Source organism: Grampus griseus, assembly GCF_964374135.1.
Source record: "Grampus griseus genome assembly, chromosome: 17".
Taxonomy (NCBI): Eukaryota; Metazoa; Chordata; class Mammalia; order Artiodactyla; family Delphinidae; genus Grampus; species Grampus griseus.
This window is the reverse complement of record NC_139011.1, coordinates 69,201,862-69,323,883: the sequence shown is the minus strand read 5'-3', so window position 1 is coordinate 69,323,883 and position 122,022 is coordinate 69,201,862. Positions and strand designations below refer to the sequence as shown.

The 122,022-nt window shown below is 38.1% G+C and overlaps 1 protein-coding gene across 4 annotated transcripts; it reads left to right on the top strand.

Annotated features, from left to right (window-relative positions):
• The first annotated feature begins 4,437 nt into the window (after window positions 1-4,437).
• Window positions 4,438-115,262, top strand: LOC309835394 (serine/threonine-protein kinase Sgk3). Of its 4 annotated transcripts, XM_082674837.1 has the most exons (18): window positions 4,438-4,555; window positions 64,012-64,066; window positions 65,414-65,630; window positions 70,657-70,740; window positions 73,919-73,991; window positions 78,953-79,028; window positions 85,954-86,041; window positions 91,059-91,108; window positions 93,401-93,458; window positions 97,405-97,488; window positions 97,596-97,727; window positions 101,500-101,612; window positions 101,706-101,742; window positions 103,522-103,608; window positions 105,529-105,624; window positions 107,549-107,704; window positions 111,084-111,173; window positions 114,896-115,262. In XM_082674837.1, exons 3-18 carry the CDS (start codon window positions 65,553-65,555, stop codon window positions 115,064-115,066), a joined length of 1,473 nt encoding a protein of 490 aa, XP_082530963.1. In that variant the 5' UTR covers window positions 4,438-4,555; window positions 64,012-64,066; window positions 65,414-65,552; the 3' UTR covers window positions 115,067-115,262. The 4 variants fall into 4 exon arrangements, with proteins under 4 accessions (XP_082530963.1, XP_082530965.1, XP_082530962.1 ...); XM_082674839.1 differs by lacking the exons at window positions 4,438-4,555; window positions 64,012-64,066; window positions 65,414-65,630 and adding an exon at window positions 51,062-51,131; XM_082674836.1 differs by lacking the exons at window positions 4,438-4,555; window positions 64,012-64,066 and having other exon boundaries at window positions 65,366-65,630.
• Window positions 115,263-122,022: the final 6,760 nt, after the last annotated feature.

Here is a 122,022-nt window from a genome sequence, read left to right as displayed (position 1 = left end):
GTAAATAACTGAGTCACCAAATGAATGGTGTTTAAGAAAGCTATTATTCTATACTGATAATTAACTAAAATAATTATTATCTTCAAAGGCTACCTAGTAGGTTAGAGCTCAAAGGCCTACTATGATTCTCTGAGGGACACAGGAACTCCTGACAGGACTTATGTAAATAAGCTACTGTCAACTAACAACAGACACAGTTTATGTATGTAACAGACTATCCAAACAAGAGAGAAAAAAACAAAGAGGGAAAATGAGAAAGAAAAAAGGGGCAATTTTTATTTTGTTCTTGATGCTCGTAATAACTAGATCAGAAGATAATGAGATTTCCTTAACAGGGAAGGATAATAGTTTTACTTCAGATAATGGAATGTTCTTAGCAAGATTTAAAGCAATTTCTAGCAGCTTTTTAATCAAAAAGCTGACGCTAGCAGTTTAGGCGGTTTGATCTCCTAACACTTCCCGTTGGTTTTTTTCATGAGTCTAATATAGAAAGTAAGAAAGTTCTGTGATCTGAAAAGCCATGGCCGCAGACTCAGCGGCCATGGCTCACGGGCCAAGCGGCTCCACGGCATGTGGGATCTTTCTGGACTGGGGCACGAACCCGTGTCCCCTGCATCGGCAGGCGGACTCTCAACCACTGCGCCACCAGGGAAGTCCTGAAAAGCCTTATATTTGACCCTAATATAGTCTTGCTTTAAAACGGAGTTTTCTCTTTATTACAAAACACACCTGAACTTTAGGCATTTCAGTTTTGAGTTTGAACATGGCTAACTTGGCCCAAGAAAGATGTTGAGCTTTGAGCCACTCCCACAGGCAACACACAAAATGAGCATGCTCTGAACTGTTTTCCAGATCAAGGAAACAGGGTAATTCTGCTTTGTGCTAAGGCAGTATAAACCGGTCTGTTTCAGTTCCCGTGAGGATCTGAGTTATTCTAACTATACTTTGCATTGCTTTATTAAATTGCTTTGCTCAAAAAATTCAATATATTGGTCATTTAAACTCATCTTCTCCCCTATTTTTACAGCAGGCTTTTCTTGTTAATTAGTTTCTGAGCCAATTCATGGCTAGGACTATGCCTTAAACGACTTTCCCAATAAAAATGGCTTTCTCTTTTCTGAAGTTGTGGGATATTACGGTTGGTATATCAATGGATAAACATAGCTGGAAACTATAGCAACAACTCATGATGTCTGACCCACTTAAGTAGGTGAGTCTGTAGTAGAATGAAAGAAAAGGTGCTATAAAAACTATGCAAATAACATGAATCAAAAACACCTTTCCTGGACTTCCCTGGTGGCGCAGCGGTTGAGAGTCCGCCTGCCGATGCAAGGGACACGGGTTCGTGCCCTGGCCCGGGAAGATCCCACATGCCGCGTAGCAACTAAGCCCGTGCGCCACAACTATTGAGCTTGCACTCCAGAGCCCACAAGCCACAAATACTGAGCCCGCGTGCTACAACTACCGAAGCGTGCGCGCCTTGAGCCCGTGCTCTGCAACAAGAGAAGCCACCGCAATGAGAAGCCCGTGCACCGCAACGAAGAGTAGCCCCCGCTCGCCGCAACTGGAGAAAGCTCGTGTGCAGCAACGAAAACCCAATGCAGCCAAAAATAAATAAATTTTTAAAAAAGATCATAAACCAGAACTCACTTAAAAATAAAAAACAACAGGCACTCATCTCATCATAACATATTATTTAAAAAGAAATACTGTATAACCTGGTTAGGTAGTTTTTTCTTTTTGTTTTTGTTTTATGTTTGGGTCAATAGTTTACAGTATTGACAGTCCAGTTATCTAAACTTCTGAACATAACTATATCTTAGTATTTCTTTTATGATTTTTTCCTGTTACTTTTAGGACTTCTACAAAAATCCCAAAACTCTAAAAACTGACCATTCTTTATAGTAGTGCAAATGAAATATGAAATACTGGCATTTTTATATCTGTGTTAGAGCTAACAATAACGATGATGACAATAGCAATCAACTGATAATATGTTCCAGTCATTCTACTAGGTTCATTTGATCCTCATAGCAATTTCATGAGATAAGCACTATTACTATCTGTTTTACTGAGGAGAAAAAAATACTGTTATCATCCTTACGTTCCTGACAAAACCTTTGCTTGCAGAGGTGAAATAATCTGTCGGAAGTAGAAAGTGGCAGAGCCACAACTTAAATTTGGGTCTGTCCGATTCCAAAGCTTGTGCTCATAATGTCTACATTATAGATATAACAGATGAACACAACATTTGCCCAATCTGCATGAACTGAATCGTATTTTCAAACAAAATACTGGAATCCAGAGTCTAACAAAAAACTTTCTCTATTTAAAAAATGTACTTACATGAATTTACAAGGCATAAACATCAACTAGATATTGCTGAACATTCAACAACTTTTACAGTGTAAACTTAAAAGAAATTGGAAACATAAAGGAAAAAGGAGATATGATCTTTATCTATAGGTGAATATGACTGATCAAAATGATCAGCCTTAAAGTGTGTCCTTTAAGTGAAAAAACCCTTCAATAGTTTGTGAATATATTTATGACCTCTAGTGTTCTGAGAAATCAAGCTATTAAATTGCAGCTCTCAGATTATAAAGGTAAAATACCCAACGTTTTATCAGTTGAACGTCACCCGCCAACTTTTGTCTTGAAGCATTTGTGGGAGTTGGAGGGTGTGTGTGTGTGTGTGTGTGTCTATGTGTGTGTGTGTGTGTGTGTGTGTGTGTGTTCTTCACGTCAGGAGGACAAATTTATCTTGGAAATATAATGGTTCCCAGATGTTTGTTTTTCAAACAAAAGAAAAAAGAAGTTGAAAAGTGGTGATAGCCAGGTATTTGTCTCTGAAGTGAGAATGATATGATTCCACTTGGAGTTCATTGTCACAAAAGTTCCTTTTGTCTGAGAAATTTTTCAGCACTGTGACTGTGGCTTTAGTTAAGAGATATCACTGATCACTTATTGATTTTGTTTCAAGAGAGGAACTTCTCTAGCTTCTCTGTGCTTTATTGTGCAGATTGCTTTGTATGGATCACGGTAAAAACATATAAAGGACCACTGGCAATGTGTTGATTAGTATCTACTGGATTTTAGAATCCACTGTATTTTATATCCATTTCTGTATGCCACTGAATATCACTGTTTAGAAAGTTTTGTAGGATTATTATGTTTTGAACTATAAAAGTATTTGATTCACAAACCATTTTCTTTAAGAAGGAGAAGGCCATACAATGTTAATTGACATCAGAAATGAATATTCTTACCTTTTCTGTGAGACTAAATTTTTGAATATTTTAAATATAAGGAAATGTCCCCTGAATTTAGGGAAGCCACACATAAATCAGTTCTTCTAATTACCTTTATTAGTTCGTTTGTTCATAGATTTGTGGCAAGTTCTCTAGAATCATATGAGCTAAAGTATAGGTCATTGACTCAAAATCTGAAATACGATGTGCACGTGGGATTCTTTAAATAGTTGTTTGAGTCTATCTTCAAGTGACATCTGATAAAACCTAACTGGTTGTGGGGCAAAACCAAAAAGCACTCTACTTCAAACTCTTGACCACTTCACTCCACACCCATTTAATCACGCACACATTCTGTACCTCTCTTCACCCTGTCTGAAAAAAAAAGATTCATATGGCTCTAAAATGCAACTTCTGTATTTAAATAGCCAGAGTAATAAGAAGCTGTACAGTGTGCCCTCAGCTGACTTGGAGATTAATGGAATGCCAATATACACACAGACACACAGCGCACACACACACACACACACACACAGAGGATCCAAAAAGAGGTGTGGAAAGGAAGTTTCTCTGTATAAAGGATCTGCCAATCTGTGAAAGCGCTCTCCTGTCTTACAAAGGCCAAAACTCTGCTGATGAAAAAGTAGAAAACTGTTCAGAGAATGCTAAATGAAGCATGAAGCATAGGTGTTCCCCTGAATTATCTGGATACTTATTCACCTCTCTGAGTGTCCAGTTTACACCCCATCACATGCCCTCCAGGCCACTCCCGGGTGGCTCTCGTCTCTCCGGGCGTCTGGCGGTCCTGCTCCCTTCGCGCCAGGGTCAAGTTCCCCCGCCGAGCCCGGGCGCTAGGGCCCACGCCGTTCTTGGGCCCCTGGGCATTGGTCACTATAAGCTGAGCAGCGGGAAACAAACGAAGAGTATGAGCCTCTAGGCGGGATCCCGCGGGGTCCTATGAACTTTGCGCCCACGGCGAGGGGACGGACCTCGCGCTGCGCCGGGGCTCTCGCGCGGGTTCTCGGGGAAGTGGGAGGACAGCGGGTCTCCGCGGCGGGGTCACAGCTCAGCCTGCGGCTCCTTCCCGGCGCCAGCCGCCCCGCAGCCGGGAGCCGGCGCCTAACCCGGAGCACGGCCGGACGCCCAGCTCTCCCCGGCGGCCCCGCGCACCCTGCGGGAGGAGCCGGCCGCCGTGACGCGTCAGGGAGGAAGCGCCAGCGCCCGGCGGCCCTGCCGGGAAGGAGGAAGCGCGAGTGCGCTCGGCTCCGCGCCCGCCGCGCGGGGAGGCAGCACCACGGAGCCGGGTAAGTGCGGAGCCGCCGGGACCCGAGGCGGGTGGGCGGGCGGGCGGCAGGGTCCGTGCGCTTCCGGGCCGCAGTCAGGCCCCTCGGGCAGGTGAGACGGGGCGGGGCGAGGGGAGCCCGGGCCTCGCCTGCTGCCTCTTCCCAGAGATAACGTGACTTTCCTGGGTCCCCTGGCAGCGCCCCCTCCCTCAGCCTGGAAACCTCCGAGTTGGTCGGAGGGGAAGAACCATACCCCCGGCCCAGCCTTCGGCTCTGAGAGTTTTGTGGTCTTTGTTTCCTCGAGGTGAACTCAGATTCTGCCTTCCTATTCCTAAACGCCCGAGTGGTGTCTTGGCGCGGGGGGCGGGTGTTGTTAACCCGTGAGCGGTTTCGGAGCGTAGAGGAGCCGGGAACCGGGGGGTGGGAGATCCCACCCACGCCACAACCTGAGGTCAAGAGTGGATGCGGGTCATCTGTGAGCAACCGGGATGGAGGAGGCCTCGGAGCGGAGGGCATGGAAATCATTAACCTGTTGTCAGCGGACCTGTAGTCTGCGACTTCCGTGCGTGGCTGCCCTTTACGTTCCCTGTGATTTGAACCCCTTCTATGCCTTTTAAAGTGCATCTGGCTCTATAGATTCCCACCTTAGCATTGGTATGTGCCATCTAGAAATGCTTTGAGATTTTTAGATTCTGTCCTTTTCAGTGGTGGTTACTTGGAAAGATAGAAAAGAGAATTCATCTCTTGAGACTTAAACTCTTTCATTATTTAATTTTGCAGTGATCTCTGAACCATGATTAGAATTTCAGTTCTGCACAAGACTCTGTAGGGTACACTTGAGGTGCAGGAATAAATACAGAGCACGACAGTTTCCAAAGCTTTATCAAGGTAAAAAAAAATAGTAGATCGTTGTGTATTTTGATTCTCTACTTTGTCACTAGGTTAATAATTCACCTGGCCAATCTGGGAAGTGCTTTATTTATTTATCAAACACTTAGATAGCTCTTACATGTGTTAGGCTCTTTCTAAATGCTTTATAAATATTAACTCAAAATGTTAAATTATAGCAGTTCTAACAACGAAGAGGCTATGCATACTTCAGTTCCCTGAATGTCATTGCAAGAGCTAGAAACATTAGAGGAAGTTTCAGGCATATTTTAGGACTGGGTGTGCCTTCTGGCTCTCTGTTTCCAGTCCTGTAAGCAAGCCACCACCCCTCCACTCCCTGGGGGAAGGGAGTCTGGAGCCACGGGAGTGAGACCTCTTCCTTGCAGATCTCTGGCCACATGCCTAGCATCTTCCGTAACATGGTCTTTCTCATCTGCCATAGTGCCCATCCTTAGCTAACTCTGGAGAGACCAGAACTTCCCCCTTTCTTCAAGTGCCACTGCACTGAGGCTAATTTTGTTTCCTTCCCGATATGATTGACAATTTATTTGACTGTAGCTTATATTTTAGGGTCAGACTGAACTTGAAATGTACCATAAAATAGAACATTTTTGTTTGAACACATCAATGTAACAAATAATGCTTTGTAATTTTACTGCCATTTGCTGCAGGTAACACTGAGTTGATGGATCAACCTTCTAGGTAACCATTTTGTGATTTGCAGATATGTAGAGAGCATATTTTCCAGGATTAAGTGTCCTCTTCAAATGAGTGCCTTGGCCTGATGGCCAGATTGAGACCCAAAATGGTGAATAAAACAAACACGGTTCTTGTCATTATGGTGATTATGAATCTAATGTCAAAATCTGCACGTCATACTAGCTTTCTCTCTCTGTTTCATATATTTAAATTTCCAAGGAGATGATTAAATGACACTCTAAGCCTTATTTAATAAGATTATGAAGTGTCTCCCAGAAGCAGGAAGGCTCACTTTCCTCTGATATAATTTATGGCACACAGACATTCATGAATTCAATTCAGCCAAATGACAACTAACACTTTCATGGTTTACAAAGTCCTTCCAGGTATACTTATTTGCTCTTGAGAGGGTCCTTGTGAGGTTGGTAGCCATTTTTTATTCCTGTTTTTACAGATGAGGAAACTGAGGCATAGAAATGTTAAAATGCTTTATCCAGGGTGGCACAGCTGGTAAGAGGCAGAGCTTGAAAGGAGAGCAGGTGTGTGGACAGTGTCTGGCACATGCCAGCCTGTAATAAACATTTGTGGAATAAATGATTCCCAATGACTTCAGATTTCTTGCTATTTCAAAACATTATGCCTCTCAAACCCCTTAGTTGATTTGTGCCTAAGAGACTGCCAGGCCTAGTCCAATGTTTCTCTGTTATTTCAAACAGTATCTGCTACAACATATTTTCTACAAAAGGGATGAGATGGAATGCCCTTTGGACTCATTTCTTGGGATTTAGCATCTCTGTTTTTTTTTTTTAATTAATTTATTTGGCTGCGTGGGGTCTTAGTTGCAGTACGCAGGATCTTCCTTGCAGCATGCAGGATCTTCTCGTTGCAGCATGTGGGATCTAGTTCCCTGACCAGGGATCGAACCTGGGCCCCCTGCTTTGGGAGCGTGGAGTCTTAACCGCTGGGCCACAAGGGAAGTCCCTCATCTCTGGTTTTTGAAAAAACAAATAGGTTTTTAATTTTTTTTCCTTTCTCAAGCATCCTACTTTTTTCCTCTGAATTGGAGAGAGTTAAGATTGGACACATAGATTTCGTGTTTGTGTTGACAGCTTTCTTGTCTCTCCCTGCTCATTTAAGGTCATTTTTAAGGACTACAAATCACTGTAGGTTTTCAACGTAAGTGAAATGATTCAGCTACCTAGATTTACGATCAAGTCCACATACAGTGACCATAGGTATTGTAATTTGTTTTGAAGTGTCTGACATCACTACTGTGTTTTTTGAAGTATTGCAATTACTTTAATATAAAGGGTCTTTTAAAAAACAACAACAACAAAAAATCCATCAACTTTTTATCCTTCAAATATAACTGTGTATCCTAAAGTATGTTACCTCCAGATGGATAACTTTCAGTGAGAGAGGTCAATATGGCCATTACCTAGTGGGAGGAATTGGGAAGGGCTATCGAGAAACATGAGAGATGGAGTGGCCCTTCCCATGAGGGATACTAGACGGTAGGAAACCCTTAATGAAGCCAGACCAAGTCATCTGCCTGTCAGCCTTCTTCTGCGTGGGGGTGGAATAAAATACTTTTGAAACCTGCCTTGTTCAGAAACCACTTTACCTTTTCCAATCCTCAGGGTTGGTTTTTTTTTTTTCTCTTTTAAAAAAATTCATGTAAATTACTGACTAAACTGCTGATTCATGAAACTCAAATTATGTAACATGTTATTCCTGACAGAAACAGCTCCCACATTATTTTAAGGGACTCAGTGTCTCTGTTTTCCTTTACCTATTGCATTCCTTATAGTGGAATCTTTGTTCTCATTTCACTTTTTTTTTTTTTTTTTGCGGTACGCGGGCCTCTCACTGTTGTGGCCTCTCCCGTTGCAGAGCACAGGCTGCGGATGCGCAGGCTCAGCGGCCATGGCTCATGGGCCCAGCCGCTCCGCGGCATGTGGGATCTTCCCAGACCGGGGCACGAACCCGTGCCCCTGCATCGGCAGGCGGACTCTCAACCACTGCGCCACCAGGGAAACCCCCTACATCATTGTTTTTGACAGCTGCATAGTATTCCACTTTGTAGTTAATAATTTATCCATTTTGTATTTCTATTATCTATATGTTCTTTTAAAAATATTTAAATCACCAAAGTAATATTTTTAAGAAAAATTCAAAGAAAAAAGAAAATAAGTATCATCAGTAAACCTACCACTCAATAATCACTATTAGCATTTTAGAGTATATCCTTCTAAACTTTCATTTGTGTGTGCATATCCATATTTCCAATGACATTAAAATTTTTCTTTTATGCGGGCTTGCTTTGTTGGTTAGAGAATCACGTTTATTTAGTCAACCAACGTCATAGATTCCAGGCACTTTTGAACCAATTATTTTACTACATTTCCTGGCCACCTGCCATTCCCCAAATCTGGATAACACTACTGGAAATTTATACTACTGCTCATAAAGAGGATGAGGTAAGGGTGTGTGGATGGACAAATCCATTCAGATCAGCAAAAAGCATATATCCTTTTGATGGAGGTCAGTCAATATTCTAAGTACATCTAAAATACAAGATATTTAAGAAGAGAAATGATAGAATATTCTTATATCATAGATTATGATCACTAAAGGAAAAGCAGAAATAATGGACCTGAACGAAGGAAAAAATGTTGAATTCAGTTAAAAATTAGAACAGTTGAACTTCAGATGTTTTGAAATAGTCTCCTAATGATAAGTACATTGTTTGGAGTAATTGGTTTAACAAAGCTTCCTCCAATGGTAGGAATAGGTGACCTTGAAGTTTCTTGTGATCCTCTTATAGGCTATCTCAGAGTTAGTAACACTTGATTTAGTATAATTTCATGCATACAACTCTCTAGTTACTAACCCCACCAGTTTTTCCAGACAGCATCTGTCTGGGCTAATCTCTCCACGCCCTTTTTCTTCTCCCACAGCACATGTGCACAGGCTGTCGCCCACACTTTTCTCTTATATCCTTTTGTGGCTTTCCTCCACTTTCTGAGAGCTTAGTCCCCCTTTTAACCTTGTTCTTTTTTTCCTCTTCTTCCAGCTTTTGCTTTAAGAAAATTTCTCTCTGTCCTTTCTCCATCACACTTTCTTCATTTTGGTCTTGAGCAAAGAAGATACTAATCATGGTGATACAGTTAAGAACAAGCCTTTAATAAGGAAAAGGAAAGCTTTTAGTTTGGGAGGAAAGGTAGATATTATAAAGAACTAGTAGTTGAGAATACCCAGTAATTTCTTTCAGAATTTCCACAGAAGTCTCCACCCACCTCCTCGCCTCTAAATAAGCTGTTTTTCCTTAAGCACTGGCATGTATGATAAAATTTAAAACCGTTTATATATATTTTTTGGTTCATGTCACTGCAGTAGCATTGTTTTGTGCTATTTTTTTTCCCCATTGAAGATGTTAGATTGAGTAGAGTGTGCTTTGGTCTTGAAAGCTCATTTCTAGGTAAAATCACTGATTCCTTTAGGAAATATATCTGAAGTTCTAGATCTCTGGTTTAAAAACAATCTCTTTGTTTTTAAGTAAGTTGAAGACTAAGAAGGTTATCTGAGACCAGAGGTTAGCAGTCTTTGAGAAATGGTGTATCAAGGTTCCAAACCCTTTTCTTCCCAACTTTCATCAGCAGAGAAATGTATTGGTGAGAAGCACATGTAGATCAGCCTTCCATCCTTGGCAATTAGAGAAGAGACAATGCTGGCTGCAGGAATATTAAGGTGTCCCTGGGGACTCTCTCAAAACGTGCATGTTGGGGATCAAGCCCAGGTAGCTGACTTCATACCAACTTCAGCTCACCTGTAAAGGTGCTTGGGCCAAACATTATGAGGAGCTCAGTACCAAGGCAATAGCTACTTAGGTTACACTGAGAGTAAAGGCCTATTTTTTCATAAATATGAATGAAAAAGGTTTTGAGAAGACATTTTTATTCTGCTTCCAAACAACATGGTGCTAAAATTGATGATGCCTTAAACATGAAAGCACTGTATTATTTGCTTATTTGAACCTGGACCACTGTTAATAAACACTCAGAAGTTAAGATTATACTATAATTTTTAAAAAATGGTTGTTGGTTTTGTAGTTCTAAGTGTACATAGTGGTGCATAGTTTACATTTTTTTAGCCCATTTTGACATCAGTACCTTTCATTTTTCTAATTCATCTCCTTTTACCCCCACTCTGTCTTCTCATGAATATTTGGTTTAATTTATTTTTTTGTCTGTAGGAAATGATTTTTTTTTATTTAATGGAAGTTAAGATTCTCCAATATTTTAGCAGAGAAGAGTTTTTAAGAGATTTATAAGACTATGCCCCTTTTCCCCTTTGATTTTTGTCTCTGCCGTAGATTTCCTTTATTTCAAATTCCTACTAACATTAACATCATTTTTTTAAAAATTTTATTTATTTTTGGCTGCGTTGCTGCATGCGGGCTTTCTCCAGTTGTGGTGAGCGGGGACTACTTTTCATTGTGGTGCACGGGCTTCTCATTGCGGTGGCTTCTCTTGTTGTGGAGCATGGGCTCTAGGCGTGCATGCTTCAGTAGTTGTGGCTTGCGGGCTCTAGAGCGCAGGCTCAGTAGTTGTGGAGCATGGGCTTAGTTGCTCTGTGGAATGTGGGATCTTCCCAGACCAGGGCTTGAACCTGTGTCCCCTGCGTTGTCAGGCAGATTCTTAACCACTGAGCCACCAGGGAAGTCCCTATTTATTGTCTTTTTGATGATAGCCATTTTAATAGGGGTAAGGTAGTATCTCATTGCGGTTTTGATTTGCATTTCACTGATGATTAGTGATGTTGTGTATCTTTTCATGTGCCTGTTGGCTATGTGTATGTCATCTTTAGAAAAGTGTCTGTTTGGGTCCTCTGCCCATTTTTTTTATTTGGGTTGTTTGTTTTTTGATGTTGAGCTGTATGAGTTCTTTGTATATTTTGGATATTAACCCCTTATCAGATATATCGTTTGCAAATATTTCCTCCTATTCAGTAGGCAGCCTTTTCATTTTGTTGATAGTTTCCTGCCCTGTGCAAAAGCTTTTTAGTTTGATGTAGTTCCATTTGTTTATTTTTGCTTCTATTTTAAATAACGTTTCCTTTATTCATTTTCACACTTTCATTGGAACATTTTAGGATAAAATTTTGCCTTTGAGATGTAGAATGATATATATAAGTTGCTACTTCTGTGTAGAAAAACAAGAAAAAATATATTTTCGCTTTGTCCAAGCATAAATAAGGATACATAAGAGATTAACAGTGTTTCTGTCTATTTTGGGGATTGGGTAATGAGAACTGGGTGGGTGGGGACAGGAGTGGGAAGCAGACTTTTCACTGAGTCTCTTTTATATTTTCTTTGTTTTTTAACCAGGTGAATATATAAACCACTGTAAAAGTAGTTTTAAAAATTGTCTGTGGGTTTGGTGATTTTAGAAAATAAAGGTTGGTCTACTTTTAGTTTTCAGATAATTCTGCTCTTTTCAGTACAAGCTAAAACAAATAGTTTCATTCAGCACGATTTTTGTAGTTTTTGAAGAGCAAAGAGTTCTAATATTTATTTTGTACCTACCATGTTCTGGGTGCTTTAGAGACTTTATTTTATTAAATACTCATAATAACTCCGTGGTGTAGGTGGTAGTTTCATTTTACAGATGAGCAAATTAGGGTTTAGTGAGGCTTTGAAGGTGGCCATGTGTGGCCAACACGGGGCAGAGCTGATCTGATCAGGTCTACGTGGCTTTACCAGGGGGTCCCCTGTGCTTTTGAGAAGTGGGTAAAGGCTGACTCCCCTCAAAGCCCCTCATCAGAAAGAACAGGCAGAAATGATTTACAGGTAACTCTGATTACCATCTGCTGATGAGGCAATGGTTAAATGAGTTTTGAAAACTGGCTTTTCATTTTTACTTTATGGTTCTGAGATGATATTAATGTTTTAATCTAGAAACTGCTGCCAGGCTTCAGGAAGGAAGCTATTGAAAATGTTTTAAATATCGTATATTTCTTCCCTAATAGAAAAGAGCTTAAAATTCTAAATTTAATTGCTGGATATGTTAAATTTTCTTAACCTATAGAATTTGAATGTCTTATGTTTGATCTGCAGAGCTGTCAAATTCCTACTCTTAGCAACCAGTGCCCAATGAACTTTGCCAACACTGACAAATGCTGTTGTCATATTCTGAAATCCCTTAATGGTGATAACCAGCCCTATTTATATTAATCCTTGGAAATAGAGCCATCAGCCAGTACAGTCTATCATTTTGCTGATTTATGTTGGGTATTAGCTAACGCAAGTATATTGTGTCTTGGCACATAGTGGGATGAGCTCTTGTTAACTAAGTAGGAATGAAAGAACATTTTAGGTCTGAATTCCTATGATTCTGTTATGTAATAAAATATATTTATGTTCTGGGTAAAGATTGTGAGAAAGATACTGAGGAAATTCAAATGACAAGAAAAGTTTAAAATGTCACAGAAAGTGAATGGAGAAGACAGAATAAACCCATAGCATACAGTGGAGTCTCTTACACTTAATACAATACATTAAAGAGAAAAGCAGCTTTATTGAGACTTAATTGATATGCCATTAAATTCATCTTTTTAAAGTGTACAAGTCAGTGGTTTAGTCACAGAATTGTGCAGACATCATCACTGTCTAATTCCAGAACGTTTTCATCATCCCCTAAAGAAACCCTGGACTCATCAGCAGTCACTCATCCCTCATTCCCTGTCTACCTGTTCCCATCTCCCCCCAGCCTGTGGCAATGATGAATCTACTTTCTGTATATATAGATTTGCCTATTCTAGATATTTCATAAAAAGTGGAACCTTATGGGAATTCCCTGGCAGTCCGGTGGTTAAGACTTGGCGCTTTCGCTGTTATGGCCGGAGTTCAGTCCCTGGTCAGGGAACTAAGATCCCTCGAGCTGCGACCAAAAAAAAAAAAAACAACAACGTGGAATCTTATGATATGTGGTCTTTTGTGACTGGTTTATTTCACTTGGCATAATGTTTTTAAGGTCCATCCACATTGTAGCATGTAGTACTTCATGTCTTTTTATTGCTGAAAAATATTCCATTTTATCAATATACCATATTTTGCTTATTCATTCATCTATTAATGGACAGTTGGGTTGTTTCCACTTTTTGGCAGTTATTAGTAATGCTGCTGTGAATATTCATGTGAAGTTTTTTGTATGGACATCTGCTTTCATTTCTCTTGGGTGTATAGCTAGCAGCAGAATTGCTGGGTCATGTGTAACTCAGTTTAGCTTTTTGAGGAATTGCCAGACTGTTTTCCAGTATCTGCACTATTTTACAAGCCCACCAGTAAGGTAAGAGGGTTCAAATTTCTCCAGATCCTCACCAACACTTATTGTCTGTCTTTTTGGACTTTAGTCATTTTAGTGGGTGTGAAGTGGTATCTCATTGAGGTTTTGATTTTCATTTTCTTAATGACTAATGATATTGAGCATCTTTCATGTGCTTATTGATCATTTGTAACCTTCTTTGGAGAAATGTCTTTTCAGATATTTTTTAATTGGGTTATTTGTCTTTTTTTGCTGAATTGTACGAGTTCTCTACATATTCTGGATGCACATTATATGATTTACAAATATTTCTTCCATTTTGTGGATTTTCTCTTTCACTTTCCTTATGGTTTCCCTTGAAGCACTAAAGTTTTTAATTTTGATGAAGTCCAGTTAATTTATTCTTCTGTCACTTGTGCTTTTGGTGTCATGCCATTAATCTAAGAAATTATTGCCTAACCCAAGGTCACAAAGATTTACTACTGTATTTTCTTCTAAGAGCCTTATAGTTTTATTTCTTACTTTTAGATCGTTGATCTGTTTTTTTAGGTTTTGGTTTTTGGTTTTTTGTGGTCCGCGGGCCTCTCACTGTTGTGGCCTCTCCCGTTGCGGAGTACGGGCTCCGGAGCAGGCTCAGCGGCCGTGGCCTACGGGCCCATCCGCTCTGCGGCATGTGAGATCTTCCCGGACTGGGGCACGAACCCATGTGGCCTGCACCGGCAGGCGGACTCTCAACCACTGCGCCACCAGGGAAGCCCTATCTTATTTATTTTATACCTAGTAGTTTGTACCTCTTAATTCCTTTCCCCTATCTTTCCCCTCCCCGCCACTTCTCTCCCACTGGTAACCACTAGTTTGTTCTCTGTATCTATAAGACTGTTTCTATTTTTTTGTATTCATTCTTTCTTTTATTTTATTTTTTAGATTCTGCGTATAAGTGGAAAGCTCTGTCTTAATGCCAGTGCCACGCTGCGTTATCTTAGCTTAGTGTGGCTTTGTAGTAAGTTTTGGAACCAGAAAGTGTGAGTCCTCCAACTTGGTTCTCTTTCAAGATTACTCTCTTATTTTGGGTCAAATGCATTTCCATATGAATTTTAGGGTCAGCTTGTCAATTTATGAAAAAATGGCAAGGAATTTTGATAGGGATTGCATTGAATCTGTAGATCGGTTTGGAGAGTATTGCCATCTTAACAATATTTTAGTCTTCAGATCCATGAACATTGGTTGTTTTTCCATTTATTAAGGCCTTCTATAATTTCTTTTAACAATGTTTTGTAGTTTTCAGTGTACAAGTCTTACACTTCTTTTGTTAAAATTTATTCCTAAGTATCTTATTCTTCTTGATGCTATTGTTAGTGGAATTGTTTTTTTAATTCATTTAATGTTTACTCATACTACTGTATAGAAATACAATTGATTTTTTAATCGAGTATAATTTATATAACATTATATTAGTACAATTTTTGAATATTGATCTGGTATTCTTCATTCTTGCTGAACTTATTTGTTAGTTTAAATAGTTTTTTGGTGGATTCATCAGGATTTTTTACGCTGTCAACCCTCCATATTTGGGAGTTTCGCATCCCCAGATACAGAGGGTGGACTGTATTCATGTACTATTCCATTTTATATAAGGGGCTTTAGCATCCAATTTCAGTATCTGCAGGGGCTCCTGGAACCAGTCCCTCATGGATACCAAGAGACAGCTGTATCATCATATCATCTGCTCATATAGTTTTAGTCTTCCTTATCAACCTGAAAGGCTTTTATAATTTTTTTTTTGCCTAGTTGCTCTGGCTAGAACCTTCAGTGTTAAAGAGAAGTGAAGAGAGCTGATATGTTTGTCTTATTTCTGATCTCAGGGGAAGAGCATTCAGTCTTTCACCATTACATGTGATGTGAACTGTGGTTTATTTGTAGATGCCCCTTATTAGTTGGAGGAAATTCTCTTCTGTTTGAAGTTTGTTATGCTTTTATAATTAAAGAGTGTTAGATTTTGTCGAATGCCTTTTCTGCATCTATTGAGATGATTGTGTGGTTTTTGTCCTTTATTCTGTTAATACAGTGTATTACATTGATTAGTTTTCAGATGATAAACCAACTTTGCATTCCTGGGATAAATCATATTTGGTCATGCTATATAATCCTTTTTATATGCTGCTCGATTTGATTTACTGGTATTTTATTGAGGACTTTTGCACCTATATTGACCTATAACTTTCGTTTTTTGTGATATCTTCATTTGGTTTTGGTAGGATAATACTGGCCTTGTTAGTTCCTTCCTCTTCTTTTTTCTTGTGGGGGGGGGTAGATTTTGTGAATGATTCATATTAATTCTTCTTCAAATATTTGGTAGAATTCACCAATGAAGCCATTTGGGCCTGGGCTTTTCTTTGTAGGACTTTTTTTTTTTTTTCAGATTACTAATTCAGTCTTTACTTGTTATGTATATACTCAGATAGGTTCTATTTCTTCTTCTTTTTTTTTTTTTTTTTTTTTTGCAGTACGCGGGCCTCTCACTACTGCGGCCTCTCCCGCTGCGGAGCACAGGCTCCGAACGCGCAGGCTCAGCGGCCATGGCTCACGGGCCCAGCCGCTCCGCGGCACATGGGATCCTCCTGGACCGGGGCACGAGCCCGTGTCCCCTGCATCGGCAGGCGGACTCTCAACCACTGCGCCACCAGGGAAGCCCTCTATTTCCTCTTGACTTAGTTTCAGTAGCTTTTTCCTTTCTACAAATTTGTTCATTTCATCTGGTTATCTAATTTGTTGGTATACAGTTGTTCATAGTATTCTTTTAAAATTCTTTTTACTTCTGTGAGGTTGGTAGTGTTGTTCCCTCTTTCATTCCTTATTTAATAATGAGTCTTTTCTCTTTTATTCTCAATCAGTCTAGGTAAAGGTTTACCAATTTTGTTAAATTTTTTCCAAAGAAGCAACTTCTGTTTCCAGTGATTTTTCTCTATTGTTTTTCTATTCTCTTTCATTAATTTCGGCTCTAATCATTATGACTTTCTTCCTTCTGCTTGCTTTGGGTTTAGCTCTCTTCTTTTTCTAGTTTCTTAAGGGGGAAGGTTAGGCTGTTATTCTGAATTTTTTTTCCTTTGATATAGGCATTCATGGCTATAAAATTCCCTCCAAACATTACATTAGCTGAATTCTGGAATTTTTGGTATGTTATGTTTTCATTTTTATTCATTTGAAAGTATTTCCTAATTTCTCTTGTGATTTTTTTTTTTCTTTGACTCATTGGTTACTTAAGAGTGTGTTAATTTCCACATATTTGTGAATTTACCAAATTTCCTTTTGTTATTGCTCCCTAATTTTTTTTAAATTTACCTTTTATTGAAGTACAGTTGAATTACAATTTTGTGTTAATTACTGCTGTACAACAAAGTGACTCAGTTATACATATAAATACATTCTTTTTCATATTATTTTCCATTATGATTTATCAGGGGATATTGAATATAGTTCCCTGTGCTATACAGTAGGACCTTGTTGTTTATCCATTTTATATATACCAGTTTGCATCTGCTAATCCCAAACTCCCAATCCAACACTCTCCCACCCTCCTCCCCCTTGGCAACCACTAGTCTATTCTCTATGTCCCTGATTCTGTTCCCATTTTATAGGTAGGTTCATTTGTGTCATATTTTAGATTCCACATGTAAGTGATATCATATGGTATTTGCCTTTCTCCTTCTGACTTGCTTCACTTAGTATGATAATCTCTGGTTGCATCCATGTTGCTGCAAATGGCATTATTTTGTTCTTTTTTATGGCTGAGTAGTATTCCATTGTATATACACACCACACCTTCTTTATCCATTCATCTGTCGATGGATGTTTAAGTTGTTTCCATGTCTTGGCTATTGTGAATAGTGCTGCTATGAACATAGGGTTGCATGTATCTTTTTGAATTAGAGTTTTGTCTGGATATACGCCCAGGAGTGGAATTGCAGGATCATATGGTAATTCTATTTTTAGTTTTCTGCGGAACCTCCATACCGTTTTCCACAGTGGTGGCACCAACTTACATTCCCACCAACAGTGTAGGAGGGTTTCCTTTTCTCCACACCCTCTCCAGCATTTGTTATTTGTAGACTTTTTAATGATGGCCATTCTGACTGGTGTGAGGTGGTACCTCACTGTAGTTTTGATTTGCATCTCTCTAATAATTTATTGCTCTCTAATTTAAATCCATTGTTTTCTGAGAACATACTTTGTATGCCTTCTGTCCTTGTAAATTTAATGAGGGCTTCTCATGGCCTAATATATAGACTGTCCTAGAGAATGCTTTATGTGCACTTGAGAAGAATGTGTATTTTGCTTTTGTTGGGAGGAATGTTCCAGAGATATCTATTAGGTCCAGTTGATTTATGGTGTTGTTCACATCTTCTCTTTCCTTATTAATCTTCTTCCTGGTTGTTCCTCTTAATATTTTTAAACATTATTTTAATGTTTCATATTGGTATAAATATGAAAACCTGCTATCAAGATAAAAGACTCAAATGCAAACTTATAATGTTGTTTTAGTGGGCTATTTAAACAGAATTAAGTTATAAAATTATTTACTTTCAAATTTTAAATTTAAATGTAACTTTAGTTCAGTGCTGTTTTCTCAGGTCCATGATTCTTTTGTCTATATGTGATAGGATTTGCTAGTAAAGTGCTCTGGAATGTTTTTGAAACTGTATTGACACTCATCTCAAATAAATGAACATTCCTGTTTGATCAACTTATTTGTTAGGAATTAAAAGTTTATTTGCTAATGTGTGGTTGAAATGACAGCTCCAAAAAAAGCAACAAATAGTACTATATCTTCATGGTAACCAGAATTAGTAAATGGTTAAATTTTCTTTCTGGTATTTCATGGTAACATTATTTGATCCATACCTCCAAGAATTCTATGAAATACACATTTCAAAATTTGCAATGGGGCTTCCCTGGTGGCGCAGTGGTTGAGAGTCCGCCTGCCGATGCAGGGGACACGTGTTCGTGCCCCGGTCCAGGAAGATCCCACATGCCGCGGAGCAGCTAGGCCCGTGAGCCATGGCTGCTGAGCCTGCACATCCGGAGCCTGTGGTCCGCAACGGGAGAGGCCACAACAGTGAGAGGCCCACGTACCACAAAAAAAAAAAACAAAAAAAAAACAATTTGCAATAGTAGAGAGGCCATGTGAGATCCAGTTAGCAGAGGCAATTTAAAATGTATCTACATATCAGGCTTCCCTGGTGGCACAGTGGTTGAGAATCTGCCTGCTAATGCAGGGGACACAGGTTCGAGCCCTGGTCTGGGAGGATCCCACATGCCGCGGAGTAACTAGGCCCGTGAGCCACAACTACTGAGCCTGCCTGTCTGGAGCCTGTGCTCGGCAACAAGAGAGGCTGTGACAGTGAGAGACCTGCGCACCACAATGAAGAGTGGCCCCTGCTTGCCACAACTAGAGAAAGCCCTTGCACAGAAACGAAGACCCAACACAGCAAAAATAAATAAAATAAATTAATAAACTCCTACCCCCAACATCTTCTTTAAAAAAAAAAAAATGTATCGACATATGAATACCAGTAAATTATTTTCCTCAACTAAAAATACTTGGGCATTTTAGCACCATGTGTTTGTAAAGACAATATTTGACTTTGCCTTGTAGCACAAATAGAAATTATTCTGTATTTAAAAAATAAACTATTGTTTTGAAATTATAAAAAACCCCACATTTTAGTGTTGTTTTAAAAAAAAAACTGTATTTGTAGTAAGAGTGATCCCTCATTTAATGAATCCTGTCTTCTAACAGTGACCATTTTGGAAGGCCATTTGGCCTAGGTAGATAAAAGGAACGGATCAGAACGTAGAGGAGAAATGCTACATCATTTCTAGATTATGGTGGCAGGGGGTTGCGGGGAACAGCAGATCAGGAGAAAGCATTAATTGGAGAACAAACAACAACTACAGAAGAATCAAAAAGAATGTGATAGTGGAAAAAGTATAGAAATAGGAGGAGGAGGAGGTAGCTGCAGAAGTCTTTATTGGTCCTTGGCAGAGGGGCTGGTACCCAGAAATGCATTCCTAGGCTTTCTAAATCCTTATTTACCTCTGGGAGGGAAATTCCTGAGAGTGAAGTGTGTTGTTGGAACACAGCCTATTCAGTAGTATAGTCATTGCAGTAATTGAATTACCTCTTGCCATTTAGTTCATGTGGCATATTCTCTTTTGGCAACACTGAATGTCCAAAGGAGTGGATGTGATTCTTTTATCAAGTCTTTTAGCTGACTTAGGGAAGAGATGAGAGATGTGAAAATGCCTGCCTTAGTTAAGGGCACAAAGTAGGAACTTGATAAACTTTGGCTGGTATTAACTTGTCCATAACATTCTATAATATTTAGTAGCCTAGACTAGGGAATTTAGAAGGCCTAGGTTATACTGTTAGATCTGCCACTAACTTGTGAAGTGATCCTTAGCAAGTGACTTTATTTTCTTTGACGGTAAATTACCCAAAGTTCTTCTATCTCTAAAATTCTATGGTTCTATTAAATTCATATAGAAAAAAAAGCTTTAAATAAAGATTATTCTTTTAATAGAGGTGGAAGTTTTTGTTTTTGTTCTCAACTTTTACAATTTTAACTAGGGTACACTACATGAATAAGATTCTTTAGAGCATTATCTAAAGCCAACCACTGATTTATTTGAAAACAAAGGGTTTCTTTGCAGTGTCATTTAGCTTGGCATTGCCATGAATCCAATAATTATTCTGCACTAATCAGAGAACAGTAATGCAGTTGTACTTAAATTTAGAGTTCCACACAGCCATTCACAGGGATGAATCGAGGTGAACAAGTACTTCTAACTTAATTTGCAAAAATTCTAAATGTACTGGTGGAATTCACTGCAGGAATCATAGTGAAAAGTAGGTTGGGAGTGTGACTAAGATCATGAGAGGCTGTTGGAGAAACTATTGCTGCTTTTTGTTATATTTGTCTTCTGGGTCTGTGTAATTTTTAATAAAAAGTTAATGATAACGTAGATTTCAGGAGCATTTTTACCATTTTGAAATGTTGACGTATGGTGTGACAGAGAATGAATTGTTGTGGTTGGTCACCTTTTCTTTTTTTTTTTTTGGCTGCGCTGCGTGGCACGTGGGATCTTAGTTCCCCAAACAGGGATTGAACCTGCACCCCCTGCATTGGAAGCACAAAGTCTGGACCATTGGACCCCCGGGGAAGTCCCACCTTTGCTTTTAAATGAAGCCAATGCCTGGCTTTAATAATGCTGTATGGAATCAAAATCAAATCAAAACTTTGTTTTCCTTTACACTCACTGCATGCAATACTCTGACATTTCTGTATTCCGGTTCCCAAATGTGTGGTAGTTTTTCCCACACCAGGCAATTCTGAGACACCAGCTGGGTGTCCTACAATTTAACTCAGTGCTGACACTGTCTACTTGGAGATCTCACAGGTTAAGGGCTCAATTCTGAATAACTGCACCCCTACCTTTTAACTGCCAATCGCAAGTCCAGGTTGTTACCTGGGCTTCTGACCAAGGGCTATAAATCGGTTTTGCACGACTTCTTCCTTGGTTTCAATTAATTTGCTAGAGTGGCTCTCAGTACTCAGGAAAACAGCTTACTTACTAGATTACCAGTTTATCATAAAAGGATCTAACTCAGGAACAGCCAGATGGCAGAGATGCTTAGGGGAGGGTATGTGGGAAAGGACAAGGGCACTTCCAGGTGCGCCACTCTCTCCACACCTCCAGGTGCACCAACTTGGAAGCTCTCCCAGCCTCTCCTTCTGGGTTTTTATGGAGGCTTCGTTATGTAGGCATGGTTGATTAACTCATTGGGCATTGATAATTGGTTCAACCTCCAGCCCCTCTCCCCTCCCCAGAGGTGGGGGAAACTAAAAGCTCCAACCTTCTAACTAATCAGATTGGTTGCCCTAGCAACCAGTTCCCAGCCTTAAATTACCTAGGGGCTTTCTAAATCACTGTGTTAACATACAGTTAGGTGTGACTGAAAGAGGCTTATTATATGAATAACAAAAGATACCTATTTCACCTTTATTTCTCTTATCACTTAGGAAATTCTAAGGGTTTTAGTTCTGTGCCAGAAACAGATGTACGAAATATATCAATATCTGTATCTAATCTTAATATAAATCACAATATAATAGTCGTATACCTTGTTTAAAAATTATTGAAGTTATGAGAACTAAATTTTTTTCTGCCTCTATTAAAAGAATACACTTTAAATATCCATTTGAGGTTTCATGGGAAAACCAGGAGGCAAGTCATCTAAGTGTCCTGTGGGTTTTTCTTTTCTTAAATTTTAAACTCTTACTGTTAAAGTTCATTTACCGTAATTCTGTGTACATTGCCTTAAGTTCAGTTTTAAAAGGAGCGAAAAGTGGAAAACAAGTTGCAAAACACTGAGGATGTTGGTAATGAGTCATTATGGTTTATTGTGTAAGTATGTACAAAAATGGGAGGATCTGTCAGGTGCACAGCTCTCCTAAAACGACAGATTCCCCAAATCCTTAATGAAAAGGATGATGTATATGTTCAATGGAAGTCTCTTCTCATGCACTTTCTAATCATTAAAATATAAAGTTTGGGACACTTGGAAAAGGTTTTGGGTAAGTGATTGTGTCGAAGGCTAGGTATTTGTAGGGTAATTCTGCTCTACCCTGGTCAGCATTTGCTCTTAAGTCTTTCTAGGACCCACCTGATCTAGCCCTATTTTAGTGGATAGTATTGACTTTCAGACTTACTTTTCCTTGTGAAAAAGCAAGGAGCACTTTTTCATTTCATCTGAGGTAGTTAGCTACAGACTTAACATTTTCAGCTTAAAAAGCAATTTTCTTTTAACGTCTGTCATTAAAGTTTACCACTCAGGTTTCAATTTTTATGTTTCTCTTATAATTAAAGCAGAATGAGTCTTTGGACTGTGGCATTTAATAGAACCTTTAGTCAAGCTTTAGTGTAATCATATGTAAAAATAAAATATTTATTTAAAATATGTATGTTATAAAATGGAATGAATGTCATCGACAGGCATTGTTGTGTATAGAAGTAACAGGTTGCCTCTGGTGACTCATCTATTTTCAGCTCCTGTGAGAGATTATACTAATTGTGGATAAGAATGGGGGTCTGGATTCACCCAGACCATAGTTCAAATAGGTGTTCATTTATCACTTATAGTTTCTTCACCTGTAGAATAGGCATAGTAATAGGACATAACTCATAGGGTTTGAAATAAATAATGCTTGTAAAGCACTTAACACAGTGCTTGTGATATGGTAGGTAACTCAGTAAATGTCTGTAATTGATAACATTCTGAATGGATAAAATTTTATGGCCTTAACTTTCTTTTTTTGTTAATTACTTCAAAGGAAGACCACAGCTTCTCCTTCATTAAGTCCTAAGAAGCTGTGGTCTTCCTTTGGACTCACAAAGTCATTAAGCTCCTCCTAAGGGAGGAGGTCTGGAGAATCTGGAGGAAGGATTCTTTAGAGATGATCAAGGTGATAACCCCATGCCCCCAATGTGTCTCCAGGTGTCTGACTTCAGCCCATTGCCTTCTTTGAGCTACACTCCCTCTCTATGGGTGATTAAAGTTACTCTTCCTGGTTTACATGCCTCTTGAGCTGATGACTCCCAAGTCCATGATTCCTGTCCTGACCTTTATACCTTGCCCTTCAGACTGATATGTCCGTTGCCTACTGCTAGATAAGCAGCTTCCCATAGTGCTACCCTGCAGGTAGTTCAAATTCAACATGTGTAAAACAAAATATATCTGCTCTCCTCTTGATGCCCTACCCCCACCTTTCACCAATTTCATCTTCCTTTTATCATCCCTGTTCAATTTATGGCATCACCATCCACCCAGAAACTTGAGAGGCATTCTAGGCTTTGTCTCCCTTACTGCCTACATCCTGTCATTTACAAAGGCTTCCTGATTTTATCACCTGGATATTTCTCAAGTCTGCCCCATCTGTTCTAAGTCTGCTATAGCCTCTTGGGGCCCTCATCATCTTCTGCCTTTTTCAGTGGCCCCCTCTTAAGAAATTTTTCTGCCCCCCTCCATTCATTCTCCATATTGCTTTCAAAGTGGCCTAAAGCGAAGATCTGACCATTGTCATTCCTACATATAAATACCTTCTTCATTTCTTGTAATATCAAGTCAAGGTCTTTAGCATGGCTTGTCAAGCTTACGGTGATCCTCTAACCTCTTCGTATCTACTGGAATTTTCGGACTCATGCTTTCAGTTCCAAAGCTCCAGTAATAGTAATTACTTCCACGCACACTATGCTCATGCACCCGTGTGTCCGTCTGTTGTTCACTAACTTACCTAATTGTCAGTGGTACTGAGCTCAAGAGCCACCTTCTTTAGGGCATCTTCCTTAACCTTCATTTTCCTCCCTACACTGCCTCCCCAAAATTAAGCACTGACCTCTACCCTGCGCTTCCACTGTAACCTCTGGATACTTCTATCCTAACACTCTATTGTCTTGGAAATACCTCCTGCAGCCCACAAGGAAGTCTTGGGTGCTCTGAGACACCCTCAACAGGGCTTCTGCTTATTCCAGAGGTGGGAGGCATCGTTGTCATTAACATTATTTATTGACACAGGAGCACCAACAAAGTAAGAAAAGAGTTAGAAAAATGTGATTTGGTTCTATGAAAATAATAAGTTCAGCCATTTCAGGAAGACTCCCCTTACTACACCAGAATGCTGACATTACTGTGACTTGGCGCTCAAAAATTTTTATTTATTTCATTAAATGTCAGGTTAGAGTATATAAAGTTATTTGACTGTAATATAGCACAGCTCTTAAAACATAGTAGAACCTCAAAAAAATCTTTGTTGCATGAATGAATACTAAACTTCATCTGTGCAAACTGAGCCTTTGTAGTTGATTGCTCATGTCAGTCTGGTCATCTGCTCACATCTTTAAAAAACAGGCTAAAAACAAAATGGAGGAAAAAAATAACCCTCATTCTATTCCACATACCAGGAGAGACTAATCTTCTTAAAGCCCTTTTTTAATTGCATGCCTACCTTTCTTAACCTACAATAGCTCTTTATTAGCTCAAGTCCAAACTCCTCACCCCATCTTACCTATTCAGCCTAATTTTGGGCAACGCTTCTACAGAATCAGTCCATGCAGTTAGATCAGTTTACTTCACAGGCAGAGTAGGCAGGAAGTTTTGACTGGTTGTTCTTCCTTGGAGCAGATTTTGACTTTTCAAATCTAGGCTTTGGCATCAGCGTATAGACTTTAAAGTTATATGTTAGTAAACTAAACGAAAACTTTGTATTCACTAAATATTTATTGAATGCTCACTACGGGCCAGGCACTGTACCATTGAATGGGACTTTGGTGATAATCAAAATCAACATAATCTTTGCCCTCATGGAGATTCTGGTCTAATTGTGAAGATTAATAATTATGATACAGGGTGTAAAGTGCCCCTCTAGGAGCCCACAGCAAGGGCGCCTAACCCAGCTGTGGGATCGGGGAGGGCTTCACAGGCTCAGTGACATCCAGCTTGATGGCAGTTGATGGGCTGTGCGTTACAGGCTGAAGGAACAGCAGGTGCAGCAGTCTAGTAGGAAGAGAGCCTGGCACGCTCAAGAAAGTGAGAGAACTTTCTTAAGGCTGGAACTCAGGTACAGTACAAGGAGCTATCTGTATTACTGTAGTAGACCGTGAGGGAAAAGAAAGGAGATCTCTTTGTCCTATCAGAGACTTGCTTCTTCTTTGAGGAAAACAAATCAGAATGAGTAGTTGTTTTGCTGACTGCGCCGCTTCTAGTCACATATCATGTTGTTTTTAATTTATGTAATCTTTATGCATGTAAAATTAATGTCGTACTGAGATGGTATAGACATCCCCGCAGTTTGCTAGCACACTCCTCCCGCCACTCTCATCTTCACCTTCCCACCCCGCCACCAGCCTCCCCAGTGCTTGGAGCCCTTCCTTGGATCCGCCACTTGGATCTCCAGTGCAATTAGAATCACATGACTCCTTAGCATAGTGTTCAAGCCTTTTGTGATTAGTCTCCAACCTACCTCTCTGTCTCTATTTTCTACTTCTCTCCTTCATCCAGACTTAGCCTTTGCTCTGCCGTACCTTTAGCACACCCTATGTTTTCCTGATTTTAAGTCTTTATTACCTTCCCTTCACCTGGCATAACCTTCTTCCCTTTCACTGCTCGTCAAACTATGATGCTTTCTAGAAAGCTCGGTTCACACACTTCTTCTATCAAGTCTCTGATTTCTTATTATCTTTCTTGCCTCCTCCAGTTCTCTACTCCTTTAGAGTGTTTCTTCTTTCTTTTTAATAAAACGTACCATAGTCTCTTCCAGTGCTTTAAAAATGTGGGTTGCAACCAATTAGAGACTCGTGAAGCCAATTTAGTGGGTTGTGACCATCACTTAAAACCTGGAATAAAATAGACCAGAAGAGAAAATGTCAAAATATGTTGTATATAAGAAGAGGTAATGCTTTTGTTCTGTGGTACTTTTGTTGCAGTAATAGATATATATGAGTGTGCTGGCTCATCATTCTAAGAACTATCTCTTGGTCAAAAAAGTTTGAAAAACACTGGTTCACATCTTATCTATGAATTAGCTCTCCAATTAGATTATATATTACTTTAGGACAGGGATTTCTCACTCAGGCTCTAAATATTCTCCACCCTCTCCACTTTATATATAGTATCTAGGGTACTTTGTTCATCATAAGTGTTGATTTTCTTTGAACTTTTCTCTAATTCTTCCTAAATCCTAGGAAGCAGCCTTGACATTGAATTTCCCATACAGTTCAGTCTAGCAGATTGGAATCTCCATTTTCCCCTCTGGAAATTTCCTCTAGGAGTCCTCTGTACTCCAGTTCCCATCTGGACTGCTACCACACAGCTGTCATTCTGGGATTCTCTTCGCCTCTCTTACCTGGGCTGGATCCCTTGCTGCCTCTTTTTTGGTTTATTCTGTTATTTTGGTAGAGCACATAGTCCAATAGCTTGCTGAAAATGAGTACATGAAATCATCTGAAAATGCCTATATTCGCCCTTCACAATTGAGTGATAGTTTGGCGGGCTATAAGAATTTTCTGGTTGAAAATTGTTTTCCCTCAGACTTTTAAAAACATTGCTCCACTGTCTTCTAGTTTTTACGGTTGGTATTAAGAAGCCATGCCATTCTTATTCCTGAACTTTTGTATGTGAACTTCTTCTTCCTTTCTGGAAGCTCTTAAGATCTTTTGGTACCTTCTGTAATGAAATTTTACAATGATCTGCCTTAGGAGGTACCTCTCTTCAGCCATTGTGCTAGGTACTCAATGTACCTTTTTTTTTTGGCCATGCCCTGTGGCCTGTGGGATCCCAGTTCCCCTACCAGGGATCGACCCTGCACTCCCTGCAATGGAAGCGCAGAGTCTTAACCACTGGACTGCCAGGGAAGTCCCCCCTCAATGTACCTTTTAAATCTGGAATTTGTGTTGTTCATGTCTCAGAAGAAAAATTCTTTGCTAATTTCATTATCACTGTTTTCTCTTTGTAGATCTTTGATTAGTTATGATCTTCTGGATTGGTCTCTAAATTTATTACCTGTTTTCCTGTTGTCCGTCTCTTGGTGTTTTTGTTTTACTTTCTATAAGAATCCCTCAACTTTCTTCCAACCTTTCCATTGAATTTTTTGTTTTTGCTGTCATTATCACTTTCGAAGAGCTCTTTATTATTCTCTAATTGTGCTTTTTAAGATTATTTTATTTAAAAAAATCTTTCATTCATATAATATCTTCTGTCTCTATGAAGTGTTTTTTTTTTTTTTTGGTAGATGAAAACCTTTTGTCTACTCCTAGCATTCTATTTTCTGTTTTTAATGTAGTCTAGTTTTTTATTTTTTTTAATGTTGGTCCTTTATGTTAGAGGTTTCCTTAAGTGCCTGATAATTATTTAAGAGTAAGACACTAAAAGAATATATTAAAAACAGAATAAAAGTTCTGTGTATCTTGGTAGAACTTGTTAAAGGTAGAGACCATCACAGATTTCATCAGCAGCCCCTCTTCTCAGGACCATACAGTCTTCCCACATAAGAAGCCTCTCATTTCTTACCTGTTGCCCCAAAGCCTGAGCCTGTTCTCGGGACCTAAAGGTTAGGTCAGCTGGCTCCTACCTAGTGTCCCCTCTCAGGCTCTCAGGTTCACCTTCTGCCACTGCACCCATTTCCCACTCATCCACAGGCTTTCTGCTTCATGTAGGATGGCGTTTTTGTTGTGTTTTGTGTTTTCCCTGTTTTGAGATGACTTCTGAGAGGAAGAGGTGAAACTTCTTTATGCCAACATTTTAAAACAAGAAGTTCTTTCCTGAACTTTTCAGTTTACAAGTTCCTCTGTATACATCATTAAAAATGGAAGGGATATGCTGATGTTTCTCCAACATGGGGATGTTGAGACCTAATTAATCAATGTTAATGTGTTTATGAAGATGAAATCTTTGTGTAAGTATTCATTGGCATGCTGTTTTCCACATATTCTTTGACATGTGTGCTGTTTTAGGATAAAGCTAAAAAGCCTCTTTATCTTTTAAACTTTTAGCCACTTAGCAATTCAGTTTTTTAAAAATATGTTTGATTTGCTCAGTCTTTATCAAAAATTAATGCAGTGTGTTTTACAGCATAACATGGCAGGTAGAACACAAGCATAAGTGTTGGACTTAAGTGCCAGCACTGCCATTTGCTATGTGAATTTGAACAAATTACTTCATATTTCATTTTCCCCATCTGTAAAATGGAGTTCATAAGGTTTCCTTATAGAGATTCCATGAGAGAATGCATGTGAAGTCCTTAGCACGGGGCTTGCCTCCATCAATGGTAGCTCATTCTGTTGAGGTATGTAAAGCATCTAGCACAGTGCCTTTTCCTCCTACTTGCATCCTACTTACTCAGGATGTTCTGCTGAGTCAAAACTACCAGTTGGAAGTTATATAATACAGCTCCTTTCTTTTACTAATTCTTAGGAGATTTAATTTGGAGATAGTTTTGGTAAATTCCGAAAACCACTGCCACTAAAGTAGTATTTATTTATGCTCAGAGCTTTCTAAAGAGTTGATCCCGTCTGTGCTGAATTAGCAACCTATAAAAACAATGGTGAACTGGTGGAGGGAACTGTAAATTTTGGGAATAATTTATTTGCCAAGCTACTTAGGCTTTGGGTATTACCAAGGAAAATTTATGAATATGTCAAGCCTTGATAGATTCTTCCTTTTTATTGTTACTGTACTATAAATATGCTGGGCTCATCCTGCCTGTGGGGCATGTTTTGTCCAGACTGTTACTGGCATCACCAGAATCACGATCCTCCTGGACCTGACTTAATGCCCACTCACGCTAGGGACCTATAGGATCAGTCCAGCCCTGCCCTGACTTGCATTTTCCTCTAACACCACTGATTTTAAGATCAATAAACTCTCTACTCTGACAAGTAGATGGAGCACGCTCATCAATTTTAATTGTGAAAACTGCCTACATACTATTGTCATCAATTTGTCCGGGTTACTTTTACAAAGATGGTAAACTCATCAATTTGAAACCCATCGTGTCAGAGTTGGCCATTAGGGATTTCTGACTTTGCTATTAATTATTTCCAGTGATGCTCTCACTAAGTATTCTAGTTGCATAAGCGCTCATATGAGAGAAGGTGAAGAAAATATGGAGTAAGGGATGGATCCATTTTGTATTATTCAGAATATTATTTTTTAAAATACTTTCTGAAATTAGTTACCTTTGGTCACCATATAACTAAATTGGCAAAATTTGATGTTTCATCTGTTAGAAAAATTATTTTTATTACTGGGCTGTTCCTTGCATTTGGAAGACTTATTCTAAATTTTGAAGGTAAATACTATATAGCTTTATAGATCCATTTTTTATTAAACTAAAAATCTCCATGTACACTTCTTTTATTTAAAAAAAATAAGATTTAATATTCTAGGGATATAGTGGACTTAGATTTTCATTGTTTAAAATATTTTTTATAAACTGTTCATTCCTTTTTTTAACATATTTTTAAACACATATAAGAGACAATTCATAGCATATGTACATAGTGTAGAGAATAACAACCAAATACTCATGTATCTATCACCCAGTTTAAGAAACAGAATATTAGCAATACATTAGATTCCCCATGTGCCCTTCCCCAATTCAGTTCACCTCCCTCCACCCCCCAAGTAACCATGACAAACCTTTGTATTTATTGTTCCCTTGACTTTTTATAAAACTAGTTTTTGCAACATTTATATTTTTCCCTAATCGTTGAATTTTTTTCATTTTTTAAACTTATACAAATGGAATAATTACTCCTGATACTTACTTTTAACATAGTAAAAGTAACATTGATGACATTCACCCATGTTGATGTATGCAGATGTAGTGCATTAATTTTCACTTCTGTATAATATCTCATTATATGACTGTTCCACAATTTAGTTTTCTGTTCTTCTCTCGATGGACTTCTGGGTCATTGCTAGTTTTTTGGCTAGTACAAACACTGACTTCTTATACATGTTCCTTATTGCACATGAGCAAAAGTGGAATTGCAAGGCAAATTGCTTAATCTCTGAATTTCATGAAAAATCCATTTGCTTTTCTTTGAATTTAAGGAGGATTTGAGATTGAGATAATTTAATTCAAATCAGTGGTTTGATAATTTTGTATCAATTTTAGCATTTTTCTAGGAAAATTGTTTGCTTTTGAAATTATTTATAGATAATTGATTTATTCAGAAAGGTCAGGAAGTGAGGCAGTCCAGATTATTTAGATATGTTTATACATAGAAATGGAGATATAGATATATAAATATAAGATAAAAATATAGATAGTCAATTTCAGAAGTCAGAGTGTAATATTAATAATAATGGCTAACTTTTATTGAATATGTACAAAACAGGATGACTGTACTGGTGTATGTCAACTGAATATCAGCCACTGCCTCGAAGTAGTGTTTGGTGTGTGTGTGTGTGTGTGTGTGTGTGTGTGTGTGTGTGTGTGTGTAAATGTCTGAAAATGAAAAGTGAAAAAATTGCCTTCAGACTTCTTTTTTTTTTTTTTTTTGCGGTACGCGGGCCTCTCACTGTTGTGGCCTCTCCCGTTGCGGAGCACAGGCTCCGGACGCGCAGGCTCAGCGGCCATGGCTCACGGGCCCAGCTGCTCCACGGCATGTGGGATCTTCCCGGACCAGGGCACGAACCCGTGTCCCCTGCATCGACAGGCGGACTCTCAACCACTACACCACCAGGGAAGCCCCTGGACTTCTTGATTTTGGACAAAAAAAGGAATTTTCTATTCATTCAGCCTGTTTTGATTCCCAATACGTCTTCTACTGTTTGGAAGTAAGATGGACTATAAGACGCTGAAGTAATTTTTCACTGTGATATTGGAAATTATACATATTCAAGAAAAGATGAATCAATAATAGCTATCATAATGGTCAACTTTACAATTAGTGTTTATTGCCAGTGCTTTCCTTTGTATACATCTGGGAATGTTTTACAAATGAAATTTTGTGCATTTCTGATGTAATGCCCTCTCTTCTGAAAAGTCCTTGTTTTACAACTGTCTAAAATTCACCTTCTTTTAGGTTTCTTCCCTTCCTCCCTACCTCCCTACTTAAGACATTGATTTTTGCCCTTGCTTGGGCCAGCCACCTGTTTATCTAAGTGCTAGAGATGCAGTAAGAAACAAGATCCAATCTTGCCCTCATAGAAGTAGGCAGAGTTCAGTGGGAGAGAGGAATATGCACATAGGCAATTCGCAGGCATCTTTCTTTGATAAGGATTGGTTCACATTTAGTCTTAAGAAGGGGTGAGGGAAAGCCTCCACTATTAAGATATTTAAAAAAACTTGTTCTTTGATTAAAAATAAATACTCAATAAATTTAAGTACTTCTTTACTTATTCATTTTTATAGGTCATTTTTATACTTATATTTTCAGAGCTTAAAAGAAAAAGAAAAATCATTAATTACGAGCTTCCTAAAATACCATCCTGTTTTCTTGTTTGGATTTCATGAAAAAGGAGAACTGTTTTTCTTATTACTTCAAATAATTTTTTTTTAATTCCATGAGTCATGACTTCTGGAAACTTCTTATTTAGAAAACATTTAACAATCATTGAGCTTTTTTTGTGTGATTATTTTTATATAATCATAAGTATGGCACGATATTTAGAACTATGTAAACAACATATAAGATGGTGTCTTGACTCCACGTATACTCAAACAATAAATGTGGATATTTTATTTTTTACTTTATTATTACTATTTTTTAATTGAAGTATAGTTGATTTACAATGTTGTGTTAGTTTCTTGTGTACAGCAAAGTGATTCAGTTATACATACATATATATTCTTTTTCATTATAGTTTATTACAAGATATTGAATAGAGTTCCCTGTTCTTTCAATAGGTCCTTGTTGTTTATTTTATATATAATAGTTTGTATCTGATAATCCCAAACGCCTAATTTATCCCTGCCCCCCTTCCCTTTTGGTAACCATAAGTTAGTTTTCTATATCTGTGAGTCTGTTTCTGTTTCGTAGATAAGTTCATTTGTGTCATATTTTAGATTCCACATATAAGTTATATCATATGGTATTTGTCTTTCTCTTTCTGATTTACTTCACTTAGTATGATAATCTCTAAGTCCATCCATGTTGCTGCAAGTGGCATTATTTCATTATTTTTTATGGCTGAGTAGTATTCCATTGTAAAGGTGGATATTTTAATACTGGCTTGCTTTCCTATAAGAAAAAACAGGTATACCATATGAATAATCTCTGGTTATTAAATCTTATTTATTGAGAGGTCAGTCCATGAGGGACTATAAAATGTCAGTAGATTTGGCCATGAGGAGAGTACTGTGCTATGTATGAAAGCAGTTTGGGGAAGTGGCAGGTGGAAGCTGATGACAATGGGTGGAAGAGTGAACAGTGGAAGAGGAAGAGAAGACAACAAGTGTGGGCTGTGTTAATTCAGTAAAACTTGGTGAGTGTGAAGTAGGGTGACCACCTGGGACTGCAGGGTTTCCTGGGATGCAGGACTTTCAATGTTAAAACCAGGACAGTCCCAGGCAAACAGGAGCAATTGGTTACTCTACATGGCTCAGCTCTGCTAGTTTCTGAGGTTGTAAAAAAATAGACATAGGGGACACTCCCCAGTTTGCAGAAGATGGTCAGAAAGTTGTCACGGAGACGGTGTAATGAATCCAGAGAAGGAGTAGGAGTTAACCCAACTCCAACTCCCCACGGGGTGGGGAGGAGAGGGGGGAACATTTTAGGCAGAGAAAGCGTGCAGCATTTGGTTTTTAGAGAAACACAAGTAGCTTTTTCTAGAAAGGTAAGGGGACGCTACTGCAGGGCCTGGGGAGGAAACTCCAGGTTCTCCCACTACAGCGGTTCAGGGACGTAGGGGTGTTGAAAGAGTTAAAGTCTGGTGTTCTCTCTGTTTTCCGTGAGACTGGGACAGTGCTGAGGGAGGGAGAGAAGAAAGAGGTGTGAGAGGGTTGAGGAGAGTGGGAAATCACAGGTTTTTGAGATGGTTGAATGTGGAAAAGCTCTGAGAATTACAAAGCATTAAAGGAAATAGCTAACGTTTACTCAATGCTTCCTTTGTTCCAAGCACTAAGTATCTTACAAACTTATCACAACAGCCACAAGAGATAGCTACTGTTATTATCTCCATTTTACAGATGAGGAAACTGAGGCACAAAGAAATTAATACCCACCCAAGGTTACATAGTTCCTAAGAGGCAGAAGCCAGAATTCTGTAGGTTCTATGGAGCCCTTCATTCTTTACCTATGTACTTAATACATTTCCACATGTGACTTCACGTGACACTCACAACCACCTCTGTGGTGTTATTATCGCCAGGTGAGTCACATGGGTAGTCAAGATACATGGTTAGGCAATGTGTAGGAGAGGACAGCTAAAGAATATAAATTGCTGAGACTTTTCTGCACATTACATACTTTCCTGACTTCAAAATAAAATAAAAGGAAAGAATGTGATCCCACCCCTTGTCCATACTCCAGAAGTATTCTACCATTCATTTGTATTCTGGTTTTCTGAATTCAAATGCATTTTCCCCTGGAAGTCGTAGATATCACTTCTAAATTCCTAACCAAGTTGCAAGACCGTTATTAATTGTGGCCCTAGACTTCAAATGCCCTTACAGCCCCCTGAACTCCTCTGACTCCTTGGAGACCCTGAAGATTTGGAAAGTGGTAGTGACTCCTTAAAGCTTTGTTTGATTAGCGTGGGAGAAAACTTCAGAAGCCTGGAGATGGGTCTCCCAGAGCTTCAGTAGAATTGGCTGTTAAAAGCTGGGGTTGACCTTCCCATCAAAAGCAGACAGGGCCCCCAGTAGCATGGGGCAGAGTTGGTTTGTATCTTTGGGATGTTCAGTGATCAGGGGTTTTCTGTGTAAATTGTGACAGGTTTTGACTTTAGATAATTTCTGCATTCACAGATGAGGAATGAGAGATAAAGCAAAGTGAAGGAACATTGCATCATATTTTATATTGCTAGTTAATGACTGAGCCAGAGCTAGGGTTAAGTCTGTACCCCCTTAACCTAGCGCTCCAGTGGGATTAAAAGCCAGGGAGACTTTACCACCAAGATTACTGATTTGCTGGTACATTATGGATGGCAGCTGCCTCAGTACTCAGAATGCTTCCCAGGCAGCCTTGTAGACCTGGAGCTTTCACTGATGAAATTCTTTATGCTGTGACACACAGCATTCCCTGACTCACTCACTGAGTAACCCTGGGCTGTCAGGCACGCACAGCCCCTGCCCCGCAGTGCTTAGAGTTTGGCAGGAGAGACAGTAATAAAACAATTATACCGTGTGTTTAATTACATTTGTGTGATAAATGATATGTAGGATAAGTATTGGATGCTATTTAAGTGTAACAAGGGCCCTAACATAAGTCCAGAGTCAAGGACAGCTTCTCTGAAGAAGTATGATTCAGGCTGATTCCCAAAGGGTGAGTCGGAGTTAGCCAAGTTTTGTGGACTGAAATGTATCCTGCCCAATTCATATGTTGAAGTCCTAACCCCCAGGACCTCAGAACATGAGTGTATTTGAAGATAGGCTATTTTTAAAGAGGTAATTTAGCCTAAATGAGATCATTAGGGTGGGCAGTAACCCAATATGGCTGGTGTCCTTATAAGAAGAAGAAATTAGGACACAGACACACACACAGTGAGGACTATGTGAAGACACGGGGAGAAGATATCTGTCTACAAGCCATGGAGAGAGGCCTCAGAAGCCACCAACCCTCCAGACACCTTGATCTTGGACTTCTAGCCTCCAGAATTGTGAGAAAATAAATCTCTGTTGTTTAAGCCACCCCATTTGTGGTACTTCGTAATGGCAGCCCTAGCTGACTAATACACCAAGCAAAAAGTAGCTGTGTGAGGGTTCAGGTGGAGTGAACGTAGGGAGACTCGGGGAGGACTGCAGTTGGCTGGTTCAGTATTTAAAAGGACTCACTCCATCTACTTGGAGCATAAGGAATAAGGAGACTAGCATGTCACCCACACTTACAAAACCAAACATCCTTTCAAGTTACATATTTCCAAAGGCAAATGAAGAGTTCTTAAACAGAGTCATGCATCTACTGTTTTAAAATGATAATACTTGGGCTTCCCTGGTGGCGCAGTGGTTGAGAATCCACCTGCCAATGTAGGAGACACGGGTTCGATCCCTGGTCCGGGAAGATCCCACATGCCGCGGAGCAACTAAGCCCGTGCGCCACAACTACTGAGCCCACGTGCCACAACTACTGAAGCCCGAGTGCCTAGAGCCTGTGCTCTGCAACAAGAGAAGCCACCGCAACAAAGAGTAGCCCCTGCTCGCTGCAACTAGAGAAAGCCTGTGCACAGCAACGAAGACCAAAAATAAAATAAATTAATAAAAAAAAGGTAATACTAATCTGGATATGTAAAATTCTGTATTTATTGATGGCCCACTCTCCCCTGGCCTTATCATGCATAGACCTGCTTCTAGGTGCGTTACATACTCACAGTGTTCTTTTGACAAAAGGACCTTTCTCAGCCTTCCTCCTGCCGCTGAAAATCCAATATGTAGTTCAAAATAGCCAAAATTTTATATACATGATACCTCTCTGACTACTCAGGCGCCTAGTTTGTCCTCTTTTGCTGATTGTATAAACCAGTGGTTTTCACAGGAAGGTCTCAGAACCACTTACACTCTTAAAAATTATTGAGGAGCCCAAGGAATTAGTATTTATGTGGGTTATCAATATCTACTATATAAGAAATTAAAACTGAGAAATTAAAAAAAATTTTAAAGATAATCCCATTGCATATTAAACATATTTTTAATGAAAAATAAGTTTTTCCCAAAACTAAAAAAATCAGATTAGCATCATTTTACACATTTCACATCGTTTTAGTATCTGACTTGATAGGAGACAGCTGAACCCTTATAGCTGCTTCCTCATTCAAACTGTTGCAATATGTTGTTTTGATTGAAGTATGTGTAAAAATCAGGCATCACAAAAATATGTAGTGAGAAAAAGCAGGGATATTTTAGTAGCCTTTTCAGAAAAGTGTGGAGATTCTTCTTTGATACTATACGAAGAGTTGGCAAGTGGTAGTTTCTTCAAGATTAGCTGTAGTGTGGGCTCTGAATCCATATCAATACACTTGTACTCAGTTACATTAAAATCCAATGGGCATTGTATTCGTTTCCTAGGGCTGCTGTAACAAATTAACACAAACTGGGTGGCTTAAAACAACAGAAATTTAGTATCTCACAGTTTGCAGGCTAGAAGTCTGAAATCAAGGTATCAACAGGGCTATTCTCCCTCAAGGACTCTAGGGGACAGTCGTTCCTTACCTCTGGTGTTCGTCTGCCTCCGTCTTCACAGGACCTTCTCCTCTGTGTGTCTCAGTGTCTTCTCTTCTGTCTCTTTTAAGGACAGTTGCCATTGGATTTAGGGCTCACGTGGATGATCCAGATGATCTCATCTCATGATCCTTTTGGGGGCCACCATTCCACCCACTACAGTCCTCTTACATTTTGCATAGATCTTTGATGCATGCATGGTTTTGTAACTTCATGCATTAGTCATTTGGAAAATATGGTTTACTGATTGATTTATGAAGTTCTTCCAAATGTTGATACATTTCATTTTAACAATAGTTTTAAAATCATATTTGTTAGTATCACCAACCGAGTGCATCAGAAAAATCTTTCAGAGGAGAGAAGCAGTCAAGCTCATAGTAGCAGAAACAAATTTTCCAAAACTCTTAAGTTTTACTTGAGAGCTTGAATTTTTATCATTGCCAACAAATACATTGAGTTGTTTTCCTTGATGTGATAGGCTTACTTTGTTCATTTCCAAGAAGATGTCTGCCAAGTACCCAAGTTTGGCAAATATTATCGTTTGTCAGTTGTCCTTTTGAGTAAAAACGGTGTTCTATGTAAAAGCAGCTAGTTCAGCTTTTTGAACTCCAACAATCATGCAGGGACTGGCATTCCCTCCAGACCATCATTAGACTTTGGTGTACAGCAGAGTGCTTTATGCATACTTCCCATTTTGTCACAGAACTGTACTCAAAGGTTGGGATTTAATAAAATTAATAATTTTTACTGTGCTGTCAAGGACATCCTTAAATGAACTTGGCTTTTTTCTCTTTTTAAACTGCAAATGAGTGACAGTAGAGAATGCAGTGCATGCTAGTACGGCAGTGTGACTGCCTTGATTCATGCAGGGGCATCAGCAATTCTAGCTGCTATATTGCTTTTGCACCATCAGTGCAAATGTCAACACAGTGAAAAAGGCAAATAACATCTTAGTGTTTTATGAAAATAGCTTGAAAGGATCTTAGCACCTTCCAGGGGTCCCATAGACTATACTTTGAAAACTCCTGGTGTATACCATTCAGTTTAAAACTAAATCATCATGGACTGATTAAATTTTTAATGTATGGGTATTTCTTTTTCTTTTTTTTTTTTTTTTGCCGTACACGGGCCTCTCACTGTTGTGGCCTCTCTCATTGCGGAGCACAGGCTCCGGACGCGCAGGCTCAGCGGCCATGGCTCACGGGCCCAGCTGCACCGTGGCATGTGGGATCTTCCCGGACCAGGGCACGAACCCATGTCCCCTGCATCGGCAGGCGGACTCTCAACCACTGGGCCACCAGGGAACCCCTGTATGGGTATTTCCTACGTTATTGATAGGACTCTTTCCTTAGACATGAAATATATGCATGTATCTAAAACTTTTTAAAAAATAGTACAGGAAGGCTTATAATGAACAAGGAAGTCTCTCACCTCACCATTCCCCTGAAGCAAACACTGTTTTAAGGAAAAAACCCTTTTTATTATAGGAAAATTCAAACATATACAAAACTAGTCTGAATAGTATAATTAGCTTCTATAAACATGTTGCCCAGTTTCAACTATTATCTGCTTATGACTGAATCTTATTTCAGCTAATCGCTCCCTCGCCATCATATATGTAATTTTGAAGCAAATCTGAGACATCAAGTCATTTCATCCATAAACATTTCAGTGTTATCTCTAAAATATAAACTCTTTAAAAAACATAACACAATGACATCATCATACCTAAAAGAAAAAAATACAATGATTTCTTAATCAGATGTTTAAATTTCCCCAATTGCCTCATAATTTTTTCAGTTTGTTTAGTCCAATCATGATCTAAATAATATGCATACATTAGAATTGGTAGTTGATGTATCGTTTTAAGTCTTTTTTTTAATTAAAAAAAATTTTTATTGGGGTATAGTTGTTTTACAATGTTAAGTCTTTTAATCTATGTTTTTTGCCTTACTTTTTTCTTTCACAGTTTGTGTAATGAAGAAACAAGGTCCTTTGTCCTTTAGAATTTTCCACTAAATTTTATTGATTGCATCCCTGAAATAACGTTTATCATGTACCTCTGATCCCTGAATTGCCTATACAGTGGAAGTTAGAGCTAATAATTTGTGAGATTTGGGTTCAGAATTTTTGGCAAGAATACTTCATGAATGCTGGTGTGTTTTTCCATCAGGAGGTATAAAATGTCTGGCTGGTTCTTCTTTTATGAGGTGAGCCGCTATTGATGATCATTGCCTCGATGCATTAATTCATTAGGGGTTACTAAATGGTGGTATTTAAATTCTGTTCTTCTTTATTCATTAGCTGAAATTCTGTAAAGAAAAACTTCCCCTCATCAACTCTTTGGTTAACTTGGGGTACAGTTTATATTGGAAAGGCATGATACAGGCTTGATTTTTTTACCCTTTATTTACCAGTTTTCAAAAAAAATGATTTATTTCCTTAGCATCATTCAAATGTAATCCATGAGGTTTGTTTTGTATTTTTTAGTATCTCTGTAAACTCCTGGATTTAACATTCAGTGTGTTTCAGTTCATCATAGTCATTATTCTTTTTTAGGCCCTATTTTCCCATCTTTGGTTAACTCTTTGCGTTGGCCTCCGAAGCCTTTGATGTGACTCGAGTAATCATTGATATCATACCAGTGATTAAGGAAGTTAAGACATCCCAGTCTCATTTTGTACATTTCCTGCCCCAGCTCCACATCAACCAATTCTACAAGGAGCCCTAATTCACTTTAGCGGGAAGTATTTAGAGACCACTCTCCAGGTGCAGGTGGTGCTCACTTACTGGAATGGTCATTGATTTTAGGCCTTTTCTGTGCCAGAGCTGGGTAATATTGATACATATATATGTATATATTATATTAAAGGTAAAATACAAAATATAATGTTACTTCCAACTGAAATTCAGTACTGTAGGTTTTTTTGGTTTTTTTAAAAATACCATCTATACCTCTTTTATCCCACAACAAAATTCTTGGTTCTTAAAGACACGAAGATAATTACTCATTTTATTTATCCCACCAATATGATTACTTGAATAGAGTTTAAAGTTTTTGTTTGTTTGTTTCTTTTATCCTCAGGGTTTTTCCTACTAGAAATGTGCTTGGTTTTGAAGTCACTTGAAGTAATTCCTCTAATCAGCTTAGTTAGGTCTCTTTGGTTAATTTTGAGAAGGAGCCATTTTTAATCTTCTTTGCTTTTACTTGCTATTATATTTTCCTATATTTCTAAATAATGAACGTATACCTTTCTTGATTTTTGTCAACTTTGAACATTATCTTTGAACTACAATTACATATAATACATGAGACTTGAGCTCACTCAGCACGCCCTCCTCCCATCACTGTAGTAAGATCACCATTTTTAAGTACTCCATTGGTCACTCTATAACTTATATATATCTATATATATATATATATATTTTTTTCGGTACGCGGGCCTCTCACTGTTGTGGCCTCTCCCATTGCGGAGCACTGGCTCCGGACGCGCAGGCTCAGCGGCCATGGCTCACGCGGCCCAGCCGCTCTATGGTATGTGGGATCTTCCCAGACCGGGGCACAAACCCGTGTCCCCTGCATCGGCAGGCGGACTCTCAACAACTGCGCCACCAGGGAAGCCCCCTAACTTATATATTTAATAACATTTGTTTCTTGTTCTATCAACAATAGATGGTGGGATTAAAAGATTTTTAAATTTTATACACTTAATGTACTAGACATAGGGCCCAATGGAGAGCAGTGTGCATCTTAGGTAATCAGTACTTACTAAATTAAATTGAATTTTTATTATACTCTTTGCCAAATAAAATGTTAGTCTTCAGTTAATGCAGATATTAGCTAAATCAATAATTAGTAATTTATAAATCATTATATCAGACCAAGGAATTAGAATCAGGAATAGTCGTCTTTCTCTTCTTCCCTTTTTTCCTCATTGTCTGTAAATGACTTGGGATGTTGCATCACCTTTTTAATGTTTCTCTTACTCTATTATTAAAAGATATGTTATTGTGATGTAAATTTGGTATGAATAGAGAAAAATTACAAAGGAAGAGAGCTTGCAAGTGTTTTAATTAGGTAAAAGGTGAACTTACAATAAAATCTTAGAAGGTTGGGCTTCCCTGGTGGTGCAGTGGTTGAGAATGTGCCTGCCAATGCAGGGGACACGGGTTCGAGCCCTGGTCTGGGAAGATCCCACATGCCGCGGAGCAACTGGGCCCGCGAGCCACAGTTACTGAGCCTGCGCGTCTGGAGCCTGTGCTCCGCAACAAGAGAGGCCGCGATAGTGAGAGGCCCGCGCGCCGTGATGAAGAGTGGCCTCCGCTTGCCACAACTAGAGAAAGCCCTCGCACAGAAATGAAGACCCAACACAGCCATAAATAAATAAATTAATTAATTTAAAAAAAATCTTAGAAGGTAAATTCATATGAATGAAGCTGTTAGTGCTGAACCCTGGGATCCATACTGGAAAAAAACAAAAAAACTTTACCTATTTATGACATAGTCTATTGAATCATGAAAATAAGGTGGAAAATAATGTCCCCCCTTAGCGTACAAAGGAATGCATAAAAATGTCCTTGTAATCTCCGTGTCAATTAATGGAATGTGAATTAGGCAGCATTTTAAATGAAATATGGGTAATAAATCGTGGATTAAAAGTTGCTGACCATATCATATAAATCATTTCAGACAAATTTAAACCCAAAGGCCTATTCCAAATTCCAGTGTCAAATAAAATTACTCAGTACCTTATTAATAAGATGATTTTCTGCATACAAGATTAATAGAAAAGACTTTTGAGGCTTGAGAAAAATGATTAAATTGGATGTCAAATTCAAAGATTTTATTTCCTCTCTAAGATGAACAACCTCTAATTGTTGTATATCAAATTTTATTTTCTTTGGTCCACTGCTATATGAGACTTGAATATAATTACATCATAGGTTACTAATTCTCTTTTATAGTTAGGTCCGTTCACTATAACATTAATATGTATGTAAACCAACATGCATTTAAGCAAAAAGATATATAAGCACTGTTTCACATAAGAATTATATTGGAATTTGAGATACAGAAATTCACATTTTAAAAATTATATTATCAGAAGACTTTCTTTATGAAATTTTCAGGCTCCTTTATATTTCAGGTCTACAGTCCCATTGTTGTACTTATACTTTCATTGTGTTCCTTTATTATAGTTCATTCATTATTATATCTTTAATTGTGTGTTACATTGTATCCCTGCTTCAACTTTGTTTCTTAGTCATTATACTTTCAGTATAGTGAAATTAAGTTTATTTCTAAAAGTTATTAGTCATCTCAAAATTTCAAACACAAAGTCTGGGAAAACAGTGAAAGTTTCACATTAATCTGCTCTGTAATATTAGGAAATGTTTTCTTGGGCACTCATTGACCTTTCAAAGACATTTTATTAGGCACAGTAAAACTTATTGTAGAGAGGTGATAGAGCATAGTGGTTAAGAGCATAGATTCTGGAACCAAAGTACCTGGGTTCTAATCCCAAGCCTACCAATTACTAGCTAAGTGACCTTTGGACATGTTTTTTGACTTTGTAGGTGTTTCTTCACCTGTAAAATGGGGTGATAATTTTATATAGCTGATAGGCTTACTGTGAGGATCAGTATATATAAAGTGCTTGGAGAGTGTGGCACATATGTGCTATAGAACTGTTAGCTATTATTATTATGACTTGTACTGTTAACATTAGCAATTATTGTCAAGGATACAAGTAACTCTAGTTATATTAGTGTTCAGAAATATTTTTATAACCATTTCATCAGGAAATTGTAATATTACCCCATGTGATTTTCAAAGTGTTTTAGACATTCTAGAGTCAAATATATTCTCAGATACAAAATATAAAACACACCTCTAGTCCTATAGTGAAAGCCAAGAGGATTCATATGCAGAAATTCATTTTCTATCCATCTTTTTCCTTCAATAACTTTTTAGGTGTCTGCTCTGTGTAAGCGTATCCTAAGGAGCCTGGGAACAAGAGGATGAATCACATATGGATCTTGCTGGCAATTACTGGCTAATAGAGGATATATAGATATAAATAAATAAATACTCTGAGTTAGAAAACAAGAGGTGCAGATAAAATGCTCATAAAAACTTACAGGAAAGAGAGTATCCCCACAAAAAGAATGAGAAGATCTTTTTTTTTTTTTTAAGAATGAGAAAATCTTAAAGGAGCTTATAGTTGATTAATGCCTTGAAAGATCAGTTGGACTTACATATGCAGAGAAATGAAGTCTGTGTTGCATGTAAAGGAAAGGGCTCGTTTTGCTTGGAGCACTGGGTACATGAAGGGGAAGTAAGGTCATATGATGGTCAGAATATAGAGGATCCAGGAGGCTAGGCTGATAAGATCTTATTCAGTCATCATTGTTAAGGTGTTTTTTAAAAATTAAGGTGAAATTCATATAGCATAAAGTTAACCATTTTAAAGTGCACAATTCAGTGATATTTAGTATATTTATTGATACAGTGTTGTGCAACCGCTACTTCTGTCTAGTTTTAAACATAATTGTCATCCTCAGTCCTTAAAAAACTAAAAATAGAAATACCATATGACCCAGCAATCCCACTCCTGGACATACACCCAGAGAAAACCATAATTTGAAAAGATACATGCACTCCAATGTTCATTGCAGCACTATTTACAATAGCCAGGACATTGAAGCAAAGTAAATGTCCATCAAGAGAGGAATGGATAAAGAAGATGTGGTACATATATACAGTAGAATATTACTCAGCCATAAAAAAGGACGAAAAATGCCATTTGCAGCAACACGGATGGACCTAGAGATTGTCATACTGAGTGAAGTAAGTCAGACAGAGAAAGACATATGATATCACTTATATGTGTAATCTAAAAAGAAGGGTACAAATAAGCTTATTTACAAAACAGAAGTAGAGTCACGGATGTAGGAAACAAACTTATGGTTACCAGGGGATAAGGGGAGGGAGGGATAAATTAGGAGATTGGGATTGACATATACACACTACTATATATAAAATAGATAACTAATAAGAACCTGCTGTATAGCACAGGGAACTCTACTCAATACTCTGTAATGGCCCATACGGGAAAAGAATGTTAAAAAAAAAAAAAGAAGTGGATATATGCATATGTGTAACTGATTCACTTTGCTGTACAGCTGAAACTAACACAACATTGTAAATCAACTATACTCCAATAAAAATTAAAAAAAAAACATTATTGTCACCCCCAAATTAAACCCCATATCCATTGAACAGTTATTGCCCATTCTCTCATCCCCTCAGCCCCTAACAACTACCAATCTTCTTTCTCTTTCTTTGAATCTACCTATTCTGAATATTTCATGTAAGTGGATTCATTCAGGATGTAAACTCTCATGTCTAACTTCTTTGACTTAGCCCAGTGTTTTCGAGGTTCATCCACATTGTAGCACGCATCAGCACTTCATTCCTTTTTATGACTGAATAGTATTCCATCGAGTATTTGTATCACAATTTGTCTATGTTGATGGACATTTGGTTGTTTCCATCTTTTGGCTGTTGTGAATAATGCTGCTATTCACATACATGTATAAATATTTATTTGGGTACCTGTTTTCAGTTCTTTGGGGTATAATATCTAGGTGTGAAATTGCTGGGTCCTATGGTAATTCTTTGTTTAACTTTTTGAACAACTGCCAAATTGTTTTCCACAGCAGCTGCACCATTTTACTTTTCTACCAACAATGTATGAAGGTTCTAATTTCTCCACATCCTCACCAATACTTAGTTTCTACTTTTTTGATTATTGCTATCCTAGTGCGTTGAAGTGGTATCTCTTTGTGGTTTTGATTGCATTTCCCTAATGACTAATGATGTTGAACATGTTTTTATGTCCTTTTTGATCATTTATATATCTTCTTGGGAGAAATGTCTATTCAGGTCCTTTGCCCACTTTTTAATTGTGTTATTTATCTTTTTGTTGTTGAGTTGTACAAGTTCTTTACTCTGGATATTAGACTCTTACCAGACATATGATTTGCAGTTATATGCTCTCACTCTATAGGTTGTCATTTTAATTTCCTAATAATGACCTTTGATTCACAAAAATTTTTAATTTTGGTGAAGTCCAATTTATCTATTTTTTCTTTTATTGCTCCTGCTTTTGGTGTCATATCTAAGAATCCATTGCCAGATCCAAGGTTGTGAAAATTCATCCCTGTGTTTCCAAGTGTTTTATAGTTTTAACTCTTTTAGTTCATTGATCCATCTTCAGTTAATTTTTGTATATGTTGTGAAGTAGGAGTCCAGTTTCATTCTTTTGCGTGTGAATACCCAGTTGGCCAAGCACCATTTGAAGAGACTATCCTTTTCCCATTGAGTGATCTTGGCGCCCTCGTTGAAAATTAGTGGGCTATAGATGTATAGGTCTATTTATTAACTCAATTCTATCCCAGTGGTCTATAGATCTATCCTTATGCTAGAACCACACTGTTTTGATTATTATAGCTTTGTGATAAATTTTGAAATCAGGAAGTGTGAGACCTTGTTCTTACTCAATATTGTTTTGGCTATATAGGGCCCTTTGAAAATCTATATGAATTTGAGGATCGGTTTTTCCATTCCTGCAAAACAAGGCTTTTGGAGTTTTGATAGAGATTACATTACAATTATTAAAGATTTTTGAACAGAGAAAATGACGTGACTAGAATTCTCCTTAGACAGCATTTTACAACATGAATAGGAAAAGAACAAGAGAGGACACTAGGAGACCATTAGAAAATTAGCACAACAGGATGGCTTGGACCTAAACTGTGGGAGTGAAGAGGGACAAGTGCCAGAGAGATTGTGGAGTCAGACTTGAAACAAATCTCTTCATTCACTTAATGATTTGCACCCCATTATTATATGCTCTAGGCACTAAGGATGCTATAGTGAACAAATGGATATGTTATTTTGCTTTCATAGACCTTGCACTCTCATGGGGCAGGTACAGTGGAACAGTAAACAGTGAAATAAAGAGCAAACTGTGATCAATGCTGTATGAAGAAAATGAACAAGCTACTATGATAGAGATAACAGAGGAAGGCCTACTTTAGATAGGAGAGGGCTGTCTAAGGGACAGCTGTTTAATTAAGACCTGAATGATGAGGAGTTAGCCTATTCTAGCCTAAGAAAACAAAATTATCGGGAATTCCTTGGCAGTCCGGTGGTTAAGACTCGGTGCTTTCACAGCTGTGGTCCCGGGTTTGATCCCTGGTTGGGGAACTAAGATCCCACAAGCCACATGGTGTGGCCAAAACAAAGAAAAAAAATTATCAAAGGCTCTGAGAACCTAAATGGGAAAGGGAGGGAAGATCTAGGGAGAAGTCCAAGAAGAATCAAGGTTTTGAACTTGTGTGACTGCGTAAAAGGAGGTACTATTAATAGAATTAGGTACTAATTAGGAGGTAATATTAATAGAATATGCTTGAAGGGAAAACTATGAATTTATTTATTTTGGCGGGGAGATATTTAGCAGGTAGTTGGAAATTTGGAACTAGAGTTGGGAAAGAGGTCATGCTTCAGGTAAATGTATTGTGGCCAACTGTATGGAGATGAAAATTGAAGACATGAGCTTGGATAAGAAAGGCAGTTACAGTGAAAAGAGCTCAGGAATTAAAGTTGGAGACCTGGATTTAAGTCTTATTTTTGAGTGGTTGTGATACTTCAGGCAATTTCTCTTTCTAAGGTCACAAAGCTCTATTTCACTGTCTATTCTGTTGTAATTATCTATTTGTGTGTTCTAATGATCACATTGTCTTGATTACTATAGCTTTACTATGTCTTTATAATATCAGGCAGTTTAAGTCGCTCAGTGTTGTTCTTTCTAAATATCGTTTTGACTTAGTTTTACACCATTTTGGGTTATGAAAGCTTTCATAGGAAGACTCTACTTTTGGATAGCAGGGGAAACCTGTATTCCCAGTGTTCTTCATTCCTAATGCACATCTATACTTCCAGAAACCTGGAATCATTTTCCTTCTGTCTGATGGACTTGCTTTAACATTTCTTGTAGTGTGGGTCTGCTGGTTATGAATTCTTTGGCTTTTTTTTTTTATATGTCTGAAAAAAATCTTTGTATTTCCTTCAGGTTTGAAAGATGTTTTTGCTAGGTATAGAATTCTAGGCTTACAATTTTTTTGTTCAGTATTTCAAAGATGTTGCTCCACTATCTTTTCCTTGAACTATTCCTTACAAGAAATCTGCTGTCATTTTTACCTTTCCTCCTCCATACATAGTCTGCCTTTTTTCCTCTGGCTGCTGTTAAGATTTTTGCTTTATCACTGACAAGTTTTTAATAATTTCATTATGAAATGTCTTGGGGGCTTCCCTGGTGGCGCAGTGGTTGAGAGTCCGCCTGCCGATGCGGGGGACACGGGTTCGTGCCCCAGTCCGGGAGGGTCCTGCGTGCCGCGGAGCGGCTGGGCCCATGGGCCGTGGCCGCTGGGCCTGCGCGTCCGGAGCCTGTGCTCCGCAATGGGAGAGGCCACAGCGGTGAGAGGCCCGTGTACCGCAAAAAAAAAAAAAAAAAAAAAAATTAAAAATGAAATGTCTTGGTATAGTTTTCTTCATGTTCCTAGTGTTTGGGTTAATTCAGCTTGTCAGATCTGTGGGTTTATAATTTTCATCAAATTTTGAAAAATACCAGTCATATTTCTTCACACGTCTTTTCTGATCTCCTTCCCCAACCCTCCTTCAGGGACTCTAATTACAATTATATTTGGCTGCTTGAACTTGTCCCATGGCTCATTGATTCTCTTTTCTTTTTTTCTGTATAGTTCATTTTGGAAAGTTTCTGTTGTGTGTCTTCAAGCTCACCAATCCTTTCCTTTTCAATGTCTACTCTTCTGTTAATCCCACCCAATGTATTATTCACCTCAGAGATTGTTTTCATCTGTAGAAGTTGGATTTAGAAATTTTTTACCTTCCTTGTCTCTACGTAATTTTTTAAGTATATTACCATTGTAATAACTGTTTTAATGTCCTTGTCTGCTAGTTCTAACATCTGTGTCAGTTGTTGGTTAGTTTCAGTGATTGGTTTTTCTCATTATGGGTCATATTTTCCCGCCTCTTGCTGTGCCTTGTAATATTTGATTGAATGGCAGATATTGTGAATTTTATCTTGTTGGGTGCTGAATATTTTTGTATTCCTGTAAAGATGTTTGAATTTTAACTTCAGATGCAGTTAAATTGCTTTAAAATAGTTTGATCCTTTCAGATCTTTTATTTTTTTGGTGGCATCCAAGCTGCATTTAGTCTAGGGCTAATTACTCTCCGGTACTAAGGCAAGACCTTTCTGAGTACTCTCCTCATTGAATTGGGAGGTTTTCTAGTCAGCCTGGTGTGAACAGCCACTATTCCTGTCCCTCTGCGAGTGCCCAGTACTGTGCCTTCTCATGCTTTCAATGGTTTGTTCTTTCCTCAGCCTTGGGTAGTTTCCTCACATGCATGCACTGATCAACTCTGTTGAATTCTTGAGGAGGAGGACCCTTTGCAGATCTCTGGGATCCTCTGTTGTTATGTCTCCCATACTTTGTCCTGTGAACTCCAACCATCTTGTTCTCCCTGAACTCACAGCTCCGTCTCCTCAGCTCAGGGAATCTGCTGGGCTCTCCTGCGATTCCCCTTTACTATGTCATGGCCTGTAATGTCTCTGAAGGTAGTAAGCTGGGGTAAACCTTCTTCGTTTCCCATCCCTGAGGGATCACTCTCCTTTACTGCCTGACATCTAATATCTTAAAAAGTGTTGTTTTATTTATTTTGTCTGGCTCTTTTTTGTTGTTGTTGGTTTAGGTGGGAGGGCAAATATGGTTCTTGTTACTCCATCTTGGCTGGATTCAGAAGTTCCCTCAAGGCTCTATTCTTAATAGTCACCTCACACTTTGAGGAGAGGAAAAGTTCCAAGAGTCTTTAACCAAAAGCCTCTGGTATAACCACTCTGTAAAATGAAGTGTGACTATTGTTTAGTCTGCCTATTTAATACTTCTTAAATCTCCAGAATATTAGAAAGGTTTGCTGTGACTACTGATTTATAGATTGTTTGGGCCAGACCTCAGAGCTCTGGGGCTTCCTTTAAACATGCCAGTGACATTTTCAAAACACAAGGAGCCATTGATAGATTGCAAATCAGTTTTCACTCTTACTTGGTAGTCATTCTGCAAACTTGGTTCTGCTTCTACTTGTGTCATTTCGGCAAGGTTGCAGTTAAGGAAATTTTACTTTCTAAAGATCTTAATAGTATGTAGGGCCCCCTAACACAGGCAATTTACTGTGAATCGAGGGTTTATTTCTGGAACACTAAAAACCTTTCTAGTCCAACTCCAAGAAGTACTGAGTGATTCTTGTTTATCTTATTCTTGAAAGTTTATTTGGAATTAGAAGGGGAAACTCCAACAATTTTATTTGCATGAAAAAGAGAAGACCAGTATTTTAATTACAGCAAGGGAGAGAGGGGACTTAAGGAAAACGGAAAATAACCATAGTCAGATGAATATATTTTTAAGCACTTACTATGGGTTTATCAACTGTTTGGGCAATGGGGTGACAAAGAATGGGTAGGTTACTTTTTATTTTTATGTTCCTCCATGAATCTCAAAGATGTAGTCTTCAAAACAAGTCTTATTTAATGATAACTTATTTTCCTGTTTTTTGAATCAGTCACATATAATAATATGTGACTATAATTTTTTTTTCCATCAAAGCTTTTGTTCGCTTGAAGTAATTGGTGTTACTTCAGTAAAATTTCAGACAAAAACAGAGAATCTTGCTGTTGTGGTAACCTGGATAGCCTAATTGCTGATGAACGTATAATTTCTTTTAGGGTTTTTGAGATATTGAAAATAGCTTTTTCTTCCTGGATTGGCTGGAACCTGAGCACATCCAGTGAGTAGCTTATGGTTTAGTTTTGAAGATAAATATGATAAATAAGAGAGAAAACAAAACAAGGTAGTTCTTGCTAAGTGCCAAGTGGAGCAGTACAGATTCTAAGCATTATAGCAGTTTTATTGCATAGAGAGGTCCCTGAGCTGAGCTATCATAGTCCCAACAGGTAGCTAGGACTGAGGAGAGGTATTCTGAGTGGAGAAGCAGTGGCTGTAAGTTTGCAGCGGCAGCGGCAGGAGTGTTGGCTGTACATTGTGGATACTGTACAGTGAGGAGACAGTCTGTCAGACAAATGTGTACACAGAGAGTGGTTGGAGATTAGGTAGAAAAAGTAGGTAGGGGTCAGATGCAAGATTCTGAGTTCTTTGAATTTGTACTTTGCACAGAGATGACAGTGAAAATGAGAAGGGTCATTGAAGAGACCCTGTAATGGAGAAAACCAAAGACCTAGTGACTAAATGTGAGGATTGAGTGGGAAGAAGAGCCTGAAGTTTTGAGCTAGGAGTAGAGTGTTATTATTATCACAAATAGAAAAGTCAGAGAGGAGAGCTTGAATGAAATGATACCAGAGATCCCTGAGGCTTTTTCTGAAAATTCCCGATTTCTCTGTGTGGCTCCCGACTGGACAGCGCTTTTCCTGTGGTCCTCCTCCTTTAATTGTTGAACCTGGCAGGATGACGTGGAGTGAGGAAGGGCATTTAGAGATCATGAAGGCACCTGGCCTAATCTCTTCATTTTACAGATAAGGAAATCGAGGACTTCCTTATTGTGACTTTCTTTCAGGCCACACAGCTAGGCTGGCCTCTTGGCATTATTTTCTGAAATTCTTCTAGCAAAGGTTACTGTGTATCAATCCTGCTTGCTGGCAAAGTGAGTCTTGTGTTTTCCCCACCATAATTCAATTAGTTATTGACTTGATTCCTCAAATCGTTTTTCACCTTCCCAAATCAAATAAATTAATAGTTACGATAATTCCTTTCCAGTAGTCTGATTTTTTTCTCTATCCATACACGCCGTCGCAAACCTTGCAGTCGTACCCTATGGGCATTAATGACAAACTCAGGTCTGCTCTCTTGAAAAGTTGTCTGAGGGGAGCTGTTTGAAGGGAGAGGGAATGATTAACGTTTATTTAAGTCTGGAGTGAGGATTCTTACTGGGAGTCCTTTCCACAATTTTTAAAACAAAGAGGCTGTGTGGTGGAGATCAGTAAAGGAATTACTTCCTTTCTTTGCCCCTCTAAACCCCATTCCCTGTGACTTCTCACGCATGGAACCCAGAATCCGTGTGTGACTCCTGCCCTGCCCGAAGACAATGAGATTAGTCAGTGCCCTAAGTGAACGCCGTTATTTTAAGATGTCTCACCCAGTCCTACACCTTAGCTGGAACCCGGGAAGAGTGGCTTCTCTTCCCCTTCCCAAGACTTTCTTCCTCTTACCCCAACGGCTGTCTCTCTCCTTTTATCCCTTCCCTCTGCTTGCATCCAGCCCTTCCTCCCTCGGGGTCACACATCTGCAGGCCGTTCCCAGCGGCACCCTTGCCTGCAGCTTCTGTCGGAAGCACAGACGCCGGAGCGAGCCGGGGGCGGAGCTGAGTGAGCAAAAGCCCTGCCTCCACGCTTTGGGCGGGGCCAGCGGCCCAGACAGCGCCGTTGATTGGTGGGGGCGGGCCCTGCCGCGGGGGTCGGGGCCCGGAGGTCTGGCCCGGGTAGGGAGCGCGGCGCGGCTGGGGGCGCGAGGCGCGGCGTGGAACCCGGTGGAGTGTGGCGTAGCTGTGGCGGAGCTTCCCGCTCGCCACACGCCGGGCGTGGGTCCCCGAAGGTAAGTGTGGGCAGGGGGCCCTGCGCCGCGTGGGCCAGGTGGAGGCACCCCGCGGACGCGCGCCTGAGGCAGGTGTGGTTTGGCCGGACGGGCCCCGGTGCCACTTCCGCGCGGAGTAGGAGCGCAGGGCGCTGGCTGGCGGCCGCGTGGCGTGAGTACCCTGAGTGAGGGAGTCCGGGTCGGGCTCTAGTTTTGCAGCACTTGTTCACCTCATTAGTTCCGGGAAGCACCCCCCCTCCACGCACCACACAAATCTCGAGAGACCTCAGGTACTCCAGAGACTTTGTATTCTTTAAAATACATTTCTGGTTTGTGGTTCAGGACTGGAGGAGAAACTCGGTAGTGAACTTACGATGCGGCTTTATTTTGACTTCGTGTTATTATTCAGATTGCAGGAAGAGTGCGACTGGTAATGGGACTGTTATTTAAACAAGGACATCAGGGTTTACACAGGCAGTGGATTGTAGAGATTAAGCGAGCAGGCTTTGAATCTCCTTATTAATTGTGAAAACTTGGGCCATTTGCTTAACTTCTCTATGACTTTGCTTCTGCATATGAAAAATGAGAATAAGAAGAGATGCAGCCTTATAGGATTTTTATGAGGATTAAATGAGTTACTACTTAGTGTCTGCCTCATAGTCCACAATAACTTTGGCTGTTTTCTTTATTATGCAGTCAGATGGGCATTAATCTTCAAAGCTGCAGAAAGAAAAACCTTCTGCAGAGCTGTTGCTTGGGGATTCCTTTGGAACAGTATTCAAAGACTGAGTCCCACTGGAAAAGGTCTCATTACTCTTCTGTTGTACTAGAGACGTGATCCACCTACCTTGCTCCAAATCAAAGCCACTCTCAAATGATACAGAAACCTCAGTCTTGAAGATTGTTCTGAAAGAGGCATGAAGAAAGGCGGCACTTTTCCAGTGAGTGTAGCCTCATTTTAAGCACCAAGCTCTGGTGCTTAAAAAGAAGTTCATATCACTTTATACAGAACTTATAAGTTGTACTATTTTGGGTGGGTGCTTATTTGTAATATTATTGCAAAATGAGGTAAACCAGAGTACCCAAATACATAAACTAAATAAACATCGTAAGAATCGTAACCTGTCACATGGAAACTCAGAATTGAAAGGAATCTGAAAAATCAGATGGGCTGCCCTTTATAAATAAGGATGAGGCCCAAAAACCCAAAACCAATAAATGACAGGGCTTAGACCAGAATTCAGCTCTGCTGAGCAACAAATTATAAAAGCAAAGGATGATATTACTTCTTGTGTTGATAATAGTACTAGTTTTATTTTTGACAGTTTTATGGTGCTGTGAATAATTTTTCTCTCAGCAACATCCTGCTTGGTAGCTTAACTGCATGATTCATAATCATTCTTCAGCACCTTTGATTTAAATCACAAGTCTGAAAGTTGCTACATCAATGATTGCTTTGAGAACAAGAGGATTGTCTTCTTAAGCTTTGTACAAACATGTTCTAACAGTGCTTTGGTTTTGTTGTTTTATGCAGTCCTTTTCTCTCATGTAGGGAATGTGAACAGCCAGTATAAACAAATTGACCTTCTAGGCAGTTTGTTATCATTGTGTTATTAGTGAAGTTTTCTTGATTGGGTAAGATAGGCATGGAATGCTAGCCCAAGGAAATAGGACTGGGTCCCCTCCTGTAAGAGATATGTTGCAGTTGCTGCTAACTTCAAAAGCATCATGGAGTGAAATCATTTGGAGATATTTGACTGTTAGTTGCTGACTCTTTCCTGGCCCCTTGTAGAGGCCACTCCCTCACCTGTAGGTGTTTGTTCAGATGTTACTATCTCAGTCAGAGCCTCCTATTTAAAATGCCATACAACCTTACTCTTCCTGTAATATGTATTTGTCTATTTATCTATTTGTCTATTATCTCTTGTCTGCCACTAGATGGTAAGTTCCACGGGGGCAGGGTGCTTGCCTGTTGTGTTCACTGCTGTACTCTAAGCGCCTGGAAACAATGACTGGCACCAGAGAGTGTCACATGCAGACATTTCCAACTAGGGCTAGTAAGTACTTAAGCCAATTCACAATTCATTTTGCCCTGCTCCACCCTCTCCCCATTTCTGGTTATTTCTCCTGTTACCCAGGAATAAAACCTTGAGGCAACTTAAGTCCTCTTTCTACTTGGCACTCCATGTGCAAATAGCTACTGACTTCTCCAGTTTTTTGCAAACCTGCCATTCCAGTAGTTACCAAGTTCCCATTTCTTCAGGCGCTCCTCCATTTCATTTCCTTCTCTACACCTACAGCTCTACCAGCTCCCTTTTCGTTTGCCTTCACATTCTTATCTGCAGAATGAAATCCAGAGTGAGAAATCTGGCATTTCAGTTCTCTGCAACATGATCTCAAATCCACTTTTCCAGTCTCTATCTCCTGTATATAAGAAAAGTGATTTCCAACTTATGCTTGTAAATGTGAAAGTAAAATAAGGCTTTAATGGTAATACCCTGTAAAATCCCAAGGTTGCTTCATGACAGTTTCTCTCTCTCTTTTTATTAATGAGTCCGTCTTTTCCCCCAAGTAGGCAGGAATTCAGACAAATAAGACTAATGACTGTTAACCTGTTTGTACCGAGAACTTATGCTGCTCTTTCTGTTTTTGAGTGTCCAGGCTTCAAAACCTCCCTTACATGTTACCACTACCCCAAATACCTAGATAGGTTCAGTTGGATGTGGTATTGCTTTCCTCTGAATTCTAGTGACTTTTCATGCCTTTTTAAGAATTTATCACACTCTACCTTGAATTGTAATTCTTTGGGCATTTGTCTTTTCTTTTTTGCTACATATAAGCTCCTGGAGGACAGAAAGCATGCACACACAAATTCCAGTTACTTTTTTGAGGAAAAATAAGATATGCACCCACTTATTTGTTTTTTAAATAAAAGTGAACTTAAAGTTCTCCTTAATGGGTCTTTAAGTCATTAAATATTGAGCCTCAACCATCATTTCTACAATATGGACACTTCAGGAAGAAGGCAGGTGAAATTCAGTCCTAAAAAGATTCCAATGAAGTTACTGAGGTCTGGATTTTAGAAGGGAGTAAGTACAGGGAGAGCAACAAACCCAACATCCACGAAGGTGGACAGGCACAAGTTTAAAAAATATACACAGGGCTTCCCTGGTGGCACAGTGGTTAAGAATCCACCTGCCAATGCAGGGGACACGGGTTCAAGCCCTGGTCCGGGAAGATCCCACATGCCGTGGAGCAACTAAGCCTGTGGGCCACAACTACTGAGCCTGTGCTCTCTAGAGCCTGAAAACCACAACTGCTGAAGCCCGCGCACCGCAACAAAGAGTAGCGCCAGCTCGCCGCAACTGGAGAAAGCCCGGGCGCAGCAACAAAGACCCAACGCAGCCAAAAAATTAATTAATTAATTTTTAAAAATACATAAACTCACTCAGAAAACCATTAGGACAAGACAGACTTCATGGAGCCATCTGCAGCTTTGGATTTTCTTGTGAGGAATTATTCCTAAGCTTTATTTTGTTTTTGCATCTCTAGGCACGAATAATACTGTCTCCCTTTGTTTTCTGAGCTGGTAAGACTGAACATTCTCTTCCTTTTTCTGATCTGTGGAGAATAGTTTACCTTCTTTCCCTTCATTGTTTAATAAAATGTTCGTATTTCTTTCGTCATTTATTTTCTGGATATATGGAGAAGATATATGCCAGAAGCTTTTAACTCTTCAGAGAAAGGTGATAGATATAAGATACTTGAATTTGTCTCTTGTTGAAGCTTTCAGTTTTATTAAGTCTTCTATCAGCATTTGGTTTACTATGTTTTGCTTCATTTCATTATAAACATACGCTTGCACATATTCCAGTTGAGTGAATGCTTTTATTTTACTTGTGATTTTTTTCTAATAAATTAAAACTTGTTTCAGGAACTTGTGTAGACACTTCTGCAATTTAATTCTCTTTTCTTTTCTCTTGCCTCCCAAACCTCAACTGGGGTTTTCCCATTCTAGGGCACCCATTAGCCCAATTTATTTTCTTACAAGTATCATCTAAATTTATTTTACCATTCCTGGAATGAATCTGCAGTTTCTGTTGACAGGAAAGAGTTGGTAGGGAAAAAATATATGTATATAAATCCTAATTTTTGTGGATTTTTAAAAATAATTTTTATTGGTGTATAGTTAATGTACAATGTTGTGTTAGTTTCAGGTGTACAGCAAAGTGAATCAGTTATACATATACATATATCCACTCTTATAGATTATTTTCCCATATAGGTCATTACAGAGTAATGAGTAGAGTTCCCTGTAGGTACTTATTAGTTATCTATTTTATATATAGTACTGTGTATATATCAATCTCAGTCTCTCAGTTTATCCCCCCCTCTTTGCCTGCTGGTAGCCATAGGCTTGTTTTCTACATCTGTGACTCTATTTCTGTTTTATATATAAGTTCATTTGTACGATTTTTAGATTCCACATGTAAGCAATGTCATATATTTGTCTGTGTCTGACTTACTTCACTCAGTATAACAATCTGTAGGTCCATCCATGTTGCTACAAATGGCATTATTTCATTCTTTTTTTATGGCTGAGTAATATTCCATTGTATAAATGTACCACATCTTCTTTATCCACTCCTCTCTTGATGGACATTTAGGTTGCTTCCATGTCTTGGCTATTGTAAATAGTGCTGCAGTGAATATTGGGGTGCATGTATCTTTTCGAATTACGGTTTTCTCCGGATATATGCCCAGGAGTGGGATTGCTGGATCATATGATAGTTCTGCATTTAGTTTTTTAAGGAACCTCCATACTGTTCTCCATAATGGTTGTACCAATTTACATTCCCACCAACGGTGTAGGAGGGTTCCCTTTTCTCCACACCCTCACCAGCATTTATCGTTTGTAGATGTTTTGATGATGGCCATTCTGACCGGTGTAATGTGATACCTCATTGTAGCTTTGATTTGCATTTCTTTAATAATTAGTGATGTTGAACATCCTTTCATGTGCTTTTTGGCCATTTGTATGTCTTCTTTGGAGGGATGTCTATTTAGATCTTCCGCCCATATTTGATTGGGTTAAGTCCTAATTTTTGAAATGTTAAAACTTTAAGGTAAAATTCTGCATATTATCTTTACTGACAACAGCTAACGTAGGTCAGGATTTAAAGCTAACATACTACAGCTTATACTTAAAGTGTATGATAATTTGAATTTGTAATTGGTTGTAAATTTTGTCCTTTGGGAAATTTCTTCTAATGTGCTAACCAGTGAAGTTTTACTGTCAGAAGCAGAATCTTGAAAGCAAATATTTGCTTTGAAGTAAAGTATCCATATCACCCTGTTATACACCTGTGTTTACCCTGAGTTTTCCTTGTTTATAAAACGCCTTCGTTAAGGGTGTTATCAGATAGGATCATTCATGTAAATAATGAAAGTTGGGGCATAGACTAATTACATATCTGTAGTACATGGTAAGCACTGTGTAAGTATCTGTTAAATAAATCAATCTGTATTTTTAGGGAGAATTTTATTAAGATATTTTAGCATATTAGTATGTATAGTAATGAATTGATCTAGTAAAGGGGGAGAAATTGGTGATTCTGGAAAGAGCTTAAGCAAAGGTGTGAAATTATCAGATTTACAGTGATTTTAAAAAATCACTCTGTCTGCTGTGGGAAGAATGGATTGGAAGGGGGTTAGAACAGAGCAGAGATCCCAGGTTGGAGGTGCTCCCAAGAGACTGTGAGATGTGATGGTGATTGTTTTTTTTGTGGGGTTTTTTTTTTAGTTAGGTTTTTGTTTTTTGGGTTTTTTGATACCTCCTCAATCTGAATTCTCCCAACCTCCCCAGTCAGAAGCAGCTTTACCCTAGGCTTCCTGTGGCCTGCAGTATTTTGCCACTGGTGGTTCCATGTGAATCCCCCCTTCACTTTTCTTTTGCCTCGTGTAGTCAACCATCCCCCCATCTCTCTGCCAGTGATCACAGTCCCCCAGGGAGTCATCCTTGGAAGTGTTCTATGTGGTAGTGTGCCTCTCAGTGGGAAAGCTTGGGAAGCTGGAAGTAGGGCAGGTGTTCTGGTGATGGGGAACCCAAGATGGTGGCCTTGGGAGGCCAAGGAGAGTAGAGCAGAGCATTGCTGCTGCAGTTACACCCTTGCCCTGTTGTTCTGGAACCAGCAGAGGGGCATGTTAGTTGCGGTAAGTTTCAGGCCTTCCTGTTTCTCCTGGCAGTTTAGATTTTAGTATTGGAGAACAACGGACTGTCAGCAGTTACTTCCACCTCCTCACTCAGTCCCTTCCTCAGATGTCTTTAATAAAATGCAGCCAGTTTCAGAAAACCAACAGACTCACATAACTTTTGTCCCGATTCTGGAACAGTCCTATCAAATTGTTGGGTGCAGATTATTCTGTATTGTGCCTCCTCATTGGATATTTTGCACAGATTTTATTTCTGATTCTTATATCACTTTTCTTTATCGAGAATTAGGATAAATAAAAGATGTCTCAAGTAAGAGATACAATAAACCTACGAAAAACTAGGACTGCTTTGTGAATACAGAATGAGAGAGAAATCAAAGAGGGGGTGGGGTGGGAATTAGAGAAAGGATATAGGAGTAAGGAAGGAAAACAGGAAAAGTTGTAACGGATTCATCATGTGATATGTGTGGGAAGGTTACTATGTATCTTCCATTGGCAGATCCTGTTAGAATTTTCACCTCTTCTGCAATGAACTTAATTTACAGATGTGACAAAGATGTGCTTTGTTTCTCTTGAAACATTTCAGATATATTTGGAGCTGGTATTCTGTGAAGGGGAAATAAACAGATACAGATTATATACTGTTACAGTAAACTTTCAATAAAGTAACCAGTTAGCTTGGGGTAAGAGTGTCCTGGGAAGGTGCTTTTAATATAGTTTAAAATGAAACCTATCTGCTTGACCTGTACCCTCCTAGGTAATAATTCCTGCCCTCATCCCACCCCCAATTCTTTTTCTTATTCTCTGGGTCAGTCCCCATCTCCCATTTCTCATACCAGTCCCCATGCCATGCCCAAAGCCTGTGCACAGATTTTCTTTTGTCTCTTCCTCGACTGTCTCTGTCGGCTCCCTCCTTTGGATCCTTGTTTCCAAACACACAGCATCCAGTGCTGTCCCCCTGGATGAAGAAAATCTGTAGCTCTTCTAGGCCTGCGCCTTCCTTTTGGAACAAGATTGTTCTTAATTTCCCTTTGTGCTTTGGTATGAATCACTGACCCTTCTCTGCCATATTAGTTGAGTGGATACTGATAATTATAAAAGTATCTACCTTGTAATTTGGGTAGAGTCCACTAGTCAGTACCAAACAGTCTTCATGATTGTGAAGGAAATGGAGTTAAGAATGTCTCTGCTTATATTTTAGAGGGAAAAGCAGAAGAATCTTTTGACTTTCTTATGAACATTTTTTTTTTTTTGGCTGTCTGAAACAAAGATGGACAAAATCCAGGACAATAATTGCATACAAGGGACAAGAAGATGGGCATGGTAATGAAGGGGAAAATTCTTTAAAAAAAAAGAAATCCTTAACTAATATCCATCTATTTTAATCAATATTTATCAAAAAAATTTTAATATAACATGAATTTGGACAGTTTTCTATCATGAAATTTCATCTTTTTTTTCATATTTCTACTTTTTACAGGCCCCAAATTAAAAATATAAATCTATTAATGCTTTAAAAAGTCCTGTGGTAGCATCCCTTTTTGTATTGTCTTTATTTCATAATTTAGCCCTTGATCGTCCTTGTGATGGGACCCCCCACCCCACCCCAGCGTGCTCTGTACTAAGCTGTTGGTTAGATGTTGATGGGTGATGTCTTCAGCAGCACTCCTGACACTCTGTGCTGCACTGACCCCTCCTGGTGGCCGAGTTGAAAGCTGCTTTTCCTATGCGTGTCTCTTTCTATAACCCAGTTGCTAATGGACACTTGGTGCTCCCTTCCCATCAGTTTGTTTCTCCAGAGGTGATTTAGAAGAATGGGGTGTATGCAGCAGTACCATAGGAAATTGAGAGGCAGCATGTTCACACTGGGCTCTTGGGTCAGAGCCATGTTCACTTCACAGTGCTGCCACCCAAAGCTGTGTGAGGATGTGGAGCTGATAGCCTAGGTTTCTTCATCTGTAAAATGGGAATAATGACACTTCTGTGAGGAGTAAGTGATGTGTTACATAAAACGATGCCTGGTGTTAGTACTCAGTAAATGTTAGTTTCTCAGCCTCAGCAGTACTGACGTTTTGAGCCAGGTCATTTTCTGTTGTAGGGATTGTCCTGTGCATTGTAGGATGCTTAGCATGATCCTTGACATGTAGCTACTAGCAGCCGCCCAAGCTGTGACAACCAAAAATGTCTCTGGACATTGCCAAATGTTCCCCTGTTGAGAACCACTATAAATACAATATTTACTAGCTGTTACATTATCTTTGCCAAGCACTCTCACTCCTAAGATCCAGCTGGCTTCTGAAAGTTCTATCCTCATCTGACCCACTTCTTTTTGTTATGTTGGGCTTGTCTGAGTTATTTCATTAGCTGGATGTTAAGGTTAGCTCTTCCTTTCTGGGTTAGTATCTGAACTACGTCTCCTTAGAGCCATGTGATCTACCCCTAGGCAAGCCAGCTGCTCCTGGGAACCAATGTACAAGATTATCTTGTGACTCTCCAGCAGAGTGAAGGCAGATTCTTTTCTGGTTCCTCTTTGAAAAGCCCTGCATACCTATTAACCTGCCCAAAAGTCCCAACTTTTATTCCCACGTGAACACAGCTTTTTGTTCTGTTCTTTCTTAGTGTGGGATTCTTATATCAGTCCTCTTCTCATTCTGTTTTATTGGGCTGCCTGGCCACTGGATGATTTTGCAGAATTTTAATTGCTTCAGTTTTACAGAATAAATATACCTTAAATTTACAGTAATAGGGTTGCTTTTTCAAAATTTTACTTCTGACCACTTAAAAATAACATCTATGAACCTTCTTCATTGCTTTCCAGAGGACTCTTTAGAGCATATATATGTTGGAGAGGCAGTGTGGTATAATGGGTAAAGGTCGTAAAGTCAGACCACTGCTGGTTCAAATCCTGACTCCACTACCTGGGGTGGGTTACTTCATCTTTTTTTTTTCGGTACGCGGGCCTCTCACCGCTGCGGCCTCTCCCATTGCGGAGCACAGGCTCCCGACGCGCAGGCTCAGCGGCCATGGCTCACGGGCCTAGCCGCTCCGCGGCATGTGGGATCTTCCCGGACCGGGGCACGAACCCATGTCCCCTGCATCGGCAGGTGGACTCTCAACCACTGTGCCACCAGGGAAGCCCTACTTCATCTTTTTATGCTTCATTTTCTGCTGGGTTTCCTCTCAGTGGGGCTGTTGTGAGGAGCAATCAGATTGATACAAGTAAAGCACAGTCTGGTTTATAATCTTGCTTAGCCACTCAATGTTAAATATTGTTAGGTTGCCAGTTTGATTTAGTTTGAAGAAAAGGAAAATCTTTCTTAAGGAGAGACAATGTGGAATAGCAAACTAATACATATAGATTTTGGAGTTGAACAGATTTGATTTGAACCCTAGCTCTATTGCCTATTTGCTGGATACTAGCTAGGGCAAGTGATTTAATCTTTCTACGTTTTTCTTCACAGCAATATATTCATTTCCAACCTATGACTTTAGCTCGTTTTTCCAGAGAAAATTGAGGCAAACAAGTGTGATATCTTTCAAACTTCTGCTCCCATACCTGCTTGGCTTTATTTTTAGCAAGACTGAGGATACATGACAGTCTGCATCTGTGTCCCTTTTCTGTGCTCTCAGAGTGTACCATGCATACATCTAAAATCATACTTAGCCAACTATTGAAGGTTCTATATTGCTTATCATTCAACCGCATTAGGTAAGTTCCTTGCAAGCAGAATTTTATCTTTGTTTTTCTGTTGCTTAATGCATAGTGAAAGCTTTAATAAGTGTTTGTTGAATGAAGGAATAAAAACAAATTTGAAACAAGTTGTTAATGTATTTGATTCAGTTTATTGACTGCCTGTGCAGTGCTGGGTTTTTTACACTCATCTCGAATCCTTAAAACAACCATATGAAGTGTTGCTAGCTTCACTTCCTAGATTAGGAAACTGAGGCTCAGATAATTTAAACGTGTCCAAGGACCCGAGGTAGAGAACTGTACATCTGTACAATTTGTAGTCATAGGAGAAAGGAGAAAGGATCTCCTGACAGAAGCTTTGGCCTTACAGAGAGGAACGCAGCAAGTGCCAAGCAGCAGCCTACCCAGGAGGGAGCAGAGTGAGGAATTCTGTTTCCTGATCCCTTTCTTTCCACCCCATGTCCTGCCAGTGCCTCTCTGGATGAAATCAACCAGCAGCTAGAGGGCAAGGGAGCCTGTGGGGTGCAGGCTTTAGAGGTTGGTGCCCTGGGGTGTGGAGCAGGGTGGAGATGGATCTGAAAAGGAAAATAGAGAATATCCAGTGCAGACTTCCTCTTTCTGTCCGTTAGTACTCACTCACCCTTTGGGCGTAAGGCTCCTGTTCCTAACTCAGGGGAAACGGAAGGTCCTCTAGTCACTGCAGCCAGTTCATGCGTGCTCCCCCATGGAGGCACTGCTAGTGTTCTTTGTGTAATGTAACAGAAAAAAACTGAAACAAAGCTGCTGTAGTCTCTGCGTCTGTAGCTAATCTTTTGGCTCAAGTTGGTAATCATTCCTTTTTTTTTCTAGTACTTATTTTACGTTCCCCTTACCCTCTGCCAGGTCAGTAGCTGCTTACCAGATGTCAGGGGTTATGCTTATTTTCTCCAGCAAAAATATCCCATCTGGAATTGCAGGCGTGATTGGCATCACCATCTGGTTAAATTTGTAGTGATCCGTAGTCATGCTCTAAGGTCTTTTGCCTTTGGTCTAGGTAAACAGGCATGCCAAACGGGGATGTAATAGGAACCAACGCCCCTGCATCCTTCAAATGTTTGATGATGGTACTGGTTTGTGAGCTTCTCCAGGGATGGGGTATAGTTATTGGTTTGCTTTCTTTGTGGGGAAACGGGGGAGAGTTCCAAGGGCTTCTTCATGGCCCTGTCTTCCCTAATGGCTTTTATGACAGAACAGGGAATCAATGCAGGGATTTGGCCAGTTACTAAGTATGTCTATTTCCACTAAAATTCTAGGACTAGGGAAATAACCACAGGATGGGCCTGTGCTCCCCTTGGACCCACCATGAGACACCAGGGTTGACTTTATCTCTCACCTCCTCGCTGGAGTGAGATGGGTGCTCTGACTGGTGGACCACGTTTTAGGTCTCCTGGGATTAGTGTCAGTTCAGAGCTCGTGTCCGGTAACCCTTGGAAAGACTACACATTTGTCTTTCCCCAGTGGACAGTCACCCTTGTGAATGGCTGCTGGTACCTCTTAGGTAAGGTCTGGAGAAAGCTTGGTGGGATACATCTGTGGCTGTGTGTAGGGCCACAGCAATCTTACACTCAGTCCTCCTTGGTCTAACATCCTGTGAATGTTAGGCTCCTCTCAGTAGGCTTTGAACTTTTTTCGGGGCTCTTTTGGCACCTAATTCCCATTAGGAGGCCATGAGGGGTTAGTGGGAGTAGGTGGTGAAGAGAAGTGGCATCCCCTTGTGAAACTACTTGAAAGGGTTTTATGGGGGGTGGGTTAGGAGGCTGCGTCTTCTCAGAGGGCTGTAAATTGCTGCTTTCAGCAGACATGTTCAGCGGAATGTGGAGTTCAACATTCTTAGCCTCATTTGTATCTGCCCCAGTGCTGCATCCATGATTTAGGATCATTTGACTTTGCAGGGTTGCATGTTTAATTGGTTCTGCAGCCCTTATCATCAGACTGTGGCTTGATCCTTAGCCCTGTCAGATTAGCAGCTGTTAGAAAAAAAGGACTCCTTTATAACAGCCGTAGATTTTCCACTCATCTGTTTGGGAGTTCATAACTTTGAATTTGTCGTTTGCTTGGTGCACATTCTCAAAGACCATCAGAAGCAGCCGCAGCCCATGTCACAATCTTTGAAATCAACATTTTCATCATCTACTTGGACTTACAGCACCTTGCTCACCACCTTTACTTCATCCTGGGACAGGGAATTTGAGTGATCTTGGTATCACTATGTGCCAGATTATCAGTTTCCCCTCCCCTCCCTCTATAGGAAGGTTATCAGGATGCATCAAACATGCATCCCATTTTTGAGGGTCTGTGTCCTGGGGTCATTCTTGGTAGCAGTTACCACGTCATTCGTGACACACTTGAGTAATTGAAGGGACTCGAACAAAGGGACTATTTACTAAGCTGTTGTGGGCAGAGGTGACAGAAGCAGCAGCAGCAGGGCGTGGTGAAGCACCCCTTCTAACAGTGTTTGGAAGCCGTACTACTCCCAGGCCTTTAACTGTAGCTGTGGGAGAGAGGTCACCTGGTGGGGACTGTGGCCTTGGGTGGAGAAACCGCTGCCTGTTAGAAAGGGAGGAGGAGAACTAAATACGTCCTACCCTTCCATCTCCTGCTAGTGCCTCGCATTGGATGAACCCAACCAGAAGACAGAGGGCAAGGGCAGGAGGCAGGCTGCCTCAGTGTGAGATCCACAGAGGCCCGCCTTCTGGGCCATGGCGGGGGGAGAAGCGTGGTGTTGGATCTGGAAGGGCAAATGGGGACCATTTAGCACTCTTGCCAGACTGGTATTTCTGGCCCAGATTTGAGTGTGCCCCTTGAGTGCTGGGCTCTACATTTAACCACCTGCTGTCCACGTAGGCTGAGATGTCCCCTGGGCACCTTGTGTGGACAACTTATCCTTCCCCCTCAGGTCTTTCTCCGTCGTCTGTTCCTGATGCCACTTAATGTCATATCTTAATGTCCGTTCCATAGGGAAGACCTGAGGCGTGATGTTCTCCTTTAGTTCTGCTCCTCCGGACCACGCACGGTAAGGCACAGTAGGCTTTCGAGCGCGTACGTAAATGTAGTACCAGCAGGCCCTACCACCCCCTGGATACACATTCTCAAGGGACAGGTGTGGCTAGTGTAGCACCATAACCTTCACTCTCTCATCATGTCTGCTGCAGATGGAGCAGAATGCGCTGGTGTGGGTCCTGGGGCTCCTGGACAGGGCTCACCTGCCTTTGAAGAGCTGTGGTTCCACTTGCTCTGATTGCTTAGCAGAAGAGCACTGTGCCTGGAGGACAAGGCTCTTGTCAAGATGGTGCCCTGGTCTAGTGGAGGTGGGGGGGAAGCTACTCTTCTGAGGTTTTAGGGTATTCTAACTTGTAACAAATGCTGCACCCTAAGCTTAGGAGGGGACCATGTTTTCTAACAACTAATTTAACTGCATATAAATCCTTCCTGACTGCATTTCCAGCAGCAAATCCAACAAAGTAGGCTTTGAATCATCTCAAAGGAACCACCTTTGTAATCAATTAAATTTCATTATACCTGGTTATTTGATGTCTGCTGATGGATATTTGAAATCGTTACTTGAATATAATTTATTTGCAACTGTTAGATCAGTCACAGTGACTTCCTGAAATTAATCACCGAGGGAACCTGGCAGACTAACCCTTTAAAAAGTATTATTTGGTGTCAGTGGAGACTGGGGGCTACTGTGTGTAGCAAAGGTGACATCATTGTGACATCTTGAGCCCTTTGTCCGTGGGTGGGATGATAATATTAGCATAATTGTATTTGTTTTGTATGAAGATCTACTGTAATATCTCTGACCAGGGGTCCAGTGCCTAAGAGTTATCCATAGTTGTTAAAATGCAGCCTAGCACAGTGGGTAAGAGTCAGGACCCTGGAGCCAGACAGCTTGGCTTCAAATCATTTAACCTGTCTGTGTGACAGTTGCCTCACTTGTAAAATGGGGGGTAAATAATTAGCTTACCATACAGGTTCCTAATCTGAAGCAAACTTCACCTGTTCATCTTGATGCTAGAAGCTTGAAAACCATCCTTTGAAAAACCCTGCTCTTAAATCCATCAAACTAGAGTCCTTTTAGTTGAGAGTCCTTTTAGCCCTTAGTCCATATGAGCCATGGTGTATAAACTCCCGGAGTTTCTTAGTAGAAAAGAAGGTAGATGGGATGTAAATGTTTGATTGTGACTTAGCTATTGACAGGGACATAACAGAAACTGTGTTTCTCACCTGGGCTGAGACTTTTGATCAAAGGTAAATTCCTGGCAGAATAAGCATAAAATGGGTTCTGTGAGCAAGGAATGGCAAATCACGGTATTTTAAAATCATTTTGCTAATTTTTTTTTTTTTTCTGTTGGTTAAGGTTGCATGATGGAATTTGAACATTACCTCAAGAGGTTTTATGTTTTGGATTAGCTAATTGTGTTTGTCCTCTGCTGACTATTTCTTCGGACTCACTTTTTGGTGTCCTTTTGAGGCAGTAAACTCAAAGGGATTATACCATGGACTACAAGGAAAGCTGTCCAAGTGTAAGCATTCCCAGCTCTGATGAACACAGAGAGAAAAAGAAGAGGTTTACTGTAAGTATGTAATGTAAAGCATATGGAACAAAATGGAACGTAGAGAATATTTCCAATTCTGCTGTTCTTCCTTAACCTAGAATGGCCTCCCCAGACTTTGCAGATTTTACTTATCTTTCAAATGATATATCCTCCACAGTCTTCTCTGTGTACTATAATGGAATACAATTTCCTTTTTTAGTGCAGAGTTTTGCCTGTTTACCTCTCCCTTTGGAGAAACTTGTGAAACTGTCTGATAGACCATCTCACCAGAAAATGTGCATACGTGTGGTTCTGTGACACATCACATCTCAGGGGGTCAATGGCCTCCAAAAGTCATTGATCCCATGTGAAGAACCACTGTCTTGAAATTTCCACAGTATCTTTCTTAAGACATTTGTCATTTTCTATCTCCATTTTAAAAATATTTTTAAAGGAGTAGTCTAACTCATTTTTTCACCATAAAGGTAAAGTCCATTTCTAATTTTACTTTTTATCACCATGGTATCTACTGTAGGACTTTATAAAGAATAAGCACAATGAATATTTGGCTGAGTCAGTGTATCAGTGACTGCTATTTGGAGAATAGTCACTTTTCTAATTAGTGTAATGAAACGTATTGTATTTAGTTCCAGTAGTCTTGTTAGTATATACAGAGATCTGCTGTCCTCCTCTCCCTGAAAAAAATGTCATTTATCGTGTCTGTAACTGATCTGGCCTTCCTTGTAAGGCCCCACCCACTGAGCAGTGTGAAGAAATTCATTTAACCCAATTCTGTTCAACAGTTTGAGCTAAAATTTAAGCAGTTTTTTTTTTTTGCGGTACGTGGGCCTCTCACTGTTGTGGCCTCTCCCGCTGCGGAGCACAGGCTCCGGACGCGCAGGCTCAGCAGCCATGGCTCACGGGCCCAGCCGCTCCACGGCATGTGGGATCTTCCCGGACCGGGGCACGAACCTGTGTCCCCTGCATCAGCAGGCAGACTCTCAACCACTGCACCACCAGGGAAGCCCTAAGCAGTTCTTTTAAGTAAAAATGCCCAGCCTGTCTTCATTGTGCTCTCTTTCTCTTATTTGAACACACACTCCTTCTCCAACTTGGCATCATGGTTTGTGGCAGGAGAGGTGTCCCCTTTCACAGTGTTTGTTCAGTTGATGACTGACCTCATGGTAGCCTGCTGAAGCCTTGGCATTCTTGTCATCGTTTAGATCTTTGCCATTCCAGGTGTAGAGTGACTGGTCTGGCAGACATCCAGCTGTGGTTGATCTGCCAGTCCTGGGCATTTTGTTGGCATCCACTGCTGGCATCTGCAGTTGATGAACTGATTTGTGATCTGCCCTTTGTTGGCTTGGCAAGGGTCGTGGTGATTGACTGCTGACTCAGCTTCCCCTTCGCTCGTGATGGCTGTAGACCCCACTGAAGCTCTGCGTGCCCTCCACCTTCTCTTGACTCAGGTGGTCTACCCTGGTCTCTGACCAGGGGGTCACCCGGCCCCTGCCAGCTGAGTGCCATGACAAGTGACTTTCAGCTCAGGTCCATGTCACATGGGAGTTGAGGAAAGCTGAGGAGTTAAACTAAACCCTTGGACCACCCCACTCTGCCTTCTTAACTAGGTGGGGTGGGGCCCCCCACTGGTGGTTTTCTCCCAGAGCCTCAGACAAGGAGCTGGAAACAGCCCTTCTGTCTTCTGTTCTCCCTTCCTTAATAAGCATACCTCCACACCCTGCATAGAAGCCCAGAGCAGAGAGATTGCAGTGTGTGTCTGGCCATTTGCCTCTCCTCAGATGTTGCAGCAATATCTTCAGCATTTCTTCCACATTCGTATAAGCCAGTTTTAGAAACATCATATTGATGGTAAACAAGAGGTCGGTATACTTAGCATAAGATAGTGGAGTGTGTGAAGTTTTCCTTCCTTCCCTCTCCTTACTTTTACCTTTGGACCATTCTCTCCTTCAAGGGCATAACCTCCTGCCAAGTTTGATGGAAGTTCATACATAGCAAATACAGGCGATGGGTTATCTCAGGTGTCCTTTTGTTTTTCGTGGTAGAGGTGTTTCCACGTCTTCTGTGAAAAGGTCGAGGAGGCCTGTAGTGTCACTCTTACCGGCTGTCCCCAGAGGTGTCCCCTGAGTTCTCCAAGGCTCTATCCACATCCCCTTGTTCACTTCCTTCCTTCAGATGCTCAGATGTTGCCTTGTTGTTAGAGAGGGTTTTTCTGACCACCCTATATAAAACAGCATCTTCACACTCTGCCCCTTTCACACTCTGTCCTGCTTACCCTGTGTAGTTTTTTAATAGCAGTTATCACCACCTGACATACTTTGGGTTTATTTATGTGTGCTTCCCTTAATTTGTTCTTTGAAGCAAGAACTTCCCTCACTATTGTTTCACCAATACCTAGAACAGTATTTGTTGAATTGAAGTTGAATGAAAAGTAGGATTAAGTTCACATGTTAGTTGCTGATCACTGCAGTACAGTCCCCGGTCCTCAGGAAACTTGGTTCTACTCAACACAGATAGACCTGACCCCACCCAGCACAGACTCTGTCCAGCTTCAGCATGTCTGTGTATTATTGGGGAACAAAAATAGACACTGCGTTAACTATTCAATAATATATATATATATATTTTTTGCGGTACGCAGGCCTCTCACCACTGTGGCCTCTCCTGTTGCGGAGCACAGGCTCTGGACACGCAGGCCCAGTGGCCATGGCTCACGGGCCCAGCGGCTCCGCGGCACGAGGGATCCTCCTGGACCGGGGCACGAACCCGTGTCCCCTGCATCGGCAGGCGGACTCTCAACCACTGCACCACCAGGGAAGCCCCTCAATAATAATTTTATACTCTAGTTTTCGTGTGTCTTTTAAACGACTTTACAGAGAAATGCACTGTGTTCTAGGATGTCTTGACTTAAACCAAGTCTAAATTATACTTTCATTTATCCACTCAACAAATTGTCCTTGAGTTTCTTGTCTTATGCCAGGGCTGTTCTAGGCACTGGGAATACAGTGGGTAGCAAGAATGATACAGCCCTTGCTCTCAAAGAACTTACATTCTGGTGGGGCAAGACAGGCAATATATTTTTAAAAAACTTAATAAGATTTATTGTACTGTTATTATTGTACTGTTTCTGTGAAATTTTGTGCATTTTTGCAAATGAGAGTGTTTTTTAAAATTTGAAGAGGTTTTGTTTTTGCCTGTTGGTACTTTATTAGAACTTAATAAGCCCTTGTTCATAAATCATCCTGCCAATTAATAACTTCACAGGGCTTTATCTTAAGCTCCTGTAAATAGAGTTGCAGCAGAACTGCTTTGGCCTGGAACCTAGGTTTGGGTTCTCATCTTGGCTGTACTTGAGTATCTATGGGAAGCCAACTTATCCCACTGGGAAGTCAGCACAAACAGTGCTGTTTGTTCAAGAATCTCGTAATCATATAAACCTAAGTATCTGATCCTTCGGTAGCAGGCCTGCTTCCAGGCCTATCTGATCCTGAATGCTGTAGGAGATAAATCTGTAGTCTCCTCCTAAAAACATGGCTCAACTTTTGTCAGCACCCAGACTAGGTTCTTTTTCCTCTACTTCTGCACTCTCTCCCATGGGAGCAGTGTCATCTTATAAACGATTCTGATATCTTACACCCAGTAGCTTCCTTTAGGACAATTTGATGTCCTCTTAGTTAACACCAGAAAATCCTCTTACTCCTGTAGCTCACATAGGGTGCCTGGATGCTCTTTTTCTCTCTGCTTAAGTGATTCATCACTTATCCAGGTAACTGATACAATGACTTTGCTTCACTTTCCAGGTGAGACCTGATCCCTTTCTCACAGGGGGATATGGCTTTACGTTCTGGGGCCCCTCGTACTAGGGGCCTGTTAATGTGACCATATCTTCAACAATACTGCAGAATTCCTACATTATAATCATATGCAGTATCAGGGAGATCTTTCTTCACAGTATTATCTATCTATGAACTGGTGAGTGTAGCTTTGCAGTCTTTTGTGGGAAAGGATAGTTTATACATATTTGTATGCCCGTCTTCTAAAATAAACCTGGTTTACTCTGTTATCTAACAGACTGTGGACAATTGTATTGTAAATATCTCTTTCCCCTAATCTTCACTGTAAAATAGTGAGATTGATAACCCAAGCCATACATCAGTGAACCTTTCCTCATATACCTGGATCCTTGTTATTTTTCTCTTTAGAAATTATAAAAGATCTTTGGGGTTCCAAATTGTTTTCTGTACATTGGTATGTTGAATTATATTCTGAGAGTATCTGTGGGACGAATTATGAGAGTTAATTCTGTATTATAACTGTTGATTTGATACTTGTTCTAGTGCATGGAGGGTTAGAAGATTTAGATTTTAGTCTCACAAGTCTGTGGACTTGGGCAAGTTACTTAACTTTGGGGGGCCATCATTTCCTCATCTGTAATGGGGGTTGTAATATTTATTCTGCTTATTTCCTCATAGGGTTGTTGACTGTGGTTATGTGAAATTATGTATATATGAAAATATTAAACACAGGTTAAGATGGTAGTAGGAAATCTGAGGATAAATTCTTAGTTTGAAAAATACTGTGTAAAAGATGCCCTGAAAGGAAGAGAACTAATAATTTAGTGTTTACTGTGTTCCAGGCATTCCTTTTGAAAATACTTTATCATTTCGTGGTAGTGGTTACTGCTGGGGAAGAAGAGAGCAGAATGGCATCCGTTGAAACTATAATGTTTTATTTTGAGGGAAGAAAATCTGAAACAAGAATGGCCAAATGTCAGAATTCAGAGTATCTAAATAATGAGTACATGGGTATTCATTGTGTTATTCTCTGAAAACTATGGAAATATTTCATAACATTTTAAAAATAAAACACTTTTCAACAAGATAAAATAAGTTTCAGTTGGTATACTTCTGTATCTTGGAGAATCACATATAAATAGTAATGTCTAATATCAGATTCATGAGTATGAAAGCAGGTTATTTGCATATGTAAATAGCTAATGTGCTTTTTTTGTGTGATCAAATTTTATTGTTATTTTTTCTTTCCACAGGTTTATAAAGTTCTGGTTTCAGTGGGCAGGAGTGAGTGGTTTGTCTTCAGAAGATATGCGGAGTTCGATAAGCTTTACAACACTGTAAGTAACAGTCAGTCTACAAGATTTTTATTTAAAACAAAACACCTGAGAAAACTGGAAAATGAGATTTATTTGATAATTAAATAATACTTACATATATCAGATAAGCAGAAAAGGGTAAGGGGTTCTTCAAAACATCCTGACTTTGGAATTCTTACCCAAAAGGGTGGAGAGAGGACTGTTGAGAAGTTTCAGATAAACTATTGAAGATATGAAAACTAAATATACAGCTTAAAATACATTTCAGTGTCATAGGAGATTAGAAATAAATCCTTTCTACCTACCTTTCTAATAATTGTTAATTATCATGCTCTTTGTGGTTAAATTGCCCAACTATAAGGTTTAGGTCTGAAAGTCTGTCATAAGCCTACCTACCTTCCATGGTTTCATTCTCTGTTAGAAATTAGTCTAAGGTTCCAGAGTTTAAGTAGCTAACACAGCTGAAATGAATATTGACTTTCAAAAGCCTGACAGTTACCTGAGATCATTAGTTATTTAAATAACTAAAACCTGTTTTATATATTCATAGTTCAGATATTATTTTTCATCCAGTGTTTACAGTTACAGTTTCTACCATAGGAAGCTAGAGCACCATGGTCATTTTAACACATCAGGCCAGATCTTACACAGGGACCAGTGTTTGTGGAGAGCATTGCCTTTAAGGTTATGCATACGTAGGAGGCCAGAGGACACTGCCTTTGTTGGTCATTAGAGACCCCAGGTTATTGAGACAGCTCTGGGTTCCAAGCTTTGCTTCAGTTAAGAAAAAAAAGCAGTTGGGCCTCAAATCACAAATTTAAATTTCTTCTGCTCTAACAATAAATAGCAATCTCCTCATGTTGTTATTTTTAAAATAGTAGATTATTAGGCATCCTCCAGAAAAAACTGTTTCATATTTTAAAAGTTAACTTTTTCAGTTTTCTTATCCCTGTCTCTTGATTTTAAAAATAGTGTTAGATGGATATATGTCTATGGGTTATCATTTGTAAAATATTTTAAATATGGGGGAAGGTAAGCATATCTCAGTTAAGAGGTAAATTACTTCCTAAATGGGCCAGAATGAATCAAATGTTGTCTAGCTGCACAACTTCCTGTGTTTCCTTAAGTCATGAAAGTTAGGTGTTAATATTTGAGTATCTTTAGTTATAAAGGTAAAGTAGGAAAGTTTATTGGGGGCACTCCTCCCATATGATCACTTTAATTCTCTTTCCATCAAGCAACCCATGTTAAGCTTTTTGCAGAAAATTTTCCCTAATGTTAGTTGAGTCTTTACCATCCATCTCCCTCATTTTTCCTGTATTTCTCTTCCTTTTTTCATCTTTTTCTTATTTTCCCATTTTCTGTGTCTTCCTCTCTTCTTATGTAACTCCTTCCAATTCTGCCTTTTGTGGTGAGGCGCTAAGAAAAAAACAGGGGAATGGTATCAGTTGTGTTCTTTGAAACTACAGAAGTGAAGTTAAACTTGGACTGGATTTCTCCAAGTTTGAAAACACAAATTCTTTCCCTATGCTCCTTTTAGAATAAAGAAAAAAGTGAAATTTCCAATCTGTAAAATGTTAACTGTCAGTTTAAATGTGTATTTATGACTGTAGTTTACATTTGGAAGCTTTTTATTAAAAGCTTGTTGAACACATACAGAAGTAGAGAGACTAGTATAAATAGAGAAGATAATGTAATGTGCCATCCATCTCCAGCAATTACCGTACACGGCCATTCTTGTTTCATCTCTGTCCCTAGCCAGCCCACTGAATTATGAAGCAAATTTCCAGACATCATGTCTTTCCATTTATAAATATTTCTGTATACATCTTTAAAAAGATAAAGATTCTTTAAAAAATATACATACAATATCATTATCACATCTAAAAATAATTAACAATAATGCCTTAATGTCAAATACTTAATGTCATATAAACTGGTTGATAAGTCTATGAAGTGTATTTTGTTTTGTTTTGTTTTGTTTTTTTGGTACGCGGGCCTCTCACTGTTGTGGCCTCTCCCATTGCGGAGCACAGGCTCCGGACGTGCAGGCTCAGCGGCCATGGCTCATGGGCCCAGCCGCTCCACGGCATGTGGGATCTTCCCGGACCGGGGCACGAACCTGTGTCCCCTGCATCAGCAGGCAGACTCTCAACCACTGCGCCACCAGGGAAGCCCTGAAGTGTCTTTTTTTTAACATTGTTATAAGTTTATTTTTTTGTTTAACTTTTTAAAAAATATTTTGTTGAAATATAGTTGATTTTATGACCTGTCTTTTAATCACTGTTTTCCCCTCCACCTCTCTTTCCTTTTTTTTTTTTTTACAATTTTTTGTTGAAAGAAACAGGGTCATTTGTCTGCAGATTTTTCATTCTGAATTTTGCTGAGAGCATGCTCATGGTATAGAGTGATTAATACATTCTCCTATTTGTATTTCCTGTCAGTGGAGGTATATATATAATGTGTGTGTGTTTGTGTATACATAGTGTATGTTTGGTTGTTGTTTCTAAAACATCTAAATTTACTAGAGGAATGCAAGGATTGGTAAGACTGTGTATGTGTGGTTTTTTGACATCAAGCTTACAGTAAAAATAAGCATTTACCCATTTTTATGGCTTTACTGCCCAAATTTAATTTCTTCAGGACGAAGTTTTTCTTTCTCTGGGGATAAGCAAATCTGAGAAACAATTATTAATAGGAGGAAGGCTAGAGCAGAGGGTATTGAAAGCAAAATTCATCAGCTTTCTCAGAAAACAATTGTCAGTGTGTTCACTTAGAGAGAACACAAACATCACATCTCCTGAGGTAACAAAACAGTGAGTAACGTATTCAAAACCTATACTCCAGGTTCTAGTCTAAGCACTTAACATAGATGATTTTCTTTAAGCCTCACAACAAATCACTAAGGTAAGTGCAAAGATTATCCCCATTTTCCAACAAGAAAACTGAAGCTCAGAGATGTTAAGTAACTTATTGCAGGTCACAAAGATACTAAGTGTTTTATTGGGACAAAATGAGATTAGTCAGACTAATGGTATTTTATTGGTACAATTTAATATTGTACATTTGATCATGATATACTTAAAGGTATGTCTTATGGCGGATTTTTTTGAAAATCAGATTGTATTTTGTTTTGGTACATGTATACCTGGAAGACCTATAAAATTAAGTTCATGTAATGTTATGTTTTCAATTCTAGTTAAGGAAACAATTTCCTGCTATGGCCCTGAAGATTCCTGCCAAGAGAATATTTGGTGATAATTTTGATCCAGGTAAGCAATAACTTCATAGACCAGCCATAAGTGATGGTTGAAGTTTGAAAAAGTAGTTAACATATTCATTGCAGTGTATAGTAGTATAACGTTACAAAGCTAATGGATCTCATGCTCTATGAAATTAATGCCTCAGGAAGGTGCTTACTGTGTACCAGCCGTTGTTTTTAAACACTTTATATGTTTTAATTCATTCAGTCCTCACAACAACCCTTTGAGGTGGGTATTATTATCATCACTATTTTATAGGTAAGGAAACTGAGGCACAGGTTGACTGATTTGCCCAGGGTCGCCTACAGCTAGTAAAAGTCAGATTTGGAAGTTAAATTCAAGCAGTCTGGCTTCAGATAAATCTATTGATTATTAAGGATAACGGGCAGTACTTTTCTAACCATGAAACATTTACTAAATGTGTACTCTGTACACGGCACCCTGCAGGCCTCTGAATGGGGTACCAAGAAAATGTCCTGTTGTTCCCCCTTGGGGAGCCTGATGACACATAGGATCTCAGAAATCTGGAGGCTGTATATATGTCTGAAGCCTCAACTTCAAACTTTTTTTTTTTTTTTTAACTAGAATCTAGAAGAAATTAACCCAGTACACAAATGGCGACCTATAGAGAGATAGAAGTCTCTATCCACCAGAAATTCTATGCTGTAAAGTCATCTGTTTATGCCACAGGTGGATCCTGACATGCTATCGAGTTTCCTCCCTCCCCACCATCTTACCTCCTAAACTAATTTGCTTGTAACCTTGTAACCCATCAGACCTGTGATTCCTTATGTAGGAGCTCTCAAATGGCTTATCTTGCTTCCTCTCTACCACCTAACCTTATACCATTCCTTTTCCTCCCAGACCTTTTCACTATACCTTGTGCAGTTCTGCCCGCGATGAACAAGCTCCTTTATCCTCTGTCTTCTTATTTCTTTCACGTTCTTGCTGTAATTAAAACTGAGTTCCCCCCCCCCCCCCGCCCCGCGAGGGTGCTGGAATCCCCTGTAACCCTCTCAGCTGGAGACTCTTTATTCTTTTACACTTTCTGAACCTCAGGATGGAGAGGCTTCTCGTTTCCCCTGTTCTTTTTCACTTCCCCTATTTTATGTAGACTTTTATTCTCTTGGGAGAATTTAGCACACTTTATTATTATTGCCAGTTTGTCTCATCGGGCTGTAGATTTTATGAAGGTAGATACTGTATCTTTTTTATTTAATTATAGTGCCTAATAAATATTAGATTCTCAATAAATGTTACTTGAATACATGAATCCATTAATAAAGAGACGATTGAGTTGGCACAGCAAAGCCAGTTACACATTCCATGGACTGATTCTATCGGCCAGTGGCTTTTGTATTCTTGTTCTCTTGTTTTGTTATTAGCTGTAGAACACTTTTTTCCTAGTGAAATCTGATGCAGAAAAATGTAATGTGTAGAACAAATAAAAACGGAGCTGCTTTGTTGGTGCAGCAGTGAAGTATGTCTGTGGAGCATAGGTTGAAAAACATCGTGAGGGCAACATGGGGGCCTTAGAGATATTTGAGCGAAGTGGCAACATGATGTGAAACCAACAGTGTATAATGTATAGTAGGCACAGCAGAGGGAACACGAGATAGAGACTGGGAGTCTGGTTAAGGGAATATTCCAGTAGTCCTCAAATTAGGTGATGAGAGCTGCAACTCAGGTGGAAATGGGGCTAAAAATTGAGCCATGTGTAAGAAATCTTTTAATGAAAAATCTGTAAGAAATCTTGGTGATTGCTTAGGTAAAGGAGACATATAGAGAAGAGAATCAGAGATAACTGAAGTGTCAGGCCTGGGTGAATGAGAGAATTAATTAATTTGAAGTGACAGACATTTAAGAGGATTCAAACTACATGTTAGTGATTAACATGAGGCTTGAACTTGGGTTAGAGTTCTGTGGAGCCCTTAGTTAAACCCTAAAATCAGAATCATTTTATCCAGGGAAGGAGGCAAAGAGATAAAGACCTGCAGCATTGCTACTTCATGGTTCAAGGCAAAATACCAGACAGTGCCCTGTGGTATTTATGTTTGGTAGATTAATTATTTGATACTAAAAATTGATTTTTATTGAAGAACATTTTGAAATCAATCCTGAGCATGTGGTATATGACTTGGCAACAGTGAAGTAGCCTATATGTTATAGATTTTTGGAAAGCCTTTCATTGGGGAGATCAAATCTAAGTCATACTCAACAAACCAAAGATTGGTAGGATGTTCATTTTATTAGGCTTTGGCTAAACAGACATTCTCATATTTTGCTGGTGGGAATACAAACCTTATGAAATTTGGTAATATTTAGCAAAACTATATATACATTTCCCTTTGACCAAGAAATCACATTTCTAGGAATCTATTCTAAAGATAAACTGCATCGGAAATGATGTATGTATGTACGAGACTGTTTATTGTGATGCTGTTTTTCATAGCAAAAACTGGAAACAACTGAAACATCCTTCCAGTATTGGAATATGGTACAGCTGTAAAAAGGAACGAAAAACTCATTGTGCATTACTGTGGAGTGATCTCCAGAATACCTGGTTAAGTGGAAAAAACAAGGTGTAGATGTGGACAGTGTATATTTTTTGTGTAGGAAAGGATGTGAAGATTCAAAAGGAAATAATGGAAGAATAAATCAAAAACTAAAAACTGATGACCTTAAGGAGGGAGAGGCCAACTGGAGACAACAGAGGTGGATGTTAGACCTCCCTGGATGAATCTTGTGCACAGCTTTGCATATTTTAAACAATTTAAAAACAAAAACAAATGCAACAATATTGAAGTCTCTAACAACTGAAAATAAACAAGGAAAAAATATAACTGTATTCTGATTGGTGGTGAAACACATGGAGAATAATTACTTTAAATGACTTTAAAACATGGAAACTCAGCTTTATATTCCTCATGGCAAAAAAAAAAGCGTACAAAGAAATTTTATCCTGCATTCAATAGTCTCATTGATAATATAGAGTTATTTTGTAATTATGTTAATGTCATGAGAACCAAAATTTTAAGCAGAAGAGGAAAGAGATACAAATATAAAATCAAAGATTTTAAGTAAAAATTCCTGTAATTTTAAACTTGGGAATACAGTATGAAATCATGATTTATTTTTCTCTTTCTAAAACAATACATATTTCCCAGTGCTCTCCACTGGAAATGCCTGAAAACAATAACAAATAAGTAGCAGCAAACACCCTTAGCATCCAGGTTGTAATCTCTAAATACCATTTCCCCCTTAAAGGAACCACACTTCCATGGCAGTTCCAGGTGCTGGGCAAGAAATGTACAAGATGGTCCTAGGATATCTTGGCCTGAAAGCAAAGAAGCTATACAAGAATACTGAGGTTTTATCAAAAGGACACAGGGGCCCAATTGATGGGGCTTTCACTGGCCAAAGATGGGACAGTTAGAGCATGAAGAAAGAAATTGTCCTTTTAATTTAACCCCGTGTTTGACAGCTACCATATAGAGTTTTTCCATACATCTTTCTGAGTTCTTATGCTGCAGCTTCTAAGTCCATGCGTGTCATTTTCTTCTCTTTTTTTTTCCACTTTATGTTGGTGGTTACCAACCTCTGTAAGATAAGTTTTACATACTTGAGGCAGATTTTAAGGGTTATTTCTGCCTATACTTTTCTAAGTTAAAATTTCATTTTGAATTTAAGGATCTTTCTGTAGAGTATACACAGAATTAGCTATACTTCTATATTCTAAATAGTTTAATATCAAACGTTTTGCTGATAGGATCTTGGAATCAATATATAAATTACATTTTTTGGTAGTTTTAAAAACAAAACAAGATTGTCTTTACTACTGAAAAATAAAATTACAAAGTAACAAAACAGTTGAGTTAAATAAGGGATGGGGCATATGAAATTTGGAGACTGTGAATGCTAGAATGTGTAATCATTTTGTTTGGTATTTTTTTTATTCATTCACAAACATCAGTTAAGTACATTCCAAGACACTGTGTTAAGGGCTAAAGTTAGAAAAAAATTTTTACAGGCATGATGCTAGCCTTCAATGACTTACATAGAAAATCACTTTTATTTCTCAATTTTAAATTCTGCTATTTGAAGAGAAATCGATTTATACAAAATAAAAACCTATTTTTAGCAGCAGAGTTTTGGTAATACTCAACCAGTTAATCACAATTTCCAGTTGCAAGAATTTCAGTATTTCTTGATTTCGTTTGTTTTTAAGTTAGCATGATTTTTCAGCCACCAGTGTCATAGTGTTAATTCTTATTACCTGGTAGTACACGAGGAGTTGGACAAAGCAAAGTGTCTCCACGTTTTGTAGTGAGTCTGTTTAGAACCTAAAATAGGCATTTTTTTGGAGCATTTTCTTTTGGGGAATATGTTACCTGCTTTATTTTATTTATTTATTTATTTTTAATAAATTTATTTACTTATTTTTGGCTACGTTGGGTCTTCGTTGCTGCGCGCGTAGTTGCGGTGAGCCAGGGCTACTCTTTGTTGCGGTTCACGGGCTTCTCATTGCGGTGGCTTCTCTTGTTGCAGAGCACGGGCTCTGTGTGCACAGGCTTCAGTAGCTGTGGCACACGGGCTCAGTAGTTGTGGCTCGCGGGCTCTAGAGTGCAAGCTCAGTAGTTGTGGCGCACGGGCTTAGTTGCCCCGTGGCATGTGGGATCTTCCCGGACCAGGGCTCGAACCCATGTCCCCTGAATTGGCAGGAGGATTCTTAACCACTATGCCACCAGGGAAGTCCTACCTGCTTTATTTTAATTTTATAATAATTGTATTTACAGATTTAAGAAATATATATTTGTAAGTATTCCTTATTGTATATCAAGAAACATGAATTAAGAAATAACTTCTTAATCAAAATTCACTATCTTGTGCTTGTCTATTCTTGTATAACTGTATTGATGATAATTACAGTCTGATATAAATAATCATAATAGTATTGTCTCTCCTAACAGATTTTATTAAACAGAGAAGAGCGGGACTGAATGAATTCATTCAGAACTTAGTTAGGCATCCAGAACTTTACAACCAGTAAGTAATTTTCATTGTGTTCTAAGGAGGCACTGAAACCCAACCTAAGACTATTGAATAAGCTACTGATCCAGGTTTTATACATTCTGTGGAATATTATTGTGCTGTATATTTTTGTGAAATCTTCCTCAAGAATTTTTCCTCTGGTATTCTTAATCTTCTTTTCTCTCCATCAACTCAAGGCCCTAGTTATTTTCTTTCTTCCTATTGTACTTGTATTTTTTTTGTAGATTAAACTTGAAAGGAATTTGCACAGTTAAAACATTTTGCTAATTATTTGATGTTATATTTATTCGTGCATTGAGAAAGCATTTCGTATGTACCTCTGTGTGCATTGGGAATAAAAAGAGAAATTAGTGTTATCCTTACCTTCCAGAGGCATAGGCTTCCAGGTACGTGGGAGAAACAGGTGTAGAAACAAGCAATTAAAGCAAAGAAAGTTTTATGAAAAAAGTCTGGAAGACAACAGAGAAAAACGTGGCCAACTCTTCTTGGGGTGGGTGGGTGTCAAGGAAGGCTTCCTGGAACTTAAAGGATGTGCAGTCTTTCAAGAAGAAAGCTAGGGAGAGCATTCTAGGCCAAGGGAGCAGTGCTTGTAACAGAGTCTACAAAGAGCCTGCAATTGTTCAGCATGCTCACGTATTAACATTTCACGACGACTGGAACACAGAGTAAGTTTACAGAAAGGAGATGAAGCTGAAGGAGTTGGCGAGGGCCAGGCACACTTGCTACCACTTCTTGTGCGACCTGGGTCAGCGTTCTCTCATCCCAGACAAGGCCTTCAGGCCTTCTCAGCACAACCTTCCAGGCAGCCACTTAACACGAGGGCACTTTCCCAGCCCTATGTGTGTCTGGTAGGCCAGCAGCTCCTGTGAAGGCAGAAGGGTGGGTCATATCAGAAATACCTAGAAGGTATAGGTAGATCCGTGGTTTGAGATGTATTTTCATTTTAAGTCTGGTAATTGGTTCATTGGTGTTCATTATGTTTATTGTGATTTGTTATGTGCATGTATGTTACTTATATTGTTTAGTATGTATAAAGTATTAACATTCTAAGAAGAATAAAGAGAACCAAGGAGAATATCTGGGGAACGTTTCTGCAGCTCACCTGTCTGGGTAGATGTAAAGGCTGCCTGTGGACATTGATGCAGTCATGGCACCTTTTAACAGTCTTTTCAGAATCACAACATTGAAGGACTATGTTTTTAGCAATTGTCCTCAGAACGATTATTACCATTTTATAGTTCTTTATAGTTTATAGAGGGCTTCTATCTTCTGAGCAGGTGCTCTGACCTTTTTTAACTTAATTTAATTTACTAAATTAGTAAAATACTGGAGCTGGACTTCCTGTGACCAAGGTCTTCTGCCCAGTGCTCTGGGTTTCATTTCCCCTGATGCTCACAGATAGGACGAGGGTCACGGGGAGGTCCAGCACCTGCTGTAGCTCTGGGATCAGCCCCCGCAAAGGGGAGCAGCCTACTTTCCACTCAGAGCCCCCAGCAGGTGGTGGAGGAGCACAGAATTGGGCAGGATCCTTGAACTCAGGGTTCCTGTGTCTGGTGTGTTCCTTAGCAGAGAGCCTGTTATTACTTGGCTCTTTGTATAATTATTTTTAAACATTATGTCTTTTCCCTAGGACAAATTCTATGTTATCTTCAGCTTAGATCTACCCTTCTAATGTTTAACTCTTTTTATATGCACTTGAGATTACTTCGAATTGGCATATTACTGGCTTGTTTGAAATTCGTACATTGAGAGCTTGAATATGTCTCATTCTTTGACAGAGCCTCACATAGAATAAGTGTGGAATAAATGGCGGTGGTGTTTATTATTTCTCCTGGTATTTTGAACAGTGTTACTCAGAACCTCTGACAGTATATGTTAAATTCTAAGTATTCATTTTGGATCTAGAAGTGTAGTATTATAAAGATGTTATATTTGGTATTGAAATTCAACTAAAACCAATTTGATTATTTTAACATCATACTATAAAATACACAATTTTTAAGTATACTACCCAATAGATTTTTACATACATATGCACCTTGTAACTACCACTATTCTGTTTAAGGTAGAGGACATTTTTCAGCATCCCAAGGTAAATAACCAAGAGGTTTTTTTTTTTCAACTTAATGTTTAACTGACATTTTCTTTTTAATAAAAAGTGACATTTCACATTTTCTGGATCTCATCTGTTAATGGAACTTTGTTAATTTTCACACTCTTCATTTGAACATCAAACTGTTTATAAAATAGTACAGATTTAAGAGAGTTAGAGGAGAAGCCAATCAGCAAGTGTATCTTGAACACCATCTATGTGTCTATTCTTATTATGTGTGGGATATGTGCTTCAAAAATAGCTTTACTTCAATAGAGGGAAGGTTATTTTTAAGATAACTTATTAAAATTGAATTTTAAATCATTTAAAAACTCAAACAAAATATTATTTCTCTGACCTTTGGATAGAAAAGGGTTTTCTGAGGATATTGGTAGTGAATGATGTATTACAAAGTAAAATAATGACAAATTTGATTAATAAAAACTTTTGACCTCCAAAAATTATAAGTGAAATTAAAAACCAAAAATATAAAAAGTTTCCTGTGATAAAGGACAGTAGATAAATATACTTAATAAAAGAGCTCATGCAGATAATACATTCCTAAGGCACCAAAAAAAAGACAAAACACATTAACAGTTTACACAAGAGGAGATGCAAGTGGCTGATTAATTACCAGAGAAGCTGAACATTTCTTTACTATTTAAGAAATGCAGATGAAGCGAAACACCTTATTTTAGCTTCATTGCATTATAACACACATAGAAAAGACACAAATCATGATTGTACAGCTTAATGAATTATGAGAAAATGAATACATCTGAGTATCCCCCCTCTCCACCCCAGGCCAAGGAATAGAACATTGCCAGCACCCCTGCAGCCCCTCACATGCCTCTTCTCAATGTCTGTTCCTTCTCAAAGGTCATTACTCTCCTGATTTTTAGCAGCATAGATTAATGTGCCCTGTTTCTGAACTTTATGTAAATAGAATCATATATTACATGGTCTATATCTGGCTTGTTTTCAACAATTGAGAGTCACCAGTGTTATTGCATATAGCTATACAGTAGTTTGTTCATTTCCATTGCTGTATAATACCCCATTGCATGAATATACCACAATTCTGCTGATCAACATTTGAGTTATTCTGTTTTTTGGCTCTAATGAGTAATGTTGACATTAACATATCTTTTGCTGCACATGTGCAAGCATTTCTGATGTATCTTTGAGTAGAATTTTTGGTTGTAGAATATGTATATGTTTAATCTTAGTGGATAATGCTAAATAGTTTCCCAAAGTGATTGTACCAATTTCCACTTCCACCATCGGTGTACGAGATCACATGGGTCACCTCACCAACACTTAGTATCATTAGTCTTTTCAATTTTAGCCATTCTGGTGAGTGGGTAGTGGTATCTTATTGTTGCTTTAATTTGCATTTCACTAATTACTAATATAATTGAGTTCTGTCTCTTTAAAATACTATTTTTCACTTACCAGACTATGAGAGATGCTAATATAAACTAACATTTAATCAAGGCTGGAGAAAGTCTTCAGGATGTTCATGTATTGCTAGGAGAGTAGAAATTGGTACAGCCTCTCTGGAAATTAGCTTAACAAACTACTTAAAGCCTAAAAATGGTTTATAGTTCAGAGCAAATACTTTTCTTTTTAAAAATCTGTAGTGAAAATCGTAAATGCAGTTCCAGTGTTGTGCACAGTGATTGTCACTTGCAGCATTATTTATAGTAGTGAAAGCTGTACAGTCAAAAGTTGGAAGCCATATATATATATATGTAAAAAGTACATATATATATCCTAAAGTGAAAGAACCACTGAGTAACTTTTAGTGTGTCCTAATACAGCATCATACATCTATCAAAAGTGATTGCTAACAAAGAATTTTTAACCACATGGCAAAGCCCTTTTGATATATTGAATACATTGTATTTTTAGGAGAAAAACAGTAAAATAAAATATTTAAAATATAGCATGATCTTAACTGTGCAGAGAAAAAATTAATATAGTAGGGGTGTTAAGAATGAAGATTCCCACCTTTAATTTTTTTTTGAAATAAAATGCACATAACATAAAATTCACCATTTTATCTATTTTTGAAGTGTACAGTTCAGTGGTTTTTAGTATACTTGCAATGCTGTACAACCACATCACTATCTTATTCTATCACCCAAGTCTAAGCTAATATTAACATCAACCCAAAAAGAAACTATATTTTCTAATTTCCCCTTTCCCCCAACCCTTGGCAACCACTAATCTACTTTCTATTTTTATGGATTTGCCTGTTACGGGGATTTCATACAAATGGAACCATACAGTTTTAAATCTTCCTTTGTTCATTTAGCATAATGTTTTTGAAGTTCATTCATATTGTAGCATGTATCAGTACTTCATTTGTTTTCATAGTTGAATAATATTCCATTATGTGGATATGCCACATTTTGTTTGTCCATTCATCCACTTTTTGACTATTATAAATAATGCTGCTATGAATGTGTGTGTGTGTGAGCTTTTGTGTGCCCATATGTTTTTATTTCTTTTGGATATATACTGAAGAGTGGAATTGCTGGGTCATACAGTAACTGTGTATAGCTTTTCAAAGAACCACCTGTTTTCTACACTGGCTGTACCATTTTACATTCCCACAAGCCCCTCCCCTTTTTAAAAACTATTCATCTTCCTGAATTTCTTACAATGAATGTATATTATTTGTATTTAATTATTAAGAACAATTTTGGAAATCTTGCCATTTGTGACAACGTGGATGGACATTGACGGCATTGTGCTAAGTGAAATAAGTCAGAGGAAGACAAGTACTGCACGAACTCACTTATATGTGAAATCTTAAACCCAGATTCATAATCATTGATACAAAGAACAGATTGGTCGTTGCCAGAGGTTGGGGGGTAGGCGAAATGGGTGAAGGTGGTCAAAAGGTATAAACTTTCAGTTATAAAATAAGTCATCAGTTGTAACGTGCAGCATGGGGACTGTGGTAGCGTATTTGAATGTAGCTAAGAGAGTAGATTAAAAGTTCTCATCACACACAAAAAGTGTGTAACTGTGTGGTGATGGATGTTAACTAGACTTACTGTGGTCATCGTTTCGCAATGTATACAAGTATAGAAGCATTATGTCGTACACCTGGAGCTGATACAGTGTTATATGTCAATTATATCTCGTTTTTTTTTAACCATTTTTTAAAATTGAAGTATAGTTAATTTACACTGTTGTATTAGTTTCAGGTATACAGCAAAGTGGTTCACTTACACATATATATATTCTTTTTCAGATTCTTTCCCATTATAGGTTATTATTACAGGATATTGACTATATAGTTTCTTGTGCTATACAGTAGGTCCTTGTTGTTTATTTTATATATAGTGGTGTGTATATGTTAATCCCAAACAGTATGGAGGTGTCTTAAAAATAGAGCTACCATATGATCTTGCAGTCCCAATCCTGGGCATATATCTGGAGAAAACTCTAATTCGAAAAGATACATGCACCCCAGTGTTCATAGTGGCACTATTTACAATACCAAGACATGGAAGCAACCTAAATATCCATGGACAGACGAATGGATAAAGAAGATGTGAGGTATATATAATAGAATATTATTTGTCCATAAAAAAGGATGAAATAATGCCACTTGCAGCAACATGGCTGGACCTAGACATTATCATATTAAGTGAAGTAAGTCAGACTGAGAAAGACAAATATCATGATATAATTTATATGTGGAATCTAAAAAAACATGATACAAATAAAATTATTTGGAAAACAGAAATAGACTCACAGACATAGAAAACAAACTTATGGTTACCAAAGGGGATAGCAGCAGGGCAGGGGGCAGGGGAAGGATAAATTAGGATTTGGGGATTAACACATCTCAACTTGTAAAAAAGAAAAAAAAAGAACAATTTGGGAGGAGGTACCGCAGATACAGAGATTTAATCATTCCTCAGGATTGTCATTAGTCCATGCAAGGCCCCTCTTTCATTTTAGTCCATTTTTTTCCTCTTCATACCCATTTCTTCATCCCCACTGGTGATGCCCACTTCAACATGTTTGTTATATGTCTTTGGTTATCTATTTATCGACTGTTGCTTTGTGTCTGTGAGTGTTTAATATATACACGTAAATGGTGGTGTGCTGTGGTTCCTTGTTTCTGATCGCTGACTGCTGTTCTCTGCAGGCAGTTACCATAGCTTGCTTACTCATTTCCCTAGTGGTAGATGGCTGTTTTGCTTCTGATTCAGAGCTATAGAGAATATTGCAGTGAGTATCCTAGTTATATGTCTTTCACTGAACCTGTACATAATTTTTGTGTGTGTGTGGTTTATTCTTAGAACTGAAATTTCTGGCCTCAACTGAAATTTCTGCATACTAAGTTTAACCAAATATTGCCAAATTGCTTTTCAGAAAAGTTGCCTCATTTTACATTCTCACCAGCAAAACATGAGGGTGTTCCTTTCCCTGTATCCCTACCAACTTTTGGTATTATGTGTCTTTCTAAATTTTGCTGGCTAGTGGACATAAAGTAATTTCTCAGTGTTGTTTTAATTTGTTTTTTTTTGTGATTATTAGTGAAGTTAGGCATCTTCATAAATTTCCTTACCATTTGGGTTTTCTATTCTGTGAACTGACTGTTGATACCTTTGCCCATTTGTTTATTGGATTCCCTATTTTTAAACTTAATTTGCTTATTCCTTTTATAATAATGATTATTAATGGATTTTGTTTGACTTTCTTACTGTAAATGCTGCTATAGTAACTTTTATTTTCATGTTAAAAGGGAGAAAAGCTGTAGAAATGCAAAGTCATAATAAAGTTAATTTTTGTTTTTAGTCCAGATGTCAGAGCATTCTTTCAAATGGACAGTCCAAAACATCAGTCAGATCCATCTGAAGATGAGGATGAAAGAAGTACTCAGAAGGTAGTAAGAGGAATTGTATTTTTTAACAGAAAAAAATACCATTCCCCAGAGATGAAATTATTGGCAACTTTAGGACCCCATTTACTTAAAACAAAGTAATTTCATCCATTGTAGATTTTCTACTCTGTAGAGTACATAAAAACAAATGTGTATACCTCTTACTTATCACTATTTCTTATAAAATTGATAAAATGAGTACTTTTTATAATAGAAAGTAATACATGTTAATTAAAGAAAAATTTGAAAATAATTTAGAAGTATTACCCATATTATCAGCAACCAGACCTAGTAATTTTTAACGTTTTAGTGATTTTCTTTCTTATCTTCTCTAATATGTGGAAATTTTTTAAATTACCTAACTTTAATTATACAATATATAAAGTTTTGTGTTCTGCTTTCTTTGCTTTACATCTTACTTTTTGATCGTCATATATCTTCATCATGATTATCACCATTGCAACTGTTGTTTTGAATTTTGGCCAGCAGGAAAGGCCTTTTCAACCAGAATATTACATACCTCTTCCTCTGCATTGTCAGGTCTTGAGATGTAGAGCAATCAATATACATGGGCTGGTTGGTATCAACTAACTTTTATTGCTGTAGTTATATGTACATAATCAATACGTTTTCCGAAAAGAATAAAGAATAGGATATTCTTGTTTTTTTAATTAATTGTGATAAATATCGTAAGCTTGTGCCTTCTTATGAAGATATTTTCAACATTTACTTTAGAAAGTTATGTTAGAAAGGTAAATTACAACAACTTAACTCAGGATTATTATGTAGCAATTAAAAGTATAATTACAAGTAATATAAATATGATAATACCTTTATAATTTAAAATTGACTAATACTATTGTTAAATATATACATGAAAATCAGAGATGTACGTTTTTGTCTTTATAATGTCTTTTAATTTTGTCATGATTCTGTTTTTGTGATTTAAAAGGTAATGTCATGAGTTGAAACATTACTGTCCCACAGCTAAAAATCTTCATTTGAAAAATAGATGTGACTACTGGAAAGTAGTAGTTTTCTTTCTCTGATGCTCTAAGAGGATTCTCAGTTAAGAGAACAGATTTAACTCTTACGTCTGTGACATGGTTGCTCTTAGGACAATAAAAGGATATTTTAATTTTATATCTGTGCAGTCGGTCAAAAGAGAAACCACAAGCTGGGAAAACATGTAACAAAGTATAAGAAGGAATAATGTCTATGTAAAAAAAGCTCATACATATGGATTTTTAAAAAGAATGATATTTAGGACCCTAGTAGATAAAAGGAAAAGGGACATGAAGAAATACTCTTAGTAAACAGATATATGGGAAAATATTCAACCTTGATGCCAGTAGCAAATGAAAGTTTCAAATGAGAGGTTTTTTAATCTGCCAAATTAACAAAAATGTAAAGTAAATAAAATACACCAGGACTAATAAGGGTAAGGTAAAATGGGCATCCTTGGGCATTACTGGTGTTAAAATTTATGCAACTCTTTTGGAAAGCAATTTGGCAACATGTATCAAGCATGAAAGTAATTCATGTCACTTAGGAGTTGATGCAAATGAAATAACCCTTCACAGAAAAGAACAAAGATGTTCATTTTAGTGTGATTTATAATGAAAAGTTAGAATCAGTTTGAATAGTCATCAGTCAAATAGTGGTTGTCCCTATATATTGTACATTTAAAAAATATTTCTAAAGATGATAATATTTAAAGTTTTGACATACCATTAAATGAAATCAGGGTTTAAAACTTTTTATGCAAACTTACACAGTGTGATCACAGTTTTTCGAAGTTATGCAAAGACTATATGAAAGTACTATAAATATTTGTAAATCGTCTGTTGGTAAGGTTATGGATTTTTAAAAACATCTTAATACTATTCAAAAAATATTTTAAAGAGTAAAATTTATGTAACCGTGATTTTCCATGTTTTGTTTGTTAATCATGTAGAGAGTATGTAGGTTTAGATCATGTAAAGAATGTCTTGCCTTGCTGTAGGAGAATGGTTTTTGAAGAAAGAACCAGACTAAGAGAAATTCCTGGGTTCTGGCTCCTCTTCTCTCACTGTTGACTTTCAATCTAAATTTTGTTTCTCGTTTCATCCATAAAATCTGGAACTTAGACTAGGATCTTTTCCTGTTTTAAAATACTGATTAAAAAAAACCTTTTCGAAAAAAAGAAAGAGCTATATTTCATCTTACAGTTATAACTTTTATTATTTTTTAAATTAAAATTTCTAGGAACTGCATCAGTTTTATTTTTATTTATTTTTTCTTCCAGTTTTAATGAGATATAATTGACATACATCACTGGTATAAGTTTAGGGTGTACAGCATTATGATCTGACTTACATATATCATGCAGTAATCACCGCAGTAAGTTTAGTGAATATCTATTGATATCATCTCATATAGATACAAAATTAAATAAAAAAAATGTTTTTCCTGCGATGAGAACTCTTAGGATTCATTCTCTTAACAACTTTCATATATAACATACACAGTGTAATTATATCTATCATGTTGTACATTACATCCCTAGTACTTATTTTCTTATAACTGGAAGTTTGTACCATTTGACTGCTTTCATCCAGTTCCTTCACTCCCCGCACCCCAGTTGTAACTTTTTTCTTTTTTTTTTTTTTTTTTTTTTTGCTGTACATGGGCCTCTCACTGTTGTGGCCTCTCCCGTTGCAGAGCACAGGCTCCGGACGCGCAGGCTCAGCGGCCATGGCTCACGGGCCCAGCCGCTCCGCAGCATGTGGAATCTTACTGGACTGGGGCATGAACCCCTGTCCCCTGCATCGGCAGGCGGACTCTCAACTACTGCGCCACCAGGGAAGCCCCAGTTGTAACTATTTATTAAGGACTTCTGAGTGGATAATCAAATGAATTTAATAGCTGGAAAATATCTTGGAAGGCATCTGGACCTTCTTAATTTATATAGAGGAAAAAAAACAGAGGCCAAGAGAAGTCAAGAAACTTATTCTCTTGATTAGTGTTCATTCTGTTAAGAAATATACCTCAACTTCAGTTTAGTGATTAGGTGTAATCTTAAAAATAATAGGTAGAGGGGCTTCCCTGGTGGCACAAGGGTTGAGTCCACCTGCCGATGAAGGGGACACGGGTTCATGCCCCGGTCCGGGAAGATCCCACATGCCGCGGAGAGGCTGGGCCCGTGAGCCATGGCCAATGAGCCTGCGCGTCCGGAGCCTGTGCTCCGCAACGGGAGAGGCCACAACAGTGAGAGGCCCGCGTACCGCAAAAAAAAAAAAAAAAAGATAATAATAATAGGTAGAGTAAAAAGTTATCTAATTATATACCTCAGAAATTTTCATTATTTCAGAAATGTGCTCCATTAGAAAAACTTGCCAAGTAATAAAATCTTATTACATTTTAATGTAATTCAGGGGACAGGTTATCCTTGTTATTGTTTAATCCACACTTATTTACTTCACTTTCTTCATCTTATAGAAAAGTTCATTGAATAGAAAAATGATACAGTTCCCTGCACATTCATTAAAAGAATAAGTGTATTGAAATTACAACTTAGTTTGATTACATTATCAGATTGTATAGAATACTATAATATTTAAACATAATCATGATATATATAAGTCAAATCATTATGCTATACATCTTAAACTTATACGGTTCTATATGTCAGTTATATAATATCTCAGAAAAACTGGGGAGCAGGGGGAGATTACTTCATGTTAAAACTATGCTACAACAGGACAAATCTCATCTAATGAACCGGAGTGTTTATATATTTTTTTTGTCTTGAGCTAGACTGTTATGGTTCCTTTTATTTCTGTCTTCTGTGGATTAAAATTTTATTCAATGAAGATTTTTCATGTAAAGGTGTCAGTAAGAAATACATTTGATTTGTCACTAAAAAGTTGGTGCCAGTGTTGTTACTTCATACGAAATATACTTTCGATCTTTTGCCCTTTATTTAAAAAAAAAAAACTTGTATTCTGGAGATTGTAAGTTACAAATGAATTTAAGTGGGAATATATATGACATATGTCTCTAATAAGAAATTGCTTAGGTAAAATTTGTTGATTCTGATGAACTTAAACAGATGTTTTTAAAAGCTTACTTCATATCTATAGCTTATATGAAGTATAATTATATAGAGCTCTAGTAAAAGTGTACATATTTGAGACATCTCTGATTTAATTCTCTGAATGTATAAAGAATTTCATAGTGAATTTATGTGCAGAAGAATTCACTTACACTTGGCTTTTGTGAGAAGTGCTCACTGTAGAAGGATCACTAGATTAATCTTTTGGGATTTTGAGTTAAATTTCTAGTTGATTATTAGTGAGCTAGAATTTTAATTAGTTAAATTGCTTTATGGTATACTAGGTGAGTAAAGATTTGCTTCTATGTTAATAACAGGGATTAAATTTACTTTGTTAACTGTTGTAAAGAGAAAAGCCTATCTAAAAATTTGATACTATCACAATGGTGGAATTAGGAAGAAAAGCACTCCTGATTTTATGTATTTGCTTTAGAAATAACTTTACTTCCTCTCAAATTAAAACTTTAATCCAGCATTTGCAGTCTTAATCATCATCATACTATCATTTCCTATCTTTAATAATAGCTTATTAAAAATATTTGAAAATTTAAAAACAAAAGCTATTTTTAACCAATTTTTTTAATGTAAAAAATGATTCCTCTTCAATTGTGGTTTCAATGCCCAGCTCTTCCAAAGAGCTTTCCCCAGTTTACTTCATTCATTTGCCAACTTTGACTTTGATTTCTGCCTTACATTTTTCCTTACAACTGCTCTTGAAATTTATCATTAAAATGGTTATGTTTATATTGATTGTGTATCTTTCCAAAAGTCTGTACATTTATTAAGCATTAGGGCTTTAGGTTTCTTTAATATGACAAATATTTGTGGTATGGTTATGTGTATTTTATTTAAAAAATATCCATTAACCGATAAGACGCTCCAGTAAGAATGTTAAATTCTTTTTTTTTTTTTCCATCCCAACAGCTACACTCTACCTCACAGAACATTAACCTGGGACCATCTGGAAATCCTCAGTAGGTTTAATTTGTTTCAAACAATCTCACTGGATTTGAGGAAGATTTTTTGCAAATGTGCAGATGTACATAATTATACCAGTTTAACTGGAAGCCTGTGAAATAGAACTATAGTTACAGTGAATATAATACTGTCGTACGCTTGCCTAATTTACTGCTCTAGCTTCTCCTTGTTTTAGTAGAGCTCTGAGGAGTTTTTAATCCACAGATTGTTGAATTGGGTTCGGCTATTTTGCCACTGTTACTTTCCTGGTGTGTGTGTGGGGACCATAAGTCCTGGGAGGTACCTGGGAAAGTACTCTGGCAAAAGCATCCGTGGAGGCCAAATTGATATTCTCTTGATGCTCAGTGTCACAACTCCAACCCTAGTTGTTAGTCAGCTTGTTCCAGAGGAGTCTTGATGGAAATTAGCATATGAAAGGCTATTAAATTTTCTTTATCCAGTTTCTCCCATAGTCCCAGATTTACTTGAGCAGAGGGGAAACATTTTGAGGAGTGACAAATGTGGACTTCATCTTAAGTGTCAACTCCAGCAGTTCACTGGAATACAAAGAAGGAGTCCAAGGCTACTTCTTGGCTCAGTTTGAGGAGTGCCCTGACAGATGAGTCATAACTGCTGTGGGCTGGAAGAGGAATGCATTGTTGCTGTCTTTACTTGTAATTATCCTTATAGGCTTATTGGATTAATTCTGAAGTATTCTATCTTTTATCACAGGACACTGTGCTTCCCCTTACCCTTTTGGTCCACTTAGAGAGTAAGTATAGACAGGAGAAATGGTAAAGGAGACTAAGAAAGAATAATTAGTAAGGTAGGAAAACCAGGAATGGGGTGTCACAAAAGCAGGTGAAGAAAGGGAGTAAATAACTCTGTTGATGTTGCTGATTGGGCAGGTAAGATGAAGATTGAGAATGGACCCCTGATAGGTCATTGGTGACCTCTGTGAACAGTTTCAGTGGTGCGGTGGGGAGAAGATTGACCGGAAAGGGTTCAGGAGAGAAATACAGGAGGGGAAATAGGAGGTATAGGAGGTATCAGCAGTGATTTTAGACAACTTACTTGATGGGTTTGCTGCAAAGGACAGCAAAGAAACGGGATGGTAACTGGAAGAGGAAATTTGGTTTTGAGCATCTTTTCTATCATTATTGCATTGAGCTTGTCAGGCAGCACAAAATGGAAGTTTGCTTTCAATTAGGATTCATCACCAACAGTTAACAGTGGGGCCTTGGGTATGGCCTCGGTTGGCGTGTTTACTGCTTGAGGGATTTGCATGTTTTTTCACTATTACGTTCGTTCAAAAAATTATTTCAGTATTTCAGCATATCATTAAAGAACAAAATAACTAGTCCAAAGAGCAGGTTCTTGAAGAAGAAAAGCATCTAAGCTTAGTTAAGTATTTATCTCCCTAATCTTGACCTGTTATTATTTAACCCAGACCTGGTGTTACTCTTATGTTTGAATTGACTATTTCTTTCAGTAATGAATTGAAGAACGTTTAAAATCTAAATGGAGTCATTTCACTCTCCCTAGTACAACTTAGGAATTCATACCACGTTAAAGAAAACAGCTCTTGTGGCTGCTTAAGTTCATCTTTCTGCAGCCACGTGCTTTTGCCTGTATACAGCCAATGCTGTTTTTACCTGAGGTGCAAATAAATAACCTTCTGCCTTCTGGACTCCTGGCTTTCCTACATTACCATCTATGAGAATAAGTAGAGAGTTCTTTTATCTTTAACATACAAGTGATATGTATGCAAAACACTGTGATGACTTTTTTCTCCGTCAGAAAATCTTAGTGATTTTACTAGGTATTCCAGCTAGTAACTTCCTTTTCAGAATAATTACCAGACTACTTAGTCCTTGCAATGTGTCACTAATTTATATAGTTACTCAGTTTCCTTATTAAGAGCATTGGTGAGGTTTACGGTTAATAAAAGTGGTTTGCTACCCTGAGTTCAAAACGATAGAGAAATGATAGATAGATAGATAGATAGAAAGAAAGAAAGATCTTTTTCTCCCAAAGAGACTATTATTGAAGTCCTTCTTAAGCCAAACTTAACAAGGCTTAAATAAAATTATAAAATGTCTTATCTAATCAGAAAGTAGATATTATTACTGTTCATTATTACCTATTTTATATTAAAGATGAGATACTACCACTGTGAAAGCTGGAGTTATCATGCTGAAGTGTACCCAAGATTTGCCTATTAAAGAGTGAGGCGCTAAAAAATGTTGAAAAGTTAACATCTTTCCATTTCTAGGAGGCTAATTCTTGTCATTGTTCATTTATTTCAGTGCTAAACCAACAGACTTTGATTTCTTAAAAGTTATTGGAAAAGGCAGCTTTGGCAAGGTAAGAGTGTTTTTATTTTTTCATTCAGTAAGTAAGTACTTAAGGAATGTATGCTTTATACATGCAAGACCACGGGGCTTGTTGGTATGCAGGCTATGGAATTAAGATGCTTTCTCTACCTTCAGAGTACTGACAGAATAATTCAGGATACTAAGCATCTACTCAAATTCTAACCCAAAATTTATTTGTTGAATAAGTATTTTGTTGAGCTCCTATGTGGCAAGCACTGTTCTGGGGCCTAGTTAGATAGTACTGAACAAAAATAACATGGTTAATACCTTTGTGATGCTCACAACCTAGTGGGGGAAATAGTCAATTAAAAGTTATGCAGTCAAGTAAATAATTACACGTAGCAATGGAGCTACGAAGGAAATGAAGACTAGAGTCAAGAGACAGAGGAAAATAGTCAGTGGGAGGAAAATCCCTATTTAGATGAATTGGTCAAGGATGGCTTCTTTGAAGAGGTGCTATTTAAGTTGAGGCCGGAAAGACAACAGTGAGCAGCTGTGTAAATAGCAGTTGGAGAAGGAAAGGGAGGTTTGAGGACGCTGTCTCCCTTCATGCAGTGAATGTCAGATGAAGCACGTAGCTTGACAGTGTGACCGTACCAAGCAAGAAGAATCCCTAAGGGCAGAGGCATCATAGATGGAGTTGTCAGAATCATCAAATATATTTAAGTTCTTTTTTGCATTATACTTCAATCTGTAGTAAAAATAAATATGTACGTGTTTAATTATAGTGTGCTGTATTCATAGCTTTCAGTATATCTAGATGTAGTTTTTTTTTTCTGAGTTCCCTAGAGACCAGAAACTGCGACCATAAAATTACACCCATGTGTGTTCATTAATTCAGCAAATGTATATTTGCCACCTGCTACATGCTGGGCATTGTGCTAATAATATAAGCAATAGAAAGTTCGAAATAGATCTTGCTCTCAAAATGCTCACAGTCTGTTAGAATGTTAGAGATAGTCTGTTGTTAAAAACAAAAAGCATTAATCTTTTGGAAACTTCATGTTTAGATCTAGAGTCTACTAGAAATTGGTTCTTGCTTATAATGTGAGGTGTAGGGTCGAGTTCATTTTTTTCCCTATGGATGTTCAACTGATCCCACGCAGTTTATTGAAAAGGCTGTTCTTTCCCTACTGCTCTGCATGGCAAACTTCATCATATATCCAGTGTCTATATGCGTGGATCTGTTTCTAGATTTTGTTTTATATTTCTGTTTCTAGATTTTATATTTTGTTTCATTAATCTATTTGTGTATCCTTGCATGAGTACCACATTGTCTTGAAAATGTAGCTTGATTTCCAACAGAACAAGTCTTCCCCTCCTTGTTCCTCTTCAAGAGACTATTCTTAGCTCTTTGCATATCAATATTAAATTTTAGAATTAGCATGGCAAGTTCCATAAGATTCTGTTGGATTTTGATTGGGATCGCATTGAATCTTTAGATCAATTTGGAGAGAATTGTCATCTTAACAATATCAAGTCTTCCAGTCTGTGACCATGGCATATCCCTTTGTTAATTTAATTCATCTTTAACTTTTCTCAATAATGTTTTATACTGTTCTTTGTAGAGTTTTGACACATCTTTAATTCGATTTGTTCCTGTGTGTTTCATTTTTTATGCTGTGAAAACTGGTGTTAAATACTGAAGCTGAATATATGCATTACCTGTGACACATTGGTTCTCCTCCAAGCTATGTAGCCACCAGTAATTCAAGCACATATGTGCTAGGAAAGGCGTGTGCCAGAATGTTCGTAAGCATCGTTGTTCATAATCTAAATGTCAGTGAGAGAGTGGATAAATTGTGTGTGGTATGTCTGTGGAATGCAGTACTCTGCACAGTGATGAAAATATGAAGACTGTGCTGCATGCCACACGTGAACGCACATTACATAATTTAGAGTGAAAAAAATCAAGCAGAGACCACTTTGCCTATGTGATTCTAATTACATAAAATTCAAAAACAGGCAAAACCTAACCTGTGTTATTGCAAATGGAAATAGTGGTTACCTTTGAGGAAGAACAGGGATGGATAGTTTCTGGAATGGGGCAAATGGGAGGCTTCAGGCTACTGACAGTGTTTGGTTTTGTTTTAACCTGGAAGTGGTTACATAATGTGTCCATTTTGGAATAATTTATCGAGCTGTAATGTTTACGAGTTTTTCTATATACGTGTTTAATAAAAATTTTAAATCTTGCAAAATGGTTGGAAACCAACAAAGTACAATAAAACAAAGAAAAGCAGAATACAGAAAAGAAGGAAAAGCAAGGAGAACTACAGATTCACAATGTATTTGAAAAATAGAAAAATATACATGATAAAGTAAAATAAATAATGGAAATCTCATATTTATTCTAAGCTTTTCTACAAAGGGTGGTCTTGGTTCCACTTTCCATTTGCCCATCTGTTTCTTAACCACCTATTTTCCACATCTACCAATCTGCTGAAAAAATGTCTACCCTTCAGTGTACCTCCTAATGGCCACATTCTTTGAATTATTTTCTTAGAATATACTTAAAGATGAACCAATCAAAGTAGAGAAGTGAAGTTCAGGGGGTTGGGGAGCTGTCGAGAAAAGAAAAAATGTAAGAAGGAAGGAACATTCAACAGAGTCAAATATTGTAAAAAACAAAAGCTTGAGAAATGAGAAAGATGCCAGCAATTGAACTCAGGACGTTTTCACCCTGAAGATGTTTTGACTCCTTTTTTATGAATAACAAACATTTTAATTGATAGACTTTATTTTTTAGAACCTTTTTAGATTTACAAAAAAAAAAAATAGAGTAAAGAGAAAGTTCAGAGAATTTCCAAGCCATCAGTTTGCTCTATTTAGTAACATGTTAGTATGGTACATTTGTTCCAGCCAGTGAGCCAATATTGATCCATTATTATGAACTAAAGCCCATCATTTATGCAGATTTCCTTGGTTTTTACCTAATGTCCTTTTTTTGGTCCCATTCAGGACACCACATTACATTTAGTTGTCATGTCTCCTTAGGCTCCTCTTGGCTATGACAATTTCTCAGACTTTGCTTGTTTTTGAGGGCCTTGATGGTTTTGAGAAGCACTGGTTAGGTATATTGTGTATCTCTTTTGGAATTTGCCTGGTGTTTTTCTCATGATTAGACTGTGGTTACAGGTTTTAGTGAGGAAGACCACAGATGTACTCAAAAGTAATGCCCAGCATTGTCACTAGTGGCAGATCATCTCAAAACGTTTTAGAATATATCATCTAATAGTTACACAACTTGTAGGGTGTCTTGAATCCCTTAAAATTTGTTTGTAAACCTTTGAGTATGTCTGCCTTTTTTTCTGGGGCAAGATCTTCTAAGTTTCTTCAAATCCATGAAGTGTCTGCATGCACCCCAGCCCATTATAGAATCTCAGCTATACATGGTGCTTCTTGCTCTGAGTGCTTCTAAATTTGAAACCTGTAAGAGAAACCCAAATGTTAAAACAAAAATACATTTTGATCACCTAGAAACCATTTTCCTCTCCTTTTTTTATGTAGACATGAAATTTATAGCCTCAGTATTTTCTAAAGACACTCTTCAGGACTCAGGGCTAGCATGCATGCGCGCGCGCGCACACACACACACACACACACACACACACACACACAGTTCTCAAGCAGTATAGATTTTGACACTTAAATTTAGTAAAAACCTCAAACATTAGCACATTAAGTGACAAAGAAATGATGCCTGGCCATTTAAATCATCAACACTTTTTGGTTTTATTAAAATATCTAAGGAAAAGTGGAATTGGAGAAATAAATTCAGTAATTTTCAATTTTCAAAATAAAAACACCACATTATCTAGGTCCTTTGTGGACTTTATTTTTTAAAAATTTAAGTATTGACTTATTGATAAGTGAATTGTTCCTATCAAAACATTGAAATTTCTAATAGTAGGTACAATCTTTAACTATAACAGGTTCTTCTTGCAAAACGGAAACTGGATGGAAAATTTTATGCTGTCAAAGTGTTACAGAAAAAGATAGTTCTCAACAGAAAAGAGGTAAAGTAAAATAGCTTTGTTTCTCCTAAACCTGTTTTCTCAGTTAACAGAATTGTTTTCTGGTGTCTAATACAAGCTGATTTTTTACCATTTTTTTTTTTTAACAGCAAAAACACATTATGGCTGAACGTAATGTGCTCTTGAAAAATGTGAAACATCCATTTTTGGTTGGATTACATTATTCTTTCCAAACAACTGAAAAGCTTTATTTTGTTCTGGATTTTATTAATGGAGGGGAGGTGAGTTTTATAATTAGTTTTCTAGTATTGATAATGCTTAGAAAAAAAATAGAGTTCAAGTTTCTCTTATCAGTGTTGGAAGCAAAGCCCAGCATAAACAGCTCTATGTTGAGTAGCAGCAGTATTTAAAGCACTGGCTAATCAGCACAATGCAGATTGTAGAGAAGTGAGACATAAAGCTCTTTTCCTAAGCAGCTTATGGTGTAGGTGGGAAGGTTCATAAAAGAACCTTGATACGAAGCTACAGACTTCATGGGTAGTATTGTCGCTGAGCTATATAGCAAGAATATATACTGAAACATTAGAATGAAACTTGATTTGTAATATTTGGTAATTATCGTTTCAATAGTTGCATATAAATATTACTCTAGCCTGTCATTTTCCAAAATGTGCAAACTATTAATCAGATGAGATGATCCTGTAATAAAGGGTTCTGTGGTGAAGCCAGTTTGGAATATGTTTCCTGTTACATCCCCTTGGTGATTAACAGTGTGCTTCGTGGTAGTTACAATGTTTCAGCATGTTAAAGACTTTGAGAAATTATGCCTGAAAGCCTGGATTTATTTTAAAAAAATTTTTTTACCACACAGTCCCGTTTTTTGTTTGAACCAAGTCTATTAACAGTATTCCCCAAAACTCTGAATCAGAGGGATATTGAAATACATTTTGGGAAATGCTGCTGTTAAGATAATAATTCCAGTAGTAGTTAACATGTATTGAGCATCCTTATGTGCCCAGCACTCTGGCTCTTTATACATATTATTTTATCTTCACAACAGTTGTGTTGCATAAGACAAAGAAACTGAGGTACAGAGAAGCTAAGTAACTTGATCAAGCCATGTGGGTTAGTAAGTATGGAGCCAGGAATTGAGCTCAGTCTGATTCCAGGATCGAGGCAGCTGACCACCCCCTGTTCCTCTGCTTCTTAATCCTCATACTTTTCTAATTCGTTTGATCTCTGACCTGTAAATGTCTCTAAAAATTATTTTAACTGGTAAATGTTATTATATCTTTACAAAAGGATCTTCCATCCCTTAATCCCAGAGCAAAGGGAGAAGAGAAGTGTATTTCAACCTTACTATAGTGCACTTATCTGTAGAATAAAGGAACTACACAGAAGACCGATTTCTATTCTGCAAACCTGAAAGATCAGACATACCTAGATCATTTTGGGGATGGTCATAAAAAGAATCATTATTCAACCTCTTACATCTATGGTAAATATGCCTTAAGACTCCTCAGAAGCGGGATTATGAATCCCCCATGCACCCTGATTCAGGAATGTGGATGACCCCACATCGTTCCCACCTTGAAGGTGTGGTTTTATTTGTATGTGGTGAGTGCTAACATATAACAAGAATTTATTGAGGGCCTGGCACTTTGTAATTATTTTACATGTGTTATATCAGTTTATCATCACAACTGTTTGAGATAAACACTCTTATACTCATTTTGTAGGTAAGGAAATTAAGGCTCAGAGAGGTTAAGTAACTTTCTCAGTATCACCGTGCTCTAGTACTGGTCAGGCCCCGGATTTAACCTGGACATCCCAACTGCAAAGCCCATTCTTAAGTACCACCTGTGTCTTTGAAATATCGTGCAGAAATCTAACTGCAGGTGGGATACTGGCTGCACGTTTCCTGCTTGTCTGTGGTTTGTTAATGCTGTTTTAGGACTTTGCTTCTGAGCCCTTATTACACAGTGACTACTCCTAAACTGGATGGCAAAGGTGGAAGGAAGTAGGCTTGTCTTCTAAAAGATAGAGTTGACTAAGATAATGGGGGAAGAAAAGAGAATGTTAAGGTGCAGGGGTTGAATGGGGCAACAGGTAGAAGAGGAATAAGGATGAGAAAGGACAGAGGCAAGAGGAGTGTGATTTCATTATGTGTTTCCTATTATTACTGTTATTTGCCCCCCAATGTTCATATTTGCATTTTAACCTTGACCTGTGATATTTATCTTTGTATACTACTTCAGATCTGTTTTGGAGTCAGGTAGAGTATAAACAAATAAGTTTTATGATACTGGGCATGTAAACAAGCCTTTCTGAGTCTCAGCTTCCTCATCAATTCCTACTTCAAAATAGGTGGGTGGATTGAATAATACAAGCATATAGTCTTTAGCATAGTACCTTTGATTTAGTAAGCAGTGGTTGTTAGCTGTTATTAGTGAATGATCAGATTTTCATTTGGGGTAATTTTCATCAGTAGTAGTGTATTAGACAGATGTGATCAGAAGGTCAATAAATAAAGTATTACAGTAGAGTAAGCTGCAGCTAATAAAAGCAGTGGTAATGGTTAAAAGGGGGGAGTGTCCCATAAATAAATAAGAGATAAAAACAGAAGAATTTATTCATATTTTGGATATAGGGACTAAGGGTAAAGGAGCAGTAGAGGTGAATCCCAGGTGAGCCCCATTTATCTACTCTGTCACGATCTATTGTAACTGATCTTCACCATCACCTTTCAGAAGAGGCTAAGAAAAAATTGGGGACAATCTTTGAAAATCAAAGAAGTTAAATGAATTACACACAAAAAGGTTTGAACCCAAGGCTGATCAGCTAGATTTTCAGTTTGAAAATCTATTTCCACTTTACCTTGCTGCCTCCCATGGTTTAGAGGGCTGGGTAGAAGGTGATATCATTAAATGAGACAATACAGCAGTGGCAGTAAGTCCGTAAGAGAAGACCAGGGGCTCTGGGTTAGACAAATTGAATTTGTTGGCTTGTTAAATATTCAAGAAAGAGCAGCAGGCAGCAGATTTTTGCAGTAGAAGCTCCAAGCAGAGGGCTGTCCACACGAGAGACATCAACATAGAGTGGTGGTTAAAATCATTGGAATGGATTAAGTTGCCTGGGAAGGTATCCAGAGAAAGAATAACAGTGGAGAAACCTAGGACAGACAATTTGTCAATCCCTGCAGCAGAAGGGCCCAGAAAGGAGCGGAGATGGAACTGTCCAAGGTAGAAGAAAGCCCCCAACGAGAGATTGTTGTTTTAGAAGTCCAAAGACTTAGAGTAAGGACCTAGAGCAAACTTTGCCTAGGCAGGTAACCTGATGACTAGAGAACAGGTTGTGAAAAATACATTGAAAGTTAGGGAGGAAGTGTAAGAAATGAACTGGAGAGTCCAGCTGCCAATGATCTCCAGCCAGTTGCTACCATATTGAATTTAGGCTTAATGGTGCAGATCTCCCCCCACCCTTTTTTTTTCCCCAGAAGAAACCAAAACTATGAATTTTAACCAAAAAAAAAAATTTCCCAGTTTTTAAATGTTACCAATTATTTTAGATTTTTCTGAAAACATTCTTTGGTTCAAACAAATTATATCTGTGGGTTAGATTTGATCTTCCAGCCACTAGTTTACGATCTCTAAATAGTGTTTGGTTTTTTCAAATGAAAGAACAGTCAAAAAAGGCCCAGTAAGATAATTACATGGCAGTATCAAAATCATTGGTCTCCATTAATAATTTTTTCTAGGGAGGTTGCCTGGAGTGGTATGAGGATACTGCCACACTGAGGATTGAGGGGTACATGGGAGATGAGCGAGCAGTAAGCACAGATAGGGAAAGATTTGTGGTTGAAGAGAGCATGATTGCCAGGTGGAGGGGATACATAGGCAAGGGGGAGTCACGGTTCTGTGCTGCGGTGCATTTTTATCTCACGTTCAAAGTAACAAAAATAAATCCTGTTTTTGTATTTTTAGAATATATTTGTTTCACTTTATGTGTGAATGATCTTAATATTCTTTTTTTTTTTTTTTTTCAATTTTACAGCTGTTTTTTCACTTACAAAGAGAACGGTCCTTTCCTGAACACAGAGCTAGGTTTTATGCTGCTGAAATTGCCAGTGCATTGGGTTATTTGCACTCCATCAAAATAGTGTACAGGTAAATTTTTAAAATTTCACTTCTAAAATGTCTTTTTATTATTTTATTTCAGTTCATATTCAGGTTTCCTTTTCTTTCCTTTTAATTCGATAGAGACTTGAAACCAGAAAATATTCTTTTGGATTCAGTAGTAAGTATTGTCTTTTAAAAATCTACTAGTGCATGATTTTTTTTTCAACATCTTTATTGGAGTATAATTGCTCTACAATGGTGCGTTAGCTTCTGCTGTATAACAAAATAAATCAGCTATACATATACACATATCCCCATATCCCCTCCATCTTGCGTCTCCCTCCCACCCTCCCTATCCCACCCCTCTAGGTGGTCACAAAGCACCAAGCTGATCTCCCTGTGCTATTCAGCTGCTTCCCACCAGCCATCTATTCTACATTTGGTAGTGTGTATATGTCTATGCCACTCTCTCACTTTGTCCCAGCTTACCCTCCCCCCTCCCTGTGTCCTCAAGTCTGGTGTCTACATCTGCGTCTTTATTCCTGTCCTGCCCTTAGGTTCTTCAGAACCTTTTTTTTGTTTTTGTTTTTGTTTTAGATTCCATATATATGTGTTAGCATATGGTATTTGTTTTTCTCTTTCGGACTTAACGTCACTCTATGACAGACTCTAGGTCCATCCACCTCACTACAAATAACTGAATTTCATTTCTTTTTATGGCTGATTAATATTCCATTGTATATATGTGCCACATCTTCTTTATCCATTCATCTGTCCGTGGACACTTAGGTTGCTTCCATGTCCTAGCTATTGTAAATAGTGCTGCAGTGAACATTGTGGTACATGACTCTTTATGAATTATGGTTTTCTCAGGGTATATGCCCAGTAGTGGGATTGCTGGGTCGTATGGTAGTTCTATTTTTAGTTTTTTAAGGAACCTCCATACTGTTCTCCATAGTGGCTGTATCAATTTACCTTCCCAACAACAGTGCAAGAGGGTTCCCTTTTCTCCACACCCTCTCCAGCATTTATTGTTTGTAGGCTTTTTGATGATGGCTATTCTGACCAGTGTGAGGTGATACCTCATTGTAGTTTTTGATTTGCATTTCTCTAATGATTAGTGACGTTGAGCATCCTTTCATGTGTGTGTTGGCAATCTGTATATCTTCTTTGGAGAAACGTCTATTTAGGTCTTCTGCCCATTTTTGGATTGGGTTGTTTGTTTTTTTGACATTGAGCTGCATGAGGTGCTTGTATATTTTGGAGGTTAATCCTTTATCAGTTGCTTCGTTTGCAAATATTTTCTCCCATTCTAGGGTTGTCTTTTCGTCTTGTTTATGGTTTCCTTTGCTGTGCAAAAGGTTTTAAGTTTCATTACGTTCCATTTACTAGTTACGATTTTTGTGTTGTTATGCTTAGTGGCATAGAGTCCACCTCAAAGTGGACTCAGTTCCACACTGCACGATTCCATTAGATAACATTCTCGAAATGTCAAAACTATGGAGATGGAGAACAGATTAGTGGTTGCAAGGGGACAGGGACTGAGGGAATAGGGGAGTTCAAAGATAAAGGAGTAGCATGAGAGAGAGTTCCTTTGTTCCTTTGGGATGATGGACATTCTCTGTCTGATCGTGGTGGTAGTTACACGAATCTATACGTCTCTATTGCATAGGGCTACACATACACACACACAAATACGTGCATGTAAAATAGCAAAAACTGAATAAAGTTGGCAGTCTAGTTATCAGTATTATACCAAAGTCAGTTTCCTGATTTTGACACTACTACAGTTATATAAGATGTCAGCATTGGGGGAAGATGGGGGAAGGGGACATGGAACTCTGTACTGTTTTTGCAATTTCCTTTTAATCTATGATTATTTCAAAATCCAATGGTTTTAATAAGTGTCAATTTATGTCCATGCATTCTTTTATCTTACTGCCCCTGTATTTGTCAGGGACATGTTGTCTTAACAGATTTTGGGCTTTGTAAAGAAGGAATTGCTATTTCTGACACCACAACAACATTTTGTGGGACACCAGAGGTAAGATATATGTCTCATTCATGTACTCATGTATAAAATGCTAAAATGAATCACAAATTGTATATATAAAATTTGAATATATAAAATTTATATAAAATTTTTATATAAAATTTGTATATATAAAATTTGAAATCAGAAGAGTAAAAATATTTTCAGCTTCCAGCCAGCTGGAAATATCTGATAATCATCCCTTCTGAACATTTAAAGTTTATTGATAGTTGATATTTTTTTAACTGTGATTTTGAGATACCACAGATAACCCAACAAAGATGAATTATGCTTACTTGTTTTTAATGTTAAAAGTTTACCTTAGATTTCTTCAAACATTTGATTACATTTCTAATTCTTAAAACAACAAAACAATCATGAATCAGTGATGAAAATGTCCAAAAATTAATTGAGTTAATGTTAGGACAACTCTGTGAATATATTAACAGCCATTGAATTGTATACTTTAAGTGGGTGAATGGCATGGTATGTGAATATCGTAATAAAGCTGTTTTTTAAAAGAAATAAGCTAAAGCAAATATGGCAAAATGTTAACATTGACTATATTTGGGTGGCAGCACTATTGGTTTCTGTTATATTTTTATACTTTTTGTATGGTTAAAATATTTTATAATAAAAATTGTTCAATGGAAGAAAATAAAGCAGTGGATATGGGTGAAAAAATTACAAATCAGAATTTATTAACCAGAACATCCTATTCTCTAATCATTTTAACTAGCAGAAAATGTATCTTTCTATTTGAGACAGTAATAATAATCCTTAAAATTTATGTGAAAGCCTTGTTATTCTAACTTCACACATACATACGTTTAAAGTGTTCTAATTTTAAAATATTAATTGTGATCTTAATTGCAATTAATTAAGAGTAATTAAGATTGTGGAGTAATTGCAAATATGTTAAAAATGTGTGATAAAATAGCTCACATCAGATTTCTAATCAAGATGAGAAACTTAAAGTATCTATAAGTACAACTATTTACTTTGAAATGTATTTTTTCTTCCTTTTTCTCGCTAATCTAACCCTAGCTCTTGTATATATTTGTAATAATTCTATTTTGGTTTATGTATGAAGAAACTTTTTTCATGGATGTATATTCATTTAATAGTTAACAAAATCTTTAAGTCCTGTAATTTTTAGAAGGGAAATAGAAGGTTTTTTTGGTCATCTAAACCTAAATATGATCAGAAATTATTAAACCCTTTTTATATATGTTGCCATTTCTTTGGATCACATAAAAAAGCTTAAGAATATATTTCCTTATATATATTTCATGTGGGAAGAGGAAATATGTATTTTGGAATCTAAAATTCAAATTCACCATTTATATGTGTGAAATGATAATGTTTAAATTTTTTACAATTTGAAATGTAAATAGCCATATAATAACTTAAGCAACTTTTCTAAATAACATGTTAAAGAATTGCTATTGTAATTCTTAAATAAGAATGCAATTTATTCTTTTTTCTTTCAATAAAAAGAAAAAAATGAATTGTAATTGCCACACTAAAAATTCTTTCTTTCAGGAGAATCAATTATGAATAATGGCCGTAAGAATTTCTAAAATTAATTTTGAGAAAGACTCCCCCCGCTCCCCCCCCCCAAAAATACCTACTTTACCTACTTAGTATTACAGTTTGTACATTTGTTGGCCTCTATTTGTCTTAACTACATCACAGTTTCTGGGGAGAAATGCTTGAATATGTGTATTTTGAAAATTACTCCAGTTGATTCTGAAGACTAGTGCCACCCAAGAACCCCTGGTATAGAATATACCCAACCCACTGAAAATCTAGATAACGTGTTTAATTTAGTGTGATATTACACCTAAAATTTATTAAATTTCTCAATTATTCCTAGATTTTGTCTTCAACTATTTATTGAGTTGCTCTAATATTTAATCTTTTTTATAGTACCTAGCACCTGAAGTAATCAGAAAACAGCCCTATGACAATACTGTAGATTGGTGGTGCCTTGGTGCTGTTCTGTATGAAATGCTGTATGGATTGGTATGTATTTCTCCTCTGTCATTATGATTCTAGTATGTTAAAAGTGATTTCGGTTTTCTCTTTCTTTCAGTAGTCTCGTGGACACTTAGATAACACTAACAGAACAGTAGTAACCTGGTTAAATGAATCCAAAATCACATTAGGGATATGAACAAAAAAGAAAAACTTTCCATTTTCTTACTAATTTTTTATAAGTGTTTCTCTATCATACTAATCACTACTTCAAATGTTCTCATCCCACTACATTTTTAAGAAATAGACACCAAGTTGTAACATTAAAATTACCCACTTTCATTCAGTTTGCTCCAGTCATTCTGCCTAATTTCAAACAGATGAAAAGAAAAAGATTTTATTTCTCAGAAGATAATAATACCTTTTGGTTTTGCCTCGTATTTTGTTTTTATAGGATTTAATAAGTATACTGGTGCTCTGCTTTTTTTTTATTACTGGGAACCCTTTATTCCCTTTATCATAAACATCATGTCGTAAATATTTCATTGGAAAAAAGTGATGTGTGCTGTGTAATCAGTTTCCCCAGTTTTTATTAATTAAAGACACAGTTAGCCAGAGCTTCTGATTAACGAGTCAAATTGTTTTACTACATTGAGTTAATATCATTCCAACCAAAAGCAAACAATTTTAGGCACTTTAATTAGTTTACATATCCTTGCAGGAATAATGTATGTTTTTCTTTTAGGCTTTTTTAAACATTCAGAATAGTTTTTAGGTTCCCTTTGTGGGCCCGTCAGTGGCCAGCAGCCTCAGGGTGGTGACCAGGCTCTCATCGCCCACACTGCTGCTCCCACTAAGCTAAATCTGCCGTCTGCTGAGACTTGAGCTGATCTTGGCTTTTTTGTTTTGCTCTGTATGTGTATGTGTGTGTGTGTGTTTCCCCTGAAAATGGGGGTGGTCTCAGTGAAATTCAGTTCCTGAGGTATGTTTTAGAGCATCTTTTGTCTCATGTTGCTAACTTTGAATGATAGATTCCTAATGACAGCCAATGCTGTCTCTTCTTTGCCCTTGACCATGATCTGCTTGTTAAAAGATCTAGTTTTCTGTTTATGCTGGTGACTTAGAAGACCTGATAACCACTTTATACCTTACTTTTTTTAAGTGTTGGGGATTCGTCAGCCTGATATTTCCAAATCCTTTGTATTTCTTTAGAGGACTTTGAAAGTATAAAATATTATCATTGCATATAGAATGTAATTGATTCAAAAGGGAACATTTGAAACACACACTTCATAAATGAGACTTATATTAACAATTTAAAAATAAAATTAGATGTTAAAAAATGAAGTTTTTCTTTCCTATACAAAAGAAAAAAATAACAAGCTTGTAACTCCCTTAACTTTAAAAATTATTTTTACTTTAAACTTGTAACTCAAAAATTAACTGGCTAATTTTCATGTTGGAGCTGTACCTCAGGTCTTTAAGCTGTGAGAGTAAAATTTTAATTCTGCAGGACACTGTCACTGCCACAGGTTAGGTCTCCATCTCCACTAGAAATCTTTTTAAATTAGTTTATTCCCAGGTCTCAAGAAGTTATTTGTTTGATCTGTGTTGAATTTCTATTTCCAGTAATTCTATCATTATGCCTAATGATGAGGTTGGTAGTGGTTTTCTTTAAAGCAGATCCTATTGCAACTTATATACAATTTACACCTCTCTGCAGGAGTTATTGAACAAACTGACCCTAATTCATTTAGTGAACATGTATTAAGCTCTATAGCACGCTGGGTTTTAAAATCTCTTCACATGGAAAGCCACACTGTAGATTTTCATACACCCAAAGAGGCCTGTGCTTTTCTGTACTTGTGCAGCCAGACTGCTCTTTGTACATCAAGGCCAAATCTAACTATTTTAACCCCATCTGTGCATAATTCAATTAGTACTAACTTTCTCCTCTCCCCCCCACCCCCAGCCTCCTTTTTATTGCCGAGATGTTGCTGAAATGTATGACAATATTCTTCACAAGCCCCTAAGTTTGAGGCCAGGAGTGAGCCTTACAGCCTGGTCAATTCTGGAAGAACTCCTAGAAAAAGACAGGCAAAACCGACTCGGTGCCAAAGAAGACTTCGTATGTACATCTTTCCCAGTATCCTCTTTATTAAGCTTATTTATAATTTGAAGATAAATCCTTATTTTATGTGGTATTTAATGGAATGAATGCAGCTCTTAAAGAATAGCACCATGAAAAAGAAGCATGCTTGCTCCAACAATTTTCACCAGTGTTTATATAGAACTGTACAGTGTTTAAAGCTCCTGTACAAGCATTTTTTTCATTTGATCTTCATAACAATTTGATCCTGTCCTTTTCATCCCCCATATCCAGCTTTCATATCCTATTATTTATTAGAATTTCCTACCCCCTTCTAAAAAAAATGTGTGGCATGCATTTTTTGATTGCCTAAACTTTTAGATCATTTTGTTTAACAAGAATGTAAGTGCCTTCTGACTGCATGAGGTAATACCTTTTGCTTGAACTGTCATTAAATCACTTTTTTTCCTGAGAATTTAAATGTGACACCTCCTTGAAATAATTACGGGATCTGCAGGTTTGCTTTTTTTTTTTTTTTCCTTCAAATCAGGGTAATTTAATTGCTAGTGCAGTTACCAGTGTTATGTTAGTGAATTCATGAACTACTGAGGAACATGAACTTTGAAATTTTAATGAAAATTCATTAAAATTTCTCAGGAATTTTTGGGGGCTCTTTACCAGTCTTGAACTTGAGCTGTGAATAATAAACTCGTCTGCTGCTGCTTTTCCCCTCCTGCACTCCCCAGTGCAGCAGGTAGCTCTGTCCAGTTTTCTCTCTAGCTTGGACTCCAGAGTCCATTTTTTCAGGGCAATCTTGCCAATGCTCCATACCTCCTTGTCTCTTGGTCCTTTTGTTGAATTCACTGGCAGAAATTGCAACCCTAGATGAATCCAGCTGTCACCCCTGGGCTGCTGAACAGTGCTGATGAGAGTTGCACAACTGGGAATATTGGAAGTGCTGTGAAGTCTAGTCATTAGTCTCCTCAGTGCTTCTCCAGTTTATGCTCCTACTCTGTGTATTAACTATTTTAGACCTTCTCTCCAAATTTCCAGATTCCTTTTCTTCTTCACTTTTACCAGATGTCTTGCCTTCTATTGATATTTTATAGGGAAAATAGAATCAGCAGAGCAGAACTCACTCAGCTTCCTGCTGTCAGATTCGCAGACCTACATGCACCTGCCCCAATTGTTTCCTTCTTCCTAGTATAGTGGAAAAGGTCGGTTTCTGCCTTTCCTGGATCCTGACCCCTTGCAAGGAACCCTTGTGCATGCTTTTTTCTGCACAGATAACTGCTCTCTTTTGTCCTGGATCCTCCAATACTGTCTCTTTCTCCCTTCATAGCCAAGGGAATAGTTTGAAAGTTTTCAACTTGAAAACCAAGTTGGGGCTTCCCTGGTGGCGCAGTGGTTGACAGTCCGCCTGCCGATGCAGGGGACACGGGTTCGTGCCCCGGTCTGGGAAGATCCCACGTGCCGCGGAGCCTGCGCGTCCGGAGCCTGTGCTCCGCAACAGGAGAGGCCACAACAGTGAGAGGCCCGCGTACCACAAAAAAAAGAAAAAGAAAAAGAAAACCAAGTTGAAAAGTTCTATATTCATTCTCCCTTTTCCAGTCTCTTCTCATTTCTCAGTCTACCCCACAACAGCTACTAGGATTGTCGAGTACTTCTGTTCCTCAGATTGCATTCTCAGCAGCATTTCAACTTCCAGCCCTCTCCTGGGCTTCTGCAGGAGCACACACTCCTCTCGTGCTTTCCTCTATATTTCTGAGCCCTCCTCCAGAATCTCTTCTGTAAGCTCCTCCTCTTCACCCTGACTTTTAAGTGTTGCAGTTCCTTATGGCTGGCCCCAGACCCTTGTTTCTTCTGTTGCTCTCTCCCTGGACAATCTCAGTTGTCCCTATGGCTTTGGTTGTGTCTTCATCTGACATTTATATCTTCAGTCTAGACCCCTCTCTAGTGAGCTCTAACTCAAAGAGTACCTGCCTGTTCAACACCACCACGTGGATTCTGGAGAGTTCAGCATGTTCATAATTGAATCCTTGCTGTCTTCCTTCTGTGCTCTTCGGGCCAGAAATCTGAGAGTCATTCCTGACTCTTCTCTCTTCCTTTCTTCCGTATTCAACAAACAGCCAGAACCTAGTATATTTGCCTCCTAGATCTTTCCCGTATCCAGACACCTCTCTCTGCTCCCACTGCTACCACTCTTTTCCTCGCATTGTCATCTTCTGTTTGGCCACGATAGTAGGTGTTTTCCTTTTTCTCATCATGACTCCCCAGTCCATTCTCCCATTAGTCAGAGTCATCTTAAAGAAGCAAACAAACAAAAAAAACCCCCACATTTGTGACATTACCCTTCCTAAAACTCCTTGATGGAGTCCAATGACCCTAGAATAAAATCCAAAATTCCTAGCATAGACCCAGTGTGATGAGCCCATTTACCTCTTGAGATCCTCTTTGTGTGACAATCCCAATCCTTTCCTATACCGCAGCCATATGGGGCTCTCATTTTCTTGGCCGAACTAAGCTCTTTGCCGCCTCAGGCCCTTTGTATTCTGCTTGGAATGTTCTCCCCTCATTCTTTTTTGTCTGCCTACTTCTTACTTATCTTCCAGAACTCTGGTCAGATACCACTTTCTCTGAGAAGCCTTTTTAAACCCATCAAACTAGGTTGGATCCTACTTTTTATACACTCTCATGCCTCCTTGTAGGAAGAAAAGCTAGCATCAATACTGTGCCGACTTTTGACAGTAGCAGCCCAGAGTGGAATCATTTTTGGTAGTAGAGCTTGTCACCTTGATTTTACCCCTGCCCCACTGTGTAAAAAACTCTCATTTAACATCTTTACCTCCCCTTTCAGTAATAATAATTCTTTGTACCTATGTAGTGCTTTATTCTTTTCCATATTTTCCAATGATTCTTGAAGCAACCTATGAAATATCTAGGGCAGAAATGTTAACCCACTGTACCTGTGAGGAAACAATGACTGTGAAGAGGATGTAACTTAAATCCGTCATTCTGAGTAACTCTCCCATGTCTGCTCTGGGAGTCTTTTCACTACACCATTTGGCCAAATTGAGTAAGATAAACATGTCCTAAAAAGAACTTTTTTTTTGCAGTACACGGGCCTCTCACTGTTGTGACCTCTCAGTTGCGGAGCACAGGCTCCGGACGTGCAGGCTAAGCGGCCATGGCTCACGGGCCCAGCCGTTCCGCGGCATATGGGATCTTCCAGGACCGGGACACGAACCCGTGTCCCCTGCATCGGCAGGTGGACTCTCAACCCCTGTGCCACCAGGGAAGCCCCTAAAAAGAACTTCTGAGGGACAAAGTAGAAATGGTTCGGTTTCATAAAATTCTTCAGTGCGTACTTAATACATTCTTCAGCATTAGTAAAAAATCTGTTTCTTTACTATTCTAGCTTGAAATTCAGAATCATCCTTTTTTTGAATCACTCAGCTGGACTGATCTTGTACAAAAGAAGATTCCACCACCGTTTAATCCTAATGTGGTATGTTTACATCCAAATCTTTCTTTCTAAATAGTGAATTATAGAACTGTAGCTCAACATAATTGTAGCAATAGATCTCAAAATCTAACCTGAATCAAATTGAATCAGTACCTAGTACTTATGAAACATGTCACTCAGGATGTCTAGTACAACTGATAACTTCAAGATGACCCATAAGATTATAGTTACATTAGATTGATCAGAATATCTACCAGAAAAGTAATTGTGAAGTGCTTCTTAAGAGCATGTGTAAGAAAGCCCAACAGGTTTAAAAAAATGCAAATTAGAGTAACTGTGAGGCATCATTTTCATACCTATAAACCAACAGACATTTTAAGTAACACTAACGCACAATTTTTTTCTAGATTGATATAAAAAAAGTCAAATAATGTTTGACTTGTTAAATCTGATGGAAACATTTTACTTAAAGGATTAACAATGTTGAAATGTTTGGAAATAAATATATAATGATAGAGAGATTATTAATAAATCATCAGAAGGCCAATAATGATGTTACTAATGATAGCTTCCTATATGTAGGCGTATATAATTTTTATGCATTACAACATGTAAATTATGCCTCAAATAAGCTACCAAGTTACTGCTATTACTATTCTTATTATACATGTTTTATAAATGAAGAAATGAAAACTCAGAGATGTCACGTAGCTGGTTAAAAGTAGCAGACCTGAGATTCAGATCTGTATCTGATCCCAAAGTCATTATTTTTTCTATGCTTTCTTACTCTCTATTTCCTTTTCTTGTTAAGTAAATGATAATAATGATAATAAATATAAAATGAATAGATGCTTGGAAAATCCTTATAATGTTAAATGAAAACATGGTAATTATCATTTTTGTGACATAAGATTACAGCAGTAAAAGTAACAGGTAAGGATGGGAAGAGAATATAAATCGACTGATTTGAGATTACACGATCATAGCTGAATTTGTTTTTCTTTTATTTAAAATTTTTTGGTGTTGCTGTGAAGCTCATGAAACACTTTTTTTAGAAAATTAGAACAGGATAAGAAAATCACTTCAGGAAAGTATTATTTAGTGTACTCAGATTTCATTCAAGGTCAGTTTCAGTACATTGCTGATAGCTGGTATTAATTAATAGATGTGATATTGTACACTATAAATGTAACGATATTTGTAGACTGATTTATTTCATGTAGCTCATCCAGAAGTGTCTGTTTCAGAACTGACTCCATTGGCAATAATTTCTGTCCTCATTTCTAGAATTTGCAGTAGGAACCCAGGACCTTTAAGAATTATTGAATTTTCTCCTTTATATTGAAAGTCTTACTGAGTTTAGTTATCCTCAAATGAACGTGTCATCAGGCTCATTAAAGCATTAGGGACCCTGTCTAAGCAACACTGAAAATGGAAACAGTGTTGACTTCAGAGGAGTCAGGCACCTCCACGTTTGGATCCCTGCTGGTCTACAAATAATTAAACTTTTTAAAGCAAGACCTGCAACGGAGAAGCTGTAAGAGGAAAAAAGTGATAAATTTGACCACATAAAATTTAGAAATGTCTGCATGAAAAAAACACTGCAAAGAAGAAACTGGGAGAAATTTCCCTAACACATAAAGCATTCTTATAAGTCATTGAGAAGAAAGACCACGACCAGTAGAAACATGGACAAAAGACACAAAATATTCAATTACAGAAAAATAAATGCAGATGGTTTTTTAAATATATTAAAAGATGTTCTAACTCACCGACATTTAAGGAATTGCAAGATAAAACCCTAACGTGTTGCCATTTCTCATGTAACAAACAAAGATCAAAAAATGAGCTTCTATGCTGCCCTCAGTACTTGTATCCTTCTACTTAAGCCTGGCAGCTATCCTACGAAATAGTACCGTTATTTTCCACGTAATACAGATGAGTTAACTTAGGCACAGAAAGGGTTAAATAACTTGCCGGAAGTTTAAAGTTAAAATTGCAGACCTAGAATTCGAGCTCAGGTGCTTTAAGGAGACACAGTCTTCTCTCACTCTTAACGTAAGTTGTACAGTTTTATCCCTCTCAGTACTGGCCAGGAGCCATCAGGGCGTTCACAGAATGTTTATAAAGTCCAGTGAAGGAACATTTTTCATCATTTATTGAGCACCTTCTGCGTGTCAAATTTTGGGAATTTTATGTATTAACGCATCCAGTCCTCACAGTAAACTTAACAGGTAGATGGCAGTATTCTTATTTTACAGAAGAGGAAACAAGCTCACAGAGATAGGGTAGTTTATATAAAGAATTACAGCTAACAAATTTCACAGCCAGAATTCAAACCTTAGTCTTGTTCCAGTGCCCTTGCTTCTAAGGTTATAAATGAGAATTTGATGACTTTTTTTTTTTTTTTTTTTTTTGGCAGCGTTGGGTCTTCGTTGCTGTGCACGGGCTTTCTCTAGTTGCAGCGAGCGGGGGCTACTCTTCATTGCATTGCGCGGGCTTCTCATTGCAGTGGCTTCTCTTGTTGCAGAGCACGGGCTCTAGGCATGCAGGCTTCAGTAGTTGTGGCACACAGGCTTCAGTAGTTGTGGCACGTGGGCCCTAGAGTGCACAGGCTTCAGTAGTTGTGCTGTTTGGGCTCAGTAGCTGCAGCACATGGGCTCTAGGGTGCTCAGGCTTTCAGTAGTTGTGGCACACGAGCTTAGTTGCTCCGCAGCATGTAGAATCTTCCCAGAGCAGGGATCAAACCTGCGTCCCTTGCATTGGCAGGCGGATTCTTAACCACTGCGCCACCAGGGAAGTCCTGATGACTTTTTTATATATACATGAGTATAATTCCTAGCATTCTTTCTCCTCTGTTGGGGAATTTCTCATATGGAAGAATCTAGCGTCCCGAATTTCCCTGGTCTCTGCTCTGCTGTTTGTAGACCACCAGGCTAACTGTGTCCTTGGTTTATATATGTGCTCTGAACCTGTTTACCTCGGTTACACTTGATGACTTGAACATTTTAAGGATTCCCTTCCTCTTAGAATAGAGATAACCTAGAGCTTCACAGATGGGCTTTAAGAGTAAATCACCTGAATCTGTATCCCAGTTTTAATCTGTAAATAAATTGGAAGGGGAGAGTCCATTAGCTTGTATCAGATTCGTGAAGGAAGATTGACCGCTACCTTCAAGCCTAAGTAGCCACTATGCTTCATTTCCCAGGTTCCAGTCCCTTTAGGTCTCTAGAGCTAAGGGTGTCACAGCCGAATGCTCAGTGAATGACCTCTGTAACACAAGAGTCACCTTTCATAATTTTACTTACTGTCCCTTCATTTCTTCATCAAAAGGCTTCAACCTCCCCAGAATTGAGAAACTGGATGGTCAGGCATTTTATGGAAGTGGAGATGCAAAATTTTCTCCTGAAAACCTCCCTGAGCCCCTTTTCTAAATTTAGAGGTGGTGATGGGTAGAGAGAAAGTGGGTCAGTTGCCGGAACCAAGATTCAAATTAACATAGGCGAGGACCCTGTCACGCTAGCCTTCCTCACCCTTATCTTTCCTCCCCCGCCAACAACGAGAACCCTAACTGTAAGAAGGACCTGAATAATGAGAGTCAGGAAGGGGAAAGCAGGAAATGTTTCAAAGACATTGATGGAGTAGGAAGACTTGCCAGGAATAAATAGACAAATTCATGAAGGGGCTTTAATGAGGGACTGAAGTAAGGGGAAGAAAGGTAAGGTAAGGTAAGGTGAGTAATAGTATGCTTTTTGACGTTTTAGGCAGGACCAGATGATATCAGGAACTTTGATGCAGCGTTTACAGAAGAAACAGTTCCATATTCCGTGTGTGTGTCTTCTGACTATTCCATAGTGAACGCCAGCGTACTGGAGGCCGACGACGCCTTTGTTGGTTTCTCTTACGCACCTCCTTCAGAAGACTTATTTTTGTGAGCAGTCTGCCATCAAGAACCCATTGAGCAAATATAAGCCTACAGATGACATGGAAACTCCTGTTTGTGTGAATATATTCAAATATGTTTAACTAGTGCCTCATTTTTACATGTAATGTTAAAAACTATGAAAAATGTATTTTCTGCTGTATGCGAGAAAATAGGGCATTTCAGAGAACTAAGTTTTGAATTAAAATTTGTATTCTTGTTTATTAAGCTTATTTTTAAACAGAAATTTTAAAAGCTACTGTTCTTAGCATTAACCTATTTTTAAAGAAAACTTTTTTGCTAATGACTGTTTCTTTTTCCCTCTAGGTTTATGCTAACATCTACCCAAGATAGACTGTTTTTTAACAGTCTGTTTCAGTTCAGTTAACATACATTAATGCCTTCGTAGCTCTCTACTTTGAGTTCTCAGATCACAACTATGCAATTGGTACATGGTTGTTTAAGAAGAAACCATATCTTTCCATAATGAATCACTGTTTGACATTATCATTTCTTGGTAGGATTAAAATATAAAAGCATAGTTAACTCATTGGCTGCTAGCTAACACTTTGAGTAACTGTCCATTCTGCAGATCAAATTAAGAAGTAACAAAAGGAAATCCTGTGCTTTTGAAATACCAGTTCAAATTTATGAATTATTTTTCCTCTGGAGGAAAAGTAAAAGTTTAATAGAAATTTAGAAATTTTAAGTATTCCCAAAGCTCTGAAGGGAAATAAAGTACTGCTGGATTTTGTTTTTTAAGGCGGTGCCAAAAGCGAATATCTCTGTGTCATGTATTTATATTACCAATACATTTTATTTATGTTCTTTTTGGTCTTTTGAATATTTAATATATTGTTAAGTAGGTCGAAATCTTGATATTTGTTTTTGCAAATAGCTATTCAAAACTGTCTTCCTAATTGGTTGATAAGTAAAAAATATTGCACTGTCTAGAGTATTTACCTAATTGGGAACTAAAAAGTAGAATAGCAAATTATGGGTCAGTATAAATGTATACAGTTTTACTACAATGTAACAAAAGTTAAAAATAATTTAGGCAGATGCATAGTCAGTATCTTATGTATCTTAGAAAAAGTACAGGAAGCTGACCTTAAAATCATACTAAAAACCAACTAACTTGTATACTTGTAATTGTGAAAAAGAATATCTACAGAAAAACTAAAACTCACGCTTACCTTGGGATTCTGATTTTTAGTTTAGAGATTTTTCAGGTCTTGTAGGAAACTGTGAAAGAGTTTAGTGACGCAGTTTTGATGCTTCAGGAACAAGCATACTTTCCATGTATTTTCTCTTGAGAAAGAAATTACAAAAACTTTTCACACGAATACCCTTTAGCGTAAAATTGTTCAGCAGAAGGCAGGGAGGCAGAGTGTACTTTTGTTAGATTAGTAATGTTTGCATCCAATACACTGAATCTTCCTTTAGAGGTAAGACTTTAATAGCGACACTGTAAATATTTTGTTTATTTGGCACTACTGTAAGTTCTGCTTTTATACAAAGCTCTTTGCTTATTATAAAACAAAAACTGTAGTTTCTTGTATGATTTTTTTTTACTCAGCTGTTCCTTAATTAAACTGCCAAAAATTAAAGTGCAATATTGTATATTTTTAAGAACAAATTTTAAATAGAATATTGATGTTTCTCAGATCACAGGAAATACAAATCTTATATAGTATAATAAAAACTAGCAAAAAGATTAATGATCATCTAATGCCTGCCATTATTTTATCTTGTTTATTTTTTATTTTTAAATATTTATTTATTTATTTTTGGCTGCGTTGGGTCTTTGTTGCTGTGCGTGGGCTTTCTGTAGTTCCAGTGAGTGGAGGCTACTCTTTGTTGTGGCGCACGGGCTTCTCATTGTGGTGGCTTCTCTTGTTGTGGAGCATGGGCTCTAGGCACGCGGGCTTCGGTAGTTGTGGCTCGTGGGCTCTAGAGTGCAGGCTCAGTTGTGGCGCACAGGCTTAGTTGCCCCACAGCATGTGGGATCTTCCCAGACCAGGGCTCGAACCCGTGTCCTCTGCATTGGCAGGCGGATTCTTAACCACTGCGCTACCAGGGAAGTCCCCCTGCCATTATTTTAAATTAAAATTGGTGATGCTTACAGTAGTCATTACAAACTAATTATTCGTATATGTAAGGGAGAGAAGTATAAAATTTTAACTAAATATCTGGGTATACATAGAAATTTCTAGATTATCATTGGCCGACATGTTTAATATTCAGGGAACAAAATCTCTTCCAAGTTTCAAGTTTATTTTTTTTCTCAGAGCGTGCTGAGTCTTTTAGAAAAAGGTTTGCCCTTTGAATAGTTGAACCATTTCATGGTTATTGCCAAAATAAACTCAAAGATCTAAATGAAGAAGCCCTGACATTCTTCATGTTACACATACCTCTTATTGCCTGTGGTACAGTGTAGGGCTTCCCAACCATTGTCATGTCACAGCACACACTGAAAATTACAAAATTTGGCACACCTGGGGAGAGGTGCCAGCTGATGTAGGTGCTGGCAGCAGGTGCTCTGCTCAAAAGTTTTTATGCCAAAATAATTTTTCAATTTATGAGCCAACAAACACTGTTGGGATATAATTTCAGCAATGGCAAATGTTTTAAAAGTGATTTAAATATTTGAAATATTTATTACTATAAAATTTTATCACTATAAAAATTTACCTCTACCAATATCTTTTGGCATACCTGAAACTTTTATAGTGATTATCCATAGGCATAATATTACAGACCTTTACACAGATATTTTATGACTCATTCTTTCGTACATCACATACTGTATGAAAAGTGGGAGTGGTATGTGGCAACATTTTTAGTAGTGCTGGCATGATTTTCAATAAAGTGTGTTAAAATTGATAACTTATTTCCTCATGTATGTAGTTTGGAAGTTAGCTCTGTTTTTGAAGTGGGATTTTCTGCCACTTGCCTCTAACAGCAGTTTCTACTTTTGTTGGTTTTTACAGATTATTCTATATCCCAAGGAGATTGTTCATTTATATGAAACCCCAGAGTGTACATGGATGAGTTTCAAGTGGCATGAGTACCTTGAAAAGATACACCAAGTTTTGTGTGTAAATAAAATCGACTTGGGGCAGGGAGTGCTGCATAGCTTTGTTTAGATGATCAAAAGGATTTACTGCTATAAAAAGACTGAGTTTCTTCTCTGCCACTTTTGTTCCCCTTCACTCACCTAATATTAAGAGGATTTGCTCTCTAATTTCCCTGAAAGCATTCCAGTTGGAGATTTATATCACTTATTTAGCATTTTGGGTGCAATTTTATATAATCACCCATTTGTAATTCTTTAAACATATTCCTTAAAGGGACCCCTCCTACAGAAAAGTATTTATTTCACTATTTCTTTGCATTATGCCCATTTTTACAGAGGTACTTAAGTCAGAAAGAAATATAGCTGTCTCAAAATGGTAACTTTTTGATAATTTACCCAAAATCAAGATAGTAGAGAATAGTTTAAAGCAATATTATACAAAGAAAAAAAGCAAATATAGAAGTATAAATTCAGAGTGGTATTTATAGCAATGAAGTAGCCAATCAAATAAGTTATTTTTACATATTGTACTGAAAATGATGGATCACCATATGACTCTTATGGGAATAGTGTAAAACAAAGAATTACATTACTCTACATAACCCTGCTTACTGTAACAACCATGCCCATTTGGTGTTTTTACTAATCTTGTGTTTAAGTGCAACTGAAGTTTTTGCTGTAAATTCTCTTGCAGGAATATATCTCAGATTCATCCTTTTTTTCTAATAAAATTTCAGTATTTCCACCTTATTAGAGAACAGAGATTTCCACTCAATTTTAGTTAAATCTTTGTGGGGAAGTCAACAATGAGTTGTCAATATTCAAATGTTTTTATGTTTTATTAGTTAACTCTTGGAATCCAGAAGGCTTATATACAGTAAAACAGACCCACTCAAGGTCAAATTTGATCTCAGTGTGTTGCAGTTTTGGTTCTTTCCAGGTAGTAGTTTATATAGCCTTGCTGTGTTGAATTTTTCTCTTATGCCTCAATGACAGCTTACTTTGTTAATGATTCATTGATGCTGCACACTGACACTTCTGTAATTTATTTCAGTAAGATAGCCCCTAGTGATGTGCTTCAATTAGATATCAGAAGCAAAGCTTTGTGTTTTGTCAAAACTCTTATGACTTTAACACTTGAGTGCTGTGCACTTTGTTGTATATACAGCAAATTAAACCTCAAAGAAAAATATTAAAAGGGAAAATAAAGTCAGTTACATGTAAGACAAAAATAAAAGTTAAATCATAATCCTGTCATCTTAAGTATTTTAGCCATTGTACCACATGACAGAGAAGAGAATCAGGAATTTGGTCCAAAGGAAAAGTTAAAGTGGGGAAGAGGTAGAAATAGCATAACCCAAGCAATGCAAGTACACAAGAATGCATGACAGGGACTTCTGTTTTCCAGCTTCACATGGAAGGAGCTTAGAAGTTGCCAGGTAAAAAAATCTGAACAAACGTCAACAACCTTTCTTGGATACAGATGACAGTGGACGACACAGGATAGACTGCTGCCCCCAAGACTGGAGAGACCGACGGGCAAATACAGGGATCTGTGGCTTTACTGGAACAGAGGCAGCCACCACAGGAGCCAGTGCAGGGGTAGGAAGACCTGAGCTGTATTGACAAATTCCTGGGGACTAAGTGCACACAACTTTGAGACTTCAGAAGTCCAGGAGAACCTAGTCACAGGGATCCCCACAATTTTATGAGATTTACCTCCTGGGGCTCAACCAACTTCTCACAAATATTAAAGAAAAATTCCTTTGTGCTTCCAGCAGGAGGAGGGAAAATGAACCATTTTCAAATATGCCAGAGCACTGTGTTCTTAACAAGTCCTGCCCTCAGGAGAAACTAGTTAATCAGAGCCCGACCGGCAGGGTTTTATCAGAGCCTAACTGAGGTGGGGGAAAGGAAATACCCAACTCCAGTTCGTTCTAGCCATCCTAACCCACCTAATATAGGGGTGGGGGGGAGAAGAAGAAAACTGAGAAAGACACTCAGTTTGTGGGACAACTACAAAAGATGTAATATACATGTAATGGGAATACCAGAAGGAGAGAGAGAGAAAAAAGAACAGAAGAAATATTTGAAGTAATAATGACAGAATTTCTCCAAATTTCAGACACCAAACCCCAGATCCAGGAAGCTCAGAGAACACCAAGCAAGATAAATGCAAAGACAATAAAACAAAACAGAACTCTAGCTAGGCATACATTCTCAAACTACAGAAAATCAGAGACGAAAAATCCTGAAAGAGGCCAGAGGAAACAAAGATATGAATTACATCTGACTTCTCAGAAACCATGCAAGCAAGAAGAGAGTGGACTGAAATATTTACAGTGTTGAGAGAGAGAGAAAAAAAAAACCCACCAACTTGGTGAAGGAGAAATAAAGACTTTCTCAGACAAACAAAAATTGAGGTAATTTGTTGCCAGTAGACCTGCCTTCCAAGAGAGTTTAAAAGAAGTTCTTTAGAGAGAAGGAAAATAATATAATTCAGAAACTCAGATCTACATAAAGAAAGGAAGAAGGAATCCAAGAAGAAATAAGTGAAGGTAATATAAAAACTTACTTTTTCTTCTTATTAATTGATCTAAGAACTGAAATAATAACAATGTATTTGATTATGTATGCTTACATATATATCATATAAATATGCTTGCTTATGCTTTTACGTAAGTAAAACAAATGACCATGATGCAAGGAATGAGGAAGAGGAAGTAAGATTATTTTGTTATTATAAGGTATTCACACTAAGGTACTTCACTATACTATGAAGCAGTGTCATTTGAAAGTGGGCCTTGATTAGTTGTAAATGTATATTTACAGTCTAGGACAATCAATTTGAAAAAGGAGAAAAAAAATAACTGACAGCTGAGAAAGGAGAGAAAATGGAATGAATTAAAATCACAAAAGGCAGAAAAAGAGGACAAAAATAGGAATGAGTAAAAAGGCAACAAATGGAAAACAGTAACAAATATGGTAGATATTAAGCCAACTATATCAATAATCAATAATAATATCTGAACATCAGTGGTCTAAATGCACCAATTAAAAGACAGATTTTTCAGAGTGGATCAAAAAACAAGCCCCAACGACATGTTGTCTATAAGAAATCCACTTTAAATATAAAGACATACAGATTAAAAGTAAATGGATGGAGAAAATAATATAGCATGCTTATATTAATCAAAAGAAAGGAGGAGTAACTATATTGATTTCAGACAGAGTAGACTTCAGTGCAAGGAAGGTTATCAGGAATGAAGAAGGACATTAGGGACTTCACTGGTGGTCCAGTGGTTAAGACTCTGCACTCCCAATGCAGGAGGCCCAGGTTCGATCCCTGCTCAGGGAACTAGATCCCGCATGCCACAGCAAAGATCCCACATGCCACGACGAAGATCCCACATGTTGCAACTAAGACCTGGCACAGATAGATAGATAAACATAATGATAAAGGAGTCAATTCTCCAAGACATAACTATCTTTAATATGTATGCACCTAACAACAGGGTATATAAAGCTACATTAGGCATGCTTCAACACCCGTCTCTCAGAAATGGACAGATCCAGCAGGCAGAAAATCAGCGAGGACATAGTTGAACTCAACAACACCATCAATCAACTGGATAGAAGTGACTTCTGTAGACTGCTTCATCCAAAAACAGCAGATAACACATTCTTCTCAAGTTCACATAGAACACTCACCAAGATAGATCAAATTCTGGGCCATAAAAAACACAGTTTACCAAATTTAAAAGTGTAGAAATCATATAATGTCTGCTCTAAAACCACAATGGAATTAAACTAGAAATCAATAACAAAAAATAACTGGAAAGTCCCAGTTGTATACATGAAGATTAAACAACATACTTAAAAATAATACA

Excerpts from the sequence above, each read along its gene's own strand:
- LOC309835394 (XM_082674837.1), top strand. The coding sequence starts at position 65,553 with ATGGACTACAAGGAAAGCTGTCCAAGTGTAAGCATTCCCAGCTCTGAT. Across the intron at positions 73,992-78,952 it reads TGGTGATAATTTTGATCCAG|ATTTTATTAAACAGAGAAGA; the intron begins GTAAGCAATAAC and ends CTCTCCTAACAG. Across the intron at positions 97,489-97,595 it reads TAGTTCTCAACAGAAAAGAG|CAAAAACACATTATGGCTGA; the intron begins GTAAAGTAAAAT and ends TTTTTTTAACAG.